This window comes from Equus caballus, chromosome 16 (assembly GCF_041296265.1).
Source record: "Equus caballus isolate H_3958 breed thoroughbred chromosome 16, TB-T2T, whole genome shotgun sequence".
Taxonomy (NCBI): Eukaryota; Metazoa; Chordata; class Mammalia; order Perissodactyla; family Equidae; genus Equus; species Equus caballus.
In genome coordinates, this window is record NC_091699.1 from 81,117,818 (window position 1) to 81,261,996 (window position 144,179).

The window sequence follows — 144,179 nt, forward strand, 5'->3', positions numbered from 1 at the left end:
TCTTTACTAGGCCTTTTTCCTTTGTTTTCTGTTTGTTTTTACTTTTTTAAAATTAGTTCTAATAGTTTTATCAGTTCTAATTGTCAATCGAATCTTCTGCACTTTCTAGGTACATAATGAAATGCTCTGTAAATAATTACAATTTTTGCTCCCCCTCCCATATTATTTCTTGTGCATGTCTTACTGTCCCATGGGATTTTGACAGGTAAGGCCAGGGAGAACATCAGGTCATAATCCAAACTTACGGATGCATGGAAAAAGAAGCCACCATGAATGAGAGTCACAAAGGCACAAGTAGCTTTAGACTTCCAAGAACTTCAAGAAATGGATTATTAAAAAGGCATGTGTACAATGATTAGAGAAACAAAAGATGCAATGGAAAACATAAGCTACTAGGGTAATAAGAGATATTTTTACAAGAAAAAGATAGCTTTTAGAAATGAAAAATACAGCCGTTGAACTTTGAAACCCCAATCCATTAAAAAGCACAAGAGCCAAAACTGAAAAAAAGAATTGTTGAATCAGAAGGTAGGTTACAAAAAGTTACCCAGCATGCACTACAGAAAGTTAGAATGAGGAAAAATATCAAAGAAAGGTTAAGAGACAGAGAAGATAGAATAGGAAGAGGCAATATTAGCCTTCAAAAATATTTTGTTTCCCTCTTATTGTTAGGGTTTAATTAACCCAACAATAAACTCTAGTCCTATACCCACAACTTGGCATTTTCTCCCAGACAACAGGAAGTTAATCAGATGCTTACCGTGACAAGTACATTTGTTATAAAAATATATTTTCCTTAGATCTTCAAAAATAATTTCAAGGCCACTTCCTGGTATCCTGTGCCTAGATGAGAAAGTGTATTTGTAACAAAGGTACTGTGCACTTTCTAATTTCACTACATAAATTTCTTTTTAAATGAAAGATAAATCAAGGAACCTAATTCCTGGGGCAGGAAGAAGTGAGGGAAGGCCATTTATCCTGAAATCACCAAGGCACTTGCTGGTGCCTCTCTTTCATGGTAGGGCAGCCAACAGTGTCAACTCTCCAGAATGACATTCTAGGTGATGTTTTTGCTGGCGAATTAGAGCAGGGAGTTGGTGATGTCTAGGTCATGGGTCATTTCCTTAGTGGCTCACAGCCACAGGAGGCAGCCCAACCCCAGTAGGCGCCCTGTGGTCTCACGTCCAGGTCAAGAGGTCAGGGCCATTGGGCCGAAGTTGTTGCCACTACCAGAAAAGCAACTCCAGGGACTCTGGCTGGATTGTGTACATGCATAAATGTAGGTTGAGTGAATACGTGAACATATGAGACAGACACTATGCAATGTCATGGGGCAAAGCTGTGGGAAAGGCATCCCATCAGTGGGGTTCATGTAAAAACTCCCTACACATGGTCCTCTCACCCTGTAGATGGCACCAGGCAGGGGAGACACTGAAGGGAGAGTGAAGGGAAGTTACAGCCTGGTTCACATGGACAGAGGAGGGAGCCAGCAAAGATGGGAAAACCATAGGGAATGAAGACCAAATTGGACAAGACCTAGGGGATCCAGGATGGGAAGGGACAGTAGTGCTGGCAAGAGAGCGAGTGAGATGAGAAAGCTCTTCTGAAAGAGAGGAGGGGGGGTCCCGGGAGCCCTGGATGGGGGAGCTACCAACCAGGGCTGAGTCGTGGAGGATGGGGCCGGGGAGGCAGGGGAGTGGTCAGAAAAGGAGGGAGATGGGTAGAGATGAGGACGAGGGGGTTGGCAGGGTCAAAGTGAGGGAGAGGACAAGGAGGACAGTCCATGGGATACCAACTTGACAGACCACAGCACAAAGTCAACTTGAGATGAGCAAAGAACAGCTGAGCTTCCTTTTTTTTGATTTTTTGAAGATTGGCCCTGAGGTAACATCTGTTGCCAATATTCCTCTTTTTTTTTTCCTCCCCAAAGCCCCAGTACATAGTTATATATCCTAGTTGTAGGTGCTTCTAGTTTTTCTTTGTGAGACACCACCTCAGCATGGATTGATGAGCAGTGTGTAGGTCCACACCCAGGATCTGAACCAGGGAACCCCAGGCTGCTGAAGCGGAGTGTGCTAACTTAACAACTGTGCCCCCGGCTGGCTCCCAGTCGAGCTTCCCTGGCCTGGCTGTTGCTTAGAAAATGAGCGTGAGGTTGTGCCAGGGTCAGCCTTCCTTTTTCCTGAGCACCCGGGACCTCAAGGCCTACAAGTCAGCCCCCTGCCAGTGGCGGCTTCCCTTCTGGAACAGTCCCCACCATCCCCAGCCCAGGCAGTCCTGTCTAGTGTGACCACCCTAGCCTTGCTTTGTTTCCTGAGGTTTCGTCCCCTCACCCCCAGCTTCCAGGGGAGGGAGGTGTTGCTTCCTTGGCAATCCTTCTGCAATTCCTGCCCAGGATTGTGGAGTCTCCAGCTGTTTTGGAGAGTCAAGCTGTGCCATACTTGTCCACTGTGATGATCTAGACAGGCCCTTGGTGAGGAGGATCCCTGTCACAGGATGGCTCAGGCAGCTGTGGGGAGAATGGACTGGAGTAGGGGAGGCTGGAGGACACCCCATGAGGAAGGGGTTGCAGTTGTCCGAGCAGGGCTGAGGGAGGCCTGGGCCAGAAGGGTGGTGATTGAGTGAAGAGAAGTGGAGGGGCAGGGACACATTTTAGAAGTAGTGGATTGAGTGTGGTGGGTGAGGGAAAGACAGGAACCGAGGCTGCTCTCTACCAAGTGGCACTGAATGTTGTCACCTGAATGACAGATTTCCAAGTAAGAAGTGGACTAGGTGAGTGTGTGACAGCCCAGTGTTTCCTCCCAGCCTGGGAAACCCGAGGGAGGGGAGCAGATGTCTGTTTTCCTGAGACAGGGCAGAGGGTGGGCAGGGCCTCTAGATCACTGGATGGGAGCATGAGGGACCACTTTCTTACGTCCAGCCTCTGCAGGGACTTCCCTGAGATTCAGGGCCAAAGTCTCTGAGCCAGCTCCGGGGAGCTGTGGGAGGTCCAGCCTGGTGGGACCACCTCAGGCCTGTCCCAAATTCTCCCAGCGCCTGCCGTGGGTGCAACCATGGCAGTCTGGGCCTGGAGGCCTGGCCAGATGCCTCTCACCATCCTGAGAAGAGAAATCCCCCTTGACCTAATATGATGCAGCTTTCCATAAGATGGGCATTTTTGGATTTTACCTCTGGGAAATGGAATATTTGTTTTCCAAGAAACAGATTCTTGGATAGAAAAGACTGGATTTGCAAATTAAAGTTTTAATAAAAATGCAGGGGGCGGGAGGGCGGGAATGAAGGATGGCAGTCTGACTGATTCCAGCCAACGCCACAAGCGGTTTTCTTTCTGTCAGGATGAGGCTCAACTCCAGGGTGTGTGCAAAGCTGTAGTCATACCCTGGGACTGCGGTGGCCTGAGCCACTGGCTTTAGAGGGATGGGGGGCATTGAGGTTCACAGATGCAGTCTTTCATCACTTCACTGGAGCCATTTAGAAAGCCAAACTCAAGGACAGAAGTGATGGTCACTCAGATGAACAATGACCATGCATCTCCAGGTAACACACACACAAACCCCAGCAGCATTCTCATCCCACAGGCAGTGGCTCGAGCAGCTCCCCCTCAGAGCAGGGCACCACTGCCCCTCCAGAGATCAGGCTGTGTCTGGAGATGCCTGGAGATGCCCTCCCCAAGTGTACAGGCTTCTTAGGTTTTACCCGGCCCCTGAGGAAGGCTCTCTGGGGCTGGCTCCCTGGGAGTGTCCCCAGCTTCAGAGTCTTTCCTCCCACATACACTGCACCATAACTGGCTGGTAATGTGTTCTAAGCCCCCCTTCTGCCACCACCAGACTGGGAGGACAGGATGGCCTCCTTGCCGTCTCCATTCCCAGGGCCTGGCAGAGCTTCTCAGTTGTTCTGGTTGAATGAACAGACCAATGACCAAATCCTCAACCAGCTGGTCAAATCTCTTCGGTATAGTATAAACTTACTGTTCCTGAGTGGTGAGGAGAAACAGGCAACTTGTATCTCCCTAAAAACCCCTCCCATACCTAAGACCTGGTAGGAAGATAAAGCAATGATGGGGTTGTATTCCTTCCCAGGCCTCCGTGCCCACAGGTCACCGCCTCAGCACTGAAGCCAGCATGGGAAGCAGCTGGGTTAGCATCCCGATCTGCCCATTCCGTTCTCCTGCACGCAGCTATCAGCTGACCACAGCTAATATACAGGTTAGCGATGGCCTGATGTGAAAAGATAAGATGAGCTGGGCCAACTAGGCTGTCTGTCTCAGAAATCTGATACAAAAGTAAGCAAAGAAACCGCCAGGGAGTAGCAGATATGTGGTGTGCACATGGTGGGGTAGAAGGGCCGAACTGGCCACGTGTAAGCCTAAGTTACAAACTACACATAGGCGGAGGAAGAAGCGAGCTGGCAGCCAGACAGAAACAAAGAGGAGACTTTAAGAGGCTGGGGATCAAGGACAGCCTCTTGGGAGAGATGACACGTGAGGTGGGTTTTGCAGGTGAGGGGGTTACCTAGATTGATGGGAAGTGGGGTATGGTGCCACATTACAGGGAGAGCAGAGAGTACACGTGAAGGCACAAGAAGGGTGTGTGTGAGAACAAGTGATTTAGTATCGTGAGTAGAGAGGAGGGGAGGAGAGAAGAAGGTGCGTGTGAGGAGACAGCCAGGGCCAGATGTGCTAAGATGGGAAGTCTGACCACCGTGCAGGTGGTCAAACATGCTCTGTGACTGCCTCAGCTCTGGAAACCCACTTCTCACCATGTCAACCTCCCGAACCCACGGCTCCACCAAAGGTCTTGTCGTCTTCCAGAATTAAGCCACCTCTAGACCCAACCCCAGAGCCTACTCTAACCACAAACCACTAACTCCTATTCCAACCGATTTCTCCTTGAGTCTAACGTCCACTCTGCAACCTCCTAGACTCAAGACTTCCAGGCCCTCAGTAGCCTGGTGTAACTCCCTTGCCCAGCTGGAGCTCATGGCTGACTTCCTGAACTACATCTCCTCACCCTAAACTCTCCCGCACTGCTGTCCTCACACCTGTCCAGAAAGACGCCAATCCTCCATCAACCCCAGGTCAGCCTTCTCTTCTGTGGCAGGCTGCCAGCTGGCCCCCCAAATTTATCCTCCTCATCTTCCATAGTAAAAGAGTTTTAGTTGGGAACAACAGCTGCCCAGGTAGACCGATTTCCCAGACTTCCTTGCAGCTAGCTGCTTAAGTTCTTACCAACGGGATGTGAGCAGGAGTGATGCGTACAACTTCTCTCTCTCTCACCCAAAAGGAAATTGTTTGCTTTCCACTTCTGCTCCTGCCCCCTTTTCAGGAGCTAGAACACCGATGTAGTGGAGACCCAGCTTTGGCCATGCAGCCATATTAGCATAGCCTACAGATTGGCAGAACAAGATGGAAGGGACCTAGGTCCTGAGTGGTTCTGGAAAATGAGCTACTCCACTGCCTGGGCTACCCTCCTCCCTTTGGACTATAATGTGAGAGAGAAATAACCATTTATCTTATTTAATCCACTCCTTGCTACAGCAGATTATCTACAAATTCGCGAAGAAAAATGCCATAACCAATCAACAGTACCACCATAGATTCCTTGTCTCCAACCTCAGCTGAGTTCCACTTTCACTTGATCTTCATCAGCTCCCTTGCAAATTTCCCCCAGTAAAGGCTGCAAGCTCTCATGATGCTTATCAGGCTCCTATCCAACCTCTCACTCTCAACCAACAATACTGTCCCTTACGGCACCACAAACGTTAAGACCACCAGGTAGGGCCTCCCACCATGTCCCACCCACCCCTGCTCTCCTCCCCTCGTATCCCAGGGAGGTAGGTGTCCTTCTCTCCGTGCTCTGGTCAGATTCCCTGGATTAAAATCACAGCTCCACTACATACCACCTGTGTAACCTATGGCAGCCTCCCTTTCCTCAACTGTACAATGGAGATGATGACAATACTACTTAATAGGATTGTGAGGACTAAATGAGAATAGTACACATACAGTGACTAGCAGAATGCCTGGTATATAGTAAGCAATGACCACCTACCACTAATATTGCTAAAATAAATGTGACCATGTCACTGTCTGACGGAAGCACTTCACTGAAGCTCCCTCCCCTACAGAACAAAGTCTGAGCCTCTCAATGTGTTAGGCTCTTCATGACACATCTGCCATTTACCCCTTGAATCTTCTCTCTTGCCACTCTCTGCCTTGAACACTTTGCTCCAATAATACCAAACTGCCCACAGACCTAAAAATATAAAATAAAATCAACGTTCACTAATTCAACAGGTATATATTAAAATCCCCACTTTTGTAGTATTAGTGACTATTCCAATAAATTAATTCCCTTTCCTGGAAAAGAACACTCACCTCCCTAAAAATCACCAACACGACAAAGAGTCTATTTTTCATCTTGTATCTAGGAAATGGCACTGAATTCAGTTTCCTTATTTGTAAAATAAAAGTTAGGGTTACCCTCCCTTCAGCTCTAAAATGTGATGCTATGCTAAGGCGGCTGTGGGGAAAAAAGCAATCGTTGTATCTACTTTTAAATCTTATTATGCTCTTTAAAAATGTACTTGAAATGTTGCATCCTGTGGGAAGGGAATGAGGTGCCTTTAAGAGAGATATATGACACATGAGCCAGACAGTGAGGCTGGCAACAAAGGGATGCTGAAGCACGGGAAGAGGTCCCGAGAGGCTGGGGGAGACAGGGCCAGGCTGCAGCCTCCTGTCTCTTCCTTTTCCTGCCTTCCCAGAAGAGGTAAGAATAACCCTAGGGAGCACTTACCACAAGACAAGAGGCTGCTTAGCTGACCAAGAATGCCTGTCAGGTCAAATAAAGCTGCCCTCCTTTCAGCTAAGTCATCTATGAGTCTCTCTGGGGGAAAAAAAAGAGCAAAGGCCAAAGTGACACTGCCTAGAGATTCCAACACAAAACTTAAACATGGGTTTATCAAGCCAGTGCACTTCCTGATGAAGAGATCATGGTCAAGTTAAACCCATTCTGGCCTGAGCACAGTCAGAGTTAGAGGAACTTTATTCAAAATATGAACGCCGGTGCTTTTCTGGAACCAGGACCTATGACCAATTCCTCCTCAAGTCCGTCAGTCTCCAGAGAATCCTGTTCTCTGATTATGCCGACTTCCAAGGTGATCTTTAGATGTATAGTAGGTAATGCTGTGTCCAAAGTTTCAATTCAAAAATTAACAAACCTTACATGAATGCAAATAGTCTAAATAAAGGCATAGAAAATACAGTCCAACAAAGTCATGTGATATAGCATTGAATGAATAAATAAATGTTCTTTAGGCTCTTTTAATAAGAATTTTTAAGGAGACATAGAGCCAATCTCTCTCTGGCTTACTCCCAAAGGCCCCAGGTAGTCAGACATGAAGCAAGAGCAGAGGCACTTGGTGGGAGACGCTGCAGGCCAAATACTGAGGAGAGCATAAACATCTTCGTGAGCCCAAATCCAGAAAGCAGAGGCAGAGTTACAGACCCATGGAAAACAATAGGGCCAGAGCCCACAGTAACAGCAATCACAAGGAAATAGGTTTTCTGGATAGACTTGCAGGCTAAAAGGTTAGGTAATAACTCCTACCAGATTTTCTCCTCAAATAATGGCAGTACTCACCAACCTAGAAACAAGCTACGATCACTAAGACTTCACAATCACTGCACCCCCTCTCATATCTGACTTTTGAAGCATTAAATATACTGCTAAAGGAGGCCAGATTCTGGTCCATTGCTCCATTTCTGCACAGGAGCAGACATCACTAGTTGACCACCAACAACTAGTTGGTACTTCTCTACCAATGGAAGCCCAATTTTGCTCAGGGTAAGAATGTACTCACCTAAAAACTCAATTTCCTCAAATGTGCATCAACAGATGAATCAAGAGTGTATATCCATACAACGGAATATTATTTGGCAATAAAAGTAAATGAAATACTGATACATGCTACATGAATGAACCTCAAAAACATTATGCTAAGTGAAAGAAGTCAGACACAACAGGCCACATGTCACATGACTGTGTTTATATGAAAGGTCCATAGTGGGAAAACCTTGAGAGACAGAAAGTAGGTTAGTAGTTGTGTAGGGCTGGAGGTGGGGATGGAATTAGGAGTGACTGCTAATGGGTATCAGATTTCTTTTGGGAATGCTAAAAATGAATTTGATTGTGGTGCTAGTTGTACAACTCTGTGAATATACTGAAAAAGCATTAAATTGCACACTTTAAATGAGTGATATGTAAATTATATCTCAATAAAGCTGTTGGAAAAAAACCAATAAAACCTAACTTCCCAAGGTGCCTAATAGCTAAGGGTGTCCCTGTGCCACAGTTCTGACCTGTAAGACATTGGTGGAAGTATACTATGGTAAAGTCAATAATTTCTCATAAAAAGGACTCAGCATGGGGCCGGCCCAGTGGCATAGTAGTTAAGTTCGTGCGTTCCACTTCAGCAGCCTGGGGTTCACGGGTTTGGATCCCAGACACAGACCTAAACACCACTCATCAAGCCATGCTGTGGTGGCATCCCACATATAAAATAGAGGAAAACTGGCACGGACATTAGCTCAGCATCACTCTTCCTCAAGCAAAAAGAGGCAGGGTGATTACAGATGTTAGCTCAGGGCCAATCTTCCTCACCAAAAAAAAAAAAGGACTCAGCTAACTCATATTTTTTGCCTATATATAAAATGTATGTATTCAATACACTTACGCAGGATATTCATGTGCCCCAGAGAATTGTTAAATGTTATCCTGCAATACTATAGGTAGAATGACTGTAGAAACAAAAAATTATTGACAATGAGCTACTGTTTACATTTTTGTTTTCTAGCCCCATGAATTGTATCACCTCCTTTTGTATGGGGTGGGGGTGAGGGGCACGGGAGAATAACACCTGGTAAACAGTCTTTCAATAAAGTCAATGAACTGCTTCATTTTGGATAATTATTTTCATGTATTACACTAAATAAAGTTAACCTTGTAGAAGTATGAAACAATTTGCCATTGGGCTAATTACTCCTGTAAGCAAAGAAAAAAGCAGAGAAAATGAAGTAAAAAGGTGGTTGGGAGGTGGGGCTGGGGGGTGCTTAAGCCAGCATTAGGGTGGGATCTGGTCTTCCCTACCAATCTGTCTCTTTATTTCGTGCTTTATTGGTTTATATTACATAAAAGTTAAAATTCTTCAAATTTGAATTGAATATCACATTGGTGATAGCACAGTATTTTAAATATGAGATAATGTTTTTAAGGAATTAGCAGACTTTTTTTGTTGAGGTCATATTGGCTTATAACATTGTGTAAATTTCAGGTGTACGTTATTATATTTCAGTTCCTGTATAGACTGCATCATGTTCACCACCAATAAGCTAGTTTTTATTTGTCACCACACATATGTGCCTCCTTATCCCTTTTGCCTTCCTCCTATCCCCTTCTCATCTGGCAACCACTAATCTGTTCTACTTAACTATGTGTTTGTTTATCTTCCTCATAAGAGAGATCATACAGTATTTGTCTTTCTGTCTGACTTATTTCAGTTAGCATAATACACTCAAGGTCTATCCATGTTGTTGCAAATGGCATGATTTTGCCTTTTTTTATGGCTGAGTAGTATTACACTGTATAAACATACCACATCTTCTTTATTCATTTATCCAGTGATGGGCACTTGGGTTGCTTTCACATCTTGACTATTGTGAATAATGTTGCGATGAACATAGGGGTGCATAAATCTCTTTAAACTGATTTTATGTTCTTTAGATAAATACCTAGTAGTGGGTTAGCTGGATCACACAGTATTTCTATTTTTAATTTTTTGAGAAATCTCCATGGTGTTTTCCATAGTGGCTGCACCAATGTGCATTCCACCAGCAGCATATGAGGGTTCCCTTTTCTCCACATCCTCTCCAAAACTTACTTCTTGTCTTGTTAATTATAGCCATTCTGACAGGCATGAGGTGAATGTTATTGTAGTTCTGCTTTGCATTTCCCTAGTAATTAGTGATGTTGAACATCTTTTCATGTGCCTGTCGGCTATCTGCATATCTTTTTGGAAAAATGTCTGTTCATATCCTCTGCCCATTTTTTGATCAAGTTGTTCATTTTTTTGCTGTTGAGTTGTGTGAGTTCTTTACACATTTTGAAAATTAACCCCTTGCCACATATATGATTTGCAAATATTTTCTCCCAGTTGGTGGGTTATCTTCATTTTGTTGATGATTTCCCTTGCCATGCAGAAGCTTCTTCATCTGACGTAGTCCCATTTATTTTTTTCTTTTGTTTTCCTTGCCTGAGTAGACATGGTATTCAAAAAGATACCGCTAAGACCAATGTCAAAGAGTGTACTGCCTATATTTTCTTCTAAGAGTTTTATGGTTTCAGGTCTTACCTTCAAGTCTTTAATCCACTTTGAGTTAATTTTCATGTCTGGTGTAAGATAATGGTCTACTTTCATTCTTTTGCATGTGGCTGTCCAATTTTCCCAGCACCATTAATTGAAGAGACTTTCCTCTCTCCATCGTGTGTCCTTGGCTCCTTTGTTAAAGATTAGCTATCCATATATCTGTGGTTTTATTTCTGGGCTCTCAATTCTGTTCCATTGATCTGTGTGTCTGTTTTTCTATGAGGATCACGCTGTTTTGATTACTACAGCTTTGTAGTATATTCTAAATTCAGGGAATGTGATGCCTCCAACTTCACTCTTTTTCCTAAGGATTGTTTTGGCTGTTTTGTCTGTTGTTGTTCCACATAAATTTTAGGATCCTTTGTTCTATTTCCGTGAAGAATGTCATTGGGATTCTGATTGGGACTGCATTGAATTTGTAGATTGCTTTAGGTAACATGGACATTTTAACTATGTTTATTCTTCCAATCCATGAGCATGGAATATCTTTCCATTTCTTTATGTCTTCTTTGATTTCTTTCAATAACGTCTTACAGTTTTTCAGTGTATAGGTCTTTCATCTCCTTGCTTAAATTTATTCCTAGGTATTTTGTTCTTTTTTTGTGATTGTAAATGGGATTTGTATTCTTGACTTCTCTTTCTGCTAGTTCATTTTTAGTGTATAGAAATGCAACTGATTTTTGTATGTTGGTTTTGTACCCTGCAACTTTGCTGTATTTGTTGATTTTTTTGTGGATTCTTTAGTTTTCTATATATAGAATCATATCATCCACAAATAATGAGAGTTTTACTTCTTCCTTTCCAATTTGGATTCCTTTTGTTTCTTTTTCTTGCCTAATTGCTCTGGATAAAACAGCCAATACTATGTTGAATAAGAGTTGTGAGAGTGGCTACCCTTGTCTTATTCCTGTTCTCAGAGAAATAGATTTCAGTTTTTCACAATTGAGAATGATGTTGGCTATGGGTTTGTCATATATGGCCTTTATTATGTTGAGGTACCTTCCTTCTATATCCATTTTATTCAGTTTTTTTTTTAATCATAAATGGATGTTGGACCTTGTCAAATGCTTTCTCTGCATCTATTGAGATGATGATGTGATTTTTATTCATTTTGTTAATGTGGTATATCACACTGATTGATTTGCAGATGTTAAGTGATCCCTGCATCCCTGGAATAAATCCCATTTGATCATGGTGTACAAACCCTTTAATGTACTGTGGTATTCAATTTTCTTAGATTTTTTGAGGATTTTTGCATTTATGTTCATCAGTAATATTGGCCTGTGATTTTTCTTTTTTGTGTTGTCATTGTCCAGTTTTGTCATCAGGGTAATGTTGGCCTTGTAAAATGAGTTAGGAAGCTTCTCATCCTCTTCATTATTTTGGAATAATTTGAGAAGGATAGGAATTAAACGTTTGGTAGAATTTACTAGAGAAGCCATCTAGTCTGGGACTTCTGTTTTTGGTAGGTTCTTGATTACTCTTTCAATCTCTTTGCTCGTGATTGGTCTATTCAGATTCTTTATTCCTTATTGATTCAATCTTAGGAAGTTGTATGATTCTAAGAATTTATCCATTTCTTCTAGGTTATCAGGTTTGTTGGAATATTGCTTTTCAAAGTATTCTATAATTGTTTGTATTTCTGTGGTGTCCACTGTAATTTCTCCTCTTTCATTTGATTTTATTTATTTGAGTCTTCTCTATTTTATTCTTAGTGAATCTGGCTAAGAGTTTGTCAATTTTGTTTATCTTCTTAAAGAACCAGTTCTTATTTTCACTGATCCTTTCTGTTGTTTTCTTAGTCTCTACTTTGTTTATTTCTGCTCTGAGTTTTATGATTTCCTTCCTTTACTGACTTTGGGCTTTGTTTGTTTTTCATTTCCCAATTCTTTTAGGTATAGTGTAACCTTGTTTATTTGAGATTTTTCTTATTTCTTGAGGTAGGCCTGTATTGCTATAAATTTCCCTCTTAGTACCATGTTTGCTGCATCCCATAGGCTTTGGTATGTGTGTTTTCATTTTCATTTGTCTCCAGGTATTTTTTTATTTCACCTTTCATTTCTCCATTGATCCAATGGTTGTTCAGTACCAAGTTGTTTAGTCTCCACATACGTGTGACTTTCCCAGCTTTTTTTCTTGTAGTTGATTTCCAGTTTCACAGCATTGTGGTTGGAAAAGATGCTTGATATGATTTCAATCTTCTTAAATTTATTGTGGCTTGCCTTGTTTCCAAACATATGATCTATCTTTGAGAATGCTCTATGTGCACTTAAGAAGAATGTGTATTCTGCTGTTTTGGGATGGAATGTTCTCCATATATCTGTTAAGTCCATCTGGCCTAGTGATTCGTTTAGACCACTGTTTCCTTGTTGACTTTTTGTCCGGATGATTTATCCATTGACGTAAGCGGAGTGTTAAGTTCCCCTACTATTATTGTGTTACTGTCAATTTCTCTGTTGGTCTGTTAATAGTTGCTTTACATACTTTGGTGCTCCTGTGTTAGATGCATATATATTAATGTGTTATGTCTTCTTGGTGGAATGTCCCTTTTATCATTATATAATGCCCATCTTTCCCTCTCATTTTATTTCTTATCTTGTAGTCTGCTTTGTATGACATAAGTATGGCTACACCCACTTTCTTTTGCTTGCCATTTGCTTGGAGTATCATTTTCCACCCCTTCACTCTGAGCCATCCCTCTCTCTTTAGAGCTGAGATGTCTTTTCAGTTTATTGTTGGGTCTTGTTTTTTAATCAATCCAGCTACTCTGTGTCTTTTGATCGGTGAATTTAATTCATTTAGATTTATAGTGATTACTGATATTTGAGAGCTTAATACTGCCATTTTATCTTTTGTTTTCCAGATGTTCTATATTTCCATTGTTTCTTTTTCCTTGTATTTCTGTCTGCCATTTCAGACTGGTGGTTTTCTGTGATAGCTTTCTCTTCAAGATTTGTGACTCTGCTCTTATTTTTTGTTTTGTGGTTACCACGTGGTTTGTAGAAAAGACCTCATAGATGAGATAGTCCTCTTTATGACAGCCTCTTATCTCCATTGGCTTATGCAGGTTCCATCCCTTTCCTCTTTCCCTTCTATGTTTTTGTGGTCACAAATCACTCTTTTTGTATTGTAAGTTTCTGACCAAACTGAAGTGTTTATAGCTATTTTTGATGCTTTCTTTCCCTTTATCCTTTATAGTTGTCTGCTAACCTATCCTGATATAGAGCTGCAATTTTCTGATGTTGTCCATATATCTCCTCGCTCAAATCTTTATAACCCACTGCCTTTTTGTTTCAGGTAGGAGGGCTCCCTTCAACATTTCTTGTAGGGCAGGTCTAATGCTGATGAACTCCCTCAGCTTTTGTTTCTCCTTTATTTCTCTGTCATATCTGAAGGATAATTTTGGTGGATAGAGTATTCTTGGTTGATAGTTTTTGTCTTTCAGTATTTTGAATATATTATTCCACTGTCTCTTAGCCTGTAAGGTTTCTGTTGAGAAGTCTGCTGTAAGCCTGATGCTGGTTCCTTTGTATGTTTTTCTTCTCTCTTGCCGCCCTTCATATCTTTCCTTTGTCATTGACTTTTGACAGTATTATACGCCTTGGAGAAGGTCTTTTTGCATTGACATAATTAGGAGTTATGTTAGCTTCACGTACTTACATGTCCAGTCCCATCCTCAGGTTTGGGAAGTTCTCAGCTATTATTTCTTTCAATAAGCTCTCTGCTCCTTTCTCTCTCACTTCTCCCTCTGGGATACCTATAGTCCTTATGTTACTTCTCCTAATTGAGTCAGGAATTTCTTCATTTTTAAAAATTTTAGTTCTCCTCCACCTGAATCATTTCTAGGTTTTCATCTTTGAACTCACTAATTCTCTCCTCCAAAAGGTCTACTCTATTTTTAATGCTTTCTAAATTATTTTTTATCTCATTATGTTCTTCATATCCAGAATTTGTTTGGGTTTTTTTTAGAGCTTCAATCTCTTTGGTGAAGTATTCCTTCTGTTCATTAATTTGTGTGTGTGTGTGTGTGTGTGTGTGTGTGTGTGTGTGAGGAAGATTGGCCCTGAGCTAACATCTGTTGCCAATCTTCCTTTTTTTTTGTCTTCTCCCCAAAGTCCTAGCGCATGGTTGTATATCCTAGTTGTGAGTCAGCCTAGCTCTTCTATATGGGATGCTGCTACAGCATGGCTTAATGAACTGTGCTTAGGTCCATGCCCATCATCCGAACTGCTGAACACTGGGCCACCAAAGCAAAGCACGTGAACTTAACCACTTGGCCACTGAGCTGGCTCCTGTTCATTAATTTTATCCTGAGCTCACTGAACTGAGTTTTCTTGTAAATTGTTGAGTTTATGACTGCTATTTTGAATTCTCTATAGTTAGATTGTAATCTTCTGTTGACTTCAGGTTTGGTTTCTGGAGAGTTGTCATTTCCCTTCTGTTCTGCTGTGTTACTGCAGTTCTTCATGGTGTTTGATGAATTGATCCTCTGCTGGAGCATTTGTGGTAGTAATCACCTTTTCTTATTTGGGTACAGGTTTGGTTACTTTGGTTTTGAGCTGCTTCTGATAGTACTTGACAGCCTGCACTTTCCACCCTCCACTGCCTCTGCCAGAAGCATTGTCAGCCCTCTTTGTGCTGCTTGCACCTCTGGGGTTGCTGGTGCCTTGCTGCTTATATGTCACTGCAGTCTCTGGTGACACCACTGGAGTCACCAGGCTGTGAGCACTTCTGCTGCTTCTGGGGTCACCTGGGTCTCGGGTTCCTCCAGTGTCTGTCTCTGGGCTCAGATGCTGCTGTCCTGTGCACCATCTGCACTGCTGTTCCCAAGGTGTCTGGGGGTGCTGGTTACACTGATGCCAGGGATGCTGGGTTCACGGGTGGTGGTGTCACTGGTGAGAGCTCAGGGCCCCAGGGATTTGTATGCAGCCCCTGCTGCTGGTGGAACTGGTGTTGCGGGTACCACTACTGGGGGCTGGGTCACCAGTTCTTCTGTGGTTCCTGATGCTTCTGGTTGCAGGTTCCAGCTGCCATGGCTAGGGGACAGGGACAGGGTAGGGCTATTTTTTCTGCTCCCACCCTGCTTGCTTGCAGCTGTGCAGGTTGGGTCGCTGCCACTGCCACCACTCCACCATCACATGGGTGGGACCACCGCTGCCACTCTGTGGGTATTTGCATACATGCACAGGGCCAGGCTGCTCTTGCCCTCACTCAGTTGCTCAGGCTGCTGTGTGAGGATCTGTGCCCCAGATCGCTGCTGCCAGGGGATGTGGAGGGGGCTGCTCCCTTACTTTCACTGCTTCCCAGGGGTCCAGTTCACCCATCTCAGATGTATAGCTGCATGGATCTCTTACGCATTCTGTTGTGCTGTGTAGGGAATCCTCTGTTGGTCAATGGATATCTATTTGGTTGTAACTTAGAGGGGAGAGACAAAGGGAACAACTCACTCAGTCATGATGCTGATGTCGCTCCCGCTTGACTTTTTTTTTTAAAGCCCCTCTAATTGCTTTCTTGTGCAAATTTAGAGGTATTTACTCATCAATTCATTAAATATTCAACCCTACCATGTGTCAAGCACTAATTAAGCAATGGAGATTCAGACTTGAGGGAAACACAAGTTCTTATCCTCAAAGAATGCACAGCCAACTGGTAAAAATAAGCCCCCATCTTACCTTTGTCAGAGTGCAAACCCAGGGAACAGGGGTGGAAAGCTCCTGGAGGTGTGGGGTAAGGTGTCAAGGAGCCTCCTGGGTGCCCAGGCAAGCTGGAGTGGATCATGACATTCTAAGATGAGCAGTACATGCAAAGGAAAGGACACATAAAACAGCACAACGTGCTCAGGCAGGAAGTAGTGAGTCAGTGAAAAAGCAGGAGGTGAAACTACAGAGATGAGTGGAGGCTTTGTGCACAGAGTAGTTCTGAACTCTACCCTGAAGCCTTGGGAAACTGAAGAAGGGTTTTAAGCAGGGACAGCAGCTCAGTTTTAGGAGCATTACTCTAGCAGAGACTGGATGGACAGGTTAACGGTAAAGGTCAGATAAGCAGTTATGGAGGCAATGGGGTGATGATGGAGGCAAGCAAGGTGACCATGAAGGGTTTGAAGTCCTGAGAAGTGAACTCGACCGAGGCAGACTTACATATAATGCGAACGTTTAAAGTTTTGTGCACCACCTCTTTTCACTCTCACATTTTTTCCCCAACAAAAACATAAGCTTTACCAGAACCAAAGGGACTGGGGGCTAAAGAAGAGATGCTTTCGTTTGTAGACCAAATGACAAGACAGATGAATGTCTCATACCCCAAAGGCATTTTTCTCCCTCTACTGGATCATTCCCAATAGCCTGAGAAACATTTTCTGGCACTGTAGCTTCATTTGGAAAACAAGCATGCTCTCCCCGCCTGCCATCGTCCCCCACCTCCCAAAATACAGTATTTCTTTGATCTCCTCTACTTACTGCTCCATTCCCTTCACAGCAAAACTTCAACAGTGTTGACTAAAGTAGGGTCTCCACTTTCCCACCATGTATTCATATTTCAACCTGCTCCAATCCTTGCTGCTTTTGTTGATAACCTCCATAATGCCAAATCCCACAGAGGCTTCTTTCTCCATTTTGAAATGCTTTTCTCCCTGGGCTCCCATGACTTTCTTCCCTAGACCTCATTTTCCTGTTTTTTGTTGTTGCTTTTTCCAACTACCGTAGCTTCTTCTCAGTCTTTTCTTGTTCTCTCTTCTTCCTTCGCTGGACCATTAAATGATGGCGCACTCATGACTCAGTCCCAGGACTTCCTCTCCATCTATACTCTCTCCCAAAGCAAGTTCATTCAGTATCATGGCTTTAAATATGGTCCATATTCTACACTCCTACCTTTATATGTTCAATGAGACCTCTTCCCTGAGCTGCAGACTCTCATCTATCTACTCCAAATCTCCACTTAGATGACAAACTGGCATCTCAAACATGGCCTACAATAAATTACTGATTCCACCTGCCAAAGCAAAATCCTGTTACTCCTAGAGATTTTCCATCTCAGTATATAGTTGGGCCATGCATTCAGATGCTCAAACCTCAAACCAACTAGTCATCCCTGATCACTCTCTTTCCTTCTACACTTGACTCCAACATCCAATGGATCCATGCCCTGTCTGTTACCTTGAAAATCTATCTCTAATGTGTCCCTTCCAATCTTCCATACCACCCAAAGTGGTCCAAAACCACTACCTTTTCTTTCCTAAACTATGCGATGGTTTCTTAAAGAGTCTCATTACTTCCTCCCTTGCCTCCCTACAATCCAATCTTCACAAAGAGTTGGCATAATCTTTTCTAAATGAAAAATCAGATCTCGTCACTCCCTTATTTAAAAAATCCTTGAATGAAATTCCATTGTATCTAGAATAATATATGTGTCCCATGGCCTACAAGGCCCTGCTGTCTGTTCCTTTGTCTCCCAGTTCTCACCTGGAATCTTCCCTTCCCTAACTACATTCTAGCCACACCAGCTTCTATAGTTCTTCCAGAAGCAGCAGCTGTAGGATGAATAAGAAGGGCTGAGACTGGATACCAGCTTGTTCCTGCTTTAAGGCCTCTGCAATTATGTCCCTTCTGCCTGGATCGTCTCATAGCTGGCTTGTTGTCATTCAGATCTCAGCTCAAATGCCACTTACTCAAATAAGCCTGGCTAAATATTACATCTAGTTATTCTCTATGATACCATTCTGTATTTTTTTTCATAGCACTTACCAAAATCTTACTTATGTTCATTATCTGCTTCTCCTAACCAGAATGTAAGACCTAGAAAGTGAGGAACCTCATCTGTTTTGTTCCCTGCATATCTTGAGAGCCAGACATAGATTGAGCACTCAATAAATACATATTGAATGAATAACCCAATCCTCCTTGCTTCTACAAATACAATTTTCTTACAATGGGGGTGTTATAAGAAAGTACAGAATATAATATAGCTCTAGGTCACTAGAGCCAACTTATAATACAGTGCACTTTGTCAATTTGCTTCTTTCCTATAAAAATTACATTTTCTGCAAAATCTGTTTAGTAATATATACAATCTATGCAGAACCACTGGAAAAAGACCAGCCATGGAAATCTTATAACTGCTCTTTTCTTCCAGTGACTCCAAGTAGCTTACCAAGAAAAATCTATTTAAACTCTTATTAAACTACCTACTAAAACAAATACACAAATATAAAATAAAACAGCTTTTGAACTGATCTTGCAAATAGAACTGTGATTTCCAAACAATGCACTAACCTGAACACACACAAAACATGCACTGAATGTTGGAAGGGATCCTAGAGATGAACCACTCCATGTGTAGAATACATAGCAAGTGTTAAATAATTATTTGTTGATTGAATGCCTTCTAAGATTGCAGGTTGTGAACAAAAACATCTGCAACTTATAAACAGTTCAAAAAGCTTTTTAAAAATCAGCCATTTAGGGGGCTGAGTATTTCATAAAACCAAAAGAACCAGTGTTAATAAAGGGTACACAGAAAAATCATGCTCTTGGCATGCTTGTGGCAGAGCATGTACTGTATGAACTATTTTTCCAGATGTGCTGATTCATAAAGCTTCTTCAAAAACAGCAAAAGCTTCCAAATGCTATGCATTCTCCCTTATATACCTGTGAGGATGAGGGTGGAGGCAGGCACCTGCAGGTCTACCTATTTAGGAGGACCACTCACCTCTGCCTTAGGCCAACCGTCACCAAGCATAAATACAGACATACCCCTAATTTAATGGTTCTGGAGAAAAGTTTCAGTGTTGTAATACTTCCTTGTAGTAATAATCCCAACTTTTTATTAGAACCTGGAGGCTGAGCAGAGTCAGCTGTAACTGTGTTAGGGCTTGGGAGTCAGAGTGAAACACCCATGAAATAAAACATGGATATCCAGCTGTTGCATGTCCAAAGGCTTATCAGACACAACCAATCACTCATTATGAACAATATTTTCAATAGTGACATAATAAAAAACAAATCCTTTAATTTTTCAAGTGTTTTAAAAAACAATTTTATACTTAAGTCAGCCTTGAAGATAAGCACAAAATTTACCAGTTTACATTTTTTTTTTACCCATAACAACTCAAGCACCCACTCCGTGCATAGCACTATTCCAGGTGCAATAAAAGAGATTCTTAACCTTAGAAACATGATTTCACTTTCTGGAATTGTATTATCTCCTTTTCCAGAGAGTAAAAATAAATAAAATCACCATTGTTTACTATTGACCAGCCCCAAACTCACTTTTCTGGCTCACGGAAACACTAATTTCTGCCAAATTTAAGATGTTTCGATGAACTCAGCTCCTACTTCCCCCAAAATAAGAAAGCAGAACTCTTTTCCATTAAAAAAAAAAAAAGAAAGAAAAAAAAGAAACAATTTTCCAAGAAAGGGTAGTTTCTGGTAAGTATTTTAATTTCTTTTTTTCTCTAGCTTTTTAAAAAAGTTTTCTTCTCCAGTATTGCCTTTTCCTGTATAAGGCAAACCAGGCATCTTTTTATGCTGCTTTTCTTTTCCTAAGAAAAAGTAATGCATCTTGAAGACAAACCATTCCCAAGACTAGTGATAAATATCGAAAAAACTTTAAAGGTAAATCACCTACATTACCTTGAAAATAAAAAGCAGTTGGCACTAAGATAACTATTCCAAATATCTGTGTTTAAACAATTTTAAAAACTGTTTATTTATTTTGCAAGAATGTACCCCTAGTCCAAAGTAAGTATGTTTTAAAAAATTTTTGGCCAAAAAATTTACAAAAACCTTTTCAGTTCAACTTAATAAAAGTGATTCTAGAAAATATTCCACATTATTAAGTCTGTCTTAAAAGTTCAGATTCTAAAGCATTCCTAAGGCACGGTGTTCTGGAAGACAAATGTGCTTCTGTTGGTGTTGTGTGATGGACGAAGCGTCTGTGACTGGCTCCAAGTGAGCCCTGACAAGCACCTTCCTCCTGCTGCTGGGGGACTGTGAGAGGAGAGTCAGACGTAGGCCCCCAGGGCTGCATGGAACTCTGTGAGACACTGTACCAGCTGCTGGAACTTGGGCCTCTCCTCTGGATCTAAGGCCCAGCAACAGGCCATCACAGCAAATCTGCAGAGCAACAAAAACAGAAAATATGGCTAGTAACGATACAGTACTCCTAACTTTTTGGTCAATTTGATGCCAGTTATGTTTTCTGTTTAAATGTGGGCATGGAGAGGATGACATATTAAAAATCAATCAATATTACTATCTGTTGGCAGTTCTAAAATGAAAAGAAACTAAAACGAGTTATCTGGATTTTATGTGTGGATTTCAGTTCTTCATGACATCATATCAAAATATATCAGCAGAGGCTGGCCCTGTGGCCGAGTGGTTAAGTCTGGAGACTCCACTTCAGCGGCCCAGGGTTTCGCTGGTTCGGATCCTGGGTGCGGCCATGGCACCACTCATCAAGCCACGCTGAGGCAGTGTCCCACATAGCACAACTAGAGGGACCTACAACTAGAATATGTAACTATGTGCTGGCGGGGCTTTGGGGAGAAGAAGAAAGAAGAAAAAGAAAAGAAGATTGGCAACAGATGTTAGCTCAGGTGTCAATCTTTGGGGGAAAAAAATTTAAAAAATCAAAATATATCAGCAAATACAGAGATTTCATGTAAATACCTAAAACACAGTCAAAATTATAACCTATGCTATCCTGTATTTAAGTTATGAGAGAAAGAACTTGAGAGGAAGAGGAAGGTTTATCTAAGCCCTAAGAATCCTTGACCTACGGTAAAATCAGTGCAAAAGCTGCCACCTCGCCATGGTGTAGAAACCCTTGGGGGATTCAGGAACTGAGACCACACTCATCTGTGCACTCAATTACCCTGAATAGCCTCCTGCCCATCCCAATCCCATTATATGGGAAGATTAGCTATATGATGAAAGCAGGAAACAGGAACTCGCTCACTCACTAGCCCAGAACATCTTCCTTATATATCTATTGACACCAACTGGCAAGGCAAGATGACAACGAGAAAGGCTTTTCATAACTAAGTGTGTCCTTAAGGTTATCTAAATAAAAGTCAGGTACTCACTCCATGCAGAATAATCGAAAGAGTATTCAGTGTTTTCTCACTACGTACATTAGTCTCTTGGATTAGATTAAGCACTACAAATATAAGACGCAAAAAGTCCTAATGTCAAATGCATTAAAGAGTGAACGAGTCTGGCTGACTCTCTGGTTCTCTATAAGAGTCTAATTCAAGTCCAAAGAGTCACTATTCTCCAAAGGGAAGTCTCTGTACATATGGACACCTGCTCTTTTTCTTTTATCCCAACATTGTAAACAAAATGAAACCCATGTCTTCAAGCTCAGAAAAACTTACAGTTCATCAGGACAGTTGATTGGCTGGGCTATTCGGTAACCATCTTTCAGGTACGCAGCCATCTCAAAGGGGTCGATGTCCACGTAGGGTGTTTGGCCAAGAGTCATGAGCTCCCAGAGTGTCACTCCAAAGGCCCACTATGGAGAAGAGCAGCAACACAATGAGAGGATATTGAAAACAGGTGTCAGAGTGCTGCTGCCTGTGGCTGTGTACGGACCAAAAACAGATGATCAACCAATTCTTAAGGAAACCAAAATATTCTCTACAAAAAGAAGCCTACCATACTCAATTTCTCTCGCTGGGATAGAAAAGAGCATTCTATTGAAGGCATCTTTTAATGTGAATGTCATTATTGCACATTCTAAGGTAATTAGATCTGTTGGAAAGAATTGTTTTTAGTTGATTACAATCCCCACCACCCAAAACTGTTAATTACGTCTAAGATTTTCCTAATATGAAAATTTGTTTGTAAATACTATAGCTAGTCTGCATAACTGAGAAGTGGAAAATGAATATAACTTTAACTTAACTGGAGGGAAGAGCTTCTTGAATGAGTGTAATATGCAAATTATGTAAATTATAAGATGCCATGGATTTTTACTAAATTCCAATAATTTAAATTAACAGATGAAGGTATCCTGAGAAAATATCTTCCAACTTTGCTTGAATAAAAGATTAGATTTATTTAAAATCAACATGTGAACTGTGGGTAAGAAGAGAAATCCTAAGCAGTGGCAACAGTGCTCATTCATGTGTCCAACAAGGGCTCCCCATTTTGGCCTACCCTGGCTACACTGTGGCTCATGGGGAGTGTGTGGAGGGCAGGCAATGTATCTACACAGAGCTGCTGCCATGGAGCCAGGAAGGACTCAGAGTATGGACTCCCGCTGATCTGCTGCCACTCGTGAACCCTGAGATCAGAACAGCTGAAGCTAGATGAGGAGGTATTGTGTTTATGAGTCCCTAGAAGTTCTAGACATTTTGCATCCTTTGTTTCATTTAATTTTCACAACAAACCTGTGAGAATCATTGGTAGCCTGATTTTACAGGTGAGATATCGGAGGCTCAGAGAAGTAACTTTCCAAATACAACTTTTTTTTTTGGTGAGGAAGATTGGCCCTGAGTTAACATCTGCTGCCAATCTTCCTCTTTATGCTTGAGGAAGATTGTCCCTGAGCTAATAGTTGTGCCAATCTTCCTCTATTTTGTATGTGGGATGTTGCCACAGCATGGCCTGATGAGCGGTGGGTAGGTCCATGCCCAGGATCCAAACCGCAAACCCCAGGGCACCGAAGCAGAGCATGTGAACCCAACCACTATGCCACCGGGCTCGCCCTCCGAAAAAACAGTTTTTAATGAGTGAAGGAGAAAAACATGGAAAAAAGGAGAAAAAAACACAAGTCTAAAATAAGTCTGTTTACAAAGTTTAAGCACAGTGCATTAAATTTTAAGTTATTTTTCAATAGTAAAAAAATCCAGAAATACTCCCTAAAATATACAGATTTGTCTTAAAAAGACTTATACTAGTAAACAACAACTTTATTTCTTATCATAATCTATGCAAACAAGAAAACAATAGAACGGTATCTTTTAGAATCTTTAAAAAACTGTCAATGGAAAATTCTATACCAACCCAAAATATTCTTAAAAAATGAGGGCAAAATACAGAATTTTTCAGACAAACAAAACCTGAGAGAATATGTCACTGGTAGGTCTATGCTGCAAGACACATCAGAGCTGTTCTTCAGGTGGAAAGAAAAAACACTAGATGGAAATTTGGAGCTACTCAAAGACTGAAGAGTGCTGAAAACATATGAGTAACAACTAGGTTATTTTTTCCTCATTTTAAAATTTTCTTAATAGATTGTTTAAAGCAAAAGCAGTAAAAAAGTATTGCGGGGTTTATAATAAATACAGAAATAAAATGTATGCAGACAGCAGAAAGGATGGAAAGGGATAAGTGGAAATATTATATTGTAAGCTGCTTAAACATGAAGTGGTATAGTATTATTTGAAAGGAGAAGGTACACGTTGTAAACTCTAGTTCTTTTTTTTGAGGAAGATTAGCGCTGAGCTAACATCTGCCAATCCTCCTCTTTTTGCTGAGGAAGACTGGCCCTGAGCTAACATCCGTGCCCATCTTCCTCTACTTTATATGTGGGATGCCTACCACAGCATGGCTTGCCAAGTGGTGCAATGTACGCACCTGGGATTCGAACCAGTGAACCCCAGGCCGCCAAAGCAGAATGTGCTCACTTAACCGCTGCGCCACTGGGCTGGCCCCTGTTGTAAACTCTAGAAAACAGGTTTTGCAACCTCAGCTCTCCTGATACTGTGGGTTGGTTAATTCCTTGTTGTGAGGGGCTCTCTTGTACACTGCAGGCTGTTTGGCAACATCCCTGGCCTCTACTAGATGCCCTCAAGTGGGAGAACTGAGAATGCCTCCAGATAGCGCCAAATGTCCCCTGGGGGGAGGACAAAATTGCCCCAGTTCAGAACCACTACACTAGACTGATTAAAGAAAATAAGAAGACACAATGACCAATATCAGAAATGAAAGAGGGAACATTACATCAAAAAATATTATGAACACCCCAACTTATGACAATAAATTCAATAACTTAGATGAAATAAACAAATTCCTTGAAATACACAATTAACAAAACAGACACAAGAACAAAGAGAAAATCTATATAGCCCTGTATCTATTAAAGAAATTGAATTCATACTAAAAATCTTTCCACAAAGAAAACCCTGCATCCAAACAGTCTCACTTGGTGAATTCTTTCAAACTTGAAAGAGAAAAATGATACAAATCTGTATTAGTTTCTTAGGGCTGCCATAAGTAAGTACTACAAACTGGGTGACTTACAGCAAGAGAAATTTACTGTCTCACAGTTCTGGAGGCCAGAAGTTCAAACTCCAGGTGTGGCAGGGCTTTGCCCCCTCTGAAACCTGTAGGGTGACAATCCTTCCCCGCCTCTTCCTAGCTTCTGGTGGTTTGCCGGGAAACCTTGGTGCTGCCTGGTCTGCAGCTGCAGCACTTCACTCTTGGCCTCTGTTTGCCTCTGACATTCTCCTCTCACATGTCTGTGTCTCTTCTTATAAGGATACTAACAATATTAAGGTCCGCCCTAATTGAGTAGGACTTCATCTTATCTGCAGTGACTCTATTTCAAGCAAGGTCACATTCTGAGGTACTGTGGGTTAGGGTTTCAACCTATCTTTTGGGCGAACACAATTCAACCCACAACACAATTCCACACAAACTCTTTCAGAAAACAGAGAAGGAGGGAACACTTCCCACCTCATTTTGAGGTCAGCATTACCCTAAATACCAAAATCAAAGAGTTCAAACTTTTGGAACTTAGTCTGTTTCATTCATAGTGACCATCAGGGTGGAGCAATGCCCATCCCTGAGGTCTGTGCTTTGGAGGAGGGGCGGGGCAGTGAACAGACAGAGATGGATGTATAGTTTTAAAATCTCCATAGAGACAGAGCCTACTGGAATTTACCTGAAACCTACTGGTTTAAGGGGAACATTCTACTCTGCTAAAAATGGAAAAATGACTTCAAATTAATACAAGTTAAAGGAAGATGCCTGCTTACATCTAGGTATTTGTTTAACTTAAAACCTTACTCTATATGAACTTTTATTATTGACAGTGATAAGCAAATGTAATGCTGAATTTTTTAACCAGTGTCCAAGCTCCACAGGGAAGGTAGTTCACTACACAGATCGAACAAAGCTCAAAGAAGAGAAACTGGCTGGGTGTTCCCACTCCTTCTCCATGAGATGAGATGGGCTTATCCTTATTCACTGATTTTGGCAGCAGCATGGGGAAGGAATAATCAATCCAAATTAGATTTTGGAGGAAGAAACTATGGGAACTAGTAAGAAGTGGATACTGCCACTTTGTACACAGGAATAACCCCTACCACTGACAAAGGAGTACACTCTAACAACTTCTGACTGGAAGGGACTTTAACAGTAATATTGGAGGTATCTGAGACCCGGAGTACACACAGGTACCTAACAGTACAATGCGTATAAGGTGACTTTAAAAAGTTTCTTCTTTCACATTGCTTTGTAGACATTATCATCGCTAAGCATCCACCTAAGGTTCTCATATTACATAATGTAGTGCTAATAAACACCAAAAAAGAACAATAAAGTCAAAGGGTACACTGCAGTTTCATTTCCTCAAAAAACAACAAAAATGATTAATTACATGCTGGCTCACCAACTCTTTAAAAAAAAAATCAAGACCAAACAGCACAAGGATGATTTGTGGAAAACTTGCTCTCTAAAGCCTTCCGATAACTAAACCATTGAAAATTATTCTATAATTTCCTTTTGTTTGACGTCGTTGGAAAGGGGGCAATGAGAAGGTCAAGCTATTTTTTCCAGAGTTTTATGAAAGGCTGCTGCTACATCCATTTAAAGAACATTTAGAGCATAACATTGTTCTTTTATTCTTCTTATTCCTCTTCTCCCAACTGTTATTTTATATCTTCTTAATATACAGGATATAAAAGAATTTTTTCATGAACAACATATACTCATGTGACTTGTCAAAAAGTATATAAATAAAATTCCTTTTTACTCTTTAACGTAATGTTAACTAACGTTGGGTTATTGAGAGATTTCTATTCTGTTACTTCAGGAATTTATAATGCAAGGCTGACCTCAGGATACTACATACTGATGAGAAAAGGATTTTGTCCAATTCTAAATGATCTCATCTGACCACAGTAAGAGCACAATCAGCTGTTCTGTGGCTAGGCCCTACTGTTTCTACTAGAAACCTAACATCCCTTTCTCACATAAGCAAATGGGTTCAGATGACCAAAATGCAATTAATTTAATCTGGGGCAAGCTTTCCAAGCTTGCCTAAGGAGAAGAATGATCTGGGGTGTTTGTTAAAAGTACAGTTTCCCCAATCCTATCCTAATAATTCTGAAGTCTGGAACTCAATATTTTTAACAAGAGTCCTACTTGGGTCTTAAGACCCAGCAAAATTAGAAACTAGTCTTAGATGTGCTAGCTGTGGTAGTCAGTTAGCAAAGACAGTTTTTAATTTATTTTTATTGTAATATGGCTGACATACAATAAACTGCACATAAAGAGTTTGATTTGATAAGTTCTAACACATGTATACACCTCTGAAACCATTGCCACAATCAAGATAATGAACATATCCATCACCTCCAAAAGATTCTTCCTGCTCTAATCCTCTTCTCCCAACCCTCCTCCCATCCCCCAGTAACCATTAATCTGCTGTCACTATAGATTAGTCTGCATTTTCTAGAGTTTTACAAAAATGAAATCATTCAAACCATACACTTTTTTGCCTAGCTTCTTGCAATGAGAATAATGATTCTGAGATTCGACGATGCAGCATGTATCAACAGTTCATCCCTTCTCGTTGTTGAATAGTATCCATTGTGTGAATACAACTGTTTGTTTATCCGTTTACTTGTTGATGGACATTTGGATTATTTCCAGGTTTAGCTATAAAAATAAAGCTGCTATGAACATCTGTATAAGGACATACTGATAAGGGCACAGGCTTTCATTTATCTGGGAGCAAAATGACTAGATATTGCATGTATGTGTTTAACTTCTTAAGGGACTGCCAAACTGTTTTCTAAAGGGAATGTACCAGATTACATTCCCAAGAGCAGTGTAAGAGAGCCATAGCTCCTCCACATCCTTGCAAACACTTCAGTCTTTTCAACTTTAGCCACACTAATGGGTGTGTAATGGTATTTCATTGTGGTTTTAGTTTGCATTTTCCTAATGACTAATGGTGTTGGATCATATTTCCATGTGCTTATTTACCACTTGTATATCTTCACTGGTGAAGTGCTGGTTCAAACATTTTGCTCATGTTTACATTGGGTTGCTTTTTTATTACTGAGTTTTGAGAGTTCTTTATATATTCTGCATATATGTCCTTTGTCAGATAGATAATCTGCAAATATTTTCTCTGAGTTTGACTTCTCTTTTCATTCTCTTACTACTGTATTTCAAGAGAACAAATTTTAAATTTTTATAAAATCTATTGATTTCATCTTTTATGGATCTCGATTTGGTGTCTTATCTAAGAAATCTTTGCTTAACATAAAGTCTCAAAGATTTTCATCTACGTTCTCTTCTAGAAGTTTTACAGTTGGAGATTTTACATTTAGGTCTGTGATCTATTTTGAGTTAATTTTTGTATATAGAGCAAAGTATGGATTGAAGTTCATTTTTTTTTGTAGCTGGATACCCAATTGGTCAAGGAGCATTTGTTTAAAAGAATCCTTTCTTCACTGAATTGCCTTTGCACTTTGTTGCACATTAGCTGTCCACACATATGTGGGTCAATTTTCAGATACTCTATTTTGTTCCACTGGTCTGTCTGTCCACCTCAATGCCAACACCACACCGTCTTGGTTACCGTAACCTGAAATCAGACCTCCAACTTCTTTTCAAAGCTGTTTTGGCTATTCTAGGTCCTTTGCATTTTCATATGAACTTTAGAATCAATCTGTCAATTTCTACCAAGAAAATAAAAAGCCTTCAAAAATTTTCTCTAGAACCCGATCGAATCTACAGATCAACTTGGAGAGAATAAACATCTTAATATTGAGTTTTCTGACCAATGAACAAGGTATAGCTCTCCACTTATATAGGTCTCTAATTTCTACCAACAATGTTTTATAATTTTCATTGTACAGGCATTTCACATTTTTTGTCAGATTTATTCCTAAGAATTTCATATTTTTTGATGCTTTTATGTTTTTAAAAAAATAGGAAAGAAGCTCCTCAATATTGGTTTTGACAATGATTTTTTGGACAGGATGCTAAAAGTACAAACAACAAAAGCAAAGATAAACAAAGGGGACTACATCAAACTCAAAAGCTTCTACACAGCAAAAAAAAAAACAATTAACAAATGAAAAGACAACCTACAGAATAGGAAAAAACTTTTGAAAACCATGTATCAGATAAGGGGTTAATATTCAAATTATACAAAGGACTCATACAACTTAATAACTAAAAGACAAACATTAAAAAATGGGCAGAAGAATTAAGTAGATATTTTTTTGAAGAGGACACCAAAATGGGCAACAGGTGCATGAAAAGATGCTCAATATTACTAATCATCCGGGAAATGCAAATCAAAACCACAATGAGATACCACCTCACACCTGTTAGAATGGCTATCATCTAGAAGACAAGAGACAAAAGATGCTGGTGAGGATGTGGAGAAAGTGAACCTTTATATACTGTGGTGGGAATGTAAATTGGTCTAACCACTATGGAAAACAATATGGAAGTTCCTCAAAAAATTACAAATAGATCTACTATACGATCCAGCAATTCCACTAGTGGGTATATACTCAAAGGAAATGAAAACAGTATTTCGAAGAGATATATGCAGTCCCATGTTTACTGCAACATTATTCACAATAGCCAAGATATAGAAACAACCTAAATGCCCATCAATGGATGAATGGATAAAAAAGATGTGGTATATTTACATAATGAAATATCATTCAGCCACGAGAAAGGAGGATATCCTGCCATTTGCAACAACATGGACAGACCTCGAGCATATTATGCTAAGTGAAATAAGTCAGACAGAGAAAGGTAGTACTGTATAATATCCCTTATATGTACAATCTAAAAAAAGTCAAACTAATAAAAAGCAGAAAGCAAAATGGTGGTTACCAGGGACTGCTGGGAGGGGAGGGAATAACACATGTTATTTAAGGGTACAAACTTGCAACAAGTAGTAAATAAGCCAGAGTAATCTAATACACAGTATAATGAATATAGACAATAATATTGTACTATTACATAATGTGATAACTATTGCTACAATGGTAATTAAATTACAATATATAAATGTTCAAAGTAACATGTTTATGCTTTAAATTTACACAATCTTATATGTCAAATACATTCAAGAGTAAAAAAAATTACGAATGATTAAAAAACCCTTTAAATTCTGATTTTTCATTATTAATGTATAGAAATACAATTGACTTTTGTACATTGATCTTGTATCCTATAATCTTTCTAAACTCATTTATTAGTTTAGTAGCAATTTTGTATAGCACATTGGATTTTCTTCATAGATGATCATGTCTGCAAATAAAGAGTTACTTTTTCCTATCCAATCTTTTCTTGCCTTTTATTTTCTTTTCTCACCTTAGTGCACTGGCTAGAACCTCAAGTACAATACTGAAGAGAAGTGATGAGAGTAGGCGTCCTTGTCTTGCTCCCGTTATAGGTAAAAGAATTTAGTCTTTCAGTATTATAATGTTAGCTATAGGATTTTTTGTAGATGCCCTCTATCAGATTGAGGAAATTCTTTTCTATTCCTGGACTGCTGGGAATTTTTGTTAGAAATAAATTTTGGACTTTTTGCTAATACTTTTTCTGCATCTGTTGAGATTATCACATAATTTTTTTTTAGTGTGTTAATATAGTAAATTGTACTGCTTGCTTTTCAAAGGTAAAACAAACTTGTATGCTTGGGATAAAGCCTGTGTGGTTATACGATTATTTTTTAAATCTATTTTTGGATTCTATTTGCTAAACTTTTGTTTAGAATTTTTGCTTCTATGACCACGAGGGATAGTGATCTGTAGTTTTCTTTTCGTCTGATCTTTGTCTGGTGTTGTTTCAAGGTAATGCTGACCTCATAGAATGAATTAGAAAGTATGCTCTCCTTAATTTTCTGAAAGAGACTGTGTAGAATTTGTATTATTTCTTCCTTAAATGTTTGGAGGTACTCACCAGTGCCCTAGAGTTCACTTGGGACCTGGAGTTTTCTTTGTTGGGTAGATTTTTAACTAATTTTTCAATTTCTTTAATAGATCTACATAGGGCTATTCAGATTATCTACTTCTTGAGTGAGCTTTGAAAGTTCTAATCTTCCAAAGAAATTGTCCGTTTCACCTAAGGGTCTGAATTTATTGGGAAAAAGTTGTTCAAAATATTCTCTTATTACTTAATATCTGTGAGATTCTGTAATGATATCATCTCTCTAGTTCATTATATTGTTAATTGGCAACTTCTTTTTTCCTGATTAGTCTGGTGAGAGATTTATCCTTAAAAATATTCTCAAAGAGTTAAGCACTGGTTTCACTGATTTTCTCTGTTTTTCTGTTTCAAATTTCACTGACTTTCATCTAATCTTTATACTTCCTCTCATCTCCTTGGGGTTTAATGTTTTTTTTCCTAGTTTCTTAAGGTGAAAACTACAGTCACTAATTTGAGACTTTTCTTCTTTTCTAATATTGATGTTTAATAGTATATATGTCCCCCTTGAACAGCATCCCCCAAATTTTGAAATGTTGCTTTTTTCATTCAATTCTAAATACCTTATAATTTCCCTTTTGATTTTTTCTTTGACACATGGGTTATTTGGGAGTGTATCATTTACTTTCTAAACATTTGGAGATTTTCTAAATTCCTATTTTTGATTTCTAATTTAATTCCATTGTGTTCACAAAACCCTACTTTGTATGAATTAAATCCTTTTAAATTCATTGACTTGTTTTATGGCCCAGAGTATGGTTTATCTTTGTAGATATTCCACGTGCACTGGAAAAGAATATGCATTCTACTGCTGGGTGGAGTGTTCTATAGCTGTCAATTAGATCAGGTTGGTTGATACTGTCATTCAAATCTATATCCTTACTGATTTTCTATCTATTTTATCATTCTATCTATTTTAACACTTATTGAGAGAGGGGCATTGAAATCTGCTCAATTATCTTTCAAAGAGATTTAAATAACAAGAAAAAAATCTTACGTATTTACCCGTGTAGTTACCTCTTCTGGTGCTCTGTTCCTTTATATAGATCCATAGTTCCATCTGGTCTCATTGATTCCTAAAGGACTTCCTTTAACATATCTTGTAGTGTGGTTCTGCTGGTGATGAATTCTTTCAGCTTCTGTATTTTTGGAAAAGTCTTTATTTCTCCTTCATTTTTGAAAGGTATTTTCGCTGGGTACAGAATTCCATGCTCACTGTGTTTTCTCGCAGTACTTTAAAGACGCTTCACTGTCTTCTCCCTTGCGTTGCTTCCATTGAGAAATTTGCTGCCATCCTTTTCTTGGTTCCTCTGTATATTAACATGTTTTTTTCTGGCTGCTTTTAAGATTTTTCTCTTCATCGCTAGTATTGGGGAAATTGATTACAATGTGCTCTGGTTTAATTGCTTCATGCTTCCTGTGTTTGGGGTTTGTTGACTTATTAGATCTGTGGGTTTATAGTTTTTACCAAATTTGGAAACATTTCAGTCATTTTTTCATTATTCTTTCTACCCTGCCCCGTCCCACTCCATGCCTTTCGGGACCCCAATTACACATATATTCAGCAACCTGAAGCTGTCCTATATGTCTCAGCGAGAGAGCTTTCTTCAGGAATTTTCTGTATCTTCTCTCTCCTTCTATCTCTTGCTTTACTCTCATCTCAGAAGAGAGGTATACTTCCACCTGTGCCAAGGTTATACCTTTAGCTGGACTCCTGAGCCCATTCACCCACATCTCTTGGACCTCTCCTCCAATAGTAACCACACATCCAATCTTTCTCCTCATTGCTTCCCCGGCCTAAAAACCAAACCAAACAAAGCCAACAAAACGAAACACAAAAACAACAAAATAAAGCCTCTCTTGATCCTGCCATCCCATCAAGCTGTGATCCTTTCACTCCTCTTCACAGCCAAACTTCTTTAAAGTGTCATCTACATATTGCCCCCTTCCACCTCCCTCAGAGCCCTTGACAATCACATCTATCTTTAATGATTTACTAAATCTGCCTGTTCAAATGCCCCCAATGACTTCCTAATTCTTTCTGATCACTAGCAGGTATGTTTATAGACTAGAATCTCCTTGAAACTATGTCCTTCCTTGGCTTCTAAGACACAGCATTCTCTGGATTCTCTTTTTACCTTTCTGTTTTAATTCTTTGTTCATCTTTCTTTTCTCACTAACTAAAAATAAACATTCCTTATATTCTTCCCTTGGCTTTCTTTTCCCTATATATTCACTACCTCTGGGATCAAATGCTCCTGTTCATTGAATCAGCATTTTTATGAAGCTGATGTCCAATTTCTAATATCCTGCTTCTATTTCTTCCCAGAATTACAGACTAACATTCCTATCAGTATCTTGAATTCAACATGCCCCATAACAAATTAATCATGTTTTCCCCTAAAACAGATAGTCTACCTGTCTTCCTCAGTTGTGTTGCATCTTCACAGTGAATTAGGATTTACTGCAACAGTAGAACTAAAGAAAAGTAAGGATCAAAGATTTCACTGAAGTTTTCAGAAAGATGGGGCATGGGTAGAAAGGCAGAGTAGACATCTAAGCAATATATCTAATAGTTAAGAGGGGGGCCTCAGGCCACAAACATCAGTTAAATCACTTACTCATAAATAACAACTGTGGTCAAGAGAAGAGATGGAATCTGTGAAATGAAGTCTGAGGGAGTGAAACAAGGAGAAATCTGAGGATTCAGCATGGAAACAGAAAGGAGAAGAGGACAGTGTGAGACCACTCAGGAGACTTTTACACAGTCCAGTACACAGCTTTCCAGGGATAAGATTAACACTGCTGGCTGTGAATGTTCTTAAAATAAATGACTCAAAAGGCATATATATATCAACTTCAATTCTGTGAGTATGGAACACCTCCTTTAGGAAAATAAGTAAGGCAGAGGTTCCGCTGCCTGTTTTTGGAAGAATGACTTGTGCATAAACATATAAGGCAGCATGTGATAGGTGGCATTAGGTAGACACAAGATTTTCTGGGGATCCAAAGAAAACCAAATCAAAGGGCATAAAAGTATCTGGTATGTTTGGACTCAGCAGGAATTCTAGATTGGCTGAAATGCAGAATATAAGGAAATGTATAGTGGAAAATATGAAGCTTAGAAGGGAAGATAAGGTAAGAAACAGAATGCTCTGAAAACCAGGGTAAGGAGTTTGGATCCCTCTTTATCAACTCCTTTTAATTAAAATTTCACTCTGAAGATCAAAATATCAGAGAAGAATACTCCTAGCAGTGGAAGCTTGAGGGCACTCAACTCACTAACATTAACTAATCAGTGTTCATGAGTTTTCAAAACTGACACTCCACTGTGCACAAAGTACAGGCTTTATTGTATATACCCATTCCTAAATATCCAATTTTTGAAGCTTTTATTATTCTATGAATTTAAATTTTTCAGACATTTCCTAGGCCTTCTCAATAATCATAACTGAAATATACATCTATTAAGATTCTGTTACTTAAAAAAAGCTTTACTATTTAAATTTTAGGATCCAATTCATAAATTTATATGTGATCCTTAAAGGGGTACTTTTAACAATTCTTCAAGGTTAGCTATTACCTAAAAATCTTAAAACTCCTCCAGATTTATCACTGGAAAACATTTTTTATTCCAGCTAAACAAATGTAACCAGATGTACCATGACTGTATATAAAATGCAATGACTGCCATCAGGTATCAAATTTAGTAGGTGTTGCTAACTCAACTTCAAAAATCAGCAATCTTTAGGCACAGAATGTTACACATGACTAAAGAGAACACTTCTGCTATGAATCTGTCCTAGGGTCTGTGATTGGAAAGAGAGAAGAGCCAATACTGGATGTCTACCAGGCCATCACACATATCTGTTTCTCTATGGCTCTTTCCTCCACTGTACCAGATGCTTACACATCGCTCCATCAGAACATGGGTTATTTGAAAGGAATGTTACATACAATGATTAGGACAAGGGTGGAGAAGGGAGAGGAGTTGTGGAGAAGGAAAGGGAGTTCACAATATCTCTTAAGGAAAATATCTATTCTTAGGAAGAGCCTAATACAGAAAATACATCGACGGAAACTACTTTAATCACAAGACAGCAACTGGTCACCTCTGAAACTATAATAACTGTTCCTAAAATAGATCCATTTATTCCTCATTCCCAGGAAATAGTAAGACTATTAAAATACTATTTAAATAAAACTAATCAGTATCTTCTTAATAATATTAAACTTTAAATCTTTATTTCCTAATATCTGAATGATCCTTTCACTTCTTTTTCTTAATATCTTTCTATCAATTCCTCTTAATGTGAATTTAATATTTCAATAGTATCTAAGATTGTTGAGGTGTAAAATCTACAACCATAATGGAAACAAATAAATATTGGGAATCTAAGTATTCTAAAATTAATAATGAAGAAATAATGTAAAATAGAAAGTTTTCTGTGCTTCTAAAAATAATAAGCTTTCTCTCTGATACCACAGTAGTTCAGAAGACCACTCTTCATGGGTATATTATGAATGTGAGGCTCTCCTGCTCAAGGCTGCTCAGGGTGTGGCAATGACATTCCACGACACTGGGCACACAGGAGTAATGAGAAGCATTCCGCTGCAAATATAACATGGATAACTTTACAGACTTCCCCTTTCTTCTAGGTAATCTTTAACATTCACAAAGTAATAATGTAAAGGTACAAGGAACACATTTTAATTTGCCCTGCCCCCTAAAAACTGTTCAAATACCTTAAAGGATCTCCTCATTGCCTTAAACCAACTGATAAGATTAGCATGGAAATAATTTCCTTGACTTGTTTTTCCCAAGAAAATGCTTTTTAAATACAATTAATACCATAAAGACAAGAAAAACACCAAGAAAGAAACTTTTAATTGCACATTACTGATTGAATTTATTTTCTTAACAGCGGAATTATGTTAGCTACTACAATTAGCTAAATAATTCAAAGAAGATATAAATCAAGAAATCTATTTTCAAATAAAGGAAAAGAGAGCAAAAAAAAAAATCTATGGTGGTATCCACATCTGATGAAAACAAATAAAAACAATATCCAGAAATTCTTAAGAATGCCTATGATGATGTCATATCTTGGAATAATGTTAGAAAGAGATTTATAACTAGTCAAATCTAGTTGTGCATATTTCCTAAGCTCAACAATTAAAAGCTGATAGTAACATTATGAGAATCTTGACGTACTGAATCTTTCCAGTAAAAGTTGGGAAAACACAGCCCAGAAATGCAATGTATTATTTTTAAGATGGAAAACATTAATGTATTTCCAAACAAATCATGTAGAATTTTTAACTATAAAGAAATGCAAAAATATTAAGGGTCTTTTAAAGGACAGAGAAAATATCCCTTCCAAGGCAGTAATATTGTTAAAAATAAATCTTTAACCTTTGTACTTTAATATAAGAATTCAAAAAATAATCTCACACAACTGAAAAGTAGGATTTTTACACTAAGTCACATCACAGTCAAAGGAAACAGAACAGTGCTCATATTCCTTTCAATCTCAATTATCCAAGGCAAAAGAAATTTAGGGGAAAAAATATATATATATAAATTAATTTATAAGATTCTAAAGAAGAAAAATCTGAACATTTTAGAAGTTAACCATGTTAAAATGTAAATCAATGAGTATTCTCATCATCACATTTTAAGTACAGCTCAGAAGAATTTGAGTCGCACAGACATTGTTTCAAGTAAGTTATTCCAAAAGAAATAATGATTTTAAAGTAAGTCCCCTGTTAAGTTGCTCACCATTAAGTTCATGGTGATTTTTTAAAATACAGCTGTCATGTCATCAAGCAGCAACAGGTATTAGGTATGACTGTATTCTGTCAGAAGGCAGATTCTTACACAAAATATGAGAGTTCCTACAAAGTTTATAAAATATCACAACCATAGAAATAACTAATTCTACGTATGATTTTGAAATATCTGTTTAAACCATGTATCCTCAACACGGCTATTACCAACTAATACAGGGCGGTGTACCCAGCTGAAGAGATACAGATCACACTGCTTAAAGATGTATTGTTAACTATATAGTTAACTAGTTGAAAGTGTATCACTGAATTTAATTTTCACTCTGGAGTTCCTGTGAAATATCTGATCGTAAATGTTATAAACATAATTCCTATTACTACCAAATGAACAATGGAATACCTACATAGAAATAAACAAATGCATTAAATTAAGCAACGCATACTTGGGGACTTCCATTGTGCAAGCAAACAGCACTTACGGCCATCTTGCATACCTCGCTGAAATATTAGCTATCAATACTCCTTTTTCTAAAATAATCAAACTATCCCCATCTCTTGAAGTTACATGGCATACCTGTAGATTGTCATCTAAGAAACATCTTCTATTTCCTGCCCATTAGATTAGTTTTGTGTTCATCACAACTGCCACCTCATTTCTACTAAGGCAACTATGGATTTCAAAGAGTAACAAAATCATAAAATCGTTTTTATGTTTTTTTTAAATTGAGGTAACCCTGGCTTATAACATTACATAAATTTCAGGTGTACACCATTCTATTTTGATTTCTGTGTAGACTATTCATGTTCACCATCCAAAGACTAATCACCATCCATCACCGTACACGTGCCCCATCACCCCTTTCGCCCTCCTCCCTGTTCCCTCCCCTCTGGTAACCACCCATCTAGTCTGTGTCGATGTGTTTGTTGTTGTTTTTATCTTCTACTTATGAGTGAAATGGTACAGTATTCTGACTTTCTCTGTCTGACTTATTTTGCTTAGCATAATACGCTCAAGCTCAATCCATGTTGTCGCAAATGGCAAGTTTTTATGGCTAAATAGTATTCCAATGTGTATACATATTACATCTTCTTTATCCATTCATCCACTGATGGACACTTAGATTGTTTCCAAGTCTTGGCTATTGTGAATAATGCTACAATGAACATAGGGGTGCATGTATCTTTACACATTTGTGTTTTTGTGTTCTTTGGGTAAATACCCAGAAGTGGAATAGCTGGATCATTTGGTAATTCTATTCTTAATTTTTTGAGGAATCTCCAAACTGTTTTCCATAGTGGCTGCACCAGTTTACATTCCCATCAGCAGTGTATGAGGGTTCCCTTTTCTCCACATCCTCTCCAACAGTTGTTATTTCTTTTCTTGTTAATTATACCCATTCTGACAGGAGTGAGGTGATATCTCATTGTAGTTTTAATTTGCATTTCTCTAACAATTAGTGATGTTGAATATCTTTTCATGTGCCTGTTGGCCATCTGTATATCTTCTTTGGAAAAATGTCTGTTCAGATCCTTTGTTGCCCATTTTTTAATTGGTTGGTTTGTTTTTTTGTTGTTGATTTACATGAGTTCTTTATGTATTTTGGATATTAACCCCTTATCAGATCTTTGTTATCAGTAACAAAATCACAAATTTTTTAAATGAACTATTGAAAAAATATTAATATCCCAAAGAAATGAGTGAATTGATCTTTTAAAAATCAACTATGGAATAAGATTTTCAAAGAAAACACTGAGCAAAGTTTCTTTTACTTTTCTGTAGTAAAAAGTGTTCAGATGTAGGCTTTTCTACTAAAAAGATGTATTTGAAAACTATGCAGCTCTAGTTCAATTGATACTGTGTTTTAAAACTGTGTTCTAAAACCGAAGTTAAACCCATTTTCTCCCCCATGAAAACAGCTTTGCTTAATGTAGAAACTGATAAAGAATTCCAGCTACAATTCAGAAGTTCTAAATAAACATTTGGCATGCCTAAAAACAAACACCATATCAAAGAGTACAACTGGCCCTTACTATCATTCAATAGGCCAGTTCTGTGCTGGCCTAAAATCAAACTCTGCTTTCCCTTTTTATATTATTTGAGAAAAATAAAAATCAAAACCAAAAATCCCTCCCTCCCCCAAAAAAGTCCAGGTTTTCTTTAGATGACTGTTAAAATTGTGTAAGTTGCTTTGCGGATTTGTACTGCTTTATTTGAAATTTTAACTTCTTGACATTAATGTTACAGAGAGAAGCTTTATTATCAAAGCTCTGAAAAAACAGACTAGCCCTAGTTCCTGGCTGCTATACAAGCTGAACTCTCAAGGTTCAGAAGCTAAGAGTCTGGATGAATTTCTCCACCTCTCAGGGATCCTCTAACATACCTCATGCCTCTGGCTGGGAAAGGCTATGGCAATGGGAAGCAAGCTTCCATCCACTGTTAACCTCTGCAGCTGCTCGTGAAGCAGATACGTCCCTTCTCATCATCACTCATATTTATTCTGCCCATCTGATAAATGCCAGATCAGTATTTTTTCAAAGAGCACTTAATTTAAATTAAGTTAAAACAAAATATTTTTAAGATATGCACAATAAAAGATCTTAATTTACAGGAAAAACGCAAAAAAGCTGTAAGTAAATTGTTCATTCACATCAAGTGAGCACACTTTATCAAGACACTTGGTATGTAAAAAGGCACAATATATCAAATAGCTAACCTAGCTTCTGAAAAAGAAAAGAATTTTAATTAGTAGACTCTAATTAACAAGAGAGGGTTTCTTCCCTTATCAAATCATTCTCATTTCAAGGATTTTAAATTGGAATATCAGTTTTTCAATACGGAAATATTAGACAATTTCAATTACTGAGTGTAGTGGGTTGAATGGTGGCCCCAAAGATATGTCCACATTCTAAGACCCGAAACCTATAAATATTATCTTATATGGCAAAAGATGTGATTAAGAACCTTGCGAACAGAAGCTTGTCCTGGATTATGTAGGTGGGTCCTAAATGCAATCCTATGTATCATCATAAGAGAGGCAAAAGGAGTTTTGAGAGACAGACACACATGGAGAACAAGGAGATATGAACATGGAGCAGAGAGATGCAGCCAGAAGCCAACAGAAGCTGGGAGAGGCAAGGACCATTTCCCTCTTTGAGCCTTTGGAGGTGCAGGGCCCTGCCTATACCTTGATTTCAAACATTTAGCCTCTAGAATTCAACTGTGAGAGAATAAATCTCTGCTGTTTTACTACCAAGATTGTAGTAATGTGTTACAGCAGCCACAGGACACTAATACACAGAGGAAATGAGTGTATTAAAAGAGTAATCCTTAAAGCATACAAATTTAGAAGTAAAAGGATAACTCTATATTATAAATAAAATATATCCATGAGACACAAGATAAAATGATAAAGAAAGCCCAATTTTTACAGTTGAGACTTCGAAGCAAATTACTATATAAGATTTTACATGTAACGCTAACATATCATTGAGTGATCACACAGGGGGACCTTATAAGCAGAGTTTTACCTAATCTCTAAATATTCAGCTACAATAACAAAATACAGGAAGCAAGAGAGAGGAAAATAAATTAATCTTTCAAGTCAGGATAAAAAGTGACAAAAATTAAAAACAATTAAAAATGCCTGCAAAATACCCACAAGAAAATGTGGCTTCTGAAATTCTTCATCACTAACTATAAAGGATTCTACTACATGATCTGCTCGAGTGGGCAGAAGTACCCAGACACTGACAAAAAGAAAGAGAGTGGTGTCTGGGGGATTACAAATTACACAGGTTATCATACTTAGAAGAAACACACACTTTTTGAAAGAAGAAGACAATAAATTTTTATGATCTGACAACCACTTGGTCATTCTAAGTCTTAGAAAAGAAAAATAATCAAATACGGTAACCTCTCTAAGCCTCCATATCCTCACCTTTAAAACTGGGATAACAGTCTACCTACCTCACAGTGTTGACAGCCCCATCACAGGGTTACTGTGAGGATGACATGAGATTACACACAGTGACGGCCCATGGTTTGGGTCATAGCTTCTCTCCACAAACTAGCTGACTGGGAGCTAACTACACTTGCTTTCTCAATGAAAAATTTCAGGGAACAGTTACTAGATTAAAAAAATAGATAAACATTTTAAAACAGAAAGCCTCTTCTCCAATCTATTGATACCTGAGTGTCCTGGCACTTACCACATCACTAGCGCTGGAAAACTCATTATTAACCAGACTTTCAAGAGCCATCCACCGAACCGGCCTGTTTTCATTGTCCCCCAGACAGTGATAGTCCATGGGGAACAAGTCCCTGGAGAGGGCATTGTCTGTGATCTTAACTTGAAGTGTATCATCAATGCTGAAAAGTAAAGACATGAACATCAAATGCAATCAGGGTATTTAAAAAATATGGTGCATGGTCACTCAATTACAACACAATTCCCACTGTGACTCCAAGAGAGAACCCCAAATCCAGGGAGAGCTAAACATCAAATGACAGTGACAAGCTCATGGCACCTACACACAGTTCCTAGCAGCCAGGTCTTTGTGGATGACTTCTCTTCTGGCCAGATAGCTCATTCCACAGGCAATCTGAATAGCCATGTGTACCAGGTCTTGTTGAGAAATTGCCTGTGGTAACAGAAAATGACAATGTTTGCAGTTAGCACAAAAATGATAACGGCAGCTGCTTATTTTATTCCACAATCCTACTCCATCCCAAAATACTTTTTTACACCTACACGCTGAATTTCAGAAAGCTTCTTCTTGACCAAGAAGATGTTCCCACAGCTCCCCATACTTACATCTACTATAGTTCCTATCATTCTGCAATTTACCATTTACTTCACTGTGTCTCATCTCTTAGGTATATCTCCTCAACATCTAGCACATATAGTGGCTACTCAATAAATCTCTGTTCAATGAATGCTGAACATTCAAGGTAATATTTCAAATGCTTATTATTCAATAACTTGTTCTTTTCTTTTAAAATAATAGTTTTTATCAGGAGACTATCTCCTGGGGACTATTTTCAAATAAAGTCTCTAGCTCTCTCTACTGGTCCACTCCTCTCGAGTCAGTATGCCAGCCTTGTGGGCTGAGGAATGAAAATCTTCCCCAGGTGACGCTGATGGGCCGCAGCCTCCAACCACCTGGTGGGAATCCTGGCTTTAACCCTGTCAATTTACGAAGCATATCTAAGCCAAACACTCAATGCAGCCTTTGAATCCACTTTCTTCTGGCAACTGTAATAAGTATATTATCATAAATCATAAAACCAACTTAATGTGGCTACAAGATACCGTAGGCAGCAAAACAACCACTAGGCTTTACAACTACTTGGAATCTGACGAAATGCTTTACAGCTATGTGCACAAGCAGTGAAGAGAATGAAACTCTTAGATGATTGATACCTTACAGCCAAGCATATTAAAAACCTACCCAGTTATCTCCCACACTCTACACCTCTAGTCATCACCAGCTTTTGGTACAACATGCACCAAATGGCTGTGTAAAGTCTGTTTCCACTCCTAGAAGGGAGATCTAGCACAAGTGCCTTCAAAGCGTTCTCAGGAAAATGAGTGAGATGGTGTCACAAAAGCTTTGAGGCGATTATGAATAAACACAGTGGACATACATGACAAAACTTCAGCAGTGGTTAAGTGTAAACCTCAAGACAGGAATCACAAACCACCTTTTTCTAAGACAACAGGTTATAAATATCTTCTGGTTCATTTTGAGCTTCTTTTTGCAAGCCTTTGAACAGTTTATATATAAGAATGTTAACATCCACTTTCAAAAATATTGTCAGAAGCTACTGGTAAATAACTTGCATTTGGGCAAATTTTTCTCACCTGTGGATTATTGGCCTCTACTAATTTGCACTGCCGTAAAAACAATTTAAGATTCCCCCAATTCATGTAAGGCAATATCACCATGGGCTTTTCTCCTTCTTCTATACACACATGGGTAATAGGAAGAAGATTTCTATAAAATAATAAGAAATCAGGAAAAAGACAAGTGAAATCTAAAACCTCAGGGACTTATTTTTAACAAGAAATAAAGTAAAGATAATCTAAAACAAAACAAGAAACTCTCAAACATATTTAAAAACATGATTACCATTAAAAATGTACAATTATAAATGCTCTTTTAAACTAGACTTCACCGTTCCCCACATGTGCACTTTCTTGATAGGGAAAAATTAGAAACTCCGAGCTGTTTGCTGTGGACTGGATTCTCTGAAGACACACCCTAGCCATCCTAAATCTTACTCTAAAGGGTATCAGACACACCTAAAAAATGACTGACTCTGAGTGTATTATGACAACATCCTATTTAGTCCATCATCACACATTAAAAAAAAAGGTCTCAATGTTGACTATGGACAAGAATATGATAATCAGGAAGGCCTCTAAGAGGCTGAAAATGCCACAAAAGCCAAGAAGTCCTTAGCTGGTCATATAGGATTTAGAATCCAATTTCTCAATCCTAAATTTACCATTTACTGTCTGTGTGACCATCTCTCTTGGCCTTAGTTTCCATACCTCTAACATGGGGATCCCACCAACTATAAAATGTTGCTATGATGTGCAAAATAAAGCCAAGCATGTAGTAAACAATCTTGCTCTATTTTTAATTTCCATGACACACATAAATACTTTCATTCTATTGCCTAATGACACCTCTCCCACTGGTATCTGGAAATAACTGTTAATTTTTCCCAAAGTTATATAACTTTTTACATAATTACCTCATTTTCCCCACTAAGCTGAAAATTCTTGGAATGCAAAAACTAACGTGAACTTTTATTTTTACACCCTATGCTTTGTATTCTGTGCCACAGAAAGTAAGCATTTAATAAATATTTGATAAATAACACAGATAGCATAGACTTAAAAACATTCCTATGCCTTAACTTAGTAAATTCTGCCTCTAAGGTTATTTAATAAGGAAATAATACTAAACATAAAAAAGCTACACGAACAAGGATAATGTAATATTAACCACAAAAAGTTACAAACAACCTGAACGTCCAAAAGTAAAGAAAGAGTACACCCAAATAATAGGATAGCATGTAACAATTAAATGGTCTCAAAGAGCTGTTAAGAGAACATGAGTAAAAGCTCATCTTATAGGAAAACAAGATACAAAATTCACATATGTTTACGGAATAATTACAAATATGGAGGAAAAAATAAAACCCTGCACAGAAATATGCCAAGAGTTGTTGTCTTTAAGTTGTGGGACTTTAGAGCACTTTTACCGTGTTTTTCTCTTTCCTAAATTGTCTCAATTAAGCATGTACCTCTTAAAACCTGAGTCACACAGTTCTGGCCTAACAGTGCCTAAGGGAAAGCTATGGGCTCCTCTTGTGCAGTGCAGGAGTTACTAACAGGGAAGCACTGACCCCAAGGAGCCGGGAAATGAGGACTCAAAGATCAGCACCCTGTACACGGTAACCTCTCTGTAAGGGTTCTGCACACATTACAGCCTAAGAGTGGCAGCGATGATTAGTCCCATTTTATAGGTGAGAAAACCCACGTGGAGAGAGAGGTTAGGTAATCTGCCAAGGACAAACAGCAAGGACGGGGAGAAAAAAATTCAAATCTTCATCTGATTCCAAAACGCTTGAGCTTTGCTCTGGACCACTGGACACTCCCTCCTACAGAGCAAGAAGGAGTACCGGGGAGATGACAGAGCCTCTTTTCACACCCAGTCCCATGCACACTAAAACGCCTACAGCAGGCCTGCACTCAGGTGTCCCTGAGCATATCATGATTTCAGGGGTAATGTGAAGAGCTGCCCAATCTCTTTAACCACCCCCACCAAATTATGTCTCTGCTCCTTTCCTCATGACTGAAATTCACCGAGCAGAGTTAAAGGCATTTTATCCAGACACAGTAAGTTGGCTGGATGAGATCAAATCATTTATTCTATCACCAGAGGACTAAAAGCCCTCTAGGAGACGTAATAAGCTGCATGAACGTGTTTCAAAGTACAAATGGCTGGTTTCACTCTGCCCGTTTTATAAAGGAAAGGAGGATAAAGAGGAAGGTCTGGGATTTATAAGAGTGGATGAGAGTGGACGCAGGTGCTGCAGAGAATACGGCAGAGGAAGCATAGGTTCTGTGGGGACTTGAAACAAGAACTGCATCCAGCGCTCAGTCCCACGGGGCAGGCCTGCAGAGTGAGAACTGGGAGGCATTCAGCACAAGAAGTGCCTGCCATCACGCACCCTTGGGCCAATGCAGAGTCAAACTAGCCAAGAGCTCAAAGGTACTTTGATACCCAGCACTTCTGATGTAATTTAAATGACTGATAGCTATCTTTTATTCATACAGCTATTTTAATTTATAGTAAAAATTATTCTCACAAATTACAATGGAAAAAGGAATGAAAAGAAAGAATTTAAAAATGCTTTAAAATATTTTAACAGTTTACAACTCTTCATCATGGAATGTTAAAATATGAAGTACACGTTTTACCTGTGGAATTACATACCACGACTAGTTAAAAAAAGGTAAAATCTGAAACCAGGTGTCATTTCTTGCTGAGGGTATTTAGCTTGCTGAGGGTATTTAGCTTGCTTGATAAATTCTATGATATGATACTGAAGATCATTATTTCATTTTTATCCCTCATGTCTAGCAGAGTTCCAAGTGCAAAATGGGTACTTAATGAATTAGAATCAAAGAATGAACAAAAAAATGCATATACACAGCAACGAATACTTTAGACATCAGCAGTCAAAAAGAAATGTGTGGTAGGCTCTAGTCTCCTTAAAAATGAAATGAATTGCTACAGTGAATGGAAAGAACAACACACTTTCTACATATTGGCAATGTGTTTTGCACATTAAAAGCCAGGAGTTCTGGCTTCAATTTATAGCCAGGAAGAACAATTAACCACGACCAAACTAACCTGCCTTTAGAAGACTTTCCCAAATGACTAAAAGCCCAGCATCAACTCCATTCAGTATGTCATCCCATTCCATCACTTAAGGGTATCCTGAGGCTGCTAACTCATCCTGGTAGGATGCTGGAAAACCCTACAGCTTAAAGCCACAGGAGAAAATGCTACAAATGCTTGCTCTGAACATTTTTCTGCCAAAGCATCTTTGGGCTACAGTGGATATAAAACTGCTTCTTGGGAAAATCCTGGCTTCAGCAACATTTATCCCTGCCACTCACTTCTGTGCAGAAGTGGTACAGACCTTTCGTCAGAGTAAGCATACTAACTAGGTACCTAAGTACTAGGTTACCATTACATACTAGTATTAAAATGGCTCTTCTCCCTAGAGTCAGCATAACAGAACATCAAGCACTCCCAACACTGTCAAAAAGAACATTTCGAAGTGATGATTATTGTTGTTGTTGATGTTGTTGTTTTGTTACCCAGAAGAAACAAAATGTGTTTTGGAGAAATACAGTCTAATGGATGAGTTATCCATCCATTCCTCTGCAAATGAGTTCTATTCTTCGATTGAATCAGGCCAATGGAAGGTAACATTCTCAAACCACATGACTTTAACCCCTCAGACAGACATCTTCAGTCCCTCAATACTGTGTGTTCAATTTCTTCAAAGGTCCCTGGCTTTTTTATTTTTAATGAAACTTAAAAGCATATCTGTTCATTATATTAATCAATGTTCCAAGTACATCATAAACCTAATGAGACATCTGCCTTGGAACTCGAAACTAGAAAATTTTTCTCCCCCAAGGAACCTCTATGTTCTTTCCCTTCTAATACTGAGATTTACCAACTTTCAATGTTTCCTTCAGCCTTGCTTGCCCAGAAGCTAAGAGCTTTTTTACGTTCAAACATGGCAAAAATATTTGTCTCCTTACTATTGCCTTATTTTCTTTCCCACCATCACAATGCCCAAAACTCAGTTTCACATTCATAACCATTTTATTGATCTTACTATAGCTGCCTTCTTTTTAGGTTCTCAAATTCTTTTGAATATGAACCAAAGTATAAACAAAATCCAAAAATAAAATTCTGCATAGTCATCTTATTTTTTGGCAGAACTCAAGTAATTGCTCAAAGTACAGAGAAATTAAAATGCATGACGCCTTTTGCATGCATCACTTTTTTTTTCTTCACAAGTCCATAAATATCTTCCAACAGAGATGATTACCATTCCATTTTTTTAAACATATGTGTCCAAATTTTCAGTAGGCATACAAATTAAGCCGACTCTATGTAGTGCTTTAACAAAAAAAACCCCTTGGGACCAGCCCAGATGGCCTACTGGTTAAGTTTGGCGGTCTCCACTTCAGCGGCCCCCACTTCGGCGGCCCAGGTTTTTTTTCCCTAAAGATTGGCACCTGAGCTAACATCTGTTGCCAATCTTTTTTTCTGTCCCTTCATCTTCTCCCTACAGCCCCCTAGTACATAGTTGTATATTCTAGTTGTAGGTCCTTCTGGCTGTGCTATGTGGGATGCTGCCTCAGCATGGCCTAATGAGCCATGCCATGTCTGCACCCAGGATCCGAACTGGCAAAACACTGGGCCATTGAAGTGGAGCATATGAACTTAACCACTTGGCCAGAGGGCCAGCCCCTCTTTTTTTCTTTTTTTCCTAGCAGCCTAGGTTTGGTTTCCAGGTATAGACCTATACGACTTGTCTGTCAGTGGCCATGCTGTGGCAGCTGCTCACATACAAAATAGAGACAGACTGGCAACAGATGTTAGCTCAGGGAGAATCTTCCTCAGCAAAAAAAAAAAAAAAACAAAAAAGCTTGCCCCATTATGGATACTGCTGCACACTGTGATACTATATTCAAGCCCTTTCTGGCCCAGAAGGTAGAAGTTACAGCTCTGTAAAGAGGACTGATATGCTTTTTCAAAAAGGCTCTTCAGATAGAACAAGCATTTTTTTAAAAAAATCATACTATGACCTAATGATAAGAGAATAGCTAAAATGTGGTGCATCCAACCAATGAACTACTATGCAGCCTTTTTAAATGTAGACATGAATTTATAATTACTTACATGAAAAGTTAGATACATTGTTTAGTTATATCAAGAAGCTTGTTAACCTAGTTAAAGATAATAATGGTATGGTCATACAGAAAAATACCCTCATTTTTTTGGAAAATGCATTGAAAGCGTTGAGATGTCCAGTTTAAAGTATTTCCACACTCACAAATATCTATCTATATCTAGATAGATGATAGATAGATACACATACACACACACAAAGAAAAAATGGCAAAATGTTAACTATCATTAAATTTAGGAGATGAGATTACTGGTGTTTAGTAATTATTCTTGTCTTTGGGATTCTATGTGTTCAAAAATTTCATAACAAATATTTTTTAGTGTATGTACATCATTATCTTATTTTTTAAAAGGGAAATATGTACATAAATATGTAAAACCTCTTTCTCCAAAGCTTAGCTATGATTATCCAGATATGGGCTTACATACTCTTATTTATTTTCTTCTTTATACTTTATTACATTTTCAAATTTTGTGCAATGAGCATGCATTTCACTTTTATATTTGGGAAAAAAAATTAAGCTATTCTAAAAAGCTTTCAATTCAGAAGACATCACAATGTTCTTAAAATAAAAATGTAGCATACAATGTTACCATGTGTAATACTTAAACGCTGGATTGAGATTGTTTCTCCTCTCACCTGTGATGAAGACCTCGCAGCTTACAACTTTCAGTGAGCATCATGGTCACCTGAATTTCAGAAGCTTGATCTATATAAAGAAAAAGATATTGCCTTGAAGGATACTACTTTATATATGACATGAATATATTCTACTATCAGTAAATAGTTATCTCAGACTATAAGGTAAATTTTCATGATAAGTTACAGGTAAATCTAAAAAGGTCTAGTCCAAAATTCTATCACAATAGAGTCTCACTGAATAGGTCAATGTTAACAGAAGCCATTAAGATAAATTTGACCACATAAAAATTAGAAATTAAGTAAGGTTCCATAAACAAAGCAGAAAAAGTAATAACACATTGGAAAAATATCTGCAAAACATAAGGCATATAGAGGGCTCATTTAATTTTTTCCCCTTCTTTAAAGAGTTCATACAAATCACGAAGAAAGGAAAAATTGGAAAAGAGGCAAAAGATACAGTTTACCGAAAAGAGAAACACAAATGACCAACAAAATTACAAAACGACTTTCAGGGGCCAGCCCAGTGGTGTATTGGTTAAGTTCTCGAGCTCTGTTTGGGTGGCTTGGGATTCACTGCTTCGGATCCCAGGTGTGCACCTACACACCACTTACCTGGCCATGCTATGGCAGGCATCCCACATATAAAGTAGAGGAAGACGGGCATGAATATTAGTTCAGGGCCAATCTTTCTCACCAAAAAAAGAGGAAGATTGGCAGCAGGTGTTAGCTCAGGGCTTATCTTCCTTGGAAAAAAAAAATTAGAAAATGACTTTCAGCCTTACTCTTAAATAAAGAAATGCAAATTAAACTAGAAGATCCCACTTTCCCTGTCAGATTGGAAGAGACAAAAAAAGTCAGCTACCCGTCAAGTTTGGTCAAGAGTGTGAGGAAGCACACTCATCAACCGCGCCCTGAGTAGGTGAGGGAAACAAGATCTAACAAAATTTTAAATGCATATACCCTTTACATCATCGACCCCACTGCTAAGAGTCTACTCTACAGATATGTTCACAAGAGCTCATCTATAGATAATGTAACAAGAATACTGTTTGATTCTAACAGCAAAAACTCAAAGTGCCCATCAACAGAGAACTAGTTAAATGTGCACTTTAGAATACCATGTGGCTACTTCTAAAAAATAAGATTTAGGTCTATAGGTACTGAAAGAGGAAGATCTCCAAAATATATTAAATCTTAAAAGCAAGGTTCAAACTGTGTTTGTGTGATCAGTTGTGTTATAAAAACAAAATTTTATGAAAATTGGGTGCACTTTTTTTCTTACTCATGGAGAGAACCATAAATTGTTTATCGTGGTGACTTTTAGAGATGGAAGAATTTACATTTTGCACTTTTCTGTCCTGTTTACAGTTTGTAACCTTACAAACATACAATCATTAAAAAATGACTACAGGAGTTGTGCCTGGAGATTGTGGCCCATTTTATTGTTTTCTTCTTCTTACCTCTCTATAGTTAAAAACAAAAAGGGGGCCAGCTCTGTGGCCGAGTGGTTAAGTTTGTGCGCTCTGCTTCAGCGGCCCAGGGTTTCGCTGATTTGGATCCTGGGTGCAGACCTAGCACCACTCATCAGGCCATGCTGAGGTGGTGTCCCACATGCCACAACTAGAAGGACCCACAACTAAAATATGCAACTATATACTGGGGGGCTTTGGGGAGAAGAAGGAAAAAAACAAACAAAAAACTAATAATAAATTAGTAGAAAAAAATTTAATTTTCATACAATAGCCAAAATTAGTATGGTTATTCCATTTTATTTTTAGCTTCTGAACTCATAGTTTTTGGTCCAAAGTAACAAAACAGAACTCAAACTGACTTTTAGTTCAATGATTTTGAAACAAAAACATCATAATGCAATTTACCAGTATCTTTGGTCTGCACCTCTAAAAGAATTTTAAGCCATCAAATATTTGCACAAATCTACAAGGATTCCTCTTCTTAACAGGAATCATTATCTTAATAGTATAGATGATTTTTCTCCACTGTTTAAAAAGAACAGTTCTATTAAGCGATAGTATATTTTCATTATAAAATTGAAAATGAACTTTTTTAAAAAGTAGTTTTTAGATGCCAAACAAAATTAAGAGTACAGTGTATCCTTAAAAACAATTTCAAAGAAACTAATTACTAATTTGTATGTCAACTATAAAAACACTAACAATAATTTATAAAGCTTCTAATCAATGCAGTAAGAGGGAGAAACGATATAAAGATTGACAAAGCCAAGATCTACATCCCAGCCCTACCTAGTAAAATGCTGAACCAACAGTATAAGCACTGAACTCAGGCACAATGGTTACGCATCACATTCACTCCTAAAAGCGGAGCTGTGAAAGCTGAGAAATCAGAAATTTCATTTACTTCCACTCTAACCAGTGGGATCATTCCCTTTCCAACTACTTGCCAGTACTGTCCCCTTTCCAGACAGCTTTGCTGAGTTAAGATTTTTGTAGGAATGTAAAATGGGTGGACAAAAAGCCAAGGACTTGAAACACTTGGTACTTCTTTGGGAAAGTACTTGACACCAATGTCTGCTGGAATAAACTCTAGTTGTCTAAAACCTGCTTAAAATTTAGGATCATCTAGTAAACGGCAGCATGTGCCTTTATGACTCTTTCTGTAATCTAAATCATTTTAATGAAATTATGGCCAGGACTACTTGGGGGCTGGAAGGATCTTTTTAGGATTGAAAATTAATAATAGGTGGAGTTCCGCACACAGTTAGTAAGAGTTTACCTTCCCGTCAAGCGGTCCAGAGACCCAAGTAAGAGGAAAGGTAATTTCAGGATGTGTTGTTTTATGAATAATTTTTTTCAGGTTCTTAACTTTGATAAGCATGTTCTATTAAGCAAGGGATGCTTGAACTGGATGATGACCTAAGAAAACTCTGAATTGGAGAAAAAAATGTTTATCCATTTAGTAAGAAAAAATCATTTTTCTGGATTCCTTTCCCAGTCTAGTCCAAGTCTTTTAATTTTATGGAAAGGTCTATTTTCAAGACGTAAATATTTGGAAAGAACACTATAAAATGATTTACATTCTCAAAGTTATAAAAAAGAATAAAATGACAAAAAACATATTTCCAAATTGCAAATAGCAGCAGCTACAAAAGAAAATAAGAACTTAATGCCAATAACCTCAAGTTAATTACTTTATAGAATTCAATTGCACAATATCCACTGTGTGAAATCCAGATTTCTAATTTCAATCTCTGGAAATTTATATTGGAAGATCCATTAAGTCTCTATGCAAAATTATGAGTTTTTTAAGAAGCCAAATGCCAATTTCCTGCTTATGCCTAAAGGCAAAGGTCAATGATTTTTTAAAAACTTATTTTTTGCATGTTAAGCTGCACTTCTAATTGTGTAGCATGTATTAAGCATACAGATTTGTGACAGACCCCTGTCAGCTTTACGGAGCTTCAATTAAAAAAATAAAATAACATTCCAAAAAAATAAATCTCAGAGATACTCAATCATGTGGAGTTACCTAACAATTCTGAAGCAAGAATTGTGATCAATGCATTTCCTCTCTGTTTCTCATGCAAACCAAGACCATATCTCGGCTAAGGACTCACTGTGCTTTCTCTTGTTTCCGTCTAGCTCAGAGAGAACATTTTAGTTACACTGGTAAGGCGGAGAAACAGCCAAGTGACTACACTGCAAGTGTATACGGGAAGAGAAAGCTTATCTTGTGAAACAGTCCCAGTAACCACATTGTGTTTTCTTATCACTAGTATTTCCTTTTCTCCCCTCTTACAACCACAAATCAACCTAATTCTGCAAAGAAACGTCTTTTCCTAATTCAAGATTCATTCAGAACAAATCAATAATAGCCCAGTTCTAAATTGTTCATAGAATATTTACAAACCCCGGAAGAAATATTAGAATTACAGAGAAATGTTTCCTTAAGAAAATGGGGAAAGCGTAACAAAAGTCAGCAGTTACTAAACCTAGGGTTCAAATTCCATATTTACAAAGAGTAATATGTTAAATATCCTTCAAAACTAGTTGGAAAACCCACTGGGACCTAACTTAAATGTTAACCTTTAAAAGTATTTTGGGACTAGGAAAGGTGGGTGAATAAAATAAACTGTAAGTTAAATCATTTGTTTAGAAAAGATAAAAGGTGTGCGTGTGTTTGTTTATAGCATTCTTAACCAAGCAATTTTGCTAAATTAAAAGAAATCAAATTCCAAAGATTTTTTGTTAGATTAGTACAATCCAACTTTTTAGAAACAACAAACATAAATCCTTCGTACTTTCCATGAACTCTGTTAAATAAATTTAGAAACATAAGTTCTTATAAATTAATTTTAAATACATCATAAAGTTGTCACCTCCTACTCATAAAACTGCATTTAATTTTTCCCTCAGTTTCTGAATTCAAATGCTAAATTTCTTTTTCCAAAATTAACATCTTGTCATTTCAACCTCTATCATATACTATCAGACATTAAGCACCCTATCAATCACCACATTTTTCTTTTTCTTAAAAAGAGTAGGGCTGGCCCTGTGGCTGAGTGGTTAAGTTTGCGCGCTCTGCTTTGGTGGCCCAGGGTTTCACAGGTTTGGATCCTGGGCGCGAACATGGCACTGCTAGTCAAGCCATGCTGAGGCGGCGTCCCGTGTGCCACAACTAGAAGGACCCACAACTAAAAATACACAACTATGTACTGGGGGGCTTTGGGGAGAAAAAGGAAAAATAAAATCTTTAAAAAAAAAAAAAACGAGCAAATAGAATTAACAGTTATTTAATCTTTTACAAATATTAATTATAAACAATTAAAAATTATTTTAAAAAGGTCTTGCTAATTTACCAGTATCAGGGAAGAAGCCATATATAAATAATATTGTAGTATATTTTGATAGAGAATCTCTTAACTGAAAAATTTTCATCAATCAACAAGTGAAAAATTAGGCATCACATTTCTCCAAAAGGAGAGTATGTGAAAATAAATATTCTGTTCATGAAAATATAAACTAATGTCATCTTTTAGGAAACAATCTGACAATATCTATGAAAATTTTAAATGTAAACACTAAACACCTCTTAGGGCAGCAGTTCCAACTATGGCTGTACCTGCAAAACTACACCAAGAAACACACACACACACACAGACATTTTCTGCAGCATTACATATAACAGCAAAAAAACGGGGGTGGGGAGTGGGAGGAAGATAAACAGTGGCGGTCCACATAAGGTGCTGTGGGTCTTGGGGTCACTTTTTCCCTTTATAGATCTCAGTAAGGGGGGAGGAGTGGAGAAGAGGGAAACTAATAATGTTTTGTAAGAGGGAAAAAACAAAGAATTTTAACCCAGGAGAAACACAGTATTAGATAGAGGAACAATGAAGCCAAGTGGACATATTTTAACCAGAAGCCTGAGTAATGTCTAATAAATGTTTAGTGTCTTACATTATTAGACCTCTGTTTTCTATACCTAATGAGAACAACCCAAGTCTCCTTAAAAGTTAGCCTCATGTGAGCTAAATTAGCTTGGACTTATTTAAAGGTTTGGTGCACACTGAGAAGCTGAGACAGAATTTCGCTGGCATGAGTCACCTTAGGAAGGCATTATGGAAACCGCATGGGAAATAAATCCTACCTTTAACTGTTTTTACAAATGCTTGTTTTTCTTTATTTGGATCTTTTTCATCTACTAAAATTCCATGGAAAATACGCCCAAAAGTACCTAAAAAGAAAAATAATAATTAACGAGATCATATGATGACCTTCATAAATTATAAACACAAAACTTTCTGGCACAAGGTAACTTAAAACAAATATACCAAGAGCATATGTGATCAACATCACTCTAGTCCTAGAGTAAAAAGACCCAAATCTTTGTTTTTTAATGACTACTACAAGTTCTTCATAATTATGAAATATCTTAACTTGCTTTTAGAAATGCATATTTAAACTAACTATGTGAGAATTCTTTCTGAATTATCCTAAATAAACTAATGATATTAATGATACAGCCCGGAGCACTGGACAACAGTAATGGGGTATCCATACAGGCATGTATGAGTTTCCAGGCTTAGCCTCAGTGCAATGACAAAGGAAAAAAATGGACTCTCCTCATATATTCGAAAACAGACCAAAAAAAAAAAAAATCTGCATCTGTTAATTACTATTTGCCACTGGGGACAGTTCAAGGCCCTCACTCAGAGGTGACTGACCTACAAGCATCCCACCCAACAGCTAAATTCAGAAAGACTCATACGCATCCAAAGCACATTCCAAACTGAATTATGGAAGAGGGAAAAGGTAATTCTCTAACAACTTGAAGACCTCAATGAAGTACTTCATTATTAATTTCTGTTCTCCTCTTTCAGCATCTCCCCAGTCAATGCCCTAAAACTCAAGAAAGAAGCAAGGACCAGCAATTTGGGGAAGGGATGGGTCCTAAAATGTCAAATGTCTATTATGTGTGAGTTCATTTAATGTACATCATTTTGTCTAATCTTCATAACTAGTCGAAGAGGAGACAACGTAGTCCAAATTTACAGAAGAGGAAACCGGACATGGAAGGCATTAAGTGATTTCTCCAAGGTCACACAGGTAATAAATCATTGGACTGGGGCTGGAACTTGGGTGTACCTCTGAAGCCCACGCATGCTCCTTCTGCTAGAACCCCACACAATCTGTCACTGAGAAACTTACTTGGAATATTTTAAAGAGGCCTGCTAGGTAGTGATCATCTTTAAACAAGAACTAAAGAGAAAATACACTTAAGGGTAACAAACACTAATATATATGCTTTACTATACTTGAAAATCAAGAATTGCACCAAAGCTGTATTAAGGCATATTAAAGATCTAAAGAAAGAGAAAATGAAAACGAGTTTTATAAAGGAAATAAACTGTGCACGAATTTCTATCCCAAGACACAAAATGAGATGACATTTAAAATTTGAAACAAAAAAACTTCTATAGCGCTAACATTAAATCTTCCTTAAAAAATAGATTTTGAGATAATGAATACCTTCTTGGAGTACATCTTTCAGAGTTATCCTCTCCCTGGATATTGCTATATCCTTCACCTTGGCTTTGGCCTCCAAAAGAGTGACACTTCTCAAGTCGTTCTTCTCTATCCGCAAAGTAGGATAACCTGAGGAGCCAACAAAGCCAAACCAAGAAATATAAATACCCTCACTACGGCATCAGGTCAACCAGCTCAGTCAGAGCCCCAGGACTCGAGTCACGGGAAGGAAGGCATGTAAGGATCATACACAGAAAAAGGCACATACATGAACAGGGAGAATTACTTTGAAGGCCACACTAAGTTTTAGAGAAACACTTTCCACCTAGCCCAAAATCTTAAAATGCAGAATTAAAACAAGAAACACTAAAATTAATACTACCATTCACACTTCCATTACCTTTCAGCCAAATGAAACAAGCTTTTACTCATAAAATTTAATTTAATCCCTCCTTACAGAATATTTTTCTTCCAAAAGATTTTCTAACATACTCTCCTAACAAAGAACTTTTCAAATGAAGAGATGTTTATAAAAATAGCTTTTCTAACAAACATATGATGGATTTAATCATTCTGGTATTCATACAGCCTAGTTATACCATTGTGAGATTCATATTTGTTTTTCAGGTCCCTTAATTTCCATTCATTCTTAATACGATGACAGCAAAAACAAAATTTCTAGCCATAAATTAAAATTTTCATTCCAACAAAAAAATGTTAGAATAAAAGGAAGATTCAGTGTTAGCAAATAGAAATTGGAATGGTATCTCTAATGATTTATTGGTTTAGGTAGATATTGGGAAGAAGATCCCTAAAGAATTAGCGGACCTAGACAACGACCATCCGCGGCTGCCGGAACTACATGAAAGGCTTTGGGGAACTTCATAATGGATGGACTAAGCTGACAACACCTGATTCCACTCATCGGCAGTTTGACGGTGATATGCCTAGAAGTGTGAGTATATGCAATATTTGTATGTGCTTAATCCCGCCTGGAGTTCTTGGAGTTTCTTGGATCTGCGGTCTGTTCTGTTTCGTTATTTTGGAAAATTCTTGACCATTATATCTTCAACTATTTTTCCTACTCCTCTTTTTTTCTGTTTATAAACAAATGTATTTACACTGAGTTTTTAAAAAGTTTTTATCAGGGCCAGCACAGTGGCATAATGGTTAAGTTCTTTTGCTCCACTTCCACGGCCCAGGGTTCACCAGTTCAGATACCAGGCACAGACCTAGCCACTGCTTGTCAAGCCATGCTATGGCAGGCGTCCCAAAATAAAGTAGAGGAAGATGGGCACGGATGTTAGCTCAGGGCCAATCTTTCTCAGCAAAAACAGGAGGATTGGTGGCGGATGTTAGCTCAGGGCTAATCTTCCTCTAAAGAAAAATGTTTTTACCATACATAAAAAAATGAATTCTCTCTCCTTAAGGTAATGCCCACAAAAACAAGTAAATTTCTTATTGATGGTAACTAAAAATGTTTTAAATAAATAAATGTATTTCCACTGACTTTAGAAAAAAGATTTCTTTTTAGCATATATAATAATTGAATTATCTACCTCTTTAAGGTTATATCCGCAATCAAAAACTGACTCTACTGAGCAAAGCTTGACATCTAAACATTAAAAGCAATGATGTGTTTCTTCTGAATAGTTTGAATTACTTTCACATCTATCATCGTATTTTCTGAAGAGCATACATTCTCTTTCATTGGTAGTTATGGTAACTGTGGTTATTATTTCTTCTAAGTTTCTCTTAATCTAGGGTGCTCCCTCCTTCCCTTTTCTTTTCCTTTCCACCATCTCACAAAAGAAACCCAGTCAGTTATCCTGGAGAATGTCTGGCATCTGCTTCTTCGAGTATCATTTAACTTGTTCCTCTATCCCTGTACTTCTTATAAACTGCAAGTCAGTCCCACAGCCTTGATTAGATCTAGGTCAACTCCTGGAAGGAAAGGGAGATAGGACTACTTCATGGCTGGCACATCACATGTGGGGGTACAAAGCATCTAGTTGTCTACTATCAGTGATGCTACGTTTCATTAGTGGATTCAGGTGGTGACAGTCTGATGCCTCGAATGGTAGAGTTCCCCATTTCTCTTTCTTTGCACAGTTTTAAACATTGATGATCTTTTCCTGAATCAAATATTTTACTAGGGACTGCAAATATATTCTCTAATTCTGTCATTCCTTCCACATTTATTACTGGGATTCTTCTGTAAAGAAACATTTTCTCTCATCAACCAGCAATATCTGGTTACTCTGAAATACAGTTCATGCAGCCAGTTGTCAGAAAAAGGTATGACTGGTGCCTTAGTCATCTCTCAAAATGATCAATTTTTTTTTTAAAGTATCATCATAAACTGGTGGATTTTTACACATTTTATGTTTCAATCCAGAGCAGTTGTTACTCTTTTTGATGTTCAAATGGCCCCATCTTTGGGAGTTCTTCAAGTCTTTAGCAGCTCCCTTGATTTTGGGCTCAGCAACATGTCCCAGGTTTATCTTGTACATTCCTGACCCAGTCCTGGAATCATCCATTTCTCCAAAGAATCCAGGTTCTTTTTAATGAGAAACAGTATTGAAAGACCACAACAGGGCATTGGGTGAAGGACAGATATTCTTAATCTTAGTTTACTAAAGAATAAATACCAGCCCAAGGAAGATAACAGCTAACTGCCTACAAGAACCTAACTAATCAATGGCACCACTGAGTCAAGCCCTGACTCATGGCCCACTATTTATCCTGATGATACGTTGTTTATTATTTGTATGGTGACTGATTTCTCATTATATCTAAATTATACTCTTAGAATGATTATTTTTCCACAAACATCTACATGTTACACTGTAAAAACTTTCATCAAAATCCTGTACAAAAAAAGGGAAATCAGATCCTATGCTCTCAAGTCTAAAGGCAGCTAGCTTCCTATCATGACTAGAAAACAACGTGAAGTTCTTACCACAGCCCACAAGACCACCAAACAATTCATTAAAATCCAAGTCTCTGTCTTCATCCAGCTCAATGGCTTCTTCTAACTACCTAAAAATCCTCCTTCTGTATTTCTCTAGAAGTGATTCAGTAGTCCTTTTAATAGAATTAATCTACGGAAACCTCCCAAAACTAATTCTAACAATTAAACTTAAATTTTATTCTTAATGCTCCAATTTTAGGATGTTTCATTCAATGCTCTAGAAAGCGAAGTTGAAGATCAAGCCTAATTGTGCACACACTGGATACTATGTACATGGTATGGTACACATCTCCCACAAGTAGCTAATCACAAAGGACCACTGACAGACCACAGACAACTTTAGTAAACCATCTTTAGAATTAAATTAACTCTTACTGGTGATAGGAGTTGCATTGTTGGGCGTGTCGGCTCTCAGATACTGAGTCGTCTGGGTAGATGGCTGAGACAGCCCTTGGGAACTACTGCTGGCACTGATGCTGCAAACAATTTTTAAGAGAGAAATATTTGGCAAGTCAGCTTCAACGAGAAATTTCCTTTTCCCATATATACAAAATGCATGTAGCTGCTATAACTAGCTTAAAGTCCTGACGGATATCACAATAATGCATGTATCTCTAGCACAAACATTCCATAATGAAATTTCAATCTACCTCATAATGCACAGCTCCATTTATTCTTTCTTTTCTATCTCCACAAGCATAAAGCAGGTTCATCTTATCAAAGTCATTCAGAAATGTAGTGACTAGTCCTCAAACACTGCAGACAACATGTTAGGGAACTGTGGATCATCTCTTAGGGAGAGAGCCCATGCCATTCAATTGGGCTACTTTTAAGAAAAGGAGTAGAAAGACAGGCTTCTTTTAATGATGGTCTAAAACCAAAGCGCCTACAGGTGAGGGAATATCAAAGTAAATCAAATATGCCAACATGCTCAAAGCTTGGGAAGGGTATCAAAATGTGGTTCAAGTTTGTTTAATCACATGTATTTTTCTTCTTCCCCAATCCCACCTTTTTAGAATTTATGGAACTTATCAGAAATCTCTAGTACTTGAAGCATTCCAGTACACTGTATTCTTTAAATAATACAGGGGACCCAGAAGATGGCAGGCTCAAATAATTGCCAATCCTGTATTCAAGACTACTACAAATTAATGCCTCACAAATGGGTATTTTTGGGGCCAGCCTCATGGCCAAGGGGTTGGGTTGCATGCTCCACTTTGGTGGCCTGGGGTTCACCGGTTCAGATCCTGAGCATGGACCTACACCCTGCTCATCAAGCTATGCTGTGGTGGCATTCCACATAGAAGAACCAGAATGACTTACAATTAGGATATACAACTATGTACTAGGGCTTTGGGGAGAAAAAAAAAGAGGAAGATTGGCAACAGATGTTAGCTCAGGGCCAATCTTCCTCACCAAAAAAACAAAACAAAACAACTCCCCCCCACACACACAACTGAGAAATGCTTCCTAAATCAATTAACCAATAACTGCCTTAGTATTTGCTTCCTGTTGTCCATCTTTTTTAAAAAATGTGTACTTTTGTTTTTTCAGTGGGTAACAACATTATCCCAGGTTACCCTTGGGCATACTACAGTTTTACTGCCTCAGCCCTTGAATTTTGCAGCAGCAGAGAAGCAAAGCATAGAAATTCAACATGAAGAGTGAGATCAGATGGCAGGAAGTCATCCCAGACCATCAGGATAGGCTTTCCCTGCCTCCCTTAGTTACAGGATCAGCAGAATACAATCAGAGGCTCCCAGCTTTCCTAAATATGTAAAATTGTTTCACTGATCACACTCCACACAAGAGTTCTCTATTTTCAAAACGTGGTGATTAAAAAAATATGTAATGAATAAAAGATGTTATTCAAAAATTGATCTATATGAGTCTACACGTGTAGTGGGTATGGGGCAGTACAGTGAAGCGATGAAGAGCATAAACCTTGAAATCAAAACTGCCAGCACTGCCATTTACCAGCTGTATAACCTCAGGCAAACCAACGCTTTTGTAGCCTCAAAATCCTCAAGGACAGAACGAGCATACTACTACCTCCTGACAAGGTTGCTAAAAGGAGTACATGAAAAATCTGTAAGTAAAGCATTTAGGACAGTGCCTTGCCCTCAAACATACATCTTCAAATTATTGTTGCTAATTATTTTTATTACTACTAATAATATACATCCCCAATCCTTAGAATGATAAGGAACCACAGGACACCTGTTTTTGGAGTCCTGAGTACTACTCGAAGATCAGACTAGAAATCACTGTTGTTAACATTCCAAGATTCAGTAACGGGGAGAGAAGAGAAGTATTATTATCCCCAAAGGGGGAGGAATAAAGGACTATAATTACTTACCCATAAAATGGGATTAAGAAAACTTACCACGTCCCCCCGCCCAGGATTTGTGTGAGGCTCAAGTTGTATAATGTATGTGAAAGTACTACTTAATAATACCTGCAATACACTGATGGTGGAATAAATGCCCAGACCCCAAATTATTTGCTAGTTATTGTGTTTCTCTCCAGTAACTGAACAGCAGGTGGCACTCTTGTACCACCTCAGAACTCTTGAAAAGACTGGGTGGGCATACAGTCAAAGATGTTATGAGTACATCCATGTCAATTTTTCATTAGTTCAGCAGATATTTACTGGATCTCTACATTGAGCAAAGCACTAAATTAAGCAGTCAGAACAAACCTTCTCTGAAACCCCAGACCCACCGCTATGAGAGAAGCAGGGGGCAGGTGGGGATCCCTGACACCTATTAAGTCAGTATCTATAAAGCTACACACAGGAGGTGGAAAATGAGATAAAAATGTACATTTTCTAGCACTTAACAGTCTAAAATCAGTCTAAATAAATTATCTCATTTGATTTTCATAAGCAAGTAAGATTAGTTATGGAAATATTAACCTTGCTCTAGAGTTGAAGTTAGAATTCAGGGCAAAGATCATCATTTTCATTCAGAGCATTTATTACAATTCGTATTTTTCTGTGTAACTCATTTATTTATTATTCATTCAACAAATATTTATTAAGTGTCTATTACATGCCAGGTACTGTGCTGGGGATGCAGCAGTGAACAGAACAGATAAAGATGCCTACCCTCACAAAGCCTCCGTTCCAGTGGGGGTTCCTGTTTAACACCTATCTTACCCAAGCAGACTATAAACTCCTTGAGGGCAGCAAAAGTGCCTATTTGTTCTCCCTTTCCTCCCTAGCACTCAAGCCAGAGCCTGGCACAACAGGTCCCAAGTGGGCCCAACTAAGAATCAATAAGCACTTAGCTGAATCCATCCATCAATGAGCAGGGAAAAACAGACCTCCTTGGAATAGAAAGACCTAAACCAGATAGAACAGTTGCTTCTGACACAAGCATTGATATATATTGAAAGAGGCCAAGAATTATTGGTACAACAAAATGGTGTTTTGCCTCTCTCTACTCATTTTTCATTCAACAAATTCTTCATTCAACAGATACCTGGCACTGGATATAGAAATGAATAAGGAGAAATAAAGGTGACCTTGTCACCAGTAATAGAAAGGCTGGAGGGGTAATGGAGATCATGGAAAAAGAAGATATTGCCAAATAACAAGCTCAAGTGTCCCACAAAAGAGGAATGAACTTTCCTACAGCCACGGCCTAATGGGGAAAGACTACAGTGTGGACAGACTGCGGATCCATCCCTCCATGGAAGGACTTTAGAGTAAATGTGGAGAGAAGCTCTGCCTCTCCAGGAGAGACTCACCTGGCATAACACAGAGGCTGAAAAGATCAACTTACAGTGTCAGGTGAGGGAAAGCCACACACACGGGCTCTAACTGCCCCTGGCATGAGCACATCTTAGGCAGTTTTATTCTCTGCCTCTAAAGAAGCTCTGTGTATAAGGGGACACTCGCTCCTGAGTGCCTGCAATGGAAGAACTCTCTTCCACCCTGTCCAAGGAATTCCATGGTGCCACGGGTTCCATCAAATAGGGCTATTTTGAGGATTAAGGGAATTAGTGAATGCAAAGCAATTGGAACAGTGCCTGGTATATAGTAAGTGCTTTATACAATTACAATATTAAGTTATTATAACACGGCTATTACAATAAGGAGTCCCTCTTGCTGCTCTGGCCTAGTCCTAGGAGTGCAATCCTGGAAAAGTTATTTAATTCTCTTTAAGCTAGTTCTTCATCTTTAAAACAAGGACAGTATCATACCCACAGGTGACTATGAGTATCAAATACGATGATACAGGTAAAGTGCTTGGCCCAGTACTGGTAAACAAAAAACAATAAAATGGCAACCACTGTTATCTCAAAGGCCCCTATGCAGAGAGAAGCAGCAAGTGTCATAAATGCTATTAGATTACTGGATGGGAACTTTCTAGTCACCACTGTTAACTTGCCTGGCATGTAAAAAACGGGTAATACATTAGGAAAGACTGAAGAAGAAATCAGTCCATCACTACTGGCACAATGCAGCCTTCTGAAAATAAAAATCGTAATAATGCCACTTACTATATGCAGGGCTGTGTTCTAGGAGCTTACAGTATTACTTCATTAAAACTTCACAAATTCACAACATCCCTGCTAAGTAGGTGTCATTATTATCTCTGCTTTACAGATGAGGAAAGTTGAGACATAGAAAGGCCACATAACTTACTCTATCTAGACCACAAAGCTAGTAAGTAGAAGAGCCAGAATTCAGAGATGCTCTGGCTCCAGAGTCCATGCTCTTAACTACTAGGCTATGCTCTGAAAACAAGCGAGAATGTAAGTTGCATTTATTCAGGCAATATCTGGAAACCTTCACCTGAAAACTAGTGAGAAACTGGAACACCAATTCGTAGGTGGTAACTGATTATTTCAGCAGGCAAAGGTATACACGCCATGGAATCTGAAAGTTCTGCATGACTCTGGCCTATGTGGGTTCACAGCCCTAGCACACATGCAACATTCAGGGAAAATATGTGGATCAAGACTGACTTCTAAATGTCATGCTCTGCAGTAACCCCTCTAACTCTACGTGCACCCTCTCTCCAACTCCTATCAAAATGTTCCTGCGACCTCATTTCCCCTGGGTTGCTTCCAAATGCCATTTCTTCCTCTACAAAATCTAATTTCAACACACCATAAACACAAAACATATTCTGAAACACGTCACCCATGTATTTCTCTTCTCATTCTTATTATTCTTACTCATATTTCTCTACTCAGATAAAGAAAGTTAAACAGTGGGGACAGAGAGTTCTTAGGGGCAGGTATTGAATCCAACCAGGCTCTCCGTTTCTTTGTGTTTTGTTTATGCCAGAAATACGCTTACCCAGTAGGTGTAACACTGTGTAGGAGTGGGGATTCAGCAATGAGTAAGGCACACTTGTCTCTAACTGGAAAAAGCTTACATTCTAGTAGGAGAGACAAGTATACAAAAAATGATTATAGATGGAAAAAGTACAATAATTGCTACCAAAAAGAGAGGGAGAGAGAGAGACAGAGACAAAGAGAGAAGGGAGAAATGGACAGTTGGGAGACTTAGAAAAGACTTCATGGAAGAGATGGCGATGCAGTTGAAATCTGAAGAACAGACAGGGTTTGGACTGGTGGAAAATTCAAGGAGCCCTGTGGACAGAAGGAAAGCATGAACAAAAGTCCTGAAGGGCACAGCACAGGGCAAAGTGAGGACCAAGTATAATCACGTGACTGCAGCATAAGTAAGGATACGGTAAGAAAGAGAAAAAGGTTAAAAGAGCATGGGAGATATGTCTCCACATAAAGCAGGGCTGGGAAAGCCAAGTCATGAAGCTGGGAATGTCTTCAGTCAGCAAGTGGGAGTCACTGAGGAGGGAAGTGAGACTCATGTACTGGGAGGATAAACCTGTCTATCATGCCATCTTTACCTCTCTCACCCTATCCTGGATATAATGTCCTCTTTGTCATCTCTGACTCACCCAGGCTGGGAGAGGCATCTTTTGTATTCCCACACTATACTACACATATCACAATCATCAAATTTACAAACTTTTATAATTATGGGTTAATGTCAAAGATTAAATACTTGAAGCCATAAGGTATATCATTAATTTTTTATTCCCAGCACTTAACATAACATCTAACCCAGTGTATCTCAAAGGCTACTTATTAGAATCATCCAGGAAGTTCTAAGAAAAATACTGATGCCCAAACACCATCCCAGACCAATTACATCAGAATCTCTGGAAGGTGGGACTCAAGTACCGATATGTTTTAAAAGCTTACCCACGACTCTAATGTGCAACCAGGCTGAAAATCAATGGTTTAAATCACAGCAGGTTCTCAATAAACATGTGCTAGATGGGGGAGGAGGTGGGTGGGGGGGGGGTGGATGGATGGATGGATGGATAAGGATGGAGGGATAAACTAGGAGGAAGAAACAGGGCTATTTTAAAAAGGTACTCAGAATCTGGAATAGAGTCACGTCAAAGGGGATAGGAAAAAAATTTGATCGTTACTTCTTCCCCATCAACTAATAAACTGTAATTTCTGACTTCATAAATTAAAAAAGCTAAAATCAGAGAAACACAATGGCAGCAATGACAGACAGTAATTTCTCCTTTGGCTAGGCTTGCTCATCCTCCATCCTTCCCCTGCACCACTGGGCACCAGAGGACATGGATGTGTGTGCGGGCTCCCATGTAAACCCAAGTAACTGCTTTTATTTTATTCCTTTCCCAAAATATGTAGCATACCTGTCATCCAGTTCAATCCTTTTCATACTATGAAGGTGCAAAACAGCTAATATTATTGCTACAAGAAATATCACTGCACAGCAAACCCCCACGCTGATATAAAACACACGCGTAGACGTAGTTGGAGCTGCATGTACAGGGTCATCTGAAATAAAAATGAAAAGCACATTAAGCTTTTTAAACAAATATCAATTGCTTTGCAACCCAATATACACACAATGAGTACCCTGTTCTTTGTAAAGGAGATTTTAATTTCATGTATCCATTCTGATAAGATCAGTTACCAGTATAGTATGGATGTAAGTTCACACCATTTTTAAAATAGTTTTCTTGCAGTTTTAAAAAAAGGATTTTAAACTGAACTTCTGGTTAATGAGTATAAAAGTCCTAAGTGATATACTTATAACAAACCATCCAAAGCAGTGCTGTCCGAGAGAATTTTCTGCAGTGATGGAAGTGTCCTGTATTGTACTGTGCAATACAGCAGCCACTGAGCGCCTGCGGCTGTTAAGCACTTGAAATGTAGCTAATACAACTGAGGAACTGAAGTTTTAATTTTATTTCATTTTAACTAATTTAAAGTTAAACAGCCACATGTGGCTGGCAGTTACCGTCCTGGACAGTGCAGATCTACAGACCCTTCACATGTCCCCAAGAGTGACGCCTGGATGGAGAGATCAGACACCTTTGTTGCCAATGACCACTGACTCACAGGAGAAGGAATACACAACAGAGCAACACACAAGTTTAAACAAACAACAAACAATCTTTTTCCCTTTTGAGAGAAATTATTTTGCTTATCTGTTTTTTTTTTTAAAAAGCTGGAAAACAAGACTCTACTCATGAAATAAAATAATATTCAGCTTTATATTATTCAAAAAAGAGAGAAAGAGAAAGAAAGCCTCAGCAATAGGGGAAATAACTCAAAGACAGAGAGAAACACACATACAGAGGCAAACTGAGAAAGAGACACACAGTGACACAGATACATATGATATGAGCCAGCAGAGTGGGAGACAGAAATAGAAGCAGAATTGGTGTGACTGGAGATTCAAGTAAGTTTTGATGATGGGTACTCACATCATAATTCTACTGAACAAAACCTGAAGAATTTGGGTTTTATCCTTAATGAGATGAGAAATCATTATAAGGTTTCAAGCAAAGGAATGATACACATAATCATACATACAAAAAAACCTCAGAGATGACTGACTCTGCCTGCCATGTAAAGAATGCTGTGGTGAGGCAAGAGCAGGCTAGGGGGTTACTACAGTAGCCCAAGAAAGAGACAGCAGCGGCTTGGGCGAGACTGTTATTGAAGATGAGAAGCTACTGGATTGGGAAGCAGAGTAAACAGACCTTGCTAATGGATTACACTGGGGTAGAAAGAAAAAAAGGAATCAAAGCTTAGACTTAAAGAATTAAGTGGAAAATGGTATCTACAAAGATAAAAAAGAAGGAGGTTGGAGAAGAGAGAATCAGGTTCTGCTTCATCCAAGAGTACCTAGCACACACCTAAGTGGAGATGTCAAGTTAACAGAAACACAAGTGTGGAGTTCTGAGGATAGGTCAGGACAAAAGATAACAGTTATAGCTTTCAAAAACTTGGAAATAAGGCTGCTTTCTAAAATTTAAACTTTGAATCAACAAACAATAAATCAGAACAAATTAATGCAAAGAGACCGAATGGCTTCTATGGCAGATAGACTTGACTAAAGGCTGAATGAAGGCGAGACTTTCCTCAAGAATGCCATGAGCTGTTCAATCTTGGGAGAGGCAGACAAGGAAGCTCCCAAAGGCTGATGTTGGCAGTACCTATCCAAGCACACGCCAGGGCAGAGAGAAGAACACTACTCTGCCGGGCAGATCCCCCAAATGCACCCTACTTGATTACCTCCCAGTTCCAGGGTAGTGTACGCACTGTTTCCTTTCCCTCACTTTGACATTTCACCTGCCACCTCCTGGTCACCTTTCAGGTCTCAGATGAGATGTCACTTTCCTCTGGAAGCTGTCCCTCACTCCTTCAGAGGAAGTTACATGCCCCTCCTCAGGGTTCCCAAAGCACTTTGTGCTGGCCTTATTACAACTTGCCACACTATGTTGTTATCATTGCTTATCGCCTTGTCCATCTCATGCGCTACATTATAAGCCCTTAAGGGCAGGGTCTGTTTTATTCACCGTTTAACTCTCTGCCTCAGTCATACAACCTGGCACATCATACACTCTCAATAAATGCCGGAGGGATGAATGGACAGACAGAAAGGGAGGGAAGGACGGGGGAGGGAGGAAGAGACAGAGAACAAGAATATGCAATATTCTATTCTCTTTGTGAGAAATAACATCCTACTAGCATAAAAGAAATGAGCAAAATCACCAGAATTTTAAAGTAAAATTGGAAGCAGCCATATTTTTTAAGTAGCTTTTCTTTCTTCTCAGAGATAAATCCAAATGAAATGTTCTAAAAAAGTAGACAATATCTCACATTATTTAACCTTCAAAAAACGTCTACTTTGTGACATCTAATACTCTGTACTTTTGAGGGGATGAAAAAGATAAAATAGAAAGCACATACTACCATCTATGAACTATTCTTGCCAGAAGAGTTGGTTCTAAATCTAATCAACTACAAAATCTAACTATCAGTTTATAGGAGGGAGAAAAACATGTTAAATGACACCATAAGGATGCAGATGTGGGAAATTCTACGGGACAAATGACTCAATTTCAACAAATAAGTGATATTAAAGGAAGGGGGAGTGGTTTCTGATTAATATAAAATCAAGTCAAATCAATCAAATATAGTGTATATACGTTTCATTTGGACCCTAATTTGGGGGAGAAGCTATAAAAAGACATTTTTGAGACAATCAGGTTAATTTGAACATGGACGAGCTACTAAAAAATAGGAAGGAATTACTGTTAATTTTGTTATATGTGATAAATTAAATACAAGTGGAAAAGGTGTTGGGTGACTATGGGTTGTTTTTTTAATAGCCTTTTTATTTTGGTGAGGAAGATTTGCCCTGAGCTAACATCTGTGCTAATCTTCCTCTTTTTTCTGTTTGAGAAAGATTGTCCCTGAGCTAACATCTGTGCCAATCTTCCTCTATTTTGTATGTGGGATGCCACCACAGCACAGCTGATGAGTGGAGCAGGTCCACACCCAGGATCCAAACCTGCGAACCCGAGCCACTGAAGTGGAGCACGCAGAACTTTAACCACTCAGCCACAGGGCCGGCCCCTAATGGCCTTTTTAAAAAGAGATTCACACCAAAATACTTATGGGTAAAATGATCCTGGGATGTGCTTTAAAATACTCTACCCCACTCCACCCACCTACCCAAGTGAAAAAGGAGGAAGGAATCAATGGAATACTGGCAAAATGCTGATCATTACTGAAGTAGGGTGATGATCACATGGGGGTTCATCAGAGCATTCTCTCAACTTGTGCATACCTGAAACCCCCGTCCTCCACAATTTTTTTTTAAGTTTACTTCCAAGAAGAGAATCTAGGAACCTTTTAAGATACTGCTATTAAAACTATCTCAGGAAGAGTAAGACTCAATGATGTGTCCATGTTAGAAAAGGAAAAAAGAAGTCTAAGTTATACTATCCAAACACAACCATTACCAAAAAACAAAAATCTACTTTGAGTTTCTGCTCTGTAGGTTTAAATAACATGGTATCTTTAAACTTGCATTTTCACTTGGATGAAATTAGCTGAGGGTTAGGTCCAGGCCACAAACCAGATTTTGTAACCTTTCGCTAATTAGATGAAGATCTTATACGTATTTCATGTTTATATTTTAATTATGGCCATTCAAAATGATGTGATACAAATTCTTGCTTACAAAAGTTTTTTAGATCACTTATTATGAAATATGTATGAATTTTATTTCAAAAAATTTAATTCTAATAGTTTCATCTGACTACATACCAATCTACAAAACATCAGGGAAAAAAATAGCATGGTGTCATTTGTCTTTTGACAAACTGGAAAGCACAAGGGCCTCCAAGCTTCATGCAATCATGTTCATCTGCAATCAACCATTATTCATCCTAATAACAGAGAAAGATAACACAGTAACACTTACAAATAGTTCTGCTAGTGTTTTTGTCCAAGGCTGAAGTTTTTACTTCTTCAAGTTCTGAATTAAAAAGGAGATAAAAGATGCTTTAGGAATTCTTTCTTTTCCATGAAAATCTTTAAATACTGTAATTTTATTTTCTGAATTTTCTCTAATGTAGTTTTGTCTTCTATCAGAACATCATAACAAGGTATTTGTTGCAAGATAATAAATACTACATTACTCTTCTCATAATCATCACTGCAACCATCAATCAATAGTCTATGCCAGCATTATTCAAAGGGTGTTATTATAGAAGCTCAATGCAAAAGGGCTTCTATGGTCAAGAAGTTTGGGGAAAGCCACATACTATAACCTCTGCGGAGGTTCACAGTGCACGTTAGCAGAGTGTAAAGGCTCTAAGGAGTGCTGGAGAAACGAAACTTGTCTGATCCAGTAATTCCCACTCTCATATGATAAAGGAATCTTTTCTTGTTACTAACATCCATGAACAATCAACATAGTACAGCTACGTTTCCCGTTGCAGACACCTTTTTTAAAAAGTAGTAGGCTAGAAAACCAAACAAATAAATACAGTAGGGTTACATATCAAAGTAAGAGTCATGACCATGAACTGAAAGACTGGGGTGGCCAGAAGTATGACCACCAAATAAAAAGAGTGGTACTATATTGAAGTTAAGTCTAAAACAGAATAGAAAATTACACCAACTGTTCATTTTAATGTTAATTTTCATGTACATATTAAAGAAAATGAAGGTATAGGATCATTACGAATATGAGCTGATCATTAACATCGGCAGATCTGAGCACTGGTCCACAGACCACATCACATCAGGCCATCATTCTGCCTTTAAGCATTAACAGATGAGCATCGTGGTGCAGTCACTGTCCACCTCCCTTGGGGGATCAGGAAGCAGCTGTTCCTGTGAGGTGAACCAGTCCTTACTGCTTGCTGTGTAAACTCAGGTGGCCTATCTGGGGTCCAATCTCCTCATATCAATTAGATAATGACCAGGATGAACTAGAGGCTCCAAAGTCCACTTTGGCTTTAAAATCACATGAAAGTAGGTGAATAACTGAACGCATTAGAACTGAAAAATGTTTCAAAACACCAGAGTTAAACAGTGCTAACTTTTCTTTTCATAAATGTCCATTCTAATGCAGTACGGTTTTTTTTTACTGGCACGTATCTGGACATCAGCCATTATAACTCACTAGCTGACCTCAGGTGTCCTCATAACACTCAGCACTAACTTGAATTAGGAAAATTTGTTAAGAGTTTAACAACGAAGCCAAGAGCATGGGTTTGCATCCCAAGTGCACCACTTAGCTGTCTGACCTTAGTAAGTTGGTCAGATCCTCTGAGCCTCAGCTTCCTCTTCAGAAAATGGAGATAATGAGAGAACCTACTGCCTAGGGTTGTTGTAAGGATTAAATGGGCTTAATGCATGCAAAGCACTTGGAATATAGTAAGCACTGAATACGTTTAGAGTGGGTTTTTTTCCCCTACCTTAAATATTAACCAGCTCTATCTATGTGACCTTGTAAATTCAGGTCACTTTACCTCTCTGAAACTTAAAGAAAGTGGGTAGGACTGGATAACCTTTAAGGAGAACTCTAAAATTCTTTGATTATGACCTAGCATGCTGGAACTCTTTCAAATCCACTGTAATTTCTTGAATAACAGATTATGCAAAACCAAAAACTACTAACATTTACTAAGTACCCACATATGATATTCTAAGCTTTAGGCTAGATTAAATTAATCTTTAAAAAAACCCTCTTAAACAGGTTATTATGCCCATTTTACAGATGAAAAAACTGAGACTTCAGTTAAGTAACTAGTCCTGACACCCTCAAGAGCAGAGTCCTATTTCTAACCCAGGTCTGTGTGGCCCCAGGGCAACGCTTCTGCATAACTAACTTTATAAGGGAAACATAGTTAACACTCAGTTACTCTGGGGCCCCTATAAGAATTACCTGATTTCTTTACCTCTTCAGACACTTTAGTGCAATTTCACTTTCCTAATGGAAAACATCTTAGCAATTCTGATAGAAGATTTTGAGAAAGCAGTGCCTAAGTGAGATTCCTGGCCACAAGCTATCTGGCGATTATCTCGGAATTTCATGTTAAAGCTCTTTCTTTTCTCATTTGCAATTATAATCACAGATTTGGTCACAAATCTGTGAAAAGATGAAAAAAATCTATTTTTGACCTTCTCATACCTATAGAGAAACACACACTTTGGTAAACAAATTCCTTACTTTTGTAGCACATTTTCCTTCGTTTAAAATTTAAGACTGTAAAGTTTTTTGAAGAATTTACTGTCAAGTTGAGCTGCATGAGTATCATAACCTCAGAATCCACTTTGCCAGTACAGGAAAGCTCGACCCGAAACACTGTTGGGAAAACAAGAACAACAAATATTTTACTTTTCTAAAAATCAACATTAACACCCATTAAATATTTTAGAATTATTTAATTTTTGTTGCAATAAATTTTAGAATAATATATTTACATAAAATCATAAGCAGAAACTTTCAAAGAACTTATCTTCAGACTACACAGTTTTAGACTTAAGTATTTCATTCATTATAGACACAAAAGTTAGCATTAAAGAATAAACCAAAACTAAATGAAGAAATAATTATTTTCAACTTCTGCTCATGATTTTTAATACATCCCTTTGCCTCATAAGTCCTCTTGCTATAATACAGTAAACTTACAGAATCCTAAGGCAGAGCCTGCTATCTCACCAGTCACATCAGCTACAGTAACAAGAAAAATTACCCAAGAAAAGGGAAGACAATTCACCACCAAAATGCAATTATGTACTGCTTTTAATGAAGAGATTAAACATAAACCTGTAAATGAATCTGATAAATTCTCAACTATAAATTTAACAAATAAAACCATTTCTAAACAGAAACTGGCTTTAATCAATTATTACAGCAAGGGCAGACTTTGATACACATCGTTTTTTTTCAATCTTTCCATTTAAGATTTTTCGACAAATTTAGAATAGACCATTCTACCATTTGTTTGAGCACATGAGAGATAAGGGCATTTCTGAACTTCCCTACTGACTCATAATAATTAACCAGTCTTCCTAGGCTTTCTTAAAGCTTAGATTAATGTATCTCACTAATATCAGTGAATAAGACTTCCAGAAAAAGTTCCACAACATCGCTGTGCCTTATACTTTCAAGTTTTAGAAATTTCCATTTTCTTAAAATCTCACCTTTTCAGGATCGTTTCTCAAAAGGCTCACTCAAAAGTAGTTAAATTGGTGTAAATATGACACTTAAATCATTTACTCAGACATGTACTCAGTGCCTATCCCGTATCAGATGCTATGCTACACACCAGGGGTAGATAAGTAGAGAGCTAAAAAGGACAGCTCCTGCCCTCAGGGTGGCCATAGGCTAGCAGGGAGAAAAAGACAAAGATAATGTGATCAGTTCAAAAACAGCTAACTGCAAGATTCTATAGAGCAGGAAGAACAGAAGAAAGAGTTAATGATTAGAGGGAAAGAAGGAGGCAGGAAAAAGACTGCAGATTTTGAGTCTTGCAGAATATTTAGCATGAAGAGTTCACAAGCAGAAAGAGGAAAAGATGGTTCCAAAGACAGAGACCAGCAAGTGCAAAGGCATGGACATCAGAACTGCATGTAGTGTGGAACTGCTGGGACTGCCGGAACACTGAGGGGAGTGCAGCAACAAGGCTAGGCAGGCAGAAGGGGGCCAATGGGAAACACAGCACGCTAGCTGTAGAGTCTGGAATGTAATCAGTTGATGGGGCTGGGGGCACAGAGGGGCTTGAAGTCACATGATCAGTTGTGAGTGTTCAATGATCATCTGGGCCACAGTGTGGGAATTAACCTAAGAGGAACAAGACCTATATGGAGGCCAGTGCCAGCAATGCAGAAAAGGAGATAAGGAAGAGCTGAGCAGACAGTTCTAGAGTGAATGGAAAAGAGGGGGTGCAAATAATCAATATTTACAAAAATTACCTTTTGAAATACTTATACATCTTATGCCTATCAAGTAAGATACACTAACATCAGTAAACTTCTTTTGGAATATGAGGGACACAGTCAAAAAGTGTATGTTAACACTGTTGTTGAGACTCACCTGATAAAGTGTGTGGAACTTCCCCCTGAGCAGAAATGTTGACCTGAGGCATGTCCATAGCCACAAAATTGTCTACTTGGAATCCCAGCTTATATTCAACCTATAAAACAGAAACAGAAACAAACTCGATCTGTGATAACAGAAAGGACACTAACAACTTGATTTCACTGATTAGCTCATTAACTAATGAATGCATGAGCCTTTCCTGTGTACAAATAATCAAGCCATTAAAAAAAAAAATCCAAATTGTCAGAAACAGTCCTAGGAATTTTCAACTGGATAAAATCTGACCCAGTAAGCCACCCGCTATTTCATGTTCACTCTCCTGTGAAATCTGCCACCTAGGATTCAGAACTCCTACTGAGGACTACCTAGTCAAGGACGAAGACGACCTGGAGAGGCAGACTGAAGAGCCAAGGAGCTGAGATGTGTAATTTACAGACCACGACTAGTCACCAATGTCTTCGTGGCTGATAAAAGCCAAGCTCTGAGGGACTCCATGTAGCTGTCGGATGAAGGTGTGCTCTACAGACCCACTCACCCCATAAGCAGAGGGTCCAAGGCACCATTTTCTCGCAGAATATCTAAGCCACATTCTCTAGTCCAGCTTTCATCATTAAGAAAGTTCATGTTTGGATGCCCATCTAACCTCTGGATCTATTTCTCAAGTGACTGGGAATCCAAAAGGGAAGAGAGGTGACTAAGAAGACGTCCCTGGAACACCAGTATTATCTATCAAAACCTGGCCTACATAGTGTGACTTAACAGAACCAACCAGTATCAATAAATAAATACAGCCTTGTTGCTAGAGAGACGTTCCTGAAGAAACAGCTCAAACTGCAAAGCAAGAGCTGAAATTCAGAATGGCCACCACCTTCAGTGAGGCCTTATATTTCATGTTACTCTTCATCCTGCCCATGGGGTCTTGAATAAAAATGGTACCCCTCTACCATTCAAAGGGCAGCTTTGGTGGAGGACTACGATTGGCAGAAGCCCAAAAAGCTTTTCTTTCTTCTTCTTCAGTGGGAGATATTCAAATGTGTTTATATGCTAACAAAAAAAAAGCCAATGAACTGGGACACGATAAAGAAGAAAGGAAACAGGGAAAGAGTATCATCCCAGCCTATAAGGGAAGGGATGGCCCTGCACATGGCTGAGGCAGGGGGTGTTTACCCAGGTTAAGAAGAAGGCTCAATCCAATGAATTTAACTCCCTTTCTGGGTTTCTCCTTTCACACTCTACTTGAAAGTCCCTAAAGCCTGTAGGTGTATGCAAATATTAAAGTATTGCCTTGCAGTTACAATAGGTTTATAAACAATTGTTAAACGCTGTATTTGGAAAGTGCCACGTTCAGAACAAAGGAAATGTTCTTGCTACTGTGCATCAGTGACTTAGTGGTACCTTGGCTAGGAAGTGTTCAGTCACCTCTGTACACCACAATACTGTCAATGCCACCAGGGGATGCTAAAGAGCTACAACCTAGCAAGTTTGGGCCAAGAATGAGCAGTGTTTCCATCAATACTCACTGAATAACATTAAGAGAATGGATTAACTATATCCCTATATCCATGCTGTCTCTAACAGGACAATACATGAAGGACAAGGGCACAAAAGAAGTTAGCACAGTCAGCAAGAGCTGGATGGGAACCATGAGACCGTGTGATCCTTAGGTAAATAATAACTTTTCCGAGTTTCAGTTTTTGTAAAACGAGGATAATACCACACATTATGAGGATCAAACAGGATAATTAATGCAACAAACCTGTTAGTCTGACACAGGTCCCCTCTGATAAATGCAGACCCCAGTGGCATCAACAGTCATTCCAAAAAAGCTGCCCTATTGCTCCGCTGCACTTCTCATAGATGCCAGCCTACTCCTGACCCCAGAGATTCTGATACAAGCCTTCCTGTGCTCTGCCAAGAACAGTGCTGCAGCCTTTCTGCTCTGTCCTCCATCTTGGAACCCCACTATTATGAACAGGCTCCCATACTCTTAGCCTCTCCACAAATGTCTTCCCCACCTCCTCCCCCAACCTGGCTTTCCTCAGAAGTCTTCTCTACCCCTGCCTATCATCCAATTGCCATAACACCCAACCCTCAGGGCCTAGAGAGTAGGGTCAGCATTCTTTTAGGATCATTAGGTCCTTCCTCATGCAAAATCACCTACACTCTCAAGCTCACAAGTTCTACTCATAATGGTGATTTCTCACGCCATCAACATCAACAGGCACAGGACTTTGTAGGGACATTGTCCCTTGGCTCACTGTTTCCTGCCATCTTTCTGACAGCTTCAATATTCAGTATTCCTACTTACTAAAGAACTGCTCCATAACCAAAATCACTTCAAAAAGTCCCACTCTATCAAGATCCCATCCCTACCTCTAATTCTACAAAATCAGTTCTCTGTCTCCACCACTCTGATTCAGTCAACATCTATGAAGCACATTTATAAGCCAAGGGCTGTGCTCATAGCTGAGATGCAATGGCCAATTAAGCTATTTCCCTCCTCTCCAGTGTAGCCAGTGATCTGGTTTCACTTTCTCACCACCTGTACCCTAAAGAAGACTGTGTTATTGACACAGTCTAGCAGCACCCTCAGCTGATTCTCTCCCTCCACACCCTTAGAGGGCAGCCCAGCATCCTGCCCAGCACTGGTGGAGGAAATCATATCCCAGGAGAGAAGGGTGCTCTTACACGATGATGAACCAGGCACAGGGCAGGCCCTTAATCCCGCTCAGCAATCCTTTCCTCACCGACCCCCTCTCCCTAGTCTTCTCATCCCAAACCTCACAGGACCACACCGCTTCACCACCTGATACCTTCCCCACCTCCTCACCCTCAGACAACGATTTTGTCCCCTTTAGCTAGCACACAGGAACCCCCTTTCTGCCTTTCTTTTTAGCACCAGGCAGATCGGTTAGAGCACTCAACCTTTGCACTCCAGCCCCAAGGAAAGATCCATTCTTCTCTCCAAACGATGAGTCCTTCTCTCCTATTACACTAGGTTCCAGCCTGTGTCACCACCAATCGATCTCCTATCATCAACTGGTCTCTCTCACTCCTATATCTTCAGTCTCTAGCATATGTCCCATTACCTACTAGACACATCTACCTAATAATCTTACAGCTCTCAAATTTAACAGATTCAAAGCCAAACTTACTACGTTTCCCCACACTTGATGTCTCCTTTATTCTAGGTCTCAGCTTGTAAGGAGACACACAGCTAACCAGGGGACAGAACCGATAGAAGGGCATCAGAGAGAGAACGGAAATGGAGTCAAGGGCCCCAATGCAGTGGTGAGGGTGGGGGACATGTGGCTGAGTAAGAGGTCTGAGAAGGCCAACCCTTTGGCCAGAACAGCAGCCTGAAGTAAAAAGCAGTATGAAGGTGTGGAAGCCTGCCCATTGCTGGATCCCTTTTTGAGGGACTATCTTAAACATGTGAGGCATTCACAAGGCAGTTCTCGTCTCCCTCTGGAATCTTTAGTATGTAAATTTTAAAACTGTAGTTTCTGGGGTCAGAGAAGAAACTGTCAATTATTAAAGTCTAATTTTCTCTATCTTGACATGTATTGATCTGTATGGACTCTCACTTGCCAATGATCATTTGAAAAAACAGATCTGTTCTAAAGTGAACATTTATAATCTACTGGAACAAAGGAAATTTGGACAGCAGTTGTTTATCAGAAAAAAGAATGAGCCAAAACACTTCAGAAAAGAAACTAGAGAAAATATAAATATTTGAATAAGCTAAAAAATAAACATTTTTGATAATCTTCCCTTACTTGGAAACAAATGGCAACTGCAAGTAGGCAGCTGAATTTCCTCCCAGAACACAGTACAGACTTAAAGTGAGTGTACTTGCCTACAGCCAAACAGCCTTTTAATTTCTCTGAAATGAAGAGAAGTGCTGCCTTTCTCACAGAAACTCCACTCTGCAGGGGACACAGCAGGCTGGCCCCAGGGGCTCCTGTAGGGACTCTGGACAAGTTCCCTGCAGACCCTCCTGACAATGATGAAGAATCCCTTAAACCAGGGAACAGCAATGGGGTGGGGGTAAGTGAGGGGAGTATTCCGCTACATTTTGGTGTTTTTTTGCCTTTCAGTATCTAAATATCTACTGACACCTAACAGATGCAGTTGTATGTTTTTTTTCTGGACACTGGAGAATGTTCTGGAATACAGAAGAAACTCATTATTTGTTAAAACCACCTGATAGTCTTTGCTTTTTTTGAGTGTGTCGCTTTGTGAAAGAGAAGCAATACCAGAGTTCTCATCCCATCTGGAAATGCAATTAACCAATGGTATTTACCGACCACTCACTAAGGCAGTGTGACACATAAGTCAAAAGTAAGACACAGCTCCAGCCTCTGAGGAAACCACAATGTGTTTGCCAAGACAAAACAGAGTCATGGAAACACTGGAGAACACTATCAGCAAAAGCTTTGATGTGTGAAAACTAATGTTAAAATATCTACAGTGTGAACTGACATACCAAGGAGCCTGGAGATCTTTGGAAGCAAATATTTCATCTTCTGGCACTATCTTAAAAAGGAAGAACTGAGAGTTTCTGATAAAGTGTTAGAGCTTGGGAGCCATGGCCTCCTTCTGAAAGTTCATGATTGCATCTCAGAGCCAGCACAATCAGTGAAGAACCCTTCACCATGTCTCTCCCGCCCTCTTGTGTGACTTTCCCATCTCAAGTCATCGCTACCTCCTGCTTCCTCTGCCCCTACTACCACCTTAAGCAAATACCTTCCCAAATCTGGGTCTTAGTTTCCTTTCATAGTAACTGATCAATAAACCAAAGTACAACCATATAATAATGTATGATTCAGCCATTTGAAGGGAAAAAAGGTCAACTCTACAGGCAATGACAGAGAACCTTTACCAGGATACACTGTTCAGTGCTCTGCAAACTGCAGAAAAGTATACAGTATATTACTTATTAAAATATAAACACATACACACACATAGAGGCTTATCCACACAGACTATCTTTAGAAGGGGAGACAAGAAGCAGGTAGCAGTGGTGGCCAACAGAGGAGACACAGTGGCTGGACTGCTTGGGGATGGTCCCAGGAAGGTGCAGGGGACATACCTGTCACTGTAGACCCCTTATGCCATGTGCAGACACTGAATACTTGAAAAATTCTTTAAGTAAACAAACTTCAATTAATCAGTTGTGCTCAAATCACCAAAGAGAGTATGACCTAAAACTGGAAACAGGAGCTGCAATGGTAGCCAAAGCCTGCAACTAGTTTAACACACACATATTCCTTAGGTTTTTTTACTATAAAATGTTTTAAGATATAAGATGATTACTTTCCTCTAATTCTTATACCTGTTACAGATGAACCTGTAAAATTAGTTTAGCTAGTCAATCTATGAATTCATTTTTCCAAATTTACAACTTTATTCAAAGTACCTGAAAAATCCCATGTGTAGAACTAGTGTCAAGTGTACCCAGCCTATGTTTTCACACTTCTAGAAACAGGAAATTCACTGCTCCTAAAGCAGCATATTTCAACTTTGAAAAGCTCTAACTGCTCACAAGTTCCTCATCTGCTGGACTGTACCCTGTGGCTTCCACCCATGCATCTCCTCTGCAGTCAGTTTAAGAAGCACCTGTAACTAAGTACCAGGTGCCACACCAGACACAAGGGACACCGAGAAAGACGAAAAGGGGTTCCTGCCCTTGAGGTGCTTAGCATCTAGGAGGAAGACAGAAAAGAAAATCAACTACCATAATACACTTAGAGTATGACAACAGCTATGAGGGAGGAAAGAGAAGGACACCCGATACAGCCAAAGAAGAGGTGACACAAGGACTGAGTTTTATGAACTAAACAGGAGTTAATGAGTTAAAGAATGGGGAGAGGGCATTTCTAGCAGAGCAAACATCAGCAATGTAGCAGAGCACAAGGCATTCAAGAAATTGCCAGACAAACAAAATGGCACTAAACAATTAGCTAGAGAGGACGCAGGAAAATAGGCAGGGATGAGATCACAAAGGCTTCCTAAGAAATCAGAACTTTATTCTGGTGGCAACCGAGTGTCCTAGAGCAGCTTTGTGAGGGTGCACGGAGAAGGGTCAGTCCAGAGGCAAGGACACCAGTCAGAAGACTATTTCCATATCTAGTTCAGAAACAACGAAGGCCCAAACTAAGGATGAGGCATCAGGTCCCAAGAGAGGTACAAGAATTTAAGGTGTAATGATACGAGAAACAACTGGACTTGGAAAGAGTAGGAGGAGTCTAGGATCCCTTCTAGGCTTCTGGCCTGGACATGTAAATACATGGTGATACCCTCCAAGAAATGAGGGAACTTCTGCCTTACCAGGAATATTACCAGCAATAGCAGTCCAAATGTGTACCATGTGGGTATTTAATGCCTGCCACAGAAGTAGAGATTTTGCTCTAAGATAAGATAATGGGAAGACCATGGAAGTAAAACAGAGCTATACCAAGGCTCTTCCTGATCCAACATGTACCAAGGCCAACACTGCTTCCCACTCAGACATACACTGTATATTCATCTGAGCCCCTTCTTCTGTCTACTCCCCTCCACTCCAACTTCCTCCTTGTGACAGGCTCCTAAAACTTCTCAAGCACTCTCCATCAGCAGTGTCAGATCCCTGCAACTCACCCCAAATAAAACTATCCAGTGTTTACGTATTTTTTGAAAGGAATAAGTAAGAAGTTTCATTCTATTCAACTCTAACTGTCGCACCCCACATTGCCTTTTTATTCAGAAGTCACACTTGCCCAGGAAACATTCTGATGATATATCAGCATTCTTTTTTCCTAAGTGGGCCAAGAAATAATCACACCCTATTCAAGGTCAGTAGAATACCTAGAATAGAATCTCTACTATTTCATTAGATTTTCACCGTTTTAAAATATATGTAATATTTTTTCTTATATTCATCAATATTAAAGGTAGTGAAGGTAACAAAGGATTAACTATCAATTTTTTTGAGAATATAAGAAACTTCTCTGCCTGAAAGACGTTCACAGTAACGCTGGATCTCAGAGTTGCAAAGGAACTTAAAATTCAAGACCAGCCACTCCACAAATGTGTGGATTCTTTCTACAACACTCCCACCAAATGGTTACCCAGTGCAGACTGGACCTCTTCCAAGGAGGGGGAACACACCACTCTCCACAAGAGCCGTGGCTGAGAAGTGAAACCTAGTTCTAAACACAGATGCAAAAACTGGTGGTTGAAAGGATGATAAGAAATGGGACTTTCAAATTCTCTCAACTACTTACCCATTACAAAGGAGAAAACTTTACAGTGGAGAAACCTGGTGAACTGAGTGAGAGTTAACATCACCAGTAATGGGACAAGCTGACATCGTGTGCACCATGAAGGACAGCACTTCTGTGGTGTCACCGCCAAAGAGACAAATCTAATCATGACGAAACCTAAGACAACTCAAATTGAAGGACATTCTACAAAATAACTGGCCTGTATGTTTCAAAAATGTCAAAGTCAAGAAACACAAAGAAAGGCCACAGAAAAGTTCCAGATTAATGGGAGACTAACGGGATGTCAACCAATTGCATGCACGATCCTGAATCAGGTGAAAAAAAGAGCTATAAAGAACATCATTGGGATAATTGATGAAATCTAACTACTGTAGATTAGATAATAGTATTGTATCAATGTTAAATTTCCTGATTTTGATCATTATACTTTGGTTATGTAAAGAATGCCCTTGTTCTTAGAAAATATACACTGATGTATTTGGGGGTAAAGGGACACGATGCTTACAATTCACCTTCACACAGTTCAAGGGAAAAAAAGTGTGTGAGCATGAGCGTGGGGAGAAAGAATGAATGAATGATAAAGTAAGCTAGTGGAGCAAACCAGTAACAACTGGTGAATCTGGGTAATGGATATAAGAGAATTCTTTGTACTATTCTTATAATTTTTCTTTATGTTTGAAATAATATCAAAATTAAAAGTTACTCCTCCCCAAATAATAATAAGGTCACACAATGTTATGTAAGAATACTAAAAAATCTATCAGCCCAGTTTCCTCAAAGAGTTCAGGTACATACTCATTGAAACTGACATATCTCAGATTAAAATGTGTCAGGTGAACCTTTTCTGAATTATTTATATCACTTATTTTAGCACTTGAGCATATCCAGGTTACCATTTACTAAGTGTTCTTAATTGTTTCACGTGAATTTGCTCTCTTGATCTCTTATTTTGCAGTTTTCACCCTAAAGAGATCTATTCACTCCTAAAAGAGCACTTCCTACATATTTGGATACCCCAAAGCAACAATATTGGACCGTCAAGGTACTCCAGATGGCAAGGCACATGTGCTTTACCCAGGATCCAAGCTAACACAACTTTAATCGCAACATTCCTGCGGCTATGTTTTAATGCATATATTTATATGTGTGTATAATGTTTCTGAAATGCATGTGAGTATATATAATATGAATATATGCACATTTACATATTCATTTTTACTTACCTGATTGGCAAACAAACATACTTAAAATATTTAGTGTTAGGGAGCGAACTGAGGAAATAAGCACCCTTATTCACTCTGTAAGGATTGTTGGTTCACAAGTACCATCTTGGGAGAGAGAAGGAAGAAATAATTTGGTAATGTAAAAGTTTTAAACATGCAGTCTTTGACCCAGCCATTTCACTTCTTCACTATTTTACTAATTTACTATTCAGAAATAATGTCACGAGTGCACAAAATTTCTGAACAAAGATGTTCTTAATGTGTATACACATACATACAACATGCACACATACACACACGTACACATTCACACACACATATTTTTTCTGTTTCTATATTCATCAATAACAAAGGCAGAAACAGCAATGAAAGTGAGCTACCGATTGTTCTCAGCATTCCCTTACCACAGATTTTACCTGCCAAATGAAGTAAAGGAAACTATTTGTAATAGTGAAAGGAAGCATTGTTTGAAACAGTAAAATGCGATTAAAAATCCACATGTCAATTTGGATTAACGTAACAAATAACAATACATGATACATCCATAGAATAACATATTATAAAGCCATGAAAGAGAATGAGTCAAATCTGTAAGTAGAGAAGTAGAAAGATGCCAAGATATAGTATAAGGTAGGGGGAAAATACTGTATAACACATGTCATAAAATCCCCTTTTTGTTTAAAAAGGACAAAAAAATGAGCCTGGAAGTATACCAAGCTACATATAAACAATGATTACTTCTGGGTGTAGATCTACAAAGTCTTAACAGTTTTAAAAACAATCCTATTAATATTTTAATTATATCAATAACCATTATTGTTTTCTAAGTAGATAAGAGAGATCTATATTAAAGTGGTCAAACAAACAACTTGCACCAAATATCAGAACAGACACTACTTCACAATACTTTTAAAAAAACCCTCTACAATAGGTATTCTGATTTGTTTTTAATAGCAAAACTATTTTTATTTCCCAAATAAAATCCTACTCAGAAGCCTATATTTAAAGCTGATAAAGGAAACTGAAGTTGATTGGTAGTGGTGGGCTCTACACCCAGCATCCCACTCTCTGACCTATGAGAAAACTTAGCATGTTCGAGAACCCCAGATAGAGGAAAGGTGAAGAATTCAGCAACAAGTAAACCAGTCAAGAGGTTCCTTACGGTTAAAGGAGCTTAGCTACAGCACACATGGGTGCCAGGTCTGCTGCACCTTACTTTCACCGTTTCTCCACAAATGGGAGAACTATATCCTTTATATCAAAGATGTCTGAAACATCCATCTCACCAACGCCCCCCAGCCCTCCACTCACACCACTTCACCACAACAGCACAGTCATTAGCAAGTCAATTGTCCCCTCTCCAGGACAGATCTGCATCCCTGTTTGAAAAGCCTGAAAGGATGCAAGTGTTCTCTCATAAACTAGTCACACAAATGATGGCTACCTTCATTGTAAAGGATTTGAGAAAGTCTAGAGGAATAGGCTAAAAATTTAAAATATAAATCTGAAAGGACCCAGTACTGCCACAGCCCACCACCAACTGACCCTTTTGTACAGATGGCAGCCCACCACTCAGATACAGCCCTTGCCTCAGCCTCTAGGCCTGGATGGCCCTGTCTTGGCATCTTTGGTTGAGCCCCTCTTACCTTGGACTTTGCGTGCCAAGTGAAGTGCAGGAAATTTGTCTCACTGGGTACTAACAGGTTAAAGGACAGAGCGTAGTGACTAATAAGGTCATTTCTCACATAATAAAGTTCTGCATCAAGACCTAGAAAAAAAACAGAGAAAAAAGAATTAAGCACCTAAAATACTCTAAAAATCATTAACCACTTGTATTTCAAATACTAATAGTGGAGTGAAAACAATATTGATGAACAAATGTACATCACAAACGTCTCTCACACGTGCTCCCTTCGGGAAGGAAACTGAGTTATATCATCACCAACAAAGATGAAGAAGAAACCAGGACTCAAAACAATTAAGCAGTTACCCAGCTAAACACAGGTGTGCTGGAGCCAGAACTCTGGTGGCCACTCTGTCTTCTGAGGGCCCCTGTGACTCTTCCTTTTGGACGCTGTGTTTCTCAGAATAATGCCTACAAACAAAAACACCTTCTCCCCCCAAAAGTGATGTGGACTTAGGAAGAGAGATTCAAAACGGAAGGGAGAAGTGCACCTGGGTAAAAACATGAGCGTGAGCCAAGGCCTCAAGGCCCCAGCCAGAGAGGACCTCTGCTTCCTCCGTCAGTATGTCCTGGCCACTCACAGCATTTATCAGAGCATGCTCACACCAGCTGCCGCAGAGACACATGTCCTCGTCGCTACCTAGATTACACAGTGGAGAATGCAGTGTTTCTCCTCATATTCTCATGACAGTTCTCTGCACAAAGCAGATGCTCAGTCAACACTTGTTAAACAAGTTAGCACTGCATATAAAGCAGAAATAACCAAGCGCCTGAGAAATGCTTGAAGAAGTAACTCCCAAATTTTACTCATTCCCATGCCACCTTCTTGACCAGGGCTACATCCAACCTCCAACACATATCACATTCTCGTCATACCCCTTCATTCTACCTGTATTTAATATTTTTCTTTAAAATTGATTCAATTTTTAAAACAAAAATTTTAAAGGCAAAATTTAATCACTATCTTGAGTGGAAAATCAGTAAGTATTGTGAAAAAATACAAAGTAACCAAAACAAATCAATTAAAAGGAAAATAAAACAATATTACTAAATTCTAACTAAACACTGGTACCTACCAAGTCAGTGAGCTTAAGTCTAGCTCATTGTTTACAAATAGGGAGGAGAAGGGAACTGGCAAGTGCTGGAGGGAGGAAAGAATCAAACAAAGGCTTTCTCCATGATAATCCAAAAGAATTGAAAGAATAAAAGCAGAGAATAACTTTCTCTCAATTGATTTACTGTATCTAAAGATGTGTCCAGGTGTCCCTCTAGCAATGTATGACACGTATATTCCACACATTGGAGGGGAAAAGGTACAGGGCAGTCCAACTGAATCGTAAATTTCATATTTACTGAGCCAATACTATGGGTCTGAAACCCTATGGTATGCAAAAAAGTCAAGATGGAAATCTCACACCTCCTGAGAATACAGATGTAGAAAGAAATAACTCTGCTACAGGCATTTCTCCTGTAAAATTAATTTTCTCATTTCTGAACTGAATCTAATACAATCATTAATTGAGAAATGAGATTTGAGGCTTACATAGGGGAAGGCTGCTGCACTGGCTGGGCAGCACTGCTTTATATATTCCATACAGGGTACCAAATGCAATCGGAGAGAGTCCGAGGTGTTCTGACAAAGGCTCTCCCTGCTGGCTGGACAGGAAGTACTAGCAAACATCTGGGGAGGGAGAACTGGTAACACAGGCAAAAGGAGGAAAGGAGGACAAAGACGGTAAGAAGGCAGGAGAGAGGTAGGAGCGAAGTGCAACAAGAAAGCTGGGTTAAGAAAACATCAGCAATCACAATAATTGTAAATAGCTTAAATCTGCTTGTTTTTAAAAAAAGTCTGAGTCTTACTGTAGTCTAGGTTTGATGCTGTTTACAAGAGACACACCTAGAAGAAAATTTTAAAACATAAGCCAGGTCAAAAAAAGAAGAAAAACAAAGAAAGTAGATGAGGCGATACTGACGTGAGACAAACTAGAATTCAAGATAAAAAGATTTTATATTAATAAATTCATTAATACAAAATTTATTCATAAGAAAATTTTCATATTAATAAAAAACATAAGAAGATATAGTAGTGCAACTAACAAAAAAACCTTCAAATACAGAAAGCAAAAACCGATAGGAAAAAGAATCAAGAAGAAACAGACAAATCCACAATCACAGTTGGAAACGACATCCTTTGAGAAAACAAAAGATCAAAACAGATAAAAATTTAGTGTGGACATATGATTTGAACAATATAATTATGGGACAGGAAAACAAGGGGGGAGTTAATCATGAATTAGACCATACACATTAAAACAAGGATTCTAACTAGAAATAATACAGACTACCTTCTCTGATCAAATATAGTAATAAAGAAGTTAACTGTAGGATAAGGATAAAGCCAAAAGATGATTATTTAAAAAGATTAACAAAACAGTTAAACCCTTTGTAAGACTGATTTAAAAAAAGAGAAAATACAAATTGCCAATATCAGAAATGAGGAGGGAACATTACTACAAATCCTATAGACATCAAAAAGATAAGAATACTATGAACTTTATGACAATAAATTCAATAACTTAGATAAAACAGAAAAATATTTGAAAAACATAATTTACCAAAACTGACAAGAAATTAAAAACCTTCCCTCAAAGCTCCAGGTCCATATGAATTATATCAACCATTTAAGAAAATACCAATCTTGCATAAACTCTTTCAGAAAACAGGTGAAGAAAACACTTCCCAACTCATTTTACAAGGCCAGTGTCACATTGATATTAAAACCTCATGAAAACATTGTAAGAAAATTACAGACTGACATCCCTCTTGAACATAGACAGAAACATTCTCCATAAAACTTAGCAAACTGAATCCAGCAATATATAAAAAGGATAATGCATCATGACCAAGTGTATAGAAAGGTTAACCTTTAAAAATCAATGTAATTCACCACGTTAACAGAGTAAAAGATAAAAACCCAAATCATCTCAATAGATGGAGAGAAAGCATTTGGTAAGAATTCAAAGCCTATTAATGATACAAGCTGTCAGGAAACTAGGAGCAGACAGAAATTTTTTCAGTCCAATAAAGAGCATCTACAAAAACCCTACAGCTAACATCATACCCAGTGGTAAACTACTAAATTCTTATTTCTAAAATCAGAAACAAGGCAAGGATGTCCACTTCCCTCACTTCTATTCAACCATGTACTTGAGGTGTGAGCCAATGTATAAAGACAAAACAAAAAGCATAAAGGTTGGAAAGGATGAATGAGAACACATTATTCACACGTGATATGATTATGTGTGTAGAAAACACTATGACATCTCTAAAATACTACTAAAACCAAATTCATGAATCTAGCAAAGTCTCAGAATACAAGGCCAATATTAAAAAATCAATTGTATTTCTATATATTAGCAATTGGAAAATAAAATTTAAAAATCAATACCACAACATCAAAAAACACTAGTACCTAGAAATAAATCTAACTAAAGATATCCAAGACCTCTATAATGAAAACTATAAAATGTTGCTAAGAAAAATTAGAGATGACCTAATTAAGTGGAGAGAGAGTCCATTCTCTTAGAAAAGCCTCAATAGTGTTAAGAGGTCAAGTCTCAAACTGATCTATCGATTTAAAGTAATCTTAATCAAAATCCCGAGAGATTTTCTGAGGAAATAAATTAATTCTAAAATGAAATTTAAATGCCAAAACAATCTTAAAAAAGAAAAAACAATGTTAGAAGACTCACATTACCTGATTTCACAACATAATGAAGAGCTATAATAATCAAGACAGCGTAGTATTGGTGTAAGGATAGACACATCAATGGAACAGACGGAATCCAACAACAAGCCTGTAAATACAGGGCCAATGGAATGTCAACAAAGGCATCAAGGCAATTCAATTAAACTGATGCTAAAGCAACTGGATGAATATATAGCATAAAACAAATCTTGAGCCAGCCCTGATGGCCTAGTGGTTAAAGTTCTGCACTCTCTGCTTTGGCTGCCGGGGTTTGCTTCCCAGTTGCAGAAGCACACCACTCGGCTGTCAGTTGCCATGCTGTGGCAGTGGTTCACACAGAAGAACTAGAAGGACTTACAGCAAGGATATACAACCATGCTTAGGGCTTTGGGTAGGAAAAAAAAAAGAGGAAAGATTGCAACAGATGTTAGCTCAGGGCGAATCCTTCCCTACAAAAAAAAAAAAAAATCCTGATGCTTATCACACATCACACAAAAATCAATTTGAGACAGATTATAGACCTAAATGTAAAAGCTAAAACTATAAAGCTTCTAGAAGAAAATGTAGATATCTTTTTTTTTTAAAGATTGGCACCTGTGGTAACATCTGTTGCCACTTTTTTTTCTTCTTCTTCTTCTTCTTCTCCCCAAAATCCCCAGTACATAGTTGTATACTCTAGTTGTGCTATGTGGGATGCTGTCTCAGCACGGCTTGATGAGCAGTGCCATACCCACGCCCAGGATCCAAACCAGTGACACGAACTCAAGCACTCAGCCACAGGGAATATCTTCACAACCTGGGGTAAGCAAAGATTTCTTGGACTGGTCACACAAAACATGAATCAAATGAGAAAAAAAAATTGGTTGTCATCAAAATTAAAAACTCGTGCTCCTCAAAAGACATTATTAGGAAAATGAAATTCAAGTGACAAACTGGGAGAAAATATTCATAACACATCAATCTAAAAAAGAACTTGTTTCTAGAATATATAAAGATCGCCTACAAACCAAAAACGTGACAATCCAATTAAACAAAATGAGCAAAAGATGTGAATATTCACTTTGTAAGAAAAGATACCTAAACGGACAACAGCATATGAAAAGGTGCTAAACATCATTAGTCATCAGAGAAATACAAATTAAAACCACAATGAGATACCATTTCCACCCAAGAATGACTAACTGCTGGCAGGGATGTGAAGCAGCTGCAACTCTCTCATGCATTACTGGGAGTGCAGAAATGTTCAACTGCTTTGGAAAACTGTCAGTTTCTTATAAATATACCTACTCTGTGACCCAGTCATTCCACTCCTAAGTAATTATCCAAAAGAAATAAAAACATGTCCACAAAAAACTTGTACGTGAATGTTGACAGCACTTTTATTCAGAATAGCCAAAACTGGAAACAAGACAAATGTCCATCAACAGATGAATGGATAACCAATTTTGGTATATTCATACAATGGGATACTATCCAGCAATGAAAATAAACTAACTGTTTGAGACTTGGTAACAAAATGGATGAATCTCACAGACTATATGAGTGAAAAAAGCTATACACAAAAGAGTATATATGGTAAAACCAATTTACGGTGATAGAAATCAGATTAATGTGGTTGCCTAGGAAGGAGGATGGGAGGGAGACCAGTGAACTGATTGCAAAGGGGCCCCAGGGAACTTCCTGGGGTGATGGAAATGTTCTATATCTAATTGCAATGGTAGTTACATAGGTGTATGCATTTTCCAAAACTCAACCAACTGTACATTCAAAATCTGCACATTTCATTACATGTAAAGGTTACCTAAAAATTTTTAAAGAGGAAAAAAAAGTCAACAGTTTTTACCTCTCTTCTAATCCCAAAGAGCTTGCATAGCAGAGAATGTTACTAGCACTAACATAAAAAGTTTTAGAAAAAATAATTAATCTTAAGTGATCAACAACTTCCAAATTTAAACTTCAAACATCTTTAACAGGGAAATAAAGAACTCTGTTCCTAATAAGTAACAGTTATAATGTTATTACTGGTAATAACAATAACGTGTAAATATTTAAGTTTTCCACAGTTCAAAGTATCAAGAACATCTAGGGGTTCTGTAAATTCAACTCCCTATAAACCTTGATGAAAAAGAGCTGCAAGCTGTAAGAAATAAAGAAGAAAAAGGAAGCACATCCTCAAGCCATGCATGCAGTCATTTAATAATTTGTGGTTTCAGTCCTACTAGAAATTCTCTGAACTCTTACTTCTCTCGTAAGATGAGACTGAGGGATGCAGCCCATTCCCTTTCCAGCATCCTGGGGATATCTTTCTCCCCAAACTGCTCAAGGTCTCTCCAGTTCTATCAACTCAAACTCTAGGCAGAAACCATGGTTCCTTACTAGAAAACATTCTCTTTGAACATACCAGACCAACTTCTCCACAACATACCAATTGAAGGCTGGACAAAGACTGGAATCTGCTCACCTTCTCAAGCTACTAAAACCTATTTGGACCTCAACTTGCGCGGGCATGCTTATTACCCTGGTCATCCATCTGTGACTCTCTCTTCAATGACCCTTTTCTACACAGTATGCATCTCTTAACAACTGGGCTACGTTCTGAGAAATGGAACATTAGGCGATTTCGTTGTCGTGTGAACATCACAGAGTGTACTTACACAAACCTAGATGGTATAAGCTACTACACACCTAGTCTATAGTTTATATAGTACTAGTCTTATGGAGCCAACATCATACATGTGGTCCCTGATTGACTCAAACAGTGTTATGCAGTGCAGGACTGTAGCGTCATCCCCTAATACACTGTGACTTCTACTAACCTTTCCACCTTCTTGAAGCACAACTAGCCCTGTAGAGCCCCAAGGACCCACTCTCCCACCCACAGTGGGCTCTGCTCTGTATTCCTATGACCAGTTCAGATGATTACTTGAGTATCCTCATCAAAACTCATGTTTCCGGGGCCGGCCTGGTGGCACAGCAGTTAACTGTGCACGTTCTGCTTCGGCGGCCCGGGGTTTGCCGGTCCGGATCCCGGGTGCAGACATGGCACCGCTTGGCAAGCCATGCTGTGGTAGGCGTCCCACATAGAAAGTGGATGAAGATGGGCACGGATGTTAGCTCAGGGCTAATCTTTCTCAAAAAAAAATAAAAATATAAATAAATAAATAAATAAAAACAAAAACAAAAAACTCCTGTTTCCAATTAGGCATATGACACCCTCTATCCTTCCTAGTATCTTAGCTACCTCATTCATTGAGGATTTTGGAACCAGTTTATAAAATGTCTACAAAGCCTTCTCCTGTGACCTACTATGGCAGATTCCCAACGTCCTTGAGACCACCCACTCTGAACAAATCTGACCTTCAATGTTCCTTTTATTCCCCAACTCCAACAACCCCATACCAAAGCATCTAATGTCTACGGACAGTAGCAATATGTAAACTGTTCTACCTCCAAAATCTTGAATTGTAATATCTTAACAGCTAGTAGCTCCTCAGCTCCTTCCATCTGTTGTTACAACAGCTGTTTTCTGGGCTCACAATATATAAGCCTCAACCCCAATTACTTCAATTACTTTCTTACTAGTATCCCCAACTTTCTCCCTCCAGCCTATGTCAGACATGCATAGTGCACCCTGAAAACACCCAATCTTGAACTGACTTGACTTCCCTACTCCATCTTCTCTGGTGCTGTAACTGAATGCTGCATAATCCTGGATGAAGCCATTCCCACAAACGAGAGACACTACAAAACATGCCGTCTATCCTCAACAAACAAATTAATGTTTATAAGCTGCTGACAGTCCGGAGTCCTGTGATCCATAATGGCCACCAAAATAAATGAAAATTTGAACTTCACTACCTTAGATTGAAGTATTGAAATTGAAATACAAACAGTAAAAAGAGTTGCCGTTTTCTGTCTACATCCCTTCTTTTTCTTTTAAAGATTGGCACCTGAGCTAACAACCGTTGCCAATCTTTTTTTTTTGCTTCCTGCTTTATCTCCCCCACCCCCCACCCCGTACATAGTTGTATATCTTAGTTGCAGGTCCTTCCAGTTGTGGTATGTGGGATGCTGCCTCAACGTGACCTGACGAGCAGTGCCATGTCCGCGCCCAGGATCCGAACCCTGGGCTGCCGCAGCGGAGCACAAGAACTTAACCACTCGGCCACGGGACCGGCCCCCTCTGTCTACATATTTTGAAAAAGTTGTTTTGAAATAGACACTCTTTATTAACTAAGGTAGTTATTCCTAACTTGAAAGGATTTAAATTTTTTCAAAAAAAACATTAAAATGAGATTCAAATTTTCACCTATCAAATTCGCAAATACAGTCTTTTCTGCCATAAATCACGTTCCTGTAACACCAATTAGCTTATAAATGGTTAGCAAACAAAATACCAATGAACAATGCCAGTATAACACAGAAATCGTGTCAGTTCACATTTGAATTTTCCCAGGTGAGGGAAACTGGAACAGCAGGTAAAGAACTATAGCTTTCAGTGAGTAAGGGAAAGACCCTCATGCAGCTCATTTACTGCCAGGCAGGAGCCCTCTCAGCTCTATTTTCAGAAAACTAAAAAGGAGCACCTGCCAGGGCTCCCTCCTCAGAGCAGTAGCACCAGTTTTTGCACAGTTCCTGGATCAAAGCAAGCTGCACTTCCGTGCCACCTTCATGGCAGCCCCACTGGCTTAGACGGCAACTTTCATCTGCACTATCTCAAGACCGTGCAGGCCAGAGACTTCCATCCTGATATGTTTTAATATGTTTAATTCTTCTCTGAGGCAGCCTCAGCCATGCTAAGTGGTTTGGCTGGGCTGTCCAAGTTATCTCATAAAGTATCAATTATGTTTTTGTTAGTAGTTGGCTTGAAAATTGCAGAGGTCTTGAGTGGTTTGCCCCAACCTTATTTTTCCCATAAGTCCTGTTATTTTTAGTGAATAGGCAATCTTAAAGGGTTTTTTTTTTTTAGGAATGTATTTGATGTTGTAACAGAAATGCTTATATTATTTAAATATAATACTGAATGTTAGGCAGGGTATGGCAAGCAAGCAATCTGAATACATGCCTAAGTTTTACAAATATTTATACTCTGACTCAGTAATTACACTTCTAAAAATCCATCATAAGGAAAACCAAATATAGATGCAAATTTTTATGCATAAAGATATTAATCAAAATAATATTTAAAACAGAAGAAAAGAAACAATATAAATGACCAGCAATAGCACAGTGATTAATAAACCATAATACATCCATAACAGAGAACAGTTTGTCTTTGGAGGAGAGAGGAGGAATGATGAGCCATTATATCCTTCCAATCAGATCTCTCCCTTTTCGTCTATGTGACATATTGAGCTTCCCCTTTGAATACAGGTTTCAATGACCAAAAAACACTAAAAAACATTATGAAGCCATCAACAGGACTGTTACAAATAAATTTTAATGAAACGGGTTTTGCTTAGAATGTAGCATTAAATGAAAATAGGCAAGACACAAATGATATACAGCAAATTTTAACGTCTGGTACGTAGAATAGTTGGTGCACAAAACAGTTCAATAAATGGTTCAATAAATGTCCACTGAATTAAAGTTAAATGTTTATATATATACACGTTGTGTGTGTGCTCAATTTCTCAAAAAAGAAAGGAAATACCAAAAAATATTAACAGTGGTGGATTACGGGTTATTTTTCATTGCATGTTTTTATTCTTTTTCTTCTCTTAAATTCTCTGTGAAAGTTAAACTGGAAAAAAACAAAAATTATTTTCAAAAACATGTTTGAAGAATACACATATAGCTGCAACAAATCATTCAACAAAAATCCAATTATTGCCTAAATTAATCCATAAAGGCCAGCAAAAGCTAGAGAGAAAGCCCTCAAACAAGAAAACTCAATTAAAAAAAAATCACACCATGGCTGGCCTGGAGGTGCAGTGGTTAAGTTCACATGCTCCATTTCGGTGGCCCAGGGTTCAGGGGTTCGTATTCCTGATGTGAACCTACACACTGCTCATCAAGCCATGCTGTTGGCGGCATCCCACATACAAAACGGAGGAGGGTTGGCAGAGATGTTAGCTCAGGGCCAATCTCCCTCACCAAAAAAGTAATAATAATAAAAAATAAATAAATTACATTGGTAAAGACAATATCTTTTACATATCAACATTAACACTAGTAATGGTAAAATTACTAACTACTAAAACGCCTTCTTCCAACCTTCCCTTAAAATACTCAGATATACCGAAAAGTAAAATTTGGCAAAGCACCACGAACTGAAAAGAGAAGACCAAAACTCAGAAAGAAGGTCCCCATACAAGAGTGACACTGGGACTGAACTGAGAAAAAAATTCTTGGATGACCCATGCTCACTATCTGAATGAGAATAACATGGGAGACCCTGAACACGACAGGGAATGCAACAAAGCTACAGTTTACAGGGGAACAGGAAGCAGGCCAGGAATTCTATTCTCAGACAAATTCTCATCATATGCAGACAACAGATTCTCAGAAGGCATCAGAAAAAGATAATTAAGTATTCTTTCCCAAAAAAGCTATTCCAAAACACACTGAAAGATTTTATTTTTAACATGAGATAAAGAATCATTTTATACTGGGAAGAGATAGACTTCATGATGAGAGTATAGTAATCACGGATCTTTATAGCTCTAAATCAAAATGCAGAGTCCAAAAAAATCTCAAAATATTAGAAATATGAAGAGAATCCAATATAAGTACAATCACCCCAAAATATTAAAAACATGGAGAGAACCCAATGTAAGTATAAGCATGATACAAAATTACCAGTCTATGACTAACACTAGTATGTAGATAATATAACTTTTTTATAGATAGCCATAATTAATATAGCTGAGTGGATACAGACACAATAAGACAGTACTCTATCGGAAATTAAATTCCTCCAAGGCATCCATAAGAGATTTACAAAAAGTGATCAGCTATAAGGAAAAGTTTCTTAACGTAGAAAATGTATAGGCCACGATCTAATCACAGGGCAATGGGAAGGAGGGAGGGAGAGAGGGGAAACTTACATTATAGATTTTGAAGTACTATCTCAAAGATGTATTCTTAACCATTACATAACATTTCAACTACATAAAGAAAAATGAGAAAATGGAAAAAAGACTGGAAAGATATTTACCAAAAAAACCAATGCACAGTAAAATGATAGATATTTTTCTTCTTTTTTATGGTCTTGTACATTTTCCAAATAGCCTATAATAACAATGTTTTTACTTTGATAATCAGGAAATAAAATTAATAAAATAAAAAGAATTTTAAACTGATTTTTAGAAAAAGATGAAATCTGTAGAAAATATCATACTTTATTTCTGAATGTAATCTTTTTCTTTCCTTCCCCATCACATCCTCAAAAAAATTATTTTTTAAAGAAAGAAAAAAGTAAAAGACCAATGACAGCATCTAGATAATCTACTCTCTTTTTTCTGTTTTCCTTTTTTTAGATTATGTGGGTAGGAAAATCTAATCACATGGGCCCGTAAAAATCAGAAATTTTTCTGGCTGTGTTCAGAGTGGGAGACAGACAGGACTACAGAAAAATGGTCAGAAAAATGTAACACTGCTGGCTTTGAAGATAGAGGCCGGAGACCAGGAGCCAAGGAAAGTGTTGGCCTCTAGAAAGTGGCAGAGGCTCTAGAAAGGAACGCGGCCCTGCCCACACCTTGATCTTGAAGGGAGACCCACTTCGGCCACCTCAACTCCAGAACTATAAGATAACACTTTTGTGTTGTTTCCGTTTGTGATAACGTATTGCAGAAGCAAGAGGAAACTAATCCATGAACTATTTAAATGTTTTAATATCAGGTAGAACTAGTTTACCCCTGCCCCTTAACTTCTTTTTCCTCTGAATTGTCCTGGCTGTTCTTGTTTATTTTTCCATATGAGTGTTAGAATCAGCTTTTCTAGTCCCCTCTCCCTCTCCCCCAAAAAACCTGTTGGTGTTTTGAAATGGATTTTATTGAATTTATACATTAACCTGAGGAAATGCTGTCTTTATGATTTTGTCTCTTCTCACCTAAAACCATGGTGTGCCTTTTTTTTTTTTTTAAAGTTCAGGTCTTTTCTCGTTTTCTCTCTCAAAAGAATTATAAACATGTCATTACGTAGCTCTTACTACTTTTTAAGATTATTTCTAGATATTTTCTCTTTTTATTTGTTATTTGTGATCTTTTCTTCAAATACATCTCCTTGTGATTTTTGTTTGTATGTATGAAGGCTAATGATTTTTATATTAATTTTGTATGCACATTCAACTTATGAATTACTGTTTTTTAGTTGATTCTTTTTTTCCCTTCAGGTGAATAATCATAACTTTTTCTCCTGGGAACAGAGGTAGGCTATATATCCCAAGCTCACCGCAGTTAGTCCTGGCCATGTTGCTAAGTTCTCTCCATGGGACTGTAAGCAAAAGTGATGTGTGACTTTAACACTTCACCTATGTTAATTTCAACAATTCTCAACAATTTCTCCAAACTCTGCCACCTTCTGGCTGGCTAGATGCAAACAATGATGAGGTCCTAGCAGACTGCACAGCCAAAAGATGGAAGGAGTCTGGGTCTTTTAGTCATGGTGTAGAGTAGTAGATCAAGAACATCCATCCTGGGGCCGGCCCTGTGGCCGAGTGGTTAAGTTCGCACACTCTGCTTAAGTAGCCTGGGGTTTCACCTGTTCAAATCCTGGGTGCGAGCATGGCACCACTCATCAAGCCATGCTGAAGCAGCATCCCACATGCCACAACTAGAAGGACCCACAAATAAAAATACACAACTATGTACCAGGGGGCTTTGGGGAAAAAAAGGAAAAATAAAATCTTTAAAAAAACAACAACAACAAAAGAACATCCATCCTACTTTATTACATGAATCATAAATAAGCTTTTATTGTAATATAGCCATTATCATTTGGGTACACTTCTTATAACAGTTTAGCCTACCCTAACTACTAAACCTTGTATTTCCATTTTGTTGAGCAGTTTTGTTTCCATCAATAATAGGTGTTAGAATTACATGGAACTCCTTTACAGCATATATAATCAAATTATGTTTTCCTTTATTATACTAATATGGTAATTTTTATTGATATGCTTTCTAATATGAAACCTTACTTGCATTTCTGGAAACTTACTCCTTCCTACTAATCGCTACTAATTATTAGTGTTTCAAATATGACAACAGCAATTAAACGCAGTCTCAAAGCACAGGTAGCAGATGGCAGGGGTTATCACCGTCTAGGAGTGGTGTGGTGAGTGCAGAGAGGTGAAGCAGGGTGAAGAACAGTTAGAGAGACCTTGAGGGAAACAATTGACTCAGTAATGCTTCACTGAGCCAGTTCTGCAGCAAGCCAGGAGTCGGGTAACTCTTTAGGAGACCAGGAAACAGAGCCTAGTCCCAGCAGAAGAGAACGACTGAGAAGGAAGGTTGGGGTCCCATGGTCAGAACAAGGAAGTTCCAAGGGCTGAGAAGAGGACCAAGTCTAAAGCAGCCATTTCAACGAGCACCTTATTTGAAAAAGAGGCCTAAGAGCTGGGAAACCAGCATGGTCAAAGGTTTAACAGCTGAGAAAAAATCAGGGTAGGTTCTAATATCCTTTGGGAGTCAGGGGATAATTCACTGAGGATCATCTTGTAGAGGTAAGGTGACTCTAACAACCCTAATGGGTCAAAGAACATATAAGTAAGCATCATTGACATCAAAAGAGAAGAGGATGATGAGTCACTGTCCTAGGGCAAAACAATCAGAGTAGGAAAGAAAGGATGTAATGCATGATAAAAGCTGGTCCCGTGGGGGCCGCCCCGTGGCTGAGTGGTTAAGTTCATGTGCTCCACGTCAGTGGCCCAGGATTTCACCTGTTTGGATCCTGGGTGTGGACATGGCACTGCTCATCAGGCCATGCTGAGGTGGCATCCCACATGCCACAACCAGAGGCACTCACAACTACAATATACAACTATGTACTGGGGGGCTTTGGGGAGAAGAAGTTAAAAAAAACCAAACCAGAAGATTGACAACAGATGTTAGCTCAGGTGCCAATATTTAAAAAGAATTTTTTTAAAAGGCTGGTCCCTTAATGAACAATCCAAAAAAGAAACTGAGAAAATAATTCCATCTACAAGAGCATCCAAAGGAATAAAATACCTAACAATAAAATTAAATAAGGTGAAAGACTTGTACACTGAAAACTACAAAACATTGATGAAAGAAATTAAAGACCTAAATAAATGGAAAGACATCTGTGTTCATGGATTGGAAGACTTACTATTGTTAAGGTAGCAACACTACCCAAAGGGATCTACAGATTCAGTACATTCCCTATCAAAAGTCTAACCAACTTTTTTGCAGAAATGGAAAAGCAGATTCTCAAATTAATATGGAATTGCAAGTGGCCCCCAACAGCCAAAACAATCTTAAAAAAGAAGAGCATAGTTGAAGAATTCACACCTCAGGATTTCAAAACTCACCACAAAGCCACAGAAACCAAAACACTGTGGTACTGGCATAACAAGAGACATGTAGACAAATGGAATAGACTTCAGAGTCCAAAAATAAACCTCTATATTTCCAGCCAACTGATTTTTGACAGGGATGCCAAGACCATTTAATGGGGAAAGAATAGCTTCTTCAACAAACGGTGCTGGGACAACTACACATCCACAAGCAAAAGAATGAAATTAGACCCCTACCTCACACCATATATAAAAACTAATTCAGGGGCCAGCCCAGTGGTGCAGCGGTTAAGTTTGCACGTTCCACTTCTCGGCAGCCCAGGGTTCCCTGGTTCGGATCCTGGGTGTGGACATGGCACTGCTTGGCAAAGGCCATGCTGTGGTAGGCGCCCCACGTATAAAGTAGAGGAAGATAGGAATGGATGTTAGCTGAGGACCAGTCTTCCTCAGCAAAAAAGAGGAGGATTGGCAGTAGTTAGCTCAGGGCTAATCTTTCTCAAAAAAAAAAAACTAATTCAAAACAGATCAACAACCTAAATGTAAGACCCCCACATTATAAAACTCTTAGAAGAAAACATAGAAGTAAATCTTCATGAACTTGGATTGGCAATAGATTCTTAGATATGGACTAAAAGCATGAGCAACAGAAGAAAAAAAAAGATAAATTGAAATTCATAAAAATTAAAAACTGCATCAAAAGGCAATATCAAGACGGCGAAGACAACCTACAAAATGGAGGAAAATATCTGCAAATTCTAGATCTGGTAAGGGACTAGTATGGAGACAATATGAAGAATTCTTACAACTCAACAACAAAAGACAACAATTAAAAAATGAGCAAGGTGGGGGCGGACCTGGTGGCATATTGGTTAAGTTCATGCACTCTGTTTTGGCAGCCCGGGGTTTGCTGGTTCAGACCCCAGACACGGACCCACACACCATGCATCAAGCCATGCTGTGGTAGCAGCCCACACAGAAAATAGAAGAAGACCGGCATAGATGTTAGCTCAGCGACAATCTTCCTCAAGCAAAAAAAGAAAGATCGGCAGCAAATGTTAGGTCAGGGCCAATCTCCCTCACCAAAACAACAACAACAAAAAAAAGAGCAAGGGGGCCAACCACAGTGGCCTAGTGGTTAAGTTTGGCACACTCCACCTTAGCGGCCCAGGTTCAGTTCCTGGGCATGGACCTACACAACTTTGTCAGTGGCCATGCTGTGGTGGTGGCTTACATACAAAAAGAGGAAGACTGGCAGTGGATGTTACTTCAAGGTGAACCTTCCTCAGAAAAAAAAAAAAGCACACAGGACTTGAATAAACATTTCTCCAGAGAAGATAAATACATGAAAAGATGGTCAACATCATTAGTCATTAGGGAAATGCAAATCAAAACCACAATGAGGTATCACTTCATACTCACTAGGATAGATTTAATCAAAAAAAAAACCCCCAGAAAACAGCAAACATTAGTAAGGATGTGGAGAAATTGGAACTTTTGCACATTGCGGTGGGAATGCAAAATGATTCAGCCACTGTCAAAAAGAGTCAGGTGGTTCCTCAAAAAGTTAAACAGAATTACCCTATGACCCCCAATTCCACTCCCTACGTATATATCCAAAATCGAAAACATGTACTCAATTAAGTACGTGTACACACATGTTCAAAGCAGCATTATTCATAACAGCAAAAATGTGGAAATAGCCCAAATGTCTATCAACAGATGAATGGATAAACAAATTGTGGGATATACACAGAATGGAATATTATTCAGCTATAGAAAGGAATGAAGTACTGATCCATGCCACAATGTCGATGAACCTCCAAAACATGCTAAATAAAAGAAGCCAGACACAAAAAGTCTCATATTGTATGATTCCATTTATATGAAATAGCCAGAATAGATAAATCCACAGAGATAGAACACAAATTCCCAGGCTGGGGGAAGTGGGGGATGAGAAGAAACTGCTTACCTGGTAAGGGATTTTACTCCGGAGCAATGGAAATGTTTTCAAATTAGACAGAGGTGGTGGCTGCACAACATGGTACGTAAATGTACTAAATGGCACTGAACTGTTCACTTTAAAATCGTTAATTTTATGTTTTATGAATTTCACCTCAAGAAATTACTATTTTTAAAAAAGAAAAGAGAAAGAGTGGCCTCTGCCCCATGAATGGGAAGGGAGTGTAATAAAATGCTTCCAGTGACTGGAAAGGATTATGAGGAAACCATCACTTAAAAGAGAAAATCAGGTTTCAGTTAAGCTGAAGAGATAAAGAAGGACTATGAAAAGAGTCAGTGGAAACCTCACAAGAGAACTGGAGCTCCACAAGATAAAAGTGCAGGGGCTGGCAGAAAAGAGGACAGAGCAGGAGAGGGAGCGGGTGGAGGGTGGAAAGAGGCTCTGGCCGAAGGCAGACAGAACAAGAAGGGAACAGTCACGGACTGAAGAGGTAGCATTTTGTTATTAGAATGCACAGAATTTTTCTATTCTATCTAACCTAGGATGAGAAACATTTCAGTTGTTTGATTACAATAACCAGACAAATTTCTCATAGCCAATTCCAGCTCAGGAGGAATGTTGTTCTCTTGTTAGAAAATATGACATCTGTTCATATTTTTATTTTTAAACAACCCAAATTCCAAGCTGAAAAACCAAAGATACTCCCGCAAAACTCTCAACATCCATCAAGAAAAATTCATTTTTCCCTAGACAATCTTAAGTTCAAATGTAATTCAAGGCCTGTGCTCTACATAACCCGGCCTGTCTAGCTTAAGTTCAAGTAATTCAATAGTTTAAAAAATTTTCCAGGGGCCAGCCCAGTGGCGCAGTGGTTAAGTTCACACATTCCACTTCGGAGGCCCAGGGTTTGCCGGTTCCGATCCCGGGCACGGATCTACGCATCGCTTATCAAGCCACACTGTGGCAGGCGTCCCACATATAAAATAGAGGAAGATGGGCACAGATGTTAGCTCAGGGACTATCTTCCTCAGCAAAAAGAGGAGGACTGGCAGCAAATGTTAGCTCAGGGCTAATCTTCCAAAAAAAAAATTTTCCAAATGATTTTTAAAGTTAACTATTGGTTTCCCAAGGCCACGACAAGGGTTGATTAGTGCCAAAGAGCAAATCATCTCCCTTTATAAAAGGAACCACCTTTACAGCATTTAACAAAATACATTCCAGGGAGTTGTTCACATGTCTGCCTTTCCCACTACCTTGCACAACTCACAAGAAGGGCTGGGGCCTTGGTGTATTTGTAGCTACTCAAATGTTAGATGCATGAATCAACTACATCAAAGATGGGTTTTTGGGAAACAAGATTTTAAAGAAAACATCAGAAATCAGTTAAGGCAGGAAAATAAAAGTGATGCCATGGAAACAGAGTTCAAGCAGAATTTATTAACAATCAATTATTTAACCACTTTCTCCAGGCATCAATTTTCTCAACTATAAAACAAAGGAGTTAAACCAGACGATGTTAATGTCTCTCCTGAGCCACAAAATTCTTTTATTCTATGATATCATCCATGGTTTCCAAATGTCGGCCAAGACTCTATTATTCTATGATATCATCCAGCTTCCAAAGGCCAGTCAAAACTTAAGTAAAAAATTTATTTAGTCAAGATAATCTTCTAGGTTCTGAGTGTGGTATAAGAGCTAGAGAAAAGCCAAAATCACTAACTATGTATGAAACCACTAAATACTTTATATTTTAATTGATGCTAAAAAAAAAAATACGGAATTCTTATTCCAAATTTTCCTAGTTTATGGAAACTAAAAAGCTGACATAGATACAAAAAAATAATTTGTTCATCAGAATCTAATAAATCTAGCTATAGTCAAATTATACACAGAAAATGAGCTGAGACCTAATATTTCACTACATCATAAGAACAGGGAATTTACAAATGTCAGACTTTAAGAAAGGGACGTCTTTTCTTCATAATTAAAAGAGAAAAATCATATAAATATTTAATCCCCATATCTGTTTAAACAATAATCTTGTAGATTAAATAAAATTTTTCATGCAATTCTCTACCCATTCAGTATTTTCCTCCTACATTTCTCCCGCAACCTTAAGTATCTTTACAGAACCTGGTTGAGAGTGTACACATGTACACACAGAGAGTCTAAAAAAGAATTAAAGTGAACTTTTAAGAGAAAGAAGATAACGCATGATGACAGCGGAAGACAATGTAAATATGCCCTCACCCTCCACCCACTTCCTCCGGGCTGCCTCCTGGTCTCCCACCTAAGACTGGCCTCATCCAAGGAAAGGCAAGTGGGTCCATTCTTCTGTACCCTGAGAGGTGGCTAGGAAGTCAGCTCCAAAAAGGGAATCTCTGATCCTCCCACGAAAAAGTCTGGAATGGAAGGCAATCTCCTGATCCTCCCAAGGAAAAGGCAGGCATGTGGAGTCACAGTGCACGAGCACCACTTTGCCACTTCAGGAAGAAGACATGACATGTGGTCAAAATCAATAGCTCACTTAAAAACAATCCACTGGAGCTGCTATTAATTGTCAGTGCTTTAACAGACCAGGGTACCAGATGCAAAGATCCACTTGCTAAACATTTGCCCTCCCCTATTCTCCAGAGATTACATTTCAGAACATAACTTTCACTGTAATTCTGTGATCTCTGAAAATGGAAGGCCAAAGCTATCCATCACAAACGCTGTGGTGAGGTTTGCCTCTCCAGTACCTGTGATGATGCTACCTTGGGAGAACCTTGTGGAACCAAAGGGAGAATATGGTCACTTCTGATTTCAAATGGATGACTCAAACAATGCACTTGTCACCTTCCCCATCTGAAAATACTATAGCAGAAGGATAAGAAACTATAAAGAGAGCTGGACAATAAAATACAGGGTCAGGGAATAAGATTTCATGTCCAATTAATATATATATATCTTAAAAAAAATCCATAAGAGAATTACCCCAAAGATGTGATCTGTATCACAAATGCAGAAATGTTAAAGGTGCTTCCAAAATCCTATCCAAAGATAATAAGCAACAAAAATATAACCCATAATCTCCAGCACTATAATGTAAAATATGAAGCAGGCCCTGCCACAGTGCCAGAATGTTCAAGTATCTGTTAAAAAGACAAAGACAGCTAGAGTATGCAGGACAAAGTACCAGAGAGGAGAGAGCTGCACAAGAGAACTTCCAAGATCTGCAGAGGGCTGTCCTCCAGCATTCAGCTGAACACCGATCAGAGTATGCATGAGGAAGGTACACAGGACAGAGAAAGGATAAAGGCTAACGGTGCCCAGCACTTACATAGGATCTGCAATGCCACATTTTCTCACCAGCCAGACTGGAAAACCTCGTAACTCACAGGTCACGGGAGAAGTGCACAGAAGGGTCTTCATCAGTGGCGGGGAATAATTAGCCCTACGATAAGCACTGCTCCTGTCCTATGTAACAGCAAGACCTGAAAGGATCAAACTGTTTCCAAGTAACTTAACTGAGTCCTAAAACAAAACTCAAGAATATTTAGAGGGATACAAAAATATCCAGCACTTGCAGGGTAAATTCACAATGCCTGCTATCTAGTCAAAAACTACCAGGCATGCAAAAAATCAAAAGAGAGAGACAGAGAGACAGAGTAATCAACTGAAACCAACTCAGAACTGGCAGAGATGTTAGAATTAGCAGACAGGACACTGAAACTATTATAACTGTACTCCACATGGTCAAAGTTACGAGACATAGAAGATATAAAAAGATGTACAAGACCCAAAGATATAAAAAGACCCAAATCAAATTTCTAGAGATGAAAACTACAATGTCTGAGATGGAAAAAATACATTGAACAGGATTAACGGCAGGTTAGACATTTGAGAAGAAAATAAATAGATTAGAAATTCTATTTCCCAGCTTTTAATTATTAGAAAAGGCTTTCACCAGGATCTCTCTTGAATATTTCACATCCTTCACTGCAGTGGGGACCAACAGTCTGCTGAGAGACTGTTATGTTCCAAGCTAGGAGGTGACCTTTGTGCAGTGGGGCAAAGAGAAAGTGTCATGGGTACGGTGATACAGATTTGCTGTAAAGGGTGTAGAGCTATGGAAGCCAAGATGGAGCACACCTCACCCAGAGACGGGCACACAAGAGACAGAGACTTGGGAAAATAAAGCAACTTCAAAGAAAATAAACTATTAAAAACTAATTTATTTAAACTTCCATTCGTAAGTGTAAGTTCAGTCCAATTCCCCTTTTGACTAACAGCTTAGCAGGCAATTGGAAATGATCAAGAGAATGACGACCACAGTAAGGCACAAGATAGTGAATCCAAAGAAAAAAGTATGATTCATTCATTTATTCATTCACTGAACTTCTACTGAACACGTACTACACGCCAGGTCCTGTTTTAGGAGCGGCTATAGAGTGAAACAATATACAAGGTCTCTACCCAAACACAATTTACCTTCCTATAGGGGGAGACAGAAACAACAAGAGTATCAGGTGATTAAAACAAAACACAGTGAAAGAATAGAGTGGCACTGGAGGTCAATCCTAGGAAAGCAAGGCTCTCCAAGGAAGCAGCACTTTAAGCTGAGATCTAGAAGCCTCCAGCTATGTGAAGATCTGGGAAAAGCACATGAGGCAGAACAACCATCTACCCCAGACCCTAGGGTGAGAAAGAGCTTGGCACCAGAGTAACTAAACATATGGTGTGGTGGGGAGCAGGGATAAGAGAAGAAATGGGGGCAGGGGAGGGAAACAAGAATCTCTATAAAAACGTTCATTTATAAATCAGGAACATCTGAACAGCCTAGATACTTGATATTTCTGAATTATTGTTAATTTCTTAGTTGTAATAATAGTTGCTATAGATTTTTAAAGGGTCTCTAGAGATACATACCAAATCATTTTTTATAAAATTATACATCTGGGTTTGCTTCAAAATAATCTAAGCGTTATGCAGGGAGTGAGGACGAGGAGTGCACTGGGGAGAGGAGTGGTACAGATGAAACAAAACTGGCAGTGAGTTGATAATTGTTGAAGCTGGATAATGGGTACAGAAGAGTTCATTACACTATTCTGTCTACTTCTGAATGTCTGAAATTTTCCATAATAAATACACTTTAAAAGGAAACATTTAAAATACAAGGAAGAGGAGGGTATTTATAAATATAAATGCCCCCTTCACAAGGAGTTTTTCAGGGCGATAAAACTTTTCGGCATGATACTATGATGGATACTATGCATTTGTCAAAACTCAGAACTACAACAGGGTGAACCTTAATGCATGCAAATTTTTAGAAATTCATGTAGGAAGTCAGGGACTCCCAGGACAAAATACAGAATGTAACAGATACCTCCTTCCAGAACCAACTTTTGCGGGACCTGGTGTACCCATAAACTTTTATCAGGGGTCCCTAAAGACCCTCAAAATCTAAGAACCCCCAGCACAGTATGCAAAACTTAATATGTGTGGGCATCCGTGCCTTTGTCTAGGGGAAGGCACTAAGGCTTTCACAAAGGAAGGTTGAGAACCAGTGATCTTTCTTTTGCCAGCAAATTCCTGACTGAAAACTGAACTGCTATTGCTCTTAAACCTAATGATAATATCTCACTGCCATCACTTGGCTTCCCTGAAAGGACATTAGTACACAGTCATTACCACAAGCAAATAAATACCACCAGTGAATTTTACAACTCTGAAAGAAAGTTGTGATAGGTACCGAAAAAAGGAAAAGTGACAAATTATGTTTAAGTTTCCTTTACGATATCTTTTTACAACACTGTATTTCATTTAATCTGAAGTACATCATTTTTTGTGCCACTAAGAAAGAAAAAAGCTGTCAGTTAACTGATGACTTGCTATTGATTGTAAAATGGTTCCAAGTTCAGAGATGTTCAAATGTGGAAAAACTGTACACCTTATAATCAATGAAACATGGCATTCAAAAGGCTCATTAGGGGCCAACCCGGCGGCACAGAGGTTAAGTTTGCACGTTCCGCTTCTCAGCGGCCCAGGGTTTGCCAGTTCAGATCCCGGGTGTGGACATGACACCGCTTGGCAAAAGCCATGCTGTGGTAGGCGTCCCATGTATAAAGTAGAGGAAGATGGGCATGGAGGTTAGCTCAGGGCCAGTCTTCCTCAGCAAAAAGAGGAGGATTGGCAGTAGTTAGCTCAGGGCTAATCTTCTTAAAAAAAAAAAAAAAGGCTCACTAGCTGGACCCCATCTCAGATCCCCTAAACAAATTGCTCAGGGTAGGTCTAGGAATCTGTGTGTTGTTTAAACCCCTCAGATGATTCTGGTTAGATAAAGACTAAATAAATAGTGAGTCTCCAGGGAGAGCACAGTAGAGAGCAGGCACCTTGAAGTCACATAACCCCAGACATCTCTGTGACCTCCAGCAAATTCTGTAATTTCTCAGAGCCTCAGCTTTATCTATTAAAAAAATGTCAATGCCACCTATTTCCTATGGTTGATAAAACAAAAAAGAACACATGAAATACTTGGCACATAGCAAGGGGTATACTAAAATACACACATTTATATAAGAACAGACTTATTTATGAATAAGAATGGGACCTATGAAATTACTTTTCAGAAATATTCTACCGCTCAGCACTGTCACTTGCTGGGCACAGTAAAAGTAACTATTCATTACATGTTTATTATGTAACTCAGCAATACACATGCATCTATTTTGGCATACCACATTTTAATAGATCCTGCACAAATGAAAGTTGTTTAATAACGTTTTGATTAGAAAATATTGTACTTGATTTACATCAAGAAGGATAACACAAAACAGCATACTTTTAAGTGTGATATAATTTCAGAGTAGCTAATGGCTCTGTTTCATGTCCAAGTTTTTTTTTTGTTTTAGTACATATAGCTGGCAAGTTTTTTCAGAACACTAGCATAACCGCATTAAAACCCCAGAAGTAATACTGTGGAATGTCTCAATTCAGGCTGCTCAAAAAAAAAACACCCACATGTTTCATTTGTTTCTAAAGTGACCCTTAAAATCCAAACAATATTTTAGGCAGCACCTTCAGAACTGACTAAACTCAGGATGTGACTCACAGGGGACAGGTTTAGCCATAATTGGATAGAGTTCTCCCACATGCGTAGCATAAAGAAGGAAAAAAACCCTCAAAACCCACAATTGCACAATGTCTTGGCCTTACTCTCCCAATGAAGAACACATGGATTTAAATTCATGCTGTGTCAATGCCACCAGCACCACCCAAATGCCCAGGGTTAAGAGGTTGCTGCAGGGTGCTAACCCACCTCCACCAGCACCCCACCTCCTCAGGGTCTGGGCAGTGGCAGGTTATGCCAGACGTATCAGCAAGAGGACACCCTCCCAGCCCTCCCTACCAAGTGCCTGGCCTGAGGTTTAAGAGGAAAGAGAGGTGCTGGGAGGAGAGAAACATATGGCTCATCTCATTTTTCTTTCCCTCAACCACTTCCCAAAAGGAAAGAGTCCCTCGATTTTGCTACCCAAATCTGAAACCTTGATTCCTCTGTGACTCCTCCGTTTTCTTTAGCCCTCGGGGCTCCTCCACTAGGTCTTCTCCAAACTCCCCATAAATTCCTCACAAATCCATCCCACCCCTTCAGCTATCCTAGTTGATCCGTCTTATCACCAGAGGCTGACTCTGCCCCATTTCTCAGTTCCAGCTTTTCAGTCTCCAAGCTGCCCTTTTCACTGGGGCCACAGTGATCTTTTCTATAACCTCGTCCCAACTGCATTCTCCTTTCCTAAATTCCTCAACAGCTCTTTGTTATCAAAAGATAAAATCCAAATTTCTAATCCAATTTCAACCAACCTACCAGCTCTATATTCTGCCACACCCTGGCTTTGCCAATTTTTATCATCTTAGCCGCATTAGATTTTTCCTGTTCCTTGATTTTACACATCTGCTTCCATACCTCTATGGCTCTGTTCATGTTATTTTGTCTGCCTGGCACAAACTACTCCTCTTTTTTGCCTATCAAACTCATCCTTCAAGATGAGGCTGAAATGCCTCCTTTCCTGGAACACCTTCCCTAAACTCTAAGCCTCTCTCCCCCGCCCCCTTTTAGAGTCAAAACTAATTATTCCTAGAATAATCTACTTATATCTATCAGCAATATAATTCTTATCTCAGTGTTACAGTCACAGACATAACAGTCTCTCTTACGAAATTCTGAGTTCCTCAAGAAAAGAAATTTAATAATTTTGAATCGTCATTTTCTACCCCAATATATGGTACTTGGTGGGGCTTCAAAAATTGTTACTGGACTGATTTGGGGAGCAATTATCTCAACTAGTGTTGACCTGATTTTAAATAAGAAGTGAACAATGCTTAACTCTTCCAGAGGGTATTTATTTTAACAGAGAAGCAAGCTATCCAGACTGAATTCCTAATTGGTGGGAGGCAGAGTCTATTCTCAGGAGACCCCTGATCCCTACAGATTCCCCATCACCATCACCACTCAGCCATGACCAGGTAATACCACACTGCCTCACCACCAGCATTTTATCCCCAAACCCCTAGCCTGCCCCAGTGACATACCACTTTCACAAGCTCTGGACTTCCAGAAAATTTAGTACTTAACAGAATTATCAGTCAAATAGAGAACATGGGAGGATGCACATAATAATCAAGACCACAAACAAGCACATGTAGCTGCAGGCTTGCAGATTCTACTCCATGAGTATTTTGGTCAATCACAGCTCCTCCAGAGCTGACAAAGAGGCAGTATGGATTCCAGACTCAGGCAGGACTGAGTCAAGACCCGGCCCTCTACTCACTGCCCAAAGGGCCCTGAGTCAGAGCCGTTATCAGTAAACTGGGGAAATGGATGCCTACAATGCATCTCGTTAAGAAGAGTAAACGAGAGCAACTAGGAAGGGGCCTGGGGACACAGGGATGCCACATAGCTCCTAAGGCTTTTGGAGTCTCTGAATGAATGGACTTCCGTCAGGACTGCATGCCCTACTACCAGGAACTCAGCTAGTTACATACCTCCTCCAAGTCTGCTTCTTCCTCTATAAGATGGAAATAACAGTGCATACCTAACACAGGGATTACCTTTGTGCCTGACACAGCAAGACTGCCACATGGCAGCAGCACTCTAAAAAGTGTCAACTACTACTACCACACCACTACTATCCTTCTTAATACTGTTATTACAAAAAACTGCTACACCTCACATGCTCCTCAACAGTCAAAGCCCAATCCTAACTGCCATTTACAGTGGAATGACCACCAGCCTTTATCCCCACATCCTCCCCCAACTCCTCTAAAATGGTACTAATGAAACCACAAAGACAAACAGGAAGGGAAAGAAGACAATAACACACCATACACTTCAACAAACTTCTGCAAGATGGGAAACAGTTGAAGGAGTGGTCACTGTCCCTCAGGACCCCTGAAGGGTTCAGCCCTGGAGGTCCTAAGGGCCACCAAAGGCCAGCCTGAGGCTCAGGCCTGACAAAGAGGGAGCTTCTCAACAGGGTTTTCAAACAGTTGGGCTCCCAGGTCCAGCACGAAACGCCAAGTTTTTTCCGAAGAAACTGAAGCACAGAGGCAGGACAACCATAAACAAGAGAAGTCAAAGTCTACAGCCTGAACAGTGGCACCCTCCGTGCCTTCTCAACCAAATAACCCAAACCCAAACCCAAGCAGCAGGGTATCACCAAACACACCAGAGGCAGGAGACTGGAGGTGTCTTCTCTGCAGACACTGACTAGACCCAAAGAAGATGTGAAGGTGCTGATCCGTGGGGCAGACTGCCAAAGGAAAGTCCACCTGCACTCCAAGGGAGGTCACCAGACCCCAGCACACACACACATGCTCTCTCTCCCTTAATCAACTTTTCAGCATCTCACACTTAATTATAAACAGCCAAGGATCACCAGATATTTGCAATCTAAACAAACTTAAAAAGAACCCTGAAATGAGTAGGCACGATGGAGGAAGGAGAAGAAATATTAAAAACATATTAAACATACAAAAAAATTAAAAACAACGTACACAACTCAAAGATAAATGAAGACAGTATATCCATAAGACAAGAATAAAATGGAAATAGAAAACGAAATGAAATGGAAATGGAAACAGAACAAAAAGAGCTTCTAAATTTTAAAAACATCATCATTAAAATTTTAAAAATAAAAGCTTGGAAGACAAAATTGAGAAATTCTCCCTCTCTTCCCATCTCCAAATACAATAAATACGAGGCAACATAAGTTAAGGAAATCTACAGATCAATTCCAGGAGATTCCATAACCAAACCAATAGACATCTCATAAGGAAAAAGCAAAAAATGAAGGGTAGGAAATTATCAAAGAAGTAACAGACATTTTTAAAAACGGAAGGATATGAGTCATTACATTGAAAGGTCACGCTAAGTCAAGATGGATGATGGATGGACAGAAGGAAGAACTCACACAAAGGCTTATAAAACTTCAGAATGCCAGAGAAAATGACCCTGAGCTTCCTAAAAAGAAAAAAGGGAACCAGAATGGCTTTGGATTTTTCATCAGAAACACTTGAAGCCAGAAAACAGTGTGAAAATGCCATCAAAATTGTGAAAAAAAAAATTTATCTTCAACCTAATAGTCTAAATTCAGTCAAATCATCTATAAAACATGAGGATAGAAGAGACACCTTCAGATACGCACGGCCTCAAATAATTCACCTCCCATGCACCCTTCTTAGGAAGGTACTGGGGAGACATTGTAGCAAAATGAAGCAAACCGAGAAAAAGAGAGACAGGAGATCCAGGCAACAGGCTCCAAGACAGGAGAGAAGGGAACAGAAGTGCCAGGAAAAACAATCCTACTGTCCAGATTGGAACAAGAGGATGGGAGGCTCCAAAGCGTGAAGTCTCTAAGTGGAACCGATAGATGATTTGATGTGTTACCTGGAAAATAAAATATCAAAAGGCATTTAACATATTTCTTGAAGTATCTCGGGGAATGTAGTGCATCGCTGTTAGTGCACTCAAGCCAATTCTGACTCCTAGCAACTGTATACAGCAGAGCCAAACCCTGCCCCATCTTTTTGCGCCATCCTCTCACCTTCAGCACTCTGTCAGACAATGCTCCACTGCTATTCACAGGGGTTCCATGGCCAATTTTTTCAGAAGTGGGTAGCCAGGTCCTTCTTCCTAGTCCATCTTAGTCTGGAAGCTCCACTGAAATCTGTGCACCATGAACGACCCTGCTCGTAGCTGAAATACTGGTGGCACAGCTTCAACATCGCAGCAACATGGAGCAAGAAGGGTGGTGTGGTTCCCTGACCAGGAAAGGAACTCGGCTGCAGCAGCGACAGCACCGAATCTTAACAACTAGACCACGGGAGCTGGCTTGAATGTAGCCATAGATGCATACAAAACTAATCAAAAAGTTTAAAAGGCAATTATTTGCCCCCAGAAAAACAAAAACGTATAGGAAAAGAAAACATAATCAAGAGTCACTATTTAACTCAGAAGTGAGCAATAAATATATACACAATAATGTAAATACTGATTGCTGGTTTTACAAGAAATTGTTACGTAACTATACTGGGGAGTTTGGGGGAGAGAAGAGGGCAAGCGCTCAGTTATGATAGTAGGAGGTCAAATGCTTACTCTACATTGATTTAGAAATATGAAAGCAAAAAACAGGAAAAAAATAAACAGAACTACTTTGAGATAGTAGCTTCCACTGGAAAGTAGGTCGTGGAGGATAAAAAGACCAAAGGCAGGAGACTGCTGTTTTTCATGTTAAACCTTTTAGCACTATTTGGTTTTTCCAAATTATGTGCATGTATTAACTGGATGGAAACAACTTATTTTCTCATTAAGGGCAATCAGTTCAATTTATAAAGTCATTATCAACTTCACTTATAAGTTTCTTATTTGGAATTCCAAATTCATTGTCTAAGAAACACTATAAAATGATGGTTAGTTTCCCAAGTCAGTTTTTAGAAGGCATTCAACCCATAATGATACAAAAATATGGTACAAAGTATTATTTCAAGTAGTCTTAGACACCGTAAGAGTTTTTGTGGGAAACTGCAGTCTGAGAACTCAAGATGCCTGGTGTACATCTCAGCCCTACCCACTTGCTCCTCCCCACCCAGAGGCTGCCAAGGAATACTTTAAAGGTAGAACACAGGAGGGAGATGGGAAGGGATGGAAGGAAAGGACCTGGATCCGGCAGGACGGAGAATCAAGAGACCCACTGCAACAGGTCAACTCTAGCTGCATTAGAGAAAATACTGCTGGAGGTCCCTCTGGCCCCAGAGGTGGACAAGGTTGATCAGTGAGGCAATACGCCCTCGCCTCCTCCAAAGAGCCCACTTCTGGGCATAAACTGCATGCTCACCAATCAGGTCACAAACACATCACTTCAGTATTAATTAGCAATGATTGCTTTTTCATCATGCCATAATCAAACTTCTACATAAATAATATCTTCATTTCATTCAATAAAACTTTGTGGCCTATGTCAACACTGTTTGATTTTTTTTAAATGATTATAAATTGTGTGACCTTGAGCAAGTTACCTAAAGCTTTACTTTCCTCATCTCTAAAATGGGAACAATGATATCTAACTCACAGGGTGACAAGAAAATTAAAGGAAATGATATACATAAAACATGTAGGGGCAAGTATACGGCAGGCACTCAATCGATGTCAGCCTCTTGTCCCTGTCCCCTAATCCAACCCAGGCTGGTTTCTTACATGTAAACAAAGTCACAAATTATATACACAATTTTAACCAACAAAACCATGCATAACACATTAATATTTTTTAAAAATTAATGTGATATGAGTTGATTTATAAGCATTCATTATTTTTCCTACACCTTTGTCTTATGTTCCAAGTAGTACCCAATTTGCGGTTTTAATTCAACTAAATGCAGCTAATTCGGCTAGACTAAAAAGAGGATTAAGAATGGCAGGACATTACAAAAACAGAGCATTGTTCTTTGGTTAAATACTACAAACCCATATATGTATGTAACAACGTCTAAACAGTCTGGTAAAAGCAATTCCACTTCAACATTGAGTCGAACTCAACACACTTTAAGAAAGTCTTATAACTTAAAAGAATAAAATAAAACTGACAGACAATAGATGCTTTAGAGAATAGTTTTTTTCCTTTAAACACTCAGATGCACGACAAACCTGAGCTGAAATAAAGGGACTGCCTTTATTTCACTTTATATTTATATTTAATACACAAAAGAAAGTCAACGTTTAAGTATCTGCAACTACCAGAGACTTCCCATTTGGGGCCGTTTCCATCAGATCTTCCTCTAACGGGTCATTTCCAGAATCTACAAACTCCCAACAGGAGAACACCATTAGTTTTCAAATTAATTCCCTAAACGACAAAGCTAGCTCAGTAGAACACAATCACCAACTGATCCAAAGCCAAGTTCTCCTTCCTCTACAAGGTAGGGGATCAGGCCATACTCCAACACACACAGCCAAGACAAGAACCAAAAAGGTACTAAGGAAGCTAAAAAGTCTGCTACCTGGACACTCATTATTTTAGAACATGCTTAGTGGTAGCAAGATTTGGAGACCGCCACAACATGTAGGGCCCCTATAACCCTCCCCTCCCCCCCCTCATTTTTTAGAAAAGTATTATAACCAGAAAGGATGAGCACAGTAGTGTGGCCTCTACTGCGGCATCAAAACCACAGCCAAGCGTTTGCAAGTCTAGTCTAAATAAAACGTTTATTTCAAGATATCCAAAATCCAGGGCCCTGGAGTGACGCGCACAGGGTCACAGAAACTTGGAGCGGCAAGGAAGAAAAGTTGTAGGGGCGCTTGACTCGAGGGAATAGGGCGAAGGGCCGAAAAGGCTGGAATGGGGTGGATCCGGGTCTTTGGCGACGGCCGAGGGGTCCCGGGTCCTTTCGCCGCGGGGCAGCGAGAGCGCAGCGGGAAGGCCGGAAGGCTGACCCGGGCAGGGACCACACCTCCCAGCCAGCACGGCAGGCAGAGGCCGGGCCCGGGGTGCCCCGGGGCGCGGGACGGGATGGGGAGCCCCGGGGACAGGAGGGGACCCGCCCGCGGTCCACGGCGCGCGGACTGGGCCGCCGGCGGCCGGAAGCAGCCGAGGCCCGCCCGGGCGCAGGCGGCCCCACTCACCGATGAGCCGGCGCACCTCGTCCTCGCTCAGGTAGAGGCTCACGCTGGGCCCCGCGGCCGAGGGCGGCAGCGCCGGGGGCCGCGGGGCCGGGGCGGCGGCGGAGCCGGGCGCGGGCAGCAGCGGCAGCAGCGCGAGCAGGAGCAGCAGCGGCGGCGGCGGGGCCCTCAGGCCGCGGGCCCTCGGGAGGCGGCCCCGGCCCGGCGGCCCCGGCCGCGCCGTCCCGCGCATGGCCACCGCCGCCGCCGAGGAGGAGCGTGGGCCGCCCGCCGCGCCGCCGCCGCCCCCCCCCGGCCCCGAGCCCCTCACAGCCCCGAGCCGGGGGCGGCCGCCCAGTTCATCGCGCCGCCGGCCCGTTGCAGCCGGCCGCCGCTTCAGACCGCCGGAGCGCGCCGCCGCCGCCGCCTCCTCGGCGGCATCGTCCACTGCAGGGGGGCTGACCGCGGGGGCGCGCCCGTGCACGCCGCCGCAGCCCCGAGAGCGCGCACGCACGCCGGGCCGCGCCCCCGGCCCCCTCCCCACCTCCCGCCGCGGTGCGGGCCTGGCCTGGAGGGGAGCGCCTCGGTCTTAAAGTGCCTCTGCCGGCAAAGGGCTCTCTGGTCACCCTGTAATGGAGCCCATCCCCGCCGCACGTTGTCACCGGCCTCTTGTTTGCTTGTCCATTGTCTGCAATACCCCCCGCCCCCCGGACGGAGAGACCAGGCAGGCCCGGGCCGGCCTGCAGCCGAGCGGGCCCCCCAAATCCTGGGAAATGCCTGGATGCGGGCGCTCCGGTTGCAAAGGAGAAACCTGCTTTTTGTGTCGTGAGAAAATGGAGAAAAAGAGAGATCACCTTTTATCCCACCATCGGAGATCAACGTTAACATTTCTGTTTGCTCTCATGAATATATCCTATATACATTTATTCTGCAAGAAGATATTGCTCAGCGAACTTTAGTAACCTTATTCTCACAGTTACAAATGTTTATTTTTTATTATCTTTCTACGTCCCTATAATCAACCCGCATTTGCGGGTGTTAACCTGTGGTCCGTGCCAGGCTGTGACAGGCCCCCATAATAGGAAATTGTGTGTCTGTGTCTCAGTGTGTGCTAGTGTCTCTGTCCTTCGGTGTCTCTCAGTGCGTGCTGTGTGTATTCTTGAGCACACACAGAGAAGTGGTATGTACGTCTCATCATCTGTTCTAGGCAGTCCCTGTCTCCCCCAGAAATTAACAATCACGGATACATGTCGTCTCTAAAGGCAGCTGAGCGAGCCCGTGCACAGGGCCTCGTGATGTGTTTATATGAACCACCCAACATCGCGGTCAAACCTGCTCCAGGTGCCCCTTCTCTCTGTGAGGTTTCCAGGTGTCCCTGCTCGGCTAGGGTCCCCTAGACCTTGTGGGCAGGTCCCCGCCCTGACCTCCTGCCTCCTGCCAGCCCGCGCCTGGGAGCAGCTGCAATGAGGCCTGGGGGGCGGCTATTTTTATCCTCTGGGGAGAGTGAGGGAAGAGGGAGGCGGACGAGGCCGGAAGTCCTGAACTTGATTTTCTTCTCCAGTGAGAGGGATGGGTTCCATACAGAGATAAGCTGGCCTCGATTTTTTTCAAGCTTCAGCCCCGCCCGCGCAAGAAGGCTGTGCCCATCATCCTACGGGAGGAGCTGCGCAGGGGTGAGGGCTGAGGAAAAGTGCTCCACTAAAGAATGACAAAAAGGACAGCAAAAATGCTTCTGTTGGGGTAGCCCCTACTACTTGTTAGGGAGGCAGGGCTCGGTCAAGACGGGCTCGGGGCTGGGAGTGTGCTGAGTGAACAGGGTTTTGAATTCAGACAGGAGGCATTTTTTAAAGGATAGCATATTGCCTGCAGTTTTGACAATGGCTCCCAGTCCCCAAGTAAGAAGCTCCTGTCTCCTAGGGGACCTCTTCTTGTCAGTGACTTCTTGAGGGACTCTGTGCTGTAAACAGGGCACAGAGCTGTCAGTCAGGCCTGGCTGGGTTCTGGTACTTGTTAATTGTGCGACCTCGGGGAAAATTACTTAAACTCTCTCAGTTTTTCTCATTCATAAAATTGGGGTGATACTGCCAGAGTCACAGGGTCTTTACAGGATTTAATTGGAGAAGATGTGAGTAAAACAGCTAGGCAGACACTGGACTGGGTGGGTGTCACCCCCATTGTTATTGTTATTATAATTAACCCCTTCCCTCTAATGACTACTTCTTAGAAAGTTTCATCACCAGTTACCTCCAAACGGTTCAAATCAGGGATCCCCAAGAACTTCACTCAATAGCACCAAGCCTGGCCCAGCGCCCCTTGGTACCAGGCATCTCGCTTGGCCCTGGGACACCGGTAAGCAAGGTGCTTCCTTGAGATGTGTGATAAATAAATGTTTACTGCACATTTTCATCAGTGCTATGAAGAAAAAGATAGTGGTTCTCAAAGTGTGTTCCCAGACCAGCAGTATTATCACCTGGGAACTTGTAGAAATGTAAATTCGTAGTCCCAACCCCTAGAGTAACAGGAATAGCAACCTCAGGGGATAGCAACACACAGAGAAGTGGTGTATACATTTCATTATTTGTCCTAAGGTGTCCTTGTCCCCTAAAGAGCATCACAGGCCCTCCAGGTGATGCTGGCCAATGTCAAGAAGATCTCAGCCCTGCTCTCTCTCCTCAGGGGCACCGCAGTGGCCTCCTCACAGGCCTCCCTGCTTTCTTCCTCTTACTCCTTTCGCTGTTCTCAACACAGCAGCCAGAGCCACCTGTTAAACAGCAGCCAGATCGTGTTGCTCCCTGGCTCTTGGACTACCAATTGGCTCCTCAATTCATGTAGAATAAAGGCAAAGTCCTTACAAGGTGTCAAGGCAGTTCTCACTCTCCACCTCCCTCCCTTCCCTTCTGACCTTATCTCCTGCTCTCTCCCCACTCCTCCTCATCTCCTCTACTCTTTCCCTGCTCACAACCACAGTGGCTTCCTTGCTGTTCTTCTAACACACCAGACACAATCCTACCTCAGGGCCTTTGCACTGCTGTTCCCTGTACCTGGAATATAGTCTTCCTTCTGACATCCACATGGCTTCATCTCTCACCTCCTTCAAATCTATACTCAAACGTTAACTTCTGAATAAGATTAAAACTGTGAACTTCCCAATGCTTTACTATAACTCCCCAGAGAAGGAACCGGTTCCCAGTCTCTCTCTCCTGTCTCTGCAGACACAAAGGTCTTCCCACAAACCCCAACCTACCCCTGAAGAGGGAGTCCCCTGTCCCTCCCCTGCCAAGATGTGGATGGCAGCTTCCGAAATTTCCCAATAAGTCTCAATGTGAAAATGCTAGGAAGCCCTGACCTCAGCCTCCTGAGGTTTCTTCACCTAGGGGAAATAAAGGCCACAGCCGTCACCACGCTCCACACATTGCCTCCTCTCTTGGTTCTGCTTGTCACGGTGGTGGACCTTATTCTGCTCCTCTGGGAGACAAACTTCAGAAGGCCTAGAAAACATCATCATCGGGACTTGTTTCACTCCTTAAAAAGGCCCCCTTGGGCTTGAGATGCTGCGGGGTGGGTGGGAGCTCTGGGCCAGCAGGGAGGAGCTGCGCAGGGGTAAGGCCTCCCAGGTAACGCAAATGACAGGGATGTTCCCTACGTGGAGTCCGACACCTCCTCAGAGTACCAGCTCCTATGCACAAGGATAGATGCATGACCCACAGAGCCCTGGGAACAACTTCCCCACAGGCCTGCGCTCAATCAGCTGGCGGAGGGATCTAGAAAGAGCTGGCTCCTAGTTCTTAAAACAGCCCCTTCTTTTGCAAGGAGCAGTTGAGAATGCTGCTGCGTGCTGCAGAGCAGTGTAGTTGTTAAATCTCCTCCCCACGGGTAGCATATTAACCCACTGCATTGTCACAGAGTCACGAGGCACGGAAGTACATGGAGTAAAATATGAACATCCCCCTTGACACAAACCAACGTCTCTCCCCTACCTCCCAGTTTGGCGTATGTTCTAATAGGCCTTTCTCTAGACATTTACCTACATATACATGTATTTAAACGCACAACTGTGTGTGGGGGACGGGGGGTTCAGTTTCATGGTAAGGGAATCATACAGGAAATAATGGTCTACCTGATTTGCTTTTTTCACTAATCAAAATAAATTGAGGTCTTGAAGTGGTTTGCATGGCAGGGCATACAAACGCACCTCCATAGAGTTCTTTTGGTTGGGATGGACCACGATGGGTTTCACAGTTCTGGTAATAGACCAAATATCCTTGCGCATACATCTTTGTGCACACTTGTAGATATTTAGAAGAGTGGAATCTCAGAAGGGGAATTGCTGAGTCAAAGGGAGTTACCTTTTAATGTTGACATTCCACTGAATTGCCCTCTGGAAGACTTTGCCAACGTACACTTTCACCAGTGGTGTAATGAAAGAGACTGAGTAAGGGATCAGTATTTTCCGTTTTGCTTTTGAGGGTCTAGGGAAAGAAAATTAACTCGTCGTTTAATCTGCATTTCCCTCATTGCTAGGGAGGTCGAGCAACTTCTCATATTATTTATTGCCCACTTTGTGAAGTATCTGTTCACAGGTTTTTCCTGGTTTTCTGGGGGGTTGTTTTTCTTCTTGATTTGTAGATATTTTCTTTTACTGCATCCCTTGTAATTTCAAACTTGCTTTATGTCCTTTGCTTAATCTGAATTTTGGATTTTTATTTTAGATAAATTTAACAGTTTTTTCCTTTATGGCTTCTGTGTCTTGCTTAAGATCTCCACAATTAATAATTTTTGTATTTTTCTAATACTTTTGTACTTTAAAAAAAGTTAGCTCCTTCATCTATCTGGAATTTATGTTTATATGTTGCATATGACACAATTTTATTTTTTCCATATGGGGAGCCATTTGTCCTAAACACTATTGCATTTGTTGAATATTTCACTCTTAGTCGTTAGAACTATTTTAGTCAGAATTCTCCAGAGAAATAGAACCAATAGAATGTACATATGTATATAGAGAGGGAGAAAGAAAGAAAAAGAGAGAGAGAGGTGAGATTTATTATAGGAATTGGCTCACATGGTACGGAGGCCAAGAAGTCCCAGGATCTGCCATGTGCAAGCTAGAGAACCAGAAAAGCCAGTAGTGTAATTCAGTCTGAATCCAAAGGGCCAAAAAGGGGTGGGGGCCATAGTGTATGTCCCAGTCTGAGGCCTGAGAACTAGGAACACTGAAGTTGAAGGACCCTAGGAAATGGATGTCTCACTTCAAGCAGAGAGGGAATTCACCCTTCCTCCACCTTTTTTGTTCTATGCAAGCCCTCATCAGATTGGATGATGCCCACCCTCACTGATGAAGGCTGACCTTCTTTACTCAGCCTACTGATTCAAATGCTAATCTCTTCCAGAGACACCCTCACAGACACATCCAGAAATAATATTTTGCTAGCTATCTGGGCATCCCTTAGCCAAGTCAAGTTGACACATAAAATTAGCCATCACAAATCCACCCCTTGTCAACTTGGCACCCATACGCATCTCCTTAAATATATTTAATCTCTAAATAAAAACAATAACAAGGTCATAACTCTGCCCAACATGATACAACTATCCTACATACAACTGAAAACGCACTAATCCCTTCCCAAGAAGAGGAGGTAAAATCCTGGAGTGATGTTTACTCTTTTCTTGATATCCTGTAACATAAATGCTATGATGTGACATTAACCATATTTAAATATTGATATAAAGTCAACACGTCTTATATCATAAGGGAATAAGAATGGAAAGAAGACAAAGATATTTGCTTAATGTATGCGTATATATACACAAATGTATTCATAACAAAATAAGTTTTTATTAATAATAAAATAAGTGTTTGGGACAAATGGCTGCATTTGGAAAAAATAAACATATTCATAACAAAATTCATGATAATTACAGTCCTCATTTCTGTAACTGGTCACATGGTTGTAGCTGGTATTTATAACCACCTTCTTCAATGACCATTCTGTATTCCCCTTGCCCTCAGCAAGCACCTTGGCTGGTGGTGGTTCTTTACTTGGTGGGGTGACCCAAACCTTCATGCCTAAAAGGTCTGCCCATTACTAATCCTGCCTGGATTGGGTTGTTATAGTTTTCCATTGACCTTGATCACAGAGCATGTACACTAAGAGACACCCTAAAGGATCTCCTGTATTCCAGACATTCTCTTCCTTACCTGTCTCCTGGTTTCCAGTATTGCTTTTGAAAAGTCAGTTGTAACTCCGCCACTTTGACAAAATAACTGTTTTTTCTCTATGGCTGTTTTAAGATCTTTTTTCACGGTATTCTGCAATTTCACTGGGCTATATGTAAAAGTGGATATCTTCCTATTTACATTGCTTGAAATTTATTGAGATTCCTGGATCTGATGTCTTTTAAGAACTCAGGAAATTCTCAGCTCCATTTCCTTTATCATTCCCAGATAGACAGATAGATGATTGATAGATAGACAGATAAATAGATAGATATGCATTTTTTTCTAAACCATTTAAGAATAGATGAGAGACATCATGCCCTTTTACCCCTAAACACTTCATTGTGACTTTTCTAAGAACAGGTTGTTTTCTTTCATAACCATAGTACAATTTTCAAAATATAGACATTTAACGTTGATATAATACTGTATTCTAACCCACAGTCCATATTCAAATCTCGTAAATTGTCGCAATAAAGTCCTTTACAACTATTTTTTCCTAGTCTGGGATCCAATCCAGGATCATTTGCACTTTGCATTTGTTTGTCATGTCTTTTTAGTCTCTTTTAATCTGAAAAGTTCCTCAACTTTTCTTTTGCCTGAAGTTTTTGACCTTGACCAATTATTTTGTCAAATATTCCTTAGTTGATGTTGCCTGATGTTTCCTCGTGATTAGGTTCTGGTTATGCATTTTTGGCAGGAGTATCACTGAAATGTTGTGTTCTTCTCAATGCATCGTATCAGGAGGCATGTAATGTTGGTTTGGCCCATTTCTGGTGGTATGAAGTTTGATCATTTGTTTCATGTGTTGTCTGATACATTTCCTTGCTATAAAGTTACTATTTTTCCTGCTGTGATTGATACGAAATTTGGGGGGAGATACTTTGAGATTATGTAAATCTTCGGTTCCTCCCCCAACTTTTATCTGCTGGTTTGATCACCTATTGATGATTTTCTAGCTTTACTATTCCTTCCATATTTAGTTGGCATTCAACCATAAGGGAGACCTTTCCCTTTTTCCCTATTTATTTTTTTCATTTATTTGTATCCATATGGATTCGCGGATTCTGATTTTGTTCAAAGGATTATAGTCTATTAGTATCATTGTATATTTTCATCCTCAAAATATATTTGAGGATATTTGAGATTTGGCCAGTGGGAGCCCCTTCAATTGGTTCCTGTATCCTTTTAACAGATCTCTAGCATTCACTGAGCATTTTCTTACTTTATGGAACAACAGATAATTCTTGTCTCCTCTTTTACTTTTCTGCCCCAGCCCTGGAATCAGCCATTTTTCTTAGAAGCTCCAGTTCCTTTTAGTGGAGAATGGTATTTAGAAACCAAGATTTAGGAGGAAAAATGAGAAAGCTCTTTATGTATGAATATGGAACTACCACCATTCTACACAGGTGAGTAAGACCAGGTGCAGAGAAGTATGTGGAGCATGCTGCTATTTGTACAAAAAAGGGGAAAGGAATATAATTTATGCACTTGTATATGTATAATATAGGTTTGGGAGGTTACACACACACACACGCAAACACCATTGCCACCACCACCACCACACATTGATACTGATTGCCTGGGCAGAAGAACAGCAACAGTAATGGGAGGGAACCTTTTCATTGTATAGCCTTTGATAGTCTTTTGAATTGTGAACTGGGTGAACATATTCTCCCTTCCCTCAACAATTTGTCTTATAATTCTCCTAAAAAAGCAAAAAAACAATGTGGTTCTTCTTTAGGTTCTTGTTTTCTGGTGCTATTGTGGATTCTCCTCCTCCTTCTCCTCCTCTTCCTCTTTCCCCACGATTTTATGAGATTTGAGAGTGGGTGGGGAGGGACAGCAGATATGTGCGCCTAGTTTGCTTTCTGCTTCCATTCGCCTCTCTAATTTTAATCTGCAGTGAACACTATCATGTTCAAAATAGCATAAGCCAGTGTGATAGGGTTCTCCTCCAAAACAGAACCTATATATATACAGAGAGAGAGAGATTGTAAGGGATTGGCTCATGTGATTGTGAGGGCTGACAAGTCCAAATTTGTAGGCTGGCCAGCAGGCTGGAAATTCAAGGAAGAGTTGATATCACAGTTTTGAGTCCGAAATCTGCAGGCTGGAAACTCAGGCAGAATTTCTATCTTGCAGTCTGGAGGCTGAATTCCTTCTTCACAGAACCTCAGCCTTCGCTCTTAAGGCGTTCAACTGAATGGATTAAGGCCTGCTCACATTATGGAAGGTAATCTGCTTTATTTGAAATCTACTGACTTAAATGTTAATCACATCTAAAAAACACTTTCCCAACAGCATTTAGACTGGTGTTTGACCAAACAACTGGGCACCATAGCCTGGCCAAATTAACACATAAAATTAGCTATTGCAGCCAGTGTTCTTAATCTTTTCCTTTTCTCTGCTCATGGCTATCCACGCTACTCGTTGTTGTTGATGTCAAGCAACATGTGTTCACAACATGTTGACTCCTGTGCTCAGCCACACAGCACTCTCCAGGAACCCACACTACTACAGAGATCATAGGGGGTCATTTTCCCTCAAGTGTCAGAACCACTCTATGGTTTTCCCGGTCCCACACAGAGGGAAGCTCCACCAGGACTAGGATTTCACTGGACTGAATTTCCTTTCCCTGACTTCGTTGTTTTACTGGAGCTTTCTCACTTTTTCCCCCTCTTTTACTCCAAATATAATCAGAATAAACAGTATATGTGTGACGATGCATTCTTGAAAAACATCTTCTTCTTCCTTTTTAAATATTGCTGTTAGGGGTGCCTACTATGGAGTCATTAGCCAAAGAAAGAAAAGGTAATTTTTTCGTCCCAGTTCAAGAGGATCTTTGGCTCAAGCTATCCTTAAAATGGCTCTCCTGAACCCCAGGAGAGAGTTACCAGACCTGTGCTTTCAGAAGCTTGACTAAAGAAGCTAAATTGGATGAATTGGGGGTAGAGTGGGGGCTAGGTTAGGGCTTCCAGGGAAGGAAAGATGGATCCAGCTGCCAAGAAAACCTCACTGAGGCTGGGAAGGGGAACTCTCTTAGGTTCTGTGAGGAGGCTGGATGTCTGACACTGAGTGGTGGCCCTGGTTGCCACAGGGATCCCTGTAACTGAGCACTGTCTGTGATGAAGGCCCTGAGAGGGCAACTTCAGAGTCCTGCTGGAACAGCAGTGCTGGCCCAAGCTGGAGTCCAAATCTGCACAGAAGAAGAAACACTGATGACCCTCCTAGGGGTCTACCATGACCAGAGGCTCATCTTCCTCCATTGTTCCAGACTAGACAAGCCTGGGATTCTGGTATGACCTGAGGGAAGGAGAAAGAGTCACAGAAAATGACAGGTACAAGACTTCTTGCCAATCATTATAATTGGGCCTCAGAGCCCACTTTTTTCTCTTCTTACTCTTGGATAAACTGAGAAAAATAAAGTAATTGCAATTTGAGGCCTGTGGAGTAGTCCTTACCTGTTAGGTACGTGTTCTTTCAGATCTGGCCTCATTCTCCACACATTCCTTCTACTAGATTCTGTCCTTTCTCCCAAAGCCTGCGCAGCTCTTTCCTTTACTCAGAATATCCATTCTCTTTGGTATCTGTCTCCACCTAATTCTATCAGGAAATATACTAGCCCTCACAGGACTCTGGGGTTCTTCATTCTTCCTGTAGAAAATATCATCTTTATGAGTGGTCAGTTTGCATTACCTAAAACGGCAACTTTTTATTTGACCACAGCTGGAATATTGGGGCCCATGGGGAGGAGCTGAGAGTTTATCCAAGAATAAGGAGAGGGCATTGAACAGCACTGAAACACACCTGGGCTCAGACCCCCAACTCCCTGACCCCCTCCATCTCTGTGACTCCAGGCAAATTGTAGTTCCTTAATAGTAAAAGGAGTTAATAATGCCAACTCTGCAGCAGGGATTAGGAGAGAAGGACATGAGATCGTGCATGCAAAGCACCCAACCCATTGCCTGGCGCATAGGAAAAATAGCTCAGAAATTATTGCTGGAGTAATGATACCACACAGAGGAGAGCTGATGACACTCTTTGAAATTTAAATAGAATTGATTTGAAAACCACCTTTGCTTCCAATGAGGTTCACCACCCCCACCAACATACACACAAATGCCATTGTGTTCCTGGGATCTGCAGGCTCTAGTTTCATCCGACCTAGAACTCCCTCTGTCACCAGGAGCACCTGCCACCTCTGTTCTTGGTCTCTGTTCCAAGTAAATCCAGACAGAACACAGCTCCTTTCCTCCATTTGCAGGCTCACGTGGAGCAGTGTTTACATAATAAACTTCATTAAAGATCTAAAGTAAAGAACAGTGATGTTGAGGGCAGAATGGGAGGGGTTCAAGAAGAGCACAGAATGGTCCAAATCTTGAGAGGACATATTAGACACCTCTTATGTTTACATGACAGCCCCACTCTCGCCACAGCCTAATTCTCCCCAGCCACCCACTGAGAAGGTGCGATGGTATCTCCCCTCTTCCCCACCCCGCTCCCCAAGTCTTTCCTCACTTCTCTTCCCTTTCTAGATGCTTTCCAACCCCCAAATTCCAGTTTGTTTCCTCTGCAGAGGAGTTAAGCTATCTCTCTGTTTTCTATTCTCAACTCTTCACCTTCTGTGTCCACCCAGGTGTCTTGTTAAACAAAGAGCCTTGTGCTCAAAAGGAATGCATGCCTCGGGGGAAGATGAAGCTGCCATCTGTTATGATTTTAAATATTAGCTTTCCTCTCTCTCTGCTACAATTATAATTATTACTGAAATATGCCTAGGAGAGACGTGACAATTAGGCAAGTGTGTTAGATGGATCACTTGTTAAAGATGTAGATGATAGGCTAGAAGTGAAATGGTAAGAGCAGTGGCTGGGAAACCAGGCAGCATGACTTTCCCAACAGACCAGGTGAGAGAAGATCCGGACTGACGAGGGCAGGGCAGTGAGGATGGGAATGGGGGACCTGATATGAGAGATGTTTATGGGATAAGATCAGCAGGGTCGAGGAGAGATTGAAAGGGGGCGGGGAGCAGGCAGTGAGAGTCAGGGGCAAGGATGAGTCCCAAGTGTTTGGACTGGAAACAGGTGATGGTCGTGCCACTGTGATGGATAGAGAATAACAGCAATATTAGTGCTAACCTTCCTCCCCCTCCTTCTTCTGCTACTACTAATGATCAGGGCCATTTGTGGAGCGTGGACAGTATGTCAGTCACTCTGATGAGTCCCTGACATGGATCATGAGATACGATGAGACATTAATTCTATAAGGAATGTAATATCCAATTTTCCAGATGAGAATGCAGTAGTTTTCCCAAGTTTTCACAGGCTGCAAAAAGCACTTTGTACAAGTTTCAGTTCTGAAATAGTGATTTCAGTTTGGGACATGCTGGGCTTGAGGTTCCTATGGAACATCCTGGTAGAAACGACCCACTAGCAGAGAGATATGTAGGTCTGAGCTCCACAGAGAAACTGGGCTAGAGATACAGCCATCCACACAGAGTTGGCAGGAGAGGCCAGGATGATTACTGTGGGGTGAATCCAGGAAGCTCATGTAGAGTGAGGGGAAGAGGGCTGAGATGGAACACTGGGCACCTCAACATAAGGAAGAGGAGAGGAAGAGAAACTGCAGAAAAGGAGGAGTAGGCAAAGAGTGAGGAGAACCAGGAGAGCTGTAGTGCAGTCTAGGAAAAGCGGTGTAGCAGGGAGATGGTGGTCAAGTGTGCTAAATACTGCCCGGTAAGCCAAGAACTGAGGTGCTCCCAATGCATCTGTCCACCATGGGGGCGTTGGGAGGGAGACTGTGGCAGGCAGAAGGCTGCCTGCACAACTTAAAGCAGGAAGGGGAGGCAAGGAAGTGGAGACAGTGAACAGTGATGTTTTCAAGAAGCCTGGTGTGAGAATAAGGAGAGAGAGAGCAATATCTAGATGAGGATTTAGAGGGGTTCTTTTAAGACGGAAAAATATGAGCTGTTACTAAGCCAAAAGGAATGTTCCAAAACAGAGGAAGAGTCAAGGCTACAAAAAACCAGAGGAGATATCTATGGGGCCACATCACAAAGAGGCAGGAAGGGCTAGGACTGAAAGCCACGGTGTAGTCTGCACAGTGGAAGGAACACCTCTGGCAGCTTCAGAAACAGAGCCTACTATAGTGCTGGCCCAGAGTCTACTCCAGGTGGAGGTCAGGTGGGTTCAGACACAGACATCTTCATGGGGCAGGGAAGAAGGGGAAGGAAGTGAAGGAAATCCACATTTGGTTGCCTGTATTTTCTCTGAAATATCAAAGAAGGTCATTTCTAGGTTAAAGCACAGAAAAGTAGGGTAGAATTGGGGATTTAATAACAGAGTTGAATGTATGCAGATGCTGGTGAGGTGGATGGAAGATGATATTGACCAGGGATCTTTAACTTCTGCTGGGCGTTGTTGAGGGTGAAGCCGAAAGTGATAAGTGACGTCTCCGAGGTCACACCAAACCTAGGCTGGGCAATCTGTTCACAAGAGGGAAGATGGCCTCTGAAATAATTCATATTCGGAGGCAGATCCAGAGCAGCGGCAAGAAAAAAGAGCAAGGTTGTAGAGGATGTTTAAAGTGATAAACCATGGCATCTGGCTTGGATAGGTTCCAAGTGAAACCAAAAAGGGATAACATAGAATAAAACACTTCCACTTAAAGATGGCAGATTGAACACAGCTTTTATCTCTGCAATCTCCCCAAACCCTAGTAAAATGGCAGGAAGGGATTTTTTTTTTAAGGGCATAAACCAATATGACAAAAGGAAATGGAGTAGAGACAACAGTAACTACCTTTTGGAAGCTGAAAGTAGCTGAACAGTGGTAACTGACTCAGCTAAAACCCACATCAGGAATTGCGGCACCGGATGTCTCTGAAAGGGAGGATACAGCAAAGGCTAAGAATAGGAGGTTTGGAGCCAGCTTGATGGTCTAGTAGTTAAAAGTTTGGCGCTCTCACCACTTCAGCAGCTGGGGTTCGCTTTCTGGTCGCAGAACCACACCACCCATCTGTCAGTTGCCATACTGTGGCCACAACTCACATAGAAGAACTAGAAGGACTTACAACTAGAATCTACAACCATGCACTGGGGCTTTGGGGAGGAAAAAAAAGGAGGAAGATTGGCAACAGATGTTAGCTCATGCCGAATCCTTCTCTGCAAAAGAAATAAAAGAGAATAGGAGGATTGAGTGCCTCTTTGAGAAGCACATAGATCCCCAGGTCTTCTCTCTAACCTAAGCGCACAGCTAGAAGTTTATGATCTGGAAAGGATAAAACAGAGGTCTTTGGACTAGAAGCCATCAGGTGCTGATGAAAGCTGAGATACTAAGCGAAAAACAGGAGGATAAAGTGAAAGTCTATGCACTGAATAGAGATGACCCCAACCCCATCTGCAGCCCTCTTCTCAAGCTTAGCTCCCAGGATGCCTGGCAGCCACGTGGGAGATCAGGAGATTGTTCTCCAGGGAATCTGCTCAGTTCAGAAGAAGATGTCTACAGATGCTGACAGTTGGTGTTCCCTCCACCTTTGTTACTCTGGGTAAAGGCCACCAGTCAACAATCAGATTTTTAGCACTGCGCTCCTGAACAGGAGAGGAAAGGCAAGGTCCCTAGACATTTGAGGTAATTCTTCAACATGAAAGGCAAAGACCAAAATAAACAGAAAAAAGGAACCTGTATAAATAGAGACAATGCAGAGAATAGAAGAAAATATTTAAAATACGATGATTAATAATATTCCTAGAGAAATTAAAGATAATATAGAATCCATGAGATAAGAACAGTCTACATTTTTTAAAAAAGGTCCAAAAACAAAGAGCACTCTTAGAAAATAAACTATGACAGTAAAAATAAAAAAGCCAATATAAAAGTTGAAATACAAAGTTAAAGAAATATCCCAGAGGGCTCAGAGGCATAGTGGTTAAGTTTGTACACTCTGCTTCAGCGGCCCAGTGTTCATGGGTTTGGATCCCAGGCACGGACCTACAGAGTGCTCATCCAGCCGTGCTGCGGCAGTGTCCCACATACAAGATAGAGGAGGAGTGGCACAGCTGTTAGCTCAGGGACAATCTTCTCCAAGCAAAAAGAGGAAGATTGGCAACAGATGCTAGCTCAGGGTGAATCTTCCTCACCAAAAAAAAAAAAAAAAAAAAAAAAATCCCGGAAAGTAGAACAAAAATATAGCAGTAGAAAATAGGAGGGGCTGGCCCCATGGCCGAGTGGTTAAGTTCGCGCACTCAGCTGTGGTGGCCCAGGGTTCGGATCCTGGGTGCAGACATGGCACCGCTCGTCAGGCCACGTTGAGACGGCGTCCCACATCCCACAACTAGCAGGACCTGCCACTAAGATATACAACTGTGTACAAGGGGGGTTTGGGGAGATAAAGCAGAAAAAAAAAGAAAATAGGAGAGAAGAGATAAGAGAATAAATATGAGACGATAGCTGTGCCACAGGCCAAGACAGCTACGGTCCAGAGTGTCAGAAAGATCTGGGAGCAAAGTCTCCAAGAAGAGGACACTGATAAGTACACAAAAAATTAAGCAAGAGGGCAATTGTTAACTCCAGGGAAAAAAATTGCCTGAGAAAGAAAAAAAAAGCAATTATAGTATATACAGGGCTTACCTGTGACTGATATTTATATTGTCAAAATGATGTAAACCGTAAATATTGGTGGAGGGAGGGGAAGTTAGCATGCGCAGAGCGTCTTTAAAAAGAGCTAAATCTTCATCTCCCATGCTTGGAAATCAGTAAATAGTGCCTAAAAATCAAGAAGTGGCAATATAATCCCATTCTTCAGCAACACAGAGGAAAACAGCAAAAGAATCAGCCAAAGGAGTGAAGGGAGAGTGGGAGTGGAGGACAGGAGAGGGGACGAGAAGACTGCTGGTTTCTGGTGTTTCAGAGAATTATTTGCCTTTAAAACTATAGGTTTGTGTAACTTTGCTAAGAATTAAAAGATTCAGATGGGATAGAGAGGGGTCAAGTGGAGCACAATGAAGGGTGGTCTGCCCACTCCATGAATTGAGCAGCCTGGTCCATTTCAGCTACATTAACTTAGTAACATTAACTTACAAAACTTTCCAACTACGTTAACTTAGTAAAAACCCTTGAAACTCACTAGACAGGATAAAACATGAAGTACTGATTTGTGGCAGACTACTAGCTGACACCCCAAATAGCATGTTCCCTCCCCTCAACCACCACAGAAAGACTGTTAACAGCAAGAACGGCAGACTCAGCTTATCATTTCAAAGTTTTGTTCTCTGGTGGGTGGGAGACAAAACACTCTGGGAAGTATGCATAAACTCGGAGAACGGGTTTCCCGTGTATGTGTGTGTGTGTGTATTTTCATGCACATACACGCATCCCTTCCACCTCCATAAAAAAAGCTTCATGCTAGGGGAGGACAGACAGAGCTATAGAAGAATAAGAGTGGTATGTGGGGGAGCACTTCTCCCCCTGAGCATGAGTTCTAATGTGAGGAGAAGGGGAAGGGGAAAAGGAGCATTGCTCTGGGAAGGCAGGGGATCTGAGGGAAAGGAAGACTCGTGGGCTCAGTTACTGAGCTGCACTTGCTCAGATGGGTATTGCACCTTCTGATAAGGGGAAGCAAGAGGGATGACGGCACTTCTAGACATAAGTGGGCCCTGGTTTTTTACAGGCCTGAGTGGTTTGAAGGGCTTCTATGAGCTAATACTGAGCCACAGGTTAGTTGGAAGTGAGAGACAAGCTGGCCTGGTTGAGGAGAGACACCTATGCACTGGGGGGTTGAGCTTGACCTGTCCCAGGAGGTAAGGAAGAGAAAGGCCAGATTGTTAGAAGTGAGGGAAGCATGAGGCTAGACTCCATGGGTTGGAACAGAATGTGCCACTGAGCAGTGCTGCCACTGTCATCTCTGAGAGAGCATCACAGACCACAGAACATCAGTAGCTGACCACAGCATAGGTCCCAAGCATAGGAGACCAAAAAAGGGACCTGCTTCTCCCTCCGCATGGTGACTATGCTGATGAGCAAAGTTCTCAGGTTATGCGGGACCAGAGAGGAGTGCAAAGGAAGTAGAAATGGAGCTCTGAGCTCCAATTTAAACATCATCCCAAATTTGGCTGAGAAGTCATGGGGTGGGACTTCATGCACCAGGATCAGATTGTCCTCCAGAGCCCAGGCCAAAGCCACAGGCTCAGAAATTAAGGCCAATTCAACACACTAATAAAGTTTTGCACACTTGAGTTTTATGAAGGGCCATACCTGGCTATTATCTCTGTTACACTTGTTAATATCCTTTGACTCAAGAGGCCACAGAGGCCTGAAAACACAGTTGTCATGATAGTTGAACAGCTGTTGTTTTTTGGGTGCATACTAAGGCAGGTGCTTGACACCCAGAACCTCATTAAATCCTCAGACACCCAGGGATGCAGCCCCATTACAATCCCCATTTTACAGGTGAAGGAGCTGGGATCTAGATAGGTGAAGTAACTTGCCCAAAGTAGGTAGTAAATGGCAGAGCCAGAATTCAGACTCAGTCTGTGCTGATTCCAACACCTGTGCTGACATTGAAGAACGACATGTCCAAACTGGGCTTCACCACAGAGCGTGGTTTTCTAGAAAGCAGCTAATGTCTGGACATCAGTGAATGAGCACATACATTCACTTTCTGGGGGATCTGTTAGCACTCCGGAAAGGTGTTGGAGCAGGAAGGTGTGGTCTAGGGTGTGGGAGGGCCGCCAGGTGAAAGCCCTGATGTGCAGTCAGGTGCTCTAACCTGTCGAAAGCAGCAGAAGCAAGTATTGGGCAAGAACCCCGAAAGTCTTCAAGCTCGAGGCATGCTGTTTCCTAAAGTGATTTTGAAACAGTGGAGGAATTTCTTAACTTTGGAATGTGTCCAATAAATTTCTGTGAAGTGAGGTATTCAGTTCAAGTTCTTTAAACTTGTGCCAAAGAGCTGTCAACTTAGATCACAAAAGATCATAATATTAAAAGCTCTCTGTTCTGGCAAGAATCATCAAGCCCCGTGCATTTCCCTATTAAATTCTTCCACATCTGTCCTCTGTCTCCTTTCTCAGGTCCCCACACTGGCTTACACCTTTATCACATCCAGCCTCAGCCACTGCAACAACTTCGTCCATTCAGAAGGTGTGGACTGAAAGTAGTTTAGATCAGGAAGCTGGTTCAGTGCTAGGGAGCAGAGGTAACGAAAATGTGGTTCCTGCCCTCAAGGAGCTCCCAGACTCAGGAGCATAGGTGTGCTTGTGGCACAGACTGGCATGGCCCATCCCAAATCCCCCTCCTCCCTAGTAATACAATTACTGTTCTGGATGGCTACCCAGTTGGACTACATTTCCCCACCTCCCTCCAGCTTAGGTGAGGCCATGTGACCGAGTTCTTGACAAAGGCATGTAAGGGAAGTGATGTGTGCCACTTCCAGGTCCAGGACATCGGGCCTGCCTCCTTCACCTCTCTCCCCTCTTCCAAGCTGGCTGGAGCCTGGATCTGGTGGTGACCAAGTTTCTATGATGCAGTCAATGACACTTCCCAAGGGGATAGAAGAGGAATGACTTAGAAGGACCCGGGTCCTTGAATGACCCTGAGGGGCAGCTCTCATCTCCTAACTATAATGTAGGAGAGAAAAATGAACATCTACGTAATTTAAGCCACTGTATTTTGAGAACTCTTCATTATAGACATTTACCTTTCCCCTAACCATAACAGGAATGTTTAAAAAAAAAAAAAAGAGTAGCCTAGAGTATTCCTGGTGCTATAAAAAAAGTGGAAAAATCAGTTCAGACAGGGCAGAAGGTAGGGAAATGGAAGAAAGAGGAGAAGGCTGCCTGGTAGAGAGCCCCCTTGTATTGAATCTTGAAAGGTGAGTGTTTTCAACAAACTCTACCCATGTTGCTCATCTACGCTTCATTCTTTTGGTTTGCTACTTTTGTCCATGTTACTTTTTTCAGATCTATTCCCTCTCATCCCTATTGTGCATCTATTAAAGCCTGCCCAGGCTCCAAGACACAGATTAAATCTCACTTTCTCCAGGGAAGCCCTCCTTGACCAGCTCTCCAGGAGCGATCTCTGCCTCCTCCAAAATCCTCTGGCACTTAGTCTCTATTGTTTATTGATCACACAGTTAAATCTTCTCTGCCAATATCTGCACTTTTTGGGAGCTTCTTTAGTATCCGGCATGCTGCCTAGACTTGTTCTGGGTTCCCCAAGGTTGTAGCATATCCTATATCTCTATTCCTTTGTAACAAACCTATCTCAAAACTTAGGGAAAATTAAAACTATGATTTACTTTTATTGCTCACAGTTCTGGGAGTTGGCTAGGCTCAACTGGATGGTTCTCTCTTAGAGAGTTGCATGCTGTTGCAGTCATTAACAACTGGGGCTGAAGTCAGCTGAAGGCTTGGCTGGCCTAGAGGTTCAAGATGGCTTACTCCTGTGCCTAACAGTTGATGCTGCTGTCGGCTGGGAGCTCAGCAGGTCCTATTAACCAGAGAGCCTACATTTGGCCTCTCCATGTGACTTGGGCTTCTCACATAATTACAGCTGAATTCCAAGGATCAATGCTCAAGAGGACCATGCAAAAGCCTTGTGACTTAGCCTCAAAAGTCCCAGAATATCACTTTCACTACATTCTATTGGTCAAGCAAGTCACCAAGGTCAACCCAGGCAGGGGAATTAGATTCCATTTCTTGATATGAGGAGCAGCAGGTAAATTCAGGGAGATAAGGAATTAATGACAGCCATCGTTGGAGACTATCTCACCACGCTGTGTAAGCATGGGATCTGGAGTGATGGTTGCTCACAAATTAAAACAAGTGACCATCTTACACTTCCCCATCTACAAATCAGAGACCCAGGGAGATGGTGCTTCTCCTCCTCCCTGAGTCTATGAGAAGGATTCAGTGTTATTCTGGCATTAACCTGGGGATGGGAGAGACATTCAGATGCCAAAATGTCCACCAAAATCTGGACGACTTGTGAACCAAGAGGTTGCCAGGAGAAGACGGAAGAGAATGGAGAATGAACATCTCTGGATTAGGGATAAAGCATCTGTGTTTCTTCTGAAAATCACTTACCGCTCATCCTTGCCCACCTAATGTGGGAGTCAAGGTCAAGTACTGGAGCAGAGTTAAACTTGGAAAAAGACTGCACAATGTTAAACTTGGAGGAAGGCTTTCCTTAGCCTGTTAGCCACTCATTTGAGTCAAGTTTATGGCACAGCATGGTATCTCTCCTGTACAGCCTTTGGCTACAGGAAGAGGGAACCATAGAAGCTATCATCAGCCACTTTGGCTTTTGAATTCTGTGGTAGACTGAAAAATGTCCCCCTTCAAAAGTGTTCATGTCCAAATCCCCAGAAACTGTGAATATGTTATATTACTTGGCAAAGGGAAATTAAGTTTGTAGATCGCATTAAGGTTGCTAATCAGCTGATTTTAAGACAGAGAGATTATCCCAGATTGTCGGGGTAGGCTCAATATAATCAAAAGTGTTCTTAAATGTGGAAGAGGGAGGTAGAAGAAGTGCCACAGTCAGAAAAAGAGACATGATGATGAAAGCAGAGGTGGGAGTGATGCCATTGCTGGCTTTGAAGATGGCAGGGGACCATGAACCAACGAGTGTGGCAGCCTCTATACGCTGGAAAAGGCGAGGAAGCAGATTCTCCTCTAGAGCCTCCAGGAAGGAATGCAGCCTTGCTGATACCTTGATTTTAGACCATCGAGGCCCATTTTGGACTTCTGACCTACAGAACTGTAAGATTGTAAGTGTGTCTTGTTTTTAGCCAGTAAGTCTGTGGTAAGTTGTTACAGCAGCAACAGGAAACTAATACAGACCCAAAGCACCTCAGCGATTAAACAGGAGTCCCGCCCCTGGGGACAGTGAGCCCACACACCTCCTGTGACTGATAACATTCAGGAGCAGGAAATATCCTGTCAGGACTGGTCAGGACCGCTAGAGTGAGGGGTCTGGAGGAAAGTGGCAGAAGCTGATAACTGGCCGGCTGCTCTGCCTGAGAAAGCATGGGAGAGGGGAGGGGAATGAGGAGCCCATGGGCAGATGAGGGGGTGGAGGACATTTTATGAAAGAGAAGTCTTCCCTTCTTCCCAAGAGGAGGGACTGGGAGAAATTGCTGTGTTGGGTGGCATAATTTCCCCTTCATTGCTCCTTTTGGAAAAACATTCAGTAAAAGCTGTCTTACTCTGCAAGCTTTTGGAGGTGGATCTGTGTGTTTTGGATGCACCGTTGGGCGAAGTGTGGCCACAAGAGCAGCCAATGATGCCGATTAAATGAATGTTTCATGACCTTAAGTAAAGAACAGAACTTAGGCTTCTCTGAGCAGTCCTTGCCCAGAGCCAAAGGAGGAGGAAATTTAAAAAGCCAGAGACAGAACAGCAGGACTTGGCGAAGCGGCCATGTTTCATAGTTCAGTTTGCTTGAAAAGAGGAGCACTTATCCCTAATCCTTCAAACCAACGAATATCAAGGAGAACATAAAGCCTGGTGCCTTGGGTTTAGAATTCAAAACCCAAAATAAGTCTCCTCACCTCCCAGAGCAGGCAATTTCCCTCTCTAAAGCTAGTTAAACAGAGAAGAAAGATGAGGTTGGTGACTTTTCAAACAGATGTTTATTGTTCCCTCCTCTCTCCACCTGTCTTTACTGGAGAACACGAGGTGGGGGGGTGGGGGTGGAGTGAGGGCAGGAGAGAAGAGATGCCATTTCTGCTGTTTCTCAGCTTTAATTCTGTTGGTGAGGGAAAGCGCTCCCCATGGGTGACTGGAGCTATGGGGACAGTCGGGGCTTTGCTCTTGTGGGGAGGTAGGGGACAGTGAGGCACTGCTCACAAAGTTCTGAGGTAGAAAGTGTTCCTGAGGCTGCTTCATGGTGCTGCCAGATGATTCTTGCTTTAAAAAACTCAACCCCTGATTTAGACTTAACATTTTTTAGCCAATGTCCTCCTCTGCCACTGTCTTAACTGGTTAAGAGATAATATATAAAAATATATGTGAAGGGGCTGGCCCCGTGGCCGAGTGGTTAAGTTCGCGCGCTCCGCTGCAGGTGGCCCAGTGTTTCATTGGTTCGAATCCTGGGTGCGGACATGGCACTGCTCATCAAACCACGCTGAGGCAGCATCCCACATGCTGCAACTAGAAGGACCCACAACACAGAATATACAACTTTGTACCGGGGGGCTTTGGGGAGAAAAAGGAAAAAAATGAAAAATCTTAAAAATAAAAAAATACATGTGAAATGTAAGACAGATCACTTCCTCTTTATTATCTTCACACAAGTATTCCATACTCATGAAATCAATCTCCACAGCTTCCAGAACTAGGGCTGGGCCCAATACAAAATACTGTAGGTAGTGAGTGGAGGTGAGGGTTGTGGATTATGCCCCGACTCGGTTCTTCCAAGCCATCTCTCTAGTCTTCATCCTTGAAGAATTGCTCAAATGCATTAGCACATTCACTATCTTCATTTCCTTACCTCTCACATTTGTTTGCTGATTCATTCCAATTTGGCTTCCATCTCTCCACCCAATGGAAACTGCCCGTGTCTTGGTTACCAAGAACCTGCCTATTCCTACACCAAATGGTTAGTTCTCTTTTTTTCAGCTTACTTCCCTTCTCTGCAGCATTTCACACAGTTATTCCTCAGAAAACGCTTTCCTTGTTTTCCTCCTGCCTCACTGATGGCTACTTCTCAGCTTCATTTACTGTCTCCTCCTTCTTACCTGATCTTTAAGCGCTGGTGGGCCCCAGAGCTCAGGCCTACGCCCTCTCCATTTCCCTACTTACCTTGTCTCTATAAGTGACCTCATCCAAATTTGTATCTCTTGCTCAACTCTCTACCCGAGTTCCAGATTTGCCTTTATGAATGCCTTTTCAACTCTACTTATATCTTTAATAAGCAGCTCACACTTAATAAGCTTCAAAGTCAAACTGGGTTTCCCTTGAATTTGTTCCTCCCCTGAGGTGTGTGCTGAGGTATTGCTCACCTCAGTAAAGGGTACCCCTGTTTGCCACTACTGAAGCTGAATCTGATCTCTTCCCTTTCACTCCCCTCCTTTTTCTAAGCCATTAGCAAGTCCTATCTTTTCCATCCTGAAAACGTATCCTGAAATCCCTCCACCGCTCCCCAATTCCATCTCCTTGGAAAGCTTGTCCCTGACTCCCTCCCACTGCCCAATCTAATGCCATCCACACACACATAGACACACACAAGTACATGCATACACACACTTTTTCCCAATCTCTCTCTCTCTTCACTCCCTATGACCCTCTGCCACACTTGCCTTTAGAGCATTCATCTCCTTCTGCAACTGCGTTATTTACCTCTTGACTGCCTTGTTCACATTCAGTCTCTTCAGGGCCAGGACTAGGGTGAGGTTAGTGAAGAACTTGCCTTGGGCCCAAAACCTAAGGGAGTGCCAGAAAACTCAGTAATCAAGATAACTAATATTTTAGTGCAATATTTTTAAAAATCAAAATGCAAAAAATTCATGGTGAGCAAAGGAAGTCCAGCATCACATAGTTTAATTTTATCCATAAATTCTTCAGTATGTATCTCTATAGATAAGAATAACAACAACAAAACAACTCAATTCCACTATCACACTCAATAAAATCAATAATAATTCCTTAATGTCATTTTATATCTAGTTCATGTTCTCTTTTCCTTGATTGTCTCACAATGCCTTTTACAGATGGTTTGTTTGAATTTATTTCCAAATAGGGTTCCTGTGATGGTTAATTTTATATATCAGTTTGACTGGGCTAAGGATGCCCAGATGACTGGTAAAACACTATTTCTGGGTTTGTCTGTGAGAGTCTCTCCAGAAAAGATCAGCATTTGAATCAGTAGACTGAGAAAGAAGATCCACCCTCACCAAGTTGGGGTGGACATCATCCAACCTATGGTTTTAGCAGTCATTGATGATCATTGCTCACGTCCATTATTTCATTAGTCAGTGCAAATCTATGGTATTCTAATTATCAGTCCTTGTGTTAGTTATCTAATGCTGATTAGCAAATTATGCCAAAATTTAGTAGCTTAAAACAAAAAGTATTTATTATCTCATTGCTTCTGTGGGCCAGGATTCTGAGAGTGATGTGGCTGGGTGGTTCTGGCTCAGGGTCTCTCATGACATTGCAGTCAACCTGCTGACTGGGGCTGCAGTCATTTGAAGTTGGAGGATCTGCCTCCAAGCTCGCTCACACGGTTGGCAGGCCTTAGTTCCTACCGGTTCTTGACTGGGTGACTCAGTTCCTCACCTAGTGAGTTTCTCCGTAGGCTACTTGAGTCTCTCACAATATGGCAGTTGCCCCAAAGTGAGTAATGAGAGAGAAAGAGAGAGAGAGAGGGATTGAGAGAACAAGATGGAAGCCAAAGTCTTTTATAATGTAATCTCAGAAGCAACATGCCATCATTTCTGCTGTGTGCTGTTAGTCAAACTGACCTACCTGAGACAAGGTGGGAGGGGACTACACAGGGTATGCATACCAGGAGGTGGGATCAATGGGGACCACTTTGGAGGCTGGCTGCCACATTCCTTTGCATGTATTAACTGGAAATCTTAATCAAGTACTCAGACACTCTGAAATATAATTAGTATAGGAGAGGCAAAATAAATTCTTTATTCTTTCCTTTCCTTTACCACTTTTCAAAATAATGAGTTGGTTACCTAGCATCCACTTACCTGATCAATGAATTACTTTTAAGATCATTTTGAAATCATGATTTTAATGTTTATTGTGTTTCAACCAAGTACACACGTCATTATTTTCTTAGATATTTTTGGTTTATTTGTTTTTATATCCAAATTGTTTCATCTTTGGTTAGTGGGAAGCCCTTCCTGTTGGCTGTTGTGTCCTTTTGGCACGATCCCAATAGTTTCATAGAGTCTTTGTTTTCTGATGTCACAGATATTCCAGGCTCATCTTGTACATTTCCTGCGCTAGCCATTTCTCCAAAGAGCCTTGGTTCCTTTTAGTCTTTGGCTTATTCTTCCTTTTTAAAAAATATCCTATAATCAGATATACACATGGTCATATTTCTCCTGCCCCTTTTTTAAAGCAAAGGTAGCATACTATACACACTGTTCCAAACGTTGCTTTTTCCACTTAATATATTCCAAAAATCACTTCATAGCAGAATATATTGGTATTTCTGATGACTTTTTACAGATGCATAGTATTCCTTTGTATGGATGTACCCAGTCCCCTACTGTTGGACATTTGGGTTTTTCAGCAACAACGTTTTAAAAGGAAGAGTCATGTGAAAAATATGATCAGAAATTTAATGCAATTTAAATATTCAAATGAGTATACATGACTCCAGGGTTTTATGTGATGTAATCTTTTCGATTTATTCTCAAAAATTAGGGGGATAGGGTCCTAAGCTGATCCTATTTTTCAACTAGGGAAACTCAGGTGCAAAGAGAGTGAGTTTCCTTAGATACTCTGGGTTTTGTTGACCCCTATATCTCATAACAACTTTTCAGCAAAATTTGATTGGTGACTAGAACGATATATGAGCATTCTCTATTATATGAACAGTAACCCTTCTCTCCATCTTCAATTAAAACAAAAAAATGCAAAAAACACAAAAACCCCAAACAATCAATGTAAATTTTTGTTCTCTGTAATGAACTCTCTGGCCTCCCCCACACTTGTTAGGCTCATCCACCACCCCATCCCACTTTAAAAGAGTTTGCTGGGGGTTGCAGCTACACAGTCTTCTCAATTAGAGACCTGAATGACCTGAGAATGCAAATCACAGTATTAGTCTGTGATACAAACCCAAACCATTGACTGTTATAGACAACTTGAGACAAGAAAGCCTCATGAATCCTGAAACAAGCACTACCCTAACCCTCCATCCCTCCACCAACCCTCAACACTGTAGATTTTCAACTCAAAAAAAAAAGAAGGAATTGAACAATTGGAGTTCATTCTGTTCCTCTGAAGGTGCTCTGATGGAAAAGCAGTTGACCAGACGGGCCATTCCCAACCCTTTTCATTCATCAGAAATGCAAGGGAATGGGGATGGGGAGGCTTAAGAAAATTCCTGTTCCCAGGCCCATCCCCAGAACTCACGTGCCCTGAGATACTTTTGGTCAAACTTCTCTTTTATTTATTTATTTGGCTTAAGGAATTGTAGGAAGTCTTACATTTCATACTTGTTGGAAAAAGAAACGGCAGAGCTCTAAAGTAAGCTTCATTTGGATTAAAGAATTAAATATTAAAAAGCCAAATCATAGAAGACAAAGCAGAAGAAAATAAAATCAAATATTGATCAAATTTCTGGACAGGAAATATATTTGTAAGCTTTGAAGTGAAAACAAAAAAGAAAGAGAAACAAAGAAGAAACCACAAAGGACAAGACTGACAAATTTGAATAAACAAAAATTTAAAACTTCTGCACTCCAACAAAAACAATGAAAATAAAATAATGAAAATAAAAATGCAAAGAGACCAGAATGGGGCTGGTGGGGTGGAGGCTCCAGGGTGCAATTACCACGCCAGAAGAGTAATGTCCTTGTTATATAAAGAACTTATAAAAATTGGCTTAAGACATTAAGGCCTGAATAAATAAATAAACCAACATCTGTGCTAACTAATCATACAAGTGGAAACATTGCTATAACCAACTGTGGCAAAAGATTAAAGCCTGGGGTAATCACAGAAATGCAAATTAAAACAAGGAAAAAGCATAATTTTTGTCCATCACAGTGGCAAAATTTAAAACAATGATAATTCCTAATCCTGACGACAGTGCAAGGAACTGATGTTACCATAGATCGTGCACCGTGCAAATCTTGGAAAATAATTTGTCAACTTGAATCAAGAGCCATGAAAAATATTTTAATACTTTGACCCAGTTATCCCACATCTGGGAATTTATCCTAGGGAAATAATCTAAAAGAAGGAAGACACTCTTCTTGGTGATGTCCACTGAGTGTTACTGGCAGCTCAGGGAGATCTGGATGACCTGGCCCTGAGTTTGCAGTGTTTATGGTGGGCAGCATTAGGGGGCACCCCTCTCCATAAGTATGTGTTTGCATCAGTTGCTATGCATGGCAGCTTTGGGATTTTGGTTGAAGAATGAGTAAGAGGTCTCTAGCCTCTCTAGAAGACCATGGGGGATGAGAGGGTTTGAGTCTCCACCACCATAGGACTGGCTGTCTCACTGGTTTTGACACTTAATGGGAGATGTGGAAGGAGAATAATTGACAAAGGGCTATGTGAGACTCAGTCCAGCTTCAGGGCCTAAGTGGTCGAGTGCCATGCAGGGCAAGGAGAGGAGCATTCTCCTATCCTCTCCTCTGCCACAGACCAGCAGACTGTCAAGGTGCAGAGTTCTCAGCAGTGTTCCACAAGGTTCCTGGCAGCAGAGGTGGTCTTGGCAGAGGATAAGAGCATGAATGGAGTATGTGAGGGCGGGGACTACATCTGTTTCATTTGCTGCTGTGTCCTAAGACGTATGTCAGGCATAGTGCCTCCCATACAGCAAGCACTCAATGTATATTCCTGAATGCGTAGAAGAATTTGAGTGGTCATCCCTGGCCTGCGGACTCTGGGAAACAGTTGGGGCTGATCTGGATGGGTGAGGATGAGAGCTCAGGCACTGCCTGTGTGGGTGGTGGCCCAGATCTGACAATATGTCAGTCTCAATGCCAGTGTGGTCACAACTATAAACATAGTGAAACTGGCAAGTTCTAATTATATTGATAATATTGAAAAATTGGAAACAATCTAAATGTCTAACCCTAAATTATGGAATGTGCAATTAATGAAAAGTCATGCAAACATGCATTTGAAAATATGGCTCACAGGTGGGCTCAGTTGTCTTCTTCCTGGACACACAGAAGGCTGCAGTTCCCAGGCCTCCTCATGCCCTGCCTTGAGTTAAGACATGGCCTCGTGACTAGGAAGTGGTAAATGCTCTTCTGGCCTCAAGCATTTAAGAGCCCATGCCCGATCCTCCATCACAATCAAGGAGAAGACCATGTGTCCAGATAGCGGTGCCATAGGTTTAAGTAGCCTGCATCTCTAAGTCACCTCATGGCAGACAGCTACACGAGAGTCACTCAGGTCCACAGGAACCCTGGCTAGATGAGGAATAAACCTTTAGTATATTAAGCCTCTGAGATTCAGGGGTCGTTTGATAATGAAGCAGAACTCATCCTATCCCTAAAGGGCAACATAGAAAAAGTCTCAAAACACAATATTTAGAAGATGCAAACTTACTCACAAGTATGGACAAAGCGAGATGTTTCACTTACCATACTGAGGTTCTGAGTGTTTCTTTGCATTTTTTTCTTCTTTACTCCTAAATTCTTTTTTTTAATTGTTGCTCTACCGTCTTTATAGCTACAAAGAAAATAGTGTGAGGGAAGGCAGCAGAGGGAGAGAAAGGAGAGGCAGTTAGGAAACCCCTGCTCCTCTTTCTGAGCTGTAGCCTCCCACTGGCTTCCTCTCAACCCAACCAGCAGTTCCAACAGATGACTTTCGTAGAGTGACAGCTATGTGCTGAGCACCATATGAACTCCTTGTGCACTATGTCCACACAAGTCTATAATGAAGTGGATGCTAAAAGGATCATTTTACAAATGTGGACATGCTGATTCAGTAAGGTTGCCACTCTCTCAAGGTTACCTAGCAAGTTAGTGGCAGAACCGGGATTCACACCCAGGGCAGCCTTCTTTGTAAGCAGCCTGTTCAACTCTACAACTTAGCTCACTAGTAGACCTGGAAACAGTGTTATTTCTGGAAGGTTCTCTTATCTTTCTGCTTTGAAAATCCATTGTACTTTGTTCCCCACTTCCCACGTGATAACATGCTCTCTGTTTCCTGAACAAAGCTAACTTTTACCTAACGTTTGTATCTTAACCTGTTTATGAAGAACAAGGAGGCAGCATGATGGTTTCCCACGTATGCGGTGTGGCTGAAGAGACCCGTGGGGGACCAGTTGTGTTTCTCCCCTCCCCACTGCCCAGTCCTTCAAAGGAAGCATGATGTGACGATGAGCTCCATACTAAGTAGAAGCCAACAGAGCTGCTGAAGCCCCAGTGAGGCCTCTTATGAGCTCTGTGACCTCAGGCAAGTCTTAACCCTTCTGAGCCTCTGACTTCTCCTCTGTAAAAATGTAATAATCTCTGCCTACTTCTTTTGAAGTCCACATGGAAGGAAGGGAGCCTTGAAAAGTGACAGTGCTGGAGAAATGAGAGGTACAGTTATGGTTTTCCATAGCAGATGTGAGATCAGGAAATGAAGGAGGCACAATTGGTGCCCGTATTACCCAGAAAGCCATCTTATTTCCTCTCTGCTATCAGCCCAGCTCAGCTGCTGAGAGTTGGCTCAGATTTGAGCTCTCCCTCTTGGATAGTCAGGGCTCATCTGAGTTCCCTGAGCATTGGGAGGTGACGTGGACGAGCAGATGAACATCTATGTCAGAACAGACCCCTCGCTCATTGTGCCTCTCCCCTACTTCCCCAAGACTGTGTAGGAAGAGACAGCTGCCTCTTACCCAGTGTCTGTATGCTCTCCCACATTTCCTAGCCCTCTGGCAATTATGTGGAGCCATGTGATCAATTCTGGACAAAGGGCTGTGAGTAGAAGTGCTGGTCCTCACTTCTGGGCTGATGCATTTGAGATCCAGGTGTATTCCTCCATCTATCTCTTTCCCTGCTCTGAAGAGGGTGCCCAGATGACCCAGCTACAATTCAGGAGGGCCTCCATCAGTCTAGGTATTTGAGACTGGGTACCGCAGAACCCCTGCCAATTCATTTTGGAAATGTATCACGAGCAAGAAGTAAATTTGTGTTTTACATGTCAGATTTTGGGGCTCTTTGCTGTCAAATAAGGCCTATCCTCTCCTGGCTAATACAGACTAGAGAACTGGTGATTCTCTGCGGGGAGCCTGAGCCTGGAAAGGACACAAGGAAGATGTTTAGTGGCATTTGCTCTTGGCTGTCAGAACCCCCAAAACACTCCTCTTCATACTTGGCATACTAAGAAAATAAAGCAGATTTTTAGTAATATTACTCGTTTACAAAAAAAAATTAAAAACGTAAGTGGCAAAGAGAGATAGGAAGGGAGGCAAGAAGGGAATAAGGGAGGGTGAGCTGAGCCAATCGGATTATCCCACTCTTTCGGTGGTGCCCCTGAAAAGTCCTGGTGAGACATGGGAAGGTCTTGAGCAAGACGAGTAAGTGGAGAAAGATTAGAGCAGGGCTGCTAGAAAGAAAAACTAAACCAAACCCTTGTTTCCAGACTTTGCTGGCTGTACTTATTGCCCTGGGGTTTCATTATTGGCTCAACAAATATTTACTGGGTGTCTACTATGTACCAGGCAGGGTTCTGGTGCTGGATATTCAGCCTGAACAACGTGCAGTACCTGCCCTCATGGACCATACGTTTTAGGGGGGAGACAGAGAGCGAATCGTTAAGTATGTGTAATGTGATACGTAGAAGATGACACATGTGATGGGGAAAAAGCGGAGAGAGGTGATAGAAGGTCACATGGCTGCAATTTTATTTAAAAGGGGTGGTCAGAGAAGGCCTCACGAGAAAGTAATATCATCTGAGCAAAAACCTAAAGAAGGTGAAGGAGCTGACAATGTGGCTATCTGGGAGGAGCGCAAAGCACAACGAGGAAGCCAGTGTGGCTGGACTGAGCGGCCGAGGAAGAGGGTTAGGAGATGAGATCTGGGAAGTACTGGGGAAGGCAGATCATGGTAAGGACGTTGCTCCGAGATGGGAAGCTGTTGGTGGATTTTGAGCAGAGGGATGTTATGAGCTAGTTTACATTTTAAAAGGATGACGCTAGTTGCTACATGGATAGGGTTGGTTGCCAGATTCACCATGGTGTCCAGTTAAATTTACATTTCAGATAAATGAATAGTTTTTTTAGTAGAAGTATATCCCATATAATATTTGTGACATATTTATACTAAAATTTATTTGTTGTTTATCTGAAATGCAAATTGAACTCAGTGTCCTGTATTTTATCTGGCAACCGTATGCATGGAGGAAGATTTCGGGGATGGAGATGAAAGCAGGAGGCTCAACTAGGGGTGATGAAATAAACCAGGTGAGAGGGAGGGTGGTTCAGACCAGGGAGGTGGAAGGTAGGTGGTGAGAAGTAATTGGCTGGATTCTGGGCGTATGGAGTCCCTGTGTATTTTCTCTCTGTCTCTTTCTTTTTCTGTTAGGTATTTTACGTGAGCTACTTTGATTCATTTTGCAACCAAAAACAGAGGAAAAGGGGTGGTGGTCATTAAGAGGATGTGGATGGGGGCCTTTTGGACGTATGGAAAGGATGTGGGTTTTACCACAGGTTTCCTATAGTTTTGGAGAATCCATGAGAATAGAATCACTTACCCAAAGGTAGAAAGGAGCCACAGATCAGGTGACAGCCCAGAAAGAGCTCCACCCCTCCCTGCTCAGGAACATGGTGACCAGCCCTGGAA

At 40.2% G+C, this 144,179-nt stretch overlaps 1 protein-coding gene across 3 annotated transcripts; it reads right to left on the minus strand.

The window, feature by feature from the left end:
* Nucleotides 1-19,393: 19,393 nt before the first annotated feature.
* RYK (receptor like tyrosine kinase) lies at nucleotides 19,394-113,920 on the minus strand. Of its 3 annotated transcripts, none has more exons than XM_070239086.1 (15): nucleotides 113,507-113,920; nucleotides 83,126-83,247; nucleotides 72,983-73,082; nucleotides 71,114-71,248; nucleotides 68,855-68,908; nucleotides 64,761-64,905; nucleotides 58,419-58,520; nucleotides 55,074-55,207; nucleotides 53,692-53,778; nucleotides 48,067-48,136; nucleotides 42,272-42,404; nucleotides 40,939-41,048; nucleotides 40,617-40,776; nucleotides 21,797-21,933; nucleotides 19,394-20,534 (listed from the first exon to the last, which is right to left on the minus strand). In XM_070239086.1, the coding sequence occupies exons 1-15, from the start codon at nucleotides 113,733-113,735 to the stop codon at nucleotides 20,423-20,425; spliced, it is 1,830 nt and encodes a 609-aa protein (XP_070095187.1). In that variant the 5' UTR covers nucleotides 113,736-113,920; the 3' UTR covers nucleotides 19,394-20,422. The 3 variants fall into 3 exon arrangements, with proteins under 3 accessions (XP_070095187.1, XP_023476727.2, XP_070095186.1); XM_023620959.2 differs by having other exon boundaries at nucleotides 55,074-55,199; nucleotides 58,420-58,520; nucleotides 113,507-113,806; XM_070239085.1 differs by lacking the exon at nucleotides 113,507-113,920 and adding an exon at nucleotides 86,921-87,015.
* Nucleotides 113,921-144,179: the final 30,259 nt, after the last annotated feature.

Excerpts from the sequence above, each read along its gene's own strand:
- RYK (XM_070239086.1), bottom strand. The coding sequence starts at position 113,735 with ATGCGCGGGACGGCGCGGCCGGGGCCGCCGGGCCGGGGCCGCCTCCCG. Across the intron at positions 42,405-48,066 it reads CTGCGAGGTCTTCATCACAG|AAATCTTCTTCCTATTACCC; the intron begins GTGAGAGGAGAA and ends ATTATTTTATAG. Across the intron at positions 20,535-21,796 it reads ATCAACTGTCCTGATGAACT|ATTTGCTGTGATGGCCTGTT; the intron begins GTAAGTTTTTCT and ends GTTGCTCTGCAG.